Source organism: Caretta caretta, chromosome 10 (assembly GCF_965140235.1).
Source record: "Caretta caretta isolate rCarCar2 chromosome 10, rCarCar1.hap1, whole genome shotgun sequence".
Taxonomy (NCBI): domain Eukaryota; kingdom Metazoa; phylum Chordata; order Testudines; family Cheloniidae; genus Caretta; species Caretta caretta.
Window position 1 is genome coordinate 25,386,219 of NC_134215.1, and position 138,243 is coordinate 25,524,461.

At 44.0% G+C, this 138,243-nt stretch overlaps 1 protein-coding gene across 1 annotated transcript; it reads right to left on the bottom strand.

Annotated features, from left to right (window-relative positions):
• Positions 1 to 35,810: 35,810 nt before the first annotated feature.
• On the bottom strand, positions 35,811 to 120,663 carry LOC125644119 (transmembrane protein 104-like). Its single transcript, XM_048867582.2, has 9 exons — positions 120,631 to 120,663; positions 117,156 to 117,277; positions 112,987 to 113,074; positions 110,770 to 110,847; positions 108,445 to 108,565; positions 103,680 to 103,779; positions 86,857 to 86,962; positions 86,644 to 86,737; positions 35,811 to 36,565 (listed from the first exon to the last, which is right to left on the bottom strand). The coding sequence occupies exons 1-9, from the start codon at positions 120,661 to 120,663 to the stop codon at positions 35,811 to 35,813; spliced, it is 1,497 nt and encodes a 498-aa protein (XP_048723539.2).
• Between the last annotated feature and the right edge of the window lie 17,580 nt (positions 120,664 to 138,243).

Consider the following 138,243-nt stretch of genomic DNA (forward strand, 5'->3'; position numbering starts at 1 on the left):
TGTTAGGACATTGATCCAGAAGCATTTTCTGGATCAATCTATCATATTCTTCTGATTTATCAGTGACTCAAAAACAGGCAATGTCATTTTTGACATAGCGTGTCACTCCCCATCTCCTCCTGCCCACTTGATCCTTCCTAAATAGCTTATAACCATTGATTTTAAAATTACAGTTGTTCGAATCATCACACCAGGTTTCAGTAATACCAGTTAGATCAGATTTGTTTACTCCCAATGCTCCTAGCACAGGAGTACAGTTTGAGATGCTCTGAGGGCTACATTATCCAGCATTCATGCCCAAAGAAGGAAAATTACCACTTTCTCACTTCAACAGTCTCACTAACTAGGTTCACAATCCTCAGAATACCCATCTCATGGGTGAAAGAATATGAAGACTGACAGTGCTTCCAGCCCTGCATCACAGCTGATCCGTACCGCCAGCTCCACACCAGTTCTTCCTTAACTATGGCCTGACCTACAGATGTGACTCCCCTCCAAACAGCCAGTTCAGGAATCAGCAGATAATAAAAACAGGTTCAGGTATGTGATCAGGGTGAAAGGTTTTATAGCAGTGGTTCTCAAACTAGGGCCACCACTTGTTCAGAGAAAGCCTCTGGCGTGCTGGGCCAATTAGTTTACTTGCCGCGTCTGCAGGTTCAGCCAATCACGGGTCCCACTGGCCACAGTTCGCCACTCCAGGCCAATGGGGGCTGCGGGAAGCGGCGTGGGCCGAGGGATGTGCTGGCCGCCCTTCCTGCAGCCCCCATTGGCCTGGAGCAGCAAACCGCGGCCAGTGGGAGCCTCAATTGGCTGAACATGTGGATGCAGCAGGTAAACAAACCGACCCAGCCCGCCAGAGGCTTTTCCTGAACCAGTGGCGGCCCTAGTTTGAGAACCATTGTTTTATAGTATCCAGACCAGACATTCATCCATAGAGAGACAAGGTGGGTGAGATAATATCTTTTATTGGATCAACTTCTGTTGGTGAGAGAGACACAAGTAGGTCCAATAAAAGACAAGATCTGTCTCTAATATCCTGGGACCGACATGGCTACAACTACACTGCATTCATCTGGAGAGTCTCAACTCATGTCACTTTTAATGCTGAGCTGCCACAGTCGGCTCAGATATGCCAGCTGTATTTTCTACCACTCACAGTTTGCTGAGAAGTGAGATTCTTATAAGCCCACTTTCAAGGTGTGTCGCTGAGCAAGATGGAAACAAGCTTTTTTTAACATGCAATGAGGTTAAAGCCAAATGTTTGCAATTGCTAGCACAGTCTGCTATTGCAGGATGGGCTCTCTGCGATGACTAATACCACATAATAACTAACATGGAATGAAAGCAATGTTCACTTTCATTAAATAATAACATGTGTGGGACAGAGCTTCACTAAATTATCATTTTAGAAAGTAATGTCAGAAGTTATTACAAAATCTATGCACAGTATGAAATTCAAAGGCTATGATTATTCTTTGGCACAGCTTGGAACTCTGTGGAGGTGAGGGGGAGAAGTCCCACTCTCTTTCAGGCTGGTGACTGCTAGAACTATTGAGACTCCTCATTTATGGAAAGATTCCCATCTTTAGCAACGCTCCCACCTCCCCCATTGCACTCTCATTTGTCTGTTTATCCACCTGCTCTGTCTTGTCATACGCCCAATATTAATTGTAGGCCATATATATTCTCTTCTAACACATGGTGTGAAGAGGAGCAAAATCTGCAAAAGAGGGAAACCTATATCCACAGCACAATCTATTCAACCCCAGACACTCCTGGAATCCACTGCCCATTTTATGTTCTCTAAATCCCTTTGTACCCATTCCACAGAAATTGTGAATATTACAGTCCCCAGCAAAAGAGGCCAGTTCTTTATCTCCAGCTGTAAAGATTCACACATTTCTCCCGGGAGGGCCTCAGTTCAATCCCTGTGGCCAGCCAAGACCCCTATGCATGATATACATAGAGTTATCTGTAACATACTCCTATCACAGAGCTAGTGTTTTTACTAGCCACTCCTCCTCTATCTCAAAGCTTTTGGGTCCATATTTTACAGGCTTTGATTTTTTCGTGGGAGAATGTAGCACGTGAGCCTACATTTGTTGTCTCACTGCTTAAATAGGATCTTTCTTTATATCGCTACACTGCAATCCGGAGATGTGATGGCAGCATAATAGACATATCTGACCTAGCTTTGATCGAGCTACCTAACACAACAGTGAAGCTGCAACAGCATGGGCTAGCCACCTGAGTATGTACCCAGGGGCCTGAGCAGGTGGCTAATCTGTGCCTACCACAGCTTCACTGCTCTTTTTAATAAGCTAGCTTGGTATGGCTACATGTGCTACAATCACATCTCCTGACTGCAGATATCCTAAAAGATACATATCCTAAAAGACAGGTTTCAGAGTAGCAGCTGTGTTAGTCTGTATCTGCAAAAAGAAAAGGAGGACTTGTGGCACCTTAGAGACTAGCAAATTTATTTGAGCATAAGCTTTTGTGAGCTACAGCTCACTTCATCGGATGCATTCAGTAGAAAATACAGTGGGGAGATTTATATACACAGAGAACATGAAACAATGGGTGTTACCATACACACTGTAACGAGAGTGATCAAGTAAGGTGAGCTATTACCAGCAAGAGAGCAGCGGGGGGGGGGGGAGAAAACCTTTTGTAGTGATAATCAAGGTGGGCCATTTCCAGCAGTAGACAAGAACATCTGAAGAACAGTGAGGGGGAGGGAGGGGAATAAACATGGGGAAATAGTTTTACTTTGTGTAGTGACCCATCCACTCCCAGTCTTTATTCAAGCCTAAGTTAATTGTATCCAGTTTGCAAATTAATTCCAGTTCAGCAGTCTCTCATTGGAGTCTGTTTTTGAAGTTTTTTTGTTGAAAAATTGCAACTTTTAGGTCTGTAATCGAGTGACCAAAGAGATTGAAGTGTTCTCTGACTGGTTTTTGAATGTTATAATTCTTGACATCTGATTTGTGTCCATTTATTCTTTTACGTAGAGACTAAAAAAGAGGCTACATGGTCTAGTGGTTATACCAGAAGGATGGGAGACAGAAAATCAGGGTTCTAATACCATTCTGACACTGGCCAACTGGATTACTTCAAACAAATCACTTTACCAGACTGTGGCTCAGTTTTCCCATCTGTAAAATGGGGCTAATAATAGGAATATAAGAATTACTATCCCGGATCAGACCAGTGAGTCTGATACCCTGTTACTGATAGTGGCCAACATCAAATATTTCAGAAGAAGGTGCAAGAAACACTGCAGTAGGCAGTTGTGCCATAGCCTGCCTTAAAAGAAAATTTCCTCCTAACCCCAAACACTTAGAGGTTAGACTAAGCCCTGAAGCATGAGGGTTTCTCTCTCTTCTAAAACTCTTCATCTTCTTAGTATTTATTATTATAACTTGGACATATTTGTTATCCATATACATGTTTAATCCTTTTCTGAATGCAGCTAACCGCTCAGCCTCAGTGCTGTCTTGTGGCAAAGAGTTCCACAGGAAAATTGTAGGTTGTGTGCAAAAGCATTTCCTTTTATCAATATGAAAATTACCACCTCTCAATTCTGTTATATTTTTCACAGAGATGATGTGAGCCTTCATTCATAAATGTTTGTAGAATGCCCTGAGATACTTGGACAGAAGGGGATAAGGAATGGCAAAACTAATGGTAAAAATATGTGTGGTAATTAGTGAGGGGCCCTTATGGTGAAGACCCATTCTTGGTTCTGTGGTATGGGGCAAAGTATGGTAATAGAAAAGAGCAAGAGAACAAAGTAATAAAAGGAACAATTGGGAGATAAACAGTGTGGAGTAGGAAATATTTGCCTGTTTGTAAGTGGAGACAGAAAAACAGAAAAAAGTATGCAAGATAAACAGTTAAGAAATTATTATTGGGTAACTCAGTTATGCTGCAACCTTCTCTCATCCTAGGAACCAAAGAAGGAGACTGGTCCAATTTGTGCAAATGTCTGAGCATGTACCATGGAAGGTGCTCTCTCAATATTGCTTTGCCTAAAAGTCAGAGTAGACAAACTGTGACTATAAACGTACGGAGGCATAAAAAGTGAAGGAATCATAAATTTAGACACACCTGGTACCAGCATAAATTTTTGAAGAATTCAGGCAGCCCAGGAGAAAAAAATATGAATTTACAGAAAAGAGATTCACCAATAGGATGAATTAAAAACAACCTAGAACCAATGAAAATTAACTGCATTCGATGATTTCATTAGAATCAGTTTGTTTCTCACTTCTTTTTACTGAATTACAAAGAGTAACAAATGAGTGTTGACTACATTGTAATCCCAGTACAGTATTGTGCTAAATAAACATGGAAAAGCAACACAATATGCTTTATACTCACACTGGCTTTCGTTACTTTAACTCTTATACATGATTTTAATGAGGCAAAGTTCCTCATATAATTTCACTGTTTATATCAGCAATACAAGGGTGTCACCACAGCAGAAGCAGTACACCACATAAAACGTGTGAATTAAAATGAGTTGAATAGCAGGGAGTTTTATCATTTAAGACAGAGAGAGAATGGGGGGGGGAATAAATTTTAAATGAAAGAGTATGCTCACTTTTCATTCCTTTTCTCCCTGAACTCTTGGGTTCAACACCCCATGTTTTCTGAATTACCCTAACTCACATCATTTATTCACCCTGGGATACACTTACACATCTGCTATTTCTTTGTATTTGATACATTATTACTGAGATACTCAATCTATTGAGCTGATTGAGGAAAAGGTTAGAAGTGACTTGATCATGGTCTACAAGAACCTACACAGGGGGAGAGCATATTTGAGGTTAGAGAGCTCTTTAATCAAGCAGACAAAGGCATAACGAGATTCAGTGGCTTGAAATTAAAGTCAGCAAGGTTCAAACAGGAAATACAATTCCCATTTTTTAACCAGGCCTCTAAAACAAGGGCTTATGTCTCAGACTCTCTTCCTATTACAAAAGTAATTGAGCATTGGAACAGAACACATAGGGATGTGGTGACTCCATCATCTGGGGTGTTTAAATTAAAGGCTTGAGCTCACTACCAGGGTAAGTCAACCTAAGTTACACTAGCTATTCACATAGCTTAGGTTGACTTATCCCGGTGTCTTCACTGCGCTGTCTCGATGGGAGACACTCTCCAGTTGACTTCCCTCACTCTTCTCAGAAAGCTGGAATACCAAAGTCAACCAGAGAGTGCTCTGATGTTGATTTAGTGGGGCTTCATTAGACCTGCTAAATCTACCCCTGCTGCATCGATTGCAGCAGCGCCGATCTCCCCATAGTGAAGACCAGCCTTAAGACTGGATGTATTTGTGAAATAAATGCTCTAATTCAACCACAAGCTGCTGGACTTGAGGCAGGAAACACTGGCCGAAGTCTGTGATCTCAGTTATTCAGGACGTCAGACTAGGTGATCAGAGTGGTTGCCCCTCACTGGCTGGCGAAGGGTTAGTAGCAGCCCTTGGAGTGGTTACGCAGAGCCCAGCCAACCACAGGAAGGCTTAGAAGCAGCCAATTAGGGCCAGGCTGGGCCCTATAAGAAGGGCTGCAGGGCAGAAAGGGGCTCAATCTCTCCTTTAAGAGAAGATAAGAGGTGCTGGACAGGGGAGCAAGTGGAGCTCCAGCCTGGCTGGCTCCCAGACTGTAGCCTTGATACAGGGGCCGAGTAGGTGCCGGGGCTATGGGGACGTGGCCCAGGGAAAGTAGGTAGTTGCAGAGGGGAATGAGAGGCAGTGAGCGGCTGCCAGCTATAGGGTCTCTAGGTTGGGGCCCAGAGTAATGGCTGGGTCTGTCCCCCTCCCCCTTTTGCCTCACTGCCTGCCAGGGAAGTGGCCAGACAAAGGAATGCAGTTCCTCTTGAATGAGGGGCTGGACTGGGGCTGCAGTTTGCCACTGTGGTGAGAAGCCAGACGAAGGACTGCTGGTTCCCTCAGAAGGGGAGAGACAACAGAGTTGGGGTACAGCTGGAGGGCCTGGCCCTGAAGAGGATGCTGTGCTCCAGGAGCGCTGCAGATCCCCACAGACAGTGGAGAAGCAGTGACGGAGAGTGAGACACCACAAGAGGATGCTGCCCTGCTGATGGACAGAACTAATTCCCAGAGCAACCAGCAGGAGGCACCATGGTGGTAAGCACAACCCTTTACGTGCCCCCTGTCTTTAAAATGTACTAATCTCTTCCCATCCCAATAACTCCTGGGGCCCCCATTGTGACTGAAGCCTCCTGTTACTTGGCCCTGTACAAACATAGAATCATAAAACTGGAAAGGGCCTCAAGAGATCATCTAGTCCAGTCCCCTGCACTCTTGGCTGGACTAATTATCAAGACCATTCCTGACAGGTGTTTATCTAACCTGCTCTTAATCTCCAGTGATGGAGATTCTATCACCTCCCGAGGCAATTTAGTCCAGTGCTTAACCACTCTGACAGTTAGGAAGCTTTTTCTAATGTCAAACCTAAACCTCCCTTGCTGCAATTTAAGCCCATTGTTTTTGTCTTATCCTCAGAGGTTAAGAAAAACAATTTTTCTTCCTCCTCCTTGTAACAACCTTCTACATACTTGAAAACTGTTATGTCCCCTCTCAGTCTTCTCTTCTCCAGACGAAACAAACCCAATTTTTTCAATCTTCCCTCATAGGTCATTTTCTAGACCTTTAATCATTTTTGTTGCTTTTCTCTGGACTCTCTCCAATTTGTCCACATCCTTCCTGAAATGTGACACCCGGAACTGGACACAATACTCCAGTTGAGGCCTAATCAGTGTGGAGTAGAGCAGAAGAATTACTTCTCGTGTCTTGCTTACAACACTCCTGCTAATACATCCCAGAATTATGTTCACCTTTTTTGCAACAGTGTTACACGGTTGACTCATATTTAGCTTATGGTCCACTATAACCCCCAGATCCCTTTCTGCAGTACTCCTTCATAGGCAGTCATTTCCCATTTTCGATGTGTGCAACTGATTGTTCCATCCTAAATGAAGTACTTTGCATTTGTCCTTATTGAATTTCATCCTATTTACTTCAGACCATTTCTCCGGTTTGTCCAGATCATTTTGAATTTTAATTCTATCCTCCAAAGCACTTGCAACCCCTCCCAGCTTGGTATCAGCTGCAAACTTTGTAAGTGTACTCTGTATGCCATTATTTAAATCATTGAAGATATTGAACAGAACCGGACCCAGAATTGATCCCTTTTGGACCTCACTCATTATGCCCTTCCAGCATGACTGTGAACCACTGATAACTACTCTCTGGGAACAGCTTTCCAACCAGTTTTTCATCCACCTTATAGTAGCTCCATCTCAGTTGCATTTCCCTAGTTTGTTTATGAGAAGGTCATGCGAGACAGTATCAAAAGCTTTTCTAAAGTCAAGATATACCACGTCTACTGCTTCCCCATTATCCACAAGGCTTGGTACCCTGTCAAAGAAAGCTATCAGGTTGGTTTGACATGACTTGTTCTTGACAAATCCATGCTGACTGCTACTGATCACCTTATCTTCTAGATGTTTGCAAACTGATTACTTAATTATTGCTCCGTTATCTTTCCGGGTATAGAAGTTTAGCTGACTGGTCTGTAATTCCCTGGGTTGTCCTTATTTCCCTTTTTATAGATGGGCACTATATTTGCCCTTTTCCAGTCTTCTGGAATCTCTCCCGTCTCCCATGACTTCTCAAAGATAATTGCTGATGGTTCAGATATCTCCTCAGTCAGCTCCTTGAGTATTCTTGGATGCATTTCATCAGGCCCTGATGACTTGAAGACATCCAATTTGTCCAAGTAATTTTTAACTTTTTCTTTCCCTATTTTAGCTTCTTCTGATCCTATCTCATTTTCAGTGCCGTTCACTATGTTAGATGTCCAATCACCACCAACCTTTTTGGTGAAAACCAAAACTCAGAAGCTATTAAGCCCCTCTGCCATTTCCACATTTTCTGTTTTTCCCGTTCATTGAGTAATGAGCCTACCCTCTCCTTGGTCTTCCTCTTGCTTCTAATGCATTTGTTGAATGTTTTCTTGTTACTCTTTTTGTGCCTTGGCCTTTCTAATTTTTCCCCTTTGTACTTGTGGTGTTTGGTTTTTTTTTCCCCATCCTTTGTAATTTCCCCTAGTTTCCACTTTTTGTAGGACTTTTTTTTTTTTTAGATCATTAAAGATCTCCTGGTTAAGCCGGATGGTCTCTTGCCATACTCCCTAGGTTTCCTATGCAATGGGTTTGTTTCTTCTTGTGCCCTTAATAATGTCTCTTTGAAAAACTGCCAACTGTCTTCTATTGTTTTTCCCCTTACACTTGCTTCCCATGGGATCTTACCTGCGAACTCCCTGAGCATGCTAAAGTCTGCCTTTTTGAGATCCATTGTCTTTGTTGCTGTTCTCCCTCCTACCATTCCTTAGAATCATGAACTCTACCATTTCATGATCACTTTCACCCAAGCTGCCTTCCACTTTCAAATTCTCAACCAGTTCCTCCCTATTTGTCAAAATCAAATCTAGAACAGCCTCTCCCCTGGGTAGCTGTCTCCACCTTCTGAAATAAAAAAGTCTCCAATACATTCCAGGAACTTATTGGATAATCTGTGCCCTGCTGTGTTTTCCCAACAGATGTCTAGGTAGGTGAAGTCCCCCATCATCACCAAGTCCTGTGCTTTGGATGATTTTGTTAGCTGTTTAAAAAAAGCCTCATCCACCTCTTCCTGGTTAGGTGGTCTGTAGTAGACCCCTACCATGACATCACCCTTGTTTTATACCCCTTTTATCCTTATCCAGGGACTTTCAACAAGTCTCTCCTATTTCTAGCTCAATCTCAGTTAATGTGTATTTTTTTAAATATAAGGCAACATCTCCTCCTCCCTTTTTTCCCTGCTGGTCCTTCCTGAGCAAGCTGTACCCTTCTATACCAATATTCTAGTCACGTGTATCATCCTACCAGGTATCTGTGGTGCCAGCTATGTCATAGTTGTGTTTATTTACTAGCATTTATGAAGACAAAGGAATTTACAATCTAAAAAGACTTGGGAGGGGGCCAGAGGGATACAATTCGCATATGCATATATACCTTTGCAAGTGTATATGATAAGATTTTCAAGTACTTTTGTTTGGCACTCAATTTATTCATCAGTAGGCTGATTTTATTATTGGGCTTGCATCATTATGTTTACACATTTGTAAACAGCTGGAAAGATGAGGCGTGAAAGCCAGACCTTGTGGCTGTGGGGAAATAAAGGCTTTGCTTCAGAGGTCTTCATGCAGTTTCCCTTCGTTTTGAGCTTTGAGTTCATACCCCCGCCCCACAAAAAAAATCTCATTTTGAGTCTTCACTTGCAAATTCCCAGAGTGAAGTTCTGCCAGAAGCAGCAGTTATATAGGATTTCATGGTGAAAGCATGTAACACAGAAAAGCTGGTGTGGTTTCAGTGCAAAAACAGAAATCTGCTAGGCTTTGGCCAAGCGGTGGGCCACATGAGCTGGGGAGGTTTGCAAACCTTTTAGTGAACATAGCCCAAGTTCAAAGTGTGTGCTGAAACCCAAAAGCAGGTGCATTTAACATGATTTGGGCTGCTTAAATGCCAACATTTTGCTAAGCTCTATTGCACAAGGATTATGAGCTGTGCAAACTAAACTGTATAGATGCTGTGGGGCAAACCCTGCCACCCAATTCCACAATGGGCAAAGGTTGCCCAGCTGGCAATGGAACTAGTGCATTTGCACAGTATACATTCCACCAAGGCCCTGTGCAGGGGATCCATAACCCCTGTGCACGATGAAGCTGTGCTCCTGTCTCCGCTCATAGGAGGCTGGGGGTTTAGGGTGGCTGCGTGAGGGAGGGCTAGTGTGGCCATGCAAACCTGGCTGCCCCATGTGGGGAGGGAGCAGATGCTGTAGGTGAAGGATTGGCCCCAGAGTGGCTTTGTTGCCACTCCACAGCTGTGGGGAAGAGAAAGGGGAGGGAACATTCTAAGCCCATTACATTGGTTTGACTATTCAGCACTATAGATTTATGAATACTTAAATTTCAGTGGGTTTCCTTTCTTCCCTCACCTGAAATAATTTCCCAAGTATCCTGATTCTCTAAGTATAACTTCTTTGGTGACATCTACCACATTACCCAGGTTGCTGCCCTACATACCTGGTACATCCCTATGCAACAGTGAAAGTGTTAACTGACATTGTTACCACAAAGCTACAATGGAGAAGCATCTGCTGATGTAAATGCATGTCACTGCATTGAAACTGGGGATGCCTTCAAGGTTTTAAACACATTTGTAACCCATCATCTTTGCCGTGCTTGCAAGGAATTATTAGCAATGTCATCCGCTTGCAGATCAAATCTGTCTTTGTCTGTTTAGGAAACATGTTATGTTGCTACCAGTTGCCTTGCTTGAGCTGTCAAAGCTTGTTTGCTTCCCAGTTAAAGTATGGAAGCACAGTGAGCAGCATCACAGTGCCAAGGCATTGCTTGGGCAAGCAACGTTCCTTTCCACCTCTTCAAGGACTTCCTATCAATGTGATATGTGTTTGTTCTTATTACTGGGTGTGGCTCCAGTTTCTAAATGGCCACCTTAACTGCAAGAGCAAAGTTCACATGTGCAGTCCTTCTTTGGTGCACATGGGAGTTTTGAGCTCACAAAGAGAATGCACCTGCAAACTGTTTGGTGCTTCTGGGGAAGCCATTTGAAAAACAGGTTAATGTTATGAAATGTATGTCAGGGCTCCAGTCTCCACTCCCCTAACCCACAGCATCAGGGTCTTCTCTCCAGCCGAACAGGTGATACCCATCCAAGTCCCAACCCCCAGTGCTTGGCCTGAACTTCTCCCTAACAGTCCATATACCCAGTGCTTCCACCAGGCACCAACACTGAATTCTCTCTCCTCCAAACGCTGATAGTCTGCTACACCCAGACCCCCAGCCCTGAGTCCAAACGGCCCAGTCCCCACAATTCATAGGCCCAGTTTCAACTTCTTACTTCCTGCTTATGTTTTCCTCCCATAGCCAAGTCTCAGCACTGCTTGCTCCCTTGCTCCCATTGAAAGCAAGTGGGGAAATCTTGCCACTTACTTCAGTGGGAGCTGGATGGGTTCCACAGTGGCTTGCCATGCTGCACATGACAGCACCTGTACATCTTTGGGAGAAGGTGCTGACTACTTGCTCCACCCAGCTGAGGCTGTAAGGTATTTTCAGACACCTAGACAGGGGCTGTAACTTCAGATTTTCCCCCCTCTTATCTATTTGTCCAATAGTAACTTAAATTGAAATAAAGAACCCAGTAATTCCTTGGGAAATGTGGAGCATACACAAGTCACACACTCAGCCAAACGACTTGCCGCCCCCACCCCCCCCCCAAATCTCAACAGCATGATGCTGTGCCCACATTACAAAATAAAGTGACTTGGACCACCATCCAATATAAGCTAATCTCAGATGAAAATTATTTGCATCTATTTGTCACTTAGAGCCAGGTTTTCAAAATGCTCAGCTAGGGATGCTGAGCTCTTCTGAAATCTGGCCCTTATTCTGGTGCCTAAATGGCTGCTGAGCTCTTTTGAAACTCTAGTTCTGAAACTCCTAAATGTCTGTCTCCACAGCTGCAGAAGTCCTCCTGCAGCAGAATTGACATGTGGTTTGTCTGCATAAACTGGGGTTGGATTCAAGGGGCCATGCAGTGGGCATATCACTACAGAGCATTTAACTTAATTGGGAGTCCCTTCATTATAGCTTGCGTGGAGTGGGGCTGGGCAACCTGGGTAGATGAGGGAGCAAGGTCAGGGGATTTTCCATTGTGCAGATTTTCCAGTCCTCTCCTCTGCAGTGGACCATTTTAGGATTGCTAAGGGCTACCACAGAGCCACTCCACATACTTGCGGTAAGGATGCCACACCCCCTTCTCCACTGTACCCAGCCCAGCTGCTGGGGCTGGGAGCTGTGCCAAGGACCTGACTCTTACTTAAATTCAACAAAAGCATTCCAAATCATCAACCACAAATGCCCTACCTTTTCCTAAGGGAATCATTACCACAGCATTCCATTTCCCAAGTCAGGGCACCTGTTCATCGCTCCTACAACGCATTACATCTCTTCCATTAGATGTATATGGGTGTAATTTTCCACCAGCATGTATTAGCATAAGCAATCCTCCAGTAATGATGACTGGGACCCACTGGAAGAGTATATCTAAGGCTGTATAATTACAATTGATTTTTCTATCAAATTTGCATTTGGAATAGTATCTTTTTGTACCTTGACTCAAGATAGCCCAAAAGGACATGTAGGATTTAGCTTTGATACAAATTAATCTTCCTGTTGGTCTGAGGTTATCAATTAATGCTGGGTGAACTTCAAATGATCTGTAGGTGTCTTTGTAGTTTGTTTTCTACAAGCACTCAGAAGTTTGGGTACTTACACAAGCTTTTTGAGACTGGACTAGAAATTGCATAGAAACAGCTGTGATAGGCCAGAAGTTAAATGCCAGATCTAAACCTGGTTTCATATTCAAACTCAGACTTCTCTCTATAGTAATCAGCTGGGAACACCAAATCTGAACACCTCAAACTTTGGGGAAAATTCAGACCTGGATCTTGAGTTTGAACTCCCACTTCTGGGATGTGCACTCAGTCAAGGTCATGATCTCGAATCTGGAGTTCAAAGATCAACTGTGGTTCAGGCCAGTCTCTATTTTCTCACGGCTCTTGTTTCTTGCCAGAACACAACTACTAAAGAAGAACCTCTCTAGTAGTATGGCAGCATATCTGTTTCTGAGCCTAGAGAGAACTAGGAAGTGAATGCTGTGGAATGGTGGGAAACCACAAAGTTGTGCATTTTTGGGGTGGTGGCAGAAGGGTTCAGTGGATAGAGCATTAGTCTGGGACTGCACAGACCTGGGTTCTATCCTTGCCTGGCCTGCTGGTGATCTTGAGCCAGTCACTTTACCACTATCTCCTCCTTCTCTCGTCTATTTAAACTGTTAGCTAGTTGGGGCAGGCACTCTCTCTCTCACTGTGTGTTTGTATAGTGCCTAGCACAATAGGCCTTTGTGTGCTGCTCTAATACAAATAATACATTGATCCTTACCAGGACCGGCTCCAGCTTTTTTGCTGCCCCAAGCAGCGAAGAAAAAAAATGGATTGAGCTGCTGATTTACCGCCGAAGAGAAAGAGAGGGAATGGAGGACTTGCCGCCAAAGACCCGGACATGCCACCCCAATAATGCACCAAGTGCTGCCCCTTTCTATTGGCTGCCCCAGACACCTGCTTCCTTTGCTAGTGCCTGGAGCTGGCCCTGATTCTTACTGATCAGAACCAGTTTGCCCACTCGGAGTACTTGCCATACCAGGAACAATTTATCAACATTTTTAACGTTTGTGAGCTATTGGTGGGGAATGAAGATGAAGCATTGTTGTCCCCCACACCAACATGTTTGTCTTACAGTGCCAATTGAAGAACCCCATATTACTGTGTCTTTAATACCCTTGCCTGGCCAGCTAGTCCACACCTTCAGTACTCTGACAGCATCCAAAATGCTTCCGGATGTTGCTTTCTCTTTCATTTTAACACATTCCCCCTATGAGTTTGTGGCTTTGTGGAGCAGTTACAATAAGACACCATTCACTTACATCTTTGTCCTAATTCTTTCTATATTAATCAACACTTTCTATTCTGTTAGCTTATCTCCCCACTTGGAGAGTGGCCTCATCATCACTTTTATTAGTGAGGCAGATATTATCTCTACTCCCAGAACATCTTTAAATACAGCAATATTTTATCTCCTGTGGTGCTCCAAATGACAACAGAATTCTCAGGGAGGTCTTAAAGCAAAGTTGTACAGTTTCATAACCTCCTTTGACTCTCATTCTGCAACTCCAGCAGCACTATGTTATTATGCTGTTACACTCATTTACATTTTTCCAAGCACCTGCCAAGCCTGAAGAGTTATCCAGAAGGTGAATGCAATTTGATTGCTCTTCAGTAAACTGATTTCCAACTAACCAGGGCATTGGGAGGATGTCACTCAAAATATGGGCAGAGTTAAACCAGTTTCAAAGGTGGTGTAGACTGGAGTAAATCTCAGTGTGTAACTGATTGGTTAACCCCTTTTCACAGTTGTCCCACCACAAGTAGGTGGAGTGTGCCCAGCTGGTCAAATAGCACAAAAAGCAGGACTGATGGTGGCCCTGGTATAGAAAATGCTGCAGGGACTTCTGGTGTTTGTAACATCTTGTCAGTTGAGGCTGAGATTCCCAAAACAGCCTAGGGCAGTCAGTCAGTCAGTTATACTGACTTCCAATGGGATTTGGGTGTCTAACTCCTTTAGGTCCCCTCAAAAATCCTAACCCAATTCTGCTTTAAAAGTTTGACCACTGAGGCTCACAGGTGATGATCTGAAGCATGTTGAGATCCTGGACTTCAGTTTACTCTAGGCAGCTGGAAGTCTTGTCTCCTTTAAATGTTTTAAAATCTTATAGGTAAAATGATTAAACTAGTTATAGATCTGGTCTCTCTAGATGAATGTTTACAGCTTCTTGATTTATTAGGTACCCACATGGAAAAGACTAATCATAATAATTTGACAACATATAGGTGTTAAGGGATTGTACTAAGGACCCAGTGCAAAGCATGTCTTCTCAGACCAAAGGAAAAAGGTTAGGCACTGAAGATTTTGATTCTTCAGTACAAATAACCTAACCACTGCACAAGCCCACAGTCAAAATGGACCTGAACTGCAGCTGCTATTGAGCAGTAGTGTTGCCTGATAGCTAGGACATTAGACTGGGTGTTAAGGTACATAAGTTCTACTCCTTGCTCTGCTGTTGAATTGCTTTGAGCCCTTGGGAAAGTCTTTCTGCTTCCCACCTTTTGTTTGCATTGTCTGTTTATACTGTAAGCTCTTTGGCTCTGGGTCTCTCTTGCTATGTGTTTGAACAGTATCTGGCACAACAGGGCCAATAAGTGCTACCCACCACATAAATGTTAAATAAGAATAAGGGCTAATATATTTATCAGCATTTAGCAAAGAAAAACACAAATTCTTACTTCTAGAACCAGGAATTCTCTCGACCAGAAATTAGACAAGAAAAACTTATTTACTGAAGCACAAGGCATAGGTTGATTTTTTTCACTACCAATCACTAGGACGCATTGCAAGGTCTAGGTTTTGTTTGGTGTTTTTTTTTTGTTGCTATCCATCGTTTCCTTGACTGTCCCACATTTACAGCAGATGGGATGGGGCCTCCTGAGATTTACTGCTATGCTGCATGCTCTAATATTGCTATGACTGTTTCTCTAGGATGCCTTTGCTGATTATTTTCTGGTGTCTTTATAGAAGAATGGCATCATGTCTGACTGCAATGATCCTAGTTTACACCTTATAATTTTATTCTCCCTAATATCTGCTTGCAGTGACTTTGGAATGGAGTCAATATATAATGGGTGCAATATTCCATTGGTAGGTGTTTCTAAAATTTTTCTACCAATCCCTCTTTATTGCAAAGATTTCACCATTAAGAAATGTGTGGTGCATCAAGCCAGCTTTATCTAATTCAAAGTCAAGGATCTCTCGACAAACATTAAGCATAATCATAGTATAAGTGTTCTCCTTTCCTACATGTACAGTAATGTTCTCCTACTTGGAATTCTCTATTGCAAAATGTATATCACTTACTCATATTCATTCCATGTGGGTTGGTTCACTCCAGTTCATTCCAGCAGAGTACTAAAAACCTCTGAGGGATAAAGACTGGATTTTAAGGAGATTTCAGGGTGATGACCTGGATGACCCAACAAGCCTTTTCCAGCTGCAAATTCCCCTATGGGTACAGAAACAGTGGAGCTCTGGTTTACTGTCTTCTATGAAGAGATAAATTACATACCAATAAGAAACAGAAACAAGCAAAACATAATGAATTAACTATCTAGGAAGAGACAAGTCAAGGTGTTGGAACCAGGCTACACCTTACGCAAGCTAAAGAATGTCATAGGTACAGCAAACTGCAAAAATACTGAATATTCAGTCATGCTCTACAATGAAATAAAGCAGAGCTAGCAGCCTTCCAAGACACTCAGTCCTTGGCCTTTGGAGATGGCTGGTCCTTATTCTTAAAGCTCACAATACAGTTTTTTCCTGCAAGATCCATCATTAAGATCACATCCTCTTCAACTCTTTATCTAGGCATGGTCTACTATTTTTCTCTTTCTGGAACTGTAGATCATTAGACAAATATGCTGTTGGCACTTAACCACAGGATTTAGTGATACATCCACACAAGTTACCTACAATTGCTGACTATGGCGTTTGCTGGCTGAGTCCATCATGGAGAGAGAGGGTCCTATCAAGTCATTCAAATTCCCCAGCTACTAGGCAAAGCAGCTGAAGCCATTCTGAAACAAAAGAAAAGGAATTACTGACCTCTTCTCATCAGTGAGGTGTGTGTGGAGCATAGGACATGCTTTAAATGGGACAGCAATATAAAAAGGGGGAAATTGTAGCCTTGATGAAACCGAGTGCAATACCTGGAACCCCTGTTCTGATAAGGCCTCCTTGATGAGGCACTGAGGAATGCCTCACTTTGGGTCCAATGAGTTAGGGAAGCCCAGAGTTACATTTCCAGGGAGCCTGCTATTTAAAAAATAAAACAGCTGCATACGGTTAGTGTAATCCACTTAAGTACTGTACACAAGTGTCTCCATTTTGGGGAAAACAATTTCTCTTGACAAAACTCAGATATTCTAAAAGGTGGGTATCAACACTCTTGAAAGGATTATAAATGACCCCCACCTACTGGCTAGCATTTATCCCAGTGAGACTGGCAAAGCTCTTTAACTGTCTTGGGGAGAATAGAAGAAATCAAGCACAATCCAGCTGGCCTATTCCCAGATCACAGAAACTCTGACCTGGGTAAACTTAGGACAGTTAAGACTCACTCAGGCTCAGCAAGAAGGCAAGCAAACACCCTTAGTGTTCCTCATTCACCATCTGTTACCAGGTTACTTGTAGTCATTTGTAGAAACAGATGACTTTCAAAGCTATCTGTGACCTCCTAGCCTAGATAACGAGTACCTCTCCTGTAGCATTGCCTCTGAGTACATCTTCTGTTTTCAATATTAATAGAAATACAACAGAGCAAAATTTCCCATCTGGCCTGGGACAGCTTGGGAAATTTACAATAAGCTTTTCCAGTTGCTGAGTCCCTGACTAAGGATGAATAGCCAGAGTTCCCTCTCACTGGTGGAAATCGTGAATAATTGTATTGAAGTCTATGGAGTCAATGTAAACAGGTGTATGCAAAATGAATCAGGCCCTTCATTTCTATAATATTTCAGTGGAATCTCTTCAACAAACAAGATCCATTATGCCCTGATAAGCAGGCGAGGGTTTGTGCAATGGTCAGTCATTTTTAGATATGGCTATAAAGATTTGCCTTCCCTCTGCCCTGCCCCAGGCCCATCTGTTGGGGAACATCACAAAAAGTTTTAATGATCAAACTGCACTGTAAATATTTGGGACTCAAGGAGATAGTTTGTCCCAGTAGGACATACTCAGGAAGCATTTGAGTTCCTAACAAAAAGTCAGCCAAAGGCAGGGATGTGGGAACTTCTCTAAGAAAAGAAGTTTGGGGTTTGGAAGGACTCCAGGCTTTTTGTCACTGCAGGTTAAGGGCCAGGACTCAACTGGAAGGGCCATGTCTGGCTGCAACCAGCAGCCGATATGCCAAAAGCTCATGCTGCTTAGATTTTCACCCTAATTTTTACAGAGGCAAGAAGCCTGGATGAACTTAAATAGCCACATTTTTTGATCCTTATGCAAACCAAACCTGAATTATGAATCCTTCTGAGGTTCCACCAACACTAAGTAGAAGTGCCACTTCAAAGTCAACCTGGTATCCCCTTTCATAATGTTGCCTTTTATGACCTAGGAAATAACTCTGCCTTTGCATCTTCTGTTACAGGCGCCTTTGCAGAAGAAGAGAAAAGAGGCACCATGCTAGGAAGAGGATAATCAATCCCAAAAGATACAAACTGGCCAATCTGCCATTAGGAGAGAGCAATACATATCCCCATTTATTCTGCAGAAAAGCTGGTGAGCCTCCAAATATAATAGCAGATGAAGACTCTGTAGTCTGTACCCTGAGAGAGTGGAAAAGAACAAGGGTTGAACTATAAGTTTTCTGGAGGGTGGGATTTTACTTGCAATAGCCCACGTTTCCAAATCACTCAGGCCTCAGATTCACATTTCCTTATAAGAGATATATACCCCACACAACCGTACTTTTCTGTTCCAGAGAAAAAGGCAAATGGAGAAAAAGGCAAAAAGTCAGAAGCTAGCCTATAGAGGGTTAGAGTTTAAGGCTAGATTCCAACTTTAGGCACAGTCTGAGCAAGCAGGGATGCACATGCTCCACCAACGCAGGAGAAAAGCCGAGAGCCTCTCTGCTTCCAAGACACTCCTCTGAGTGACAATTCCTCCTTGCTCCCAATAAATACTAAGTTACTATTAACCAATACCTGCAGCACATTTCACTCTCCATCACACAGGCCCAGCTACTCTGCCCAGTGAGAGAAGCATGTACTCAAGGCTCCACCCACGTGCTCCAGGGAGGGAATAAGTGAACAAGTAGTCTATGTGTTGGGGGTCAGGGAGTGTCTCCTTCTCCAGCATGGGGGTGTGACAAACCCCCCCATAATGTAGCCATTAAAGGGATAGCTTTTTGGAGGTGTTGCACACTCCCAGGGACTTTGATCGAAACTGCAAGGGCTCAGCACCACTGAAACACAAATCCTTCATTTCTACTCTCACCTTCAGTGTTATGCCGTCTTTCTCTCTTCTGATTATCCAGCACCTCTGCCTCCTGGCATCAGCTGCGGGAAGTCCTAGGTTTGCTTCTGACCCGGTGTCTCACTGTGCTCAAGGGCTTATAAAGAGGGAGAGGCCCCTTGTCCTTCGCGTCTTCTCTTGCCGAAAACAAATCTGGTTAAAATCTGAAAGACCATCTGCCTTCTCAAGCATGATTAAAAGTAATTTCACAAAATCAGCAGAATGTTTTCCATGGTGGCTCATGTTCGGCTGCCAAGCAGTTATTCATGCAGATTAGCCATCTAATACGTGAGAGGGTTTCAAGGGATGCGCTTAATAGCTTTTCAAATTATTTTATAAAAAGTTGTAATGGTGTCTTCAGTTCTTTGCAAATCGTGCTGAGAAGGCTATTAGGGTTAATCAAAATATGAGGGGAGCTCACCATCTACTCTTAATTAATAAATTGTGTGCCTCTGTGTAATCAGTGAGATTTCATCAGGGTTGGAATTAAATAGCAGCCCCATGACCCACGATCACAATTTTCAAATTAAGAACATGAGACAATAGCAGCAAATTAAGCTCACATTCCAGAGTGACAAAACCATGCTGTGGTTTGTTCAACTCGCTGAGAGGGACGCCCAGGTCCCCCAGGACAGCCATGATACAGGAAAGTGCTTGAGTACATGGCTTAACTTTAAGCATGTATTTAAGTTTTGTTACGGTGAATGTGGTTGAAGCATGAGCTTCAGTTCTGTCCTGGATCGGGGCCTACGCAAAGAAGGAAAATACCATAAGAGTAATGGTGTTCAACGCTAAGGCTCCGCTACTACAAATACTTATGTATATATTTAACTATGCAAACCAGTGGCATTAACATGGGCCTAAATCTTTGCAGACTCAGGAGGCCCTTAATTTCTGTCTTTGATCCTGTAAATGCTTATGCCTGCATGTAATGTTATGCACATGAGTAGCCCCATTGAATCCCACAGAGCTACTCATATGTTTAACGTTCATCACATCTGCAAGCATGAGGCCAACATCTGTATTCTCTGCAGTGACTTACAGTAAATAATAAATTAAACAATTTCTCTTATGACAGACTTTAAAACAGTTTAACATGTTACTTAAGACTTTGATACTGAGCTCTCACATGACCATTGCCAATAACACTCCTGAAAGCAGCTGGCTGGCACCAGGAGAAGGCTCAGAAATAACAACTGCATTTTCTTTTAAATTTTCAATGCATTTTATGATTTATTCAAAGTAGTCGTCTTTTTTAAACTTCCAGGCTCCTGGGCTCAGCCAAATGGGATAATTCCATTCTTCTTGGAGGTTATTAAATTAAGATAAGGTAAGTCAGGCAAGGTGCAGTATGCTGCTTGATGAGGGAAGACTTGAAGTGAATGGAAATCATTTCTGATAAGCAGCTAAGGGGATTATGGGCCTCAGAACTGAGAGACAAAGTGCAGAGTGACATTTGTATGTTGTTTTTGAGATCTTGCTAGGACTAGGCTTTAAATAGTTACTCATATGTATGCATTTCTGGGGCCAGAGTCACTACTGAGGGAACGTGGCACCTCCCCCTTAATAGTTGCATTGTGCCTACTTACACCAGTAGACTATTTGGTCCCTTGGAACTGTGAATTTAATACCATTGAGGAGTTAACACCTCAAGAATTGGTGTCACAAAGTGGAGAATCAGCCCCCACTGTCCCAATTCAGGAAAGCTATTCAGCACATTTATTTTTAAACACATACCAAAACTTAAGCACATGGTAGAATCATAAAATCATAGGACTGGAAGGGACCTCAAGAAGTCTTCTAGTCCAGTCTCCTGCATTCATGGCAGGACTAAGTATTCTGTAGATGATCCCTGACAGATGTTTGTCTAACCTGCTTTTAAAAATCTCCAATGATGGAAATTCTGCAACCTACCGAGGCAATTCATTCTAGTGCTTAACTACCCTGACAGTTAGGAAGTTTTTCCTAATGGCCAACCTAAACTGCCTTTGCTTCAGTTTAAGCTCATTGTTTCTCAGAGGTTAATGAGAACAGTTTACCTCCCTCCCTCCTTGTAATAACCTTTTATGTACTTGAAACCTGTTATGTTGCCCCTCAGTCTTCTCTTCAGCCTAAACAAACCCAATTTTTTCAATCTTACAACCTAGATGGAGCTACTACTATAAAGGTGGGTGCATAACTGGTTGCATTTCCATAGTTTGTTTATGAGGTGGTCATGCAAGACAGTATCAAAAGCCTCACTAAAATCAAGATATACCACACCTACCACTTTCCCCCTATCCACAATGCTTGTTACCCTATCAAAGAAAGCTATTAGGTTGGTTTGACATGATTTGTTCTTGACAAATCAGTGCTGACTGTCAATTATCACCTTTGTTTCCTAGGTGTTTTCAAATTGATTGCTTAATTATTTGCTCCGTTATCTTTCCAGGTACTGAAGTTAAGCTGATTGGTCTGTGATTCCCAGGTTGTCCTTATTCCCCTTTTTATAGATTGGCACTATATTTGCCCTCTTCCAGTCTTATGGAATGTCTGCCATCTTCCATGACTTTTCAAAGAAATAATCACTAGTGGTTCAGATATCTCCTCCCTGGATGTCTCACTAGCAGTTCCTGGGACTTTTCATGGGACTTATCTGGGGATAAGGGATAGTGATTAGAGACATTCCATAGGACTGGAAAAGGGCAAATATAGTGCCAATCTATAAAAAGGGGAATAAGGACATAATAGTTCATAATCCCCTTAGCTGCATTAGTGATTAGAGACATTCCATAGGCCTGGAAAAGTTAGCTGCACTAAGAGGATTATGACTAGAGCAGCTAAGGGGTTTACGAACTTCCCGCTGGGCCTCAGAACTGGCTGTGGAGAAAAGCTTGGAAATGTGACCTATGAAAGCTCAATCCCCAGAAGGCAAATAAAGAGAACACCAAATTTATTATCTTAAAAGCTTCTGGTTTTCAAGCCAAGCTCCTGAGGTTGGGGGCATGACAATTTTTTTTTAAAATACTCGGGATTAGCAGTATTGAAGCTAATCACTCTCTGAGAAAGTCAGAAGAACTAGAACACAAATAGTAGCCTATCTGGTGTAAATCAGCATAGATCTGCTGACTTCAGTTTGTGCCAGCTGCGGATCTGTCTCACTGAATGCAAGTGCTGTGTTGGTGACAGACTCTTCCCACACAGACATTGTTGAACTTAATTGCCCTTGTGTGTTTTTAAAGGCTGGAGGTCATCCCTTATGGGGCAGCTCCACACTGCAGATGAGCTTTCTGAGATGTCAAATGATCGATCCTAGGGCATCAACAGCAAATGCAGAACCAGCTGCCAGCTTTTGAAAGCTGGTGACAAGGAAATTCTTAAGTGACAGACTGAGAATTATGTAAGTGCCGAATGCCCTTCCAGCCTGATGGGGAGAGCTTTATGCATACATTTCTGGCCTTGGCTCAGTTGTCAGGTCATCCTTAGTTTGATGTTCTAAATTAGATCCCTTAATTAAACCCTTAAGGCAAGATTGTGTCTGCTGGCCCTTGAAGTGGATTGGGCAGGGAACCAAGCTGTAGAAGCCAAGCAGAGATGGCTCCAGGTGTTCTCTGTGTGCATAGCAAACAAACAGAATAGCTTGGGGGAGTGGGGAGATCTTGGGGGAGGGGACCTGCTTAGCAGTAGATAGAACTGCTGCTTTCAAAAGACCCAGCGTCCACTCTCTACCCCAGCCAGACATCAGCAAGAGTGCAGATGGTCACGCCCTTCTGAGGCCATGAAGGGTCCCAGGGAGTGCTAGTGAGACATCCAGCCTAGAGCCCCAGCTATCACTAGACTACATTGTGGCTGGTTCCTGTGCAGGTATACTAAGGGGCAAGAGCAGGGAAATTACTCCCTCTGTCCTCCCTCCCCTCCACAATTCTGAGACATCCAATATACATATTCCTTGGAGCACAATTGCTATACAGCTTCCCAGCATAAAGTTGACTATCACTGGATTCCTCGAATCAGCTCATGTGCATTTCTCTGGCCTACCCTGGGCTTTTAATTGCCAACTTTCTTCTAATTGAATCAGAATTTGTTTACTATCAGCATAGGTTAGCAGAGCAAAATTAATAATCACCACTCTTGGGCTGAATACAACAATATGTGCTGTATAAATTTATTCTGCAGAAAAATAGATTTTTTGCTAATGCTGCACTTCAGCCAACAAGCGTTTAATGAGTTCTGAGGTTGGGATTTGGTCAGGGGAGGAGTTATTTAAATTCTAGACAAGGTTCAGTGAAATGTCCTCCAGCTCCAAAGACACTGGAGAGTTGGCATTTTAATTAAATGGATTATCTACAGTGATTCTGAAGTAGATAAGTTCATAAACCTTTCCCCTGCATTGGGCAACCCAGCTTAACAATAAAAGAGAAACCCTTATTCCACTGCTCGAAACTTTTCAAGGCATGAGGACACAGCAGACAATAGGCTATTGTGATTTGACAATTAGATCCCTAAACTAATGTAGTTAAGGAGAGAAAAAACAAAAATCATGTACAACAAATAAAATGTTTGAAACATCATGAAAAATGAAGCTTTGTAAATAACCCTTTCCCCATTTTAAGGGCACACAAGCTCCCACTGAAGTCAATGGCAAAACTCTTGTCAACTTCAGCGGGAGCATGAACAGATCCCAGAACATGGTATGCCTCCCCCCAACTCCACCTCTCCCTGTGAATGTGTGTACAGGTGAAAGATTGTGATTAAGAATTTAAACCAATGGGAGTTAGGTGCCTAAATACTTTTGATGATCTAGGTCCTGGTCTCTGGTGTATTCTGTTCACCCACAGAGCAGTATTATAATGGGCACAGCTATCTTCCCCACCCTAAACACCTCTACAAGTAAAGGGATAGTTCGATCTCTACCCCCTTCAGGTCCCTATCTAGCAAGTTACTGAAGCATGTGAATGGTCCCACTGCAGTCAATGAAATTACATAAGTGTGTAGCAGAGCTCCTTTACTCCCACAAAGTCACTCTGAGATCCTGGCATTAGTAACCACAGGTGCAGTTTACTTACAGGCTTTCCCCACCACCATTTTACCACATACAATTGGCCCTTCACCATCTGGAGGTGGGAGACCTACCTCCCTGCTTCCACTCTCTCTCTTTTCCCTTTCTTTCTGCTCCCCCTTTGACTTCTATACAGCCCCAGGCTAATTAGGGCCAGATTATCTCCAGCCAGCTCTAATTTATTCCCCTAAATGGGAGCTGGTGTGACAGAGGGCTGAACCAGCAACCTTTTGCCCAGCACCTTGTCACAAGGTGTTTAAAGTTATACAGGGGCTTAAGTTCTCAGTCCTTGTCATCTGCTGATATGGCCAACAAGGGTACCAATTAGTACTAACCTTGGTGGTGGATGGGTGATATAATTTGTCTGCTGGGTATTGCATCACTCATTCCATGTAAACCATAGAGCAGATAACAGATTGGAATTATTGTGAGGCACTACTGACTTGAATTGAATTCAGATAGGTCTGCTAGAGTTGAAATACCCTATATCCTATTACCAATCCTTTTAGTCATCCAGTCCTCTCTTCACTGCCTATTTTGTAAAACAACCAAGTCTCCTCATTCTGAGCTAGTAGACCAAATGTAAACATTTAGGAAACCAAACTTCAACCTTGTATGTCCCAACGGTCTATACAAAGCAATGATAGAACATAAACATAAACTCAATGATAAATCACAAACAGTACATTCCTATGTAACAGAAGATAATCATAGCTCACGAAAAATGAGTATCTCTGAAATATGAACAGGCATGTAAGGCCTGCTTTTCTAGGATGATCATGCATAATCACGTGTACCAGTATATTAACAGACATACAACTCCTGCTCCCAAGAGCCAGTGTGAGCACAAATCATGTATTTTTAGGTACACATGGCCAATGATGGTATCTAACTCATTGTGCCTGCCTAGTGCCTTGAGAGAGCAAACACTTCTGATTTGCATCCACTAAATCCTCACCTCCACCAGTTCCCAATATATGGCACAAACAAAAGCCCAGCTGAGTCACTGGGAGCATTTCCATTGACTTTTGTGGGCTTGGGATCAGGCCCATAGTGCTTTTATCCACCTAAGAAAGTTAGGTCCAATTCAGTATTGTTCCAAGCCTGCCTTCAGTTAATCCCACTCTTGATCAAAGGCTTTTCCAGCAGCCAATACTAATACACATGGGTCTTTCTTTGACCAGGCAGGGTGAATAATCCCCAGACTTGCCTAATGCTGTCTGTTAGCTGCTTGCCACAGAGGAAGCATGTCTGAAGTCTGTGTACATGTATAGGTTGTATTTTGTTTTTTCTAGGAGCCAGAATCTTGGCCTAATTTTTACTGTTGTTATTTAACTCCAGTCTAGGACAGTACATGTCTAACAGAAATACGTCAGCTAAGATCTTTACCTGGCTTAGGAGAGACTGTCATGGAATCTTCTGTCACTGATGCTGGAAGTAGAACTAGCCAAAATATTTCAAACAAATTTTCATTGGGAAAAAAAAAGGGGGCCATTTTTTTTTTTTTAAGAGGGGGCTTTTCTGCCAAAAATCTGTTGGCCTTAAAATTGCTCATTTAAAAAAAAGTGTTTTTGAAAATAGTTTAACAAAAACCATTGTTAAATTATCAAAAAATTGTTTAGCAAAAAATCCAGTTTTGCACACTTAAAATGTTTTAAGTGTTGGAAAAAAGGAATTACTTATTAAATATACATATTAGCCAGTTTCAAACACTTGGAAATGAGAACAGTTTTGAAATTTTTCATGAAAATAGGTTTTCATGTTTTGACCAGCTGCAGCAGGAAGCTTGTGCTCCACCAGCGTAGCCTTGTAAACACGTGTCAGCATACTTATTATCCCTTCATGAAAAAAGGGTTATAAACCTTTGCAGGACCATAGGCTATGTCCCTAGTTTGCACTCTATGAAAGCAGGGATAAGGTGGGAGAGGGGGCTGAGGTGGGCCAGAAAGAAAATTGGGGGGGGTGTTGCACCCCCTCCTCCACAAGACCCCACCCCGCTCCACGGCCCTGCCTCTTGGCCAAGTCGGAAGTCAAAGCAGGGCAGTCCAGGGTGCTGGCTGCTCACAGGTGGTAAGAGCTTCCCAGGTAGGGGGCACTGGCTACGGGACCAGCACAGTTCTCAGGGAGCAATGATCATGGTGGGGGAATGCCAGGAGCCCAGACCGGAGGAGATCAGTGCAGCCTGCTGTGAGGAGCCCCGTACCCTCCACCTGCCCTAGGTGGTATGGCCTAGCAGGCAGAGACATGGGCCAGGGGCTACTCTAGGGCACCCTGGTCCCCCACCAGGCCTCACCTGGCCAGCAGCCACCACTCTCTCCACTCTGCCTTAGAGCCAGGTGGCCAGAGAACAGCAGTTGCTATGGGCAGACGTGGGACTAAGGCAGATTTTGGGGTGGCTATAGCCCCCGCAAGCTCCCCTCCCGAGTGCCTCCTCTGTATGAAAGCTTCTCTTACACTTCTTCCATTACAGCCACTTCCCACCTTTCTCTATCTAAATCTATAAATCCTGAGAAACTAACAGCCTGTACATAGTTATAGGTTTTATCTACTTCTAGGCTATAACATTTGTTTCAATTGCTATAGTACTCTCCAAAACACCATGCTTATTTCTTTGAGAAATGTAAATCATTTTACATTTCTCAACAAAACCATTTACACTGGGTACTTCTCATTTGTGTTTTTCCCCTACAAATCTTTCAACTTCCAGGTCAAAAGTCTCTCCTTTTATTTCCTCTCATAATATTTCCGCTTCATCAGCTAAATGTTTTTTTGTTTGCTTTGTTATAAAGATATGTAATTTCCATCCTTCATGTGGCAATTTTTGAAAAATACTTGATCAGTTTTGTGTAATTATATAAATTGGTCCTATGGTCAGATATGGCCCTCAAGACCCTGTATTAATCACCATAAATCAATGGTGATTCAGCCACTAAGTTCTTAGATGGAGTGAGACTGGCATATGAGCTGACTATGTGATGTTTCCAGTGGTGCTGCCATCAACTAATTGCAAGCGAGAATATGTGATGAAAAAAATCAAGTGAGAGAGAGTTCTATTCCTGCAAGAGAATTAAACAAAATCTTTATCATTCAAATGTACAGTTCTCCATTACCTCGGAGAATGTCCACCAGTAACTAACTAAAATGGAGTCTCTTTTTAGAAATATTTGTCAGATCAATCACATTTTTGTTTCAGGGTTCAATTAAAGAACCTGTCTAGTACAGCTTCCCATTCTCCAAACTTGTCTTGAATGTTAAAGAAGTTCTCAAGGACTCCTTTATTCTTGTGTGGCTCCTTCTTTCCTGATTCTCCACATAGCATCTCTGAAGGAGAGGATAATCTTGCTTCTCTCCAGCTGCTTGGTTTGGACCTGCTGATTCAATGCTGCATCTGCATGCTCTTTATTCCACTTTCAGCTGTGCTGACCCTCTCATCTAGATCAGCCCCATCCTTTCCTATAGCTAGCAGCTTGGAGTGAATATTAGATAGGGTTGTGTCAAGGTTCCTCCCCCACTCTGAACTCTAGGGTACAGATGTGGGGACCTGCATGAAAAACCTCCTAAGCTTATCTTTACCAGCTTAGGTCAAAACTTCCCCAAGGTACAAAATATTACACCCGTTATCCTTGGAATGGCCGCTACCACCACCAAACTAATACTAGTTACTGGGGAAGAGCTGTTTGGACGCGTCCTTCCCCCCAAAATACTTCCCAAAACTTTGCACCCCACTTCCTGGACAAGGTTTGGTAAAAAGCCTCACCAATTTGCATAGGTGACCACAGACCCAAACCCTTGGATCTGAGAACAATGAAAAAGCATTCAGTTTTTACAAGAAAGACTTTTAATAAAAAAGAGAAGTAAATAGAAATAAAGAAATCCCCCCTGTAAAATCAGGATGGTAGATATCTTACAGGGTAATTAGATTCAAAAACATAGAGAACCCCTCTAGGCAAAACCTTAAGTTACAAAAAAGATGCACAGACAGAAATAGTTATTCTATTCAGCACAATTCTTTTCTCAGCCATTTAAAGAAATCATAATCTAACACATACCTAGCTAGATTACTTACTAAAAGTTCTAAGACTCCATTCCTGGTCTATCCCTGGCAGAAACCAGCATACAGACAGACACAGACCCTTTGTTTCTCTCCCTCCTCCCAGCTTTTGAAAGTATCTTGTCTCCTCATTGGTCATTTTGGTCAGGTGCCAGCGAGGTTACCTTTAGCTTCTTAACCCTTTACAGGTGAGAGGAGCTTTCCCCTGGCCAGGAGGGATTTCAAAGGGGTTTACCCTTCCCTTTATATTTATGACAGGTTGCCTTGATCGTTGTTAGAAGCATCTCCAGATAAGCTTCTGAAGCAGGGTGAGGGTCTTTTCCTTCACCTCTTTAGGTAGCCTAGGCATCATATCATTTCCTTCATAAAGCGGAGGTGAATCCTCCTAAGCTGTAGCTTTTAAGGCTTGGATTCCTGTTTGGAGTAGCCACTGGATCAGTTATTTATAATTTTAAAGTTCAGAGGGCAAGTTTAGAAGGAGATGGATTCTTCAGCTTCCCACTTGGAGCTGGGAGTTCATGCTGCCATCCCTGGCAGATGCCCCCACAAAACTTACTATAGGACAGTGACTGCTGTTACAGTCATTCGGAGCCAACACACTGAAATCACAGAGTGCAAGATGCTTTGAAAATATTCTGCAGGGAGGCTGCAGAGTTTGATTGAATCTTTACAGGAAGACATTGAGTGTATGAGAAGACTTACTGATGACATTCTCTTTACACTAATTTCTTTTCATATGTTAGCAATAGAATACTTCACACATATGCAGAGCTTTTAATTCAAAGATCTCAAAGCACTTCACACTATTATTCCCGTTTACAGATGGAAATGATGAAGCAGAAAAAGGAGGCGGCGATTTGTTTAAGTTGCACAGACTCCACTCCAAGTCCAGTGCCTTCTCCACTGGACCACACTTCAGAGGTCTCAAGTTCTGGGTCTCCTCCTCCTTCCAGCCCTCACCCATTCTCGCCAAATGAACTCAAAGGGACAGATCTTCAGCTAATGTAAATCAGGGTTGCTCTGTTGACTTCAATGGAATTATACTGATTATGCCATCTGAGAATCTTGTTTTGGGCCATCATTGGAAAGCCATCAGAAATATACTAGCCAGGCAATTTATGGGTGGTATAGATAACTTAGAATGCCAACAACATCCTCTGCTTTCACAGAAACATCTGGGGCAAGCTTTTTATTTCATTGTGTCATTTCCTAGAAGGCTACTGGAGTACTTTGACACAAACTTTGCAGAGATTATGTATGACAAATTTAATAGATTAGATTTTTGCAGAGTCCAATCAGTTGATTGAATTATTTAAAACCCTCTAGTCAGTCTGCTTAGCTGTCCCAAAATCTGTTCTTCTCTTTGTCCCATTTTCTATTTAAGCCACTTCACAGTGTGGCTGCCATTTTTTTGGTCAAAATAATTTTTAAGCTGTTGAAAATGCTGTTTTTCTTCATTGTTACATCTGATACCTATTGACAAAAACACAGCAGATCAGCTATAGGGAGCTCAGCCAACTTTAACATAAGACGCCTGTGTTGCTATAATTGGAATGATGAAAAGCAGTTTTCCCCTCTCTGCCCTATGGGCTACTGATGTTTCTATCCTTAGAAAGGTCAACTGCTTTCTACAAGAGCATAAATGAAACTTCCAACTGCACTCTACAGAGCAAAGCTTTGGCCCCATAACTCACATTGTAAAATCTGATACAAATGCAAATCTGTTGTCCTGGGGGAGCCATGGATACTGTGAAAAAGTCAAGTAATTTCATTCCATTTTCCCCACTGTCACAGCAAGGACAAAAACTCATGCCAACAAAATTAATTTATTCCTGTGATGAAGATAGTAACAGGAAGAGAAAAATGGTAGGGAAAACAAATGTAACCTTATGACATTTCTAACACAGTGACAAGAATAAAAAAGGCCTGTTTTTAATAGCAGCCCATCACATCATCCTGTTATTGTCAGAGCTGACATTATTTATTCTACATAAGTCACCACTCTCAAGTCTGCAAAAAAGCCAGAGTTACAGAAAGGAGGACAAATGTGACACAGACTAAAATACACTAAAAAAGTCTTGTGAGAGTCCAAGGACGGACCAGTGTATGGTTTCTCCACCAATGCTAAAAAATAAAATTGAACCAAAAATATACAAAGACCACTAATGATGTGGATGTAATGAGCTCACCCCAGTGCCGTGAGGTTCAGTGGGATGAATCTTTGTCACCCTCCAGAAGCCTGTTCACTCAGTTTAAGAGAGAGAGAGGAAGGCATGTTTTTGTCCATTCATTGACAGGACTATAATACAGAATTAAGGCTGACATCAGCCGTTTCTTCACACTCTTGTTTTGTCATAGAGCAGCAATCCTGTGGCACATGCACCAGGCACAGTCTGGAGCACATCATAGAGGATTGAGACACTTCGTAGGACCAACTTCAACCCCTAATAACTCTCCCAATATTGCTTCCCCAAAGTGGTTGTGGATGCCAGACACTAGCTGAAATCAAACACAACTAAGCAATATCAACTTAGGACAGATCTGTGACATCATTTGGGCCTCAGATGCATGCAAAAATGTTACAAGAACAGGAAAATTTTACTGACATGTTCTTTTATTAAAAAGGTACTGATTCTCAGGAACCCCTTGACCAAACGACACTAATTTTGAACTATTAAACTTACCACATATTTCAACAACACACCCGAATGCTCAGGGCAATCTGAGCATGCATGTAGATTTTAGAGTCCTTAGAAAAATCAGCTGTTAAACAATAAACTCCAGTCAGTCTTGACTTGTGCTTATCCATAATACAGGGTGCTGCAAGATGAAAAAAATTGAGGACAGTGGTTCTCAAGTTAGGGTCCCTAGACCACTGATGGACTGCAAAGTAGTATCTTTCAAAACTGCAAGGAATGCTCAGGAAAAACAAGAGGCTGGTCCACCATCTAGAACATGTCAATTGTTCACGCATCCATCTTCAAGCAAAGCCTCCTCCAGGCCTGCCACAGCTCCCTTGTGAACCTCTGCCTGTTTGGGTTGCTTCACAGAGATTTAAGTTCTTTATTAATCAGTCCCATTCATTATTTCACATACCTTTGCTGTAAATTTAACTCATCTGCTGAGGTCACCAACATTGTAGGGGGCAGCAAACACATACGAGAACAGAGTCAAACTGGAAAGAGACCCTTCAGACATTTTTGCATTAAGGGGCTGTAAGCAAGGAGCAGAGATTCAGGACAGTCACTACAGGGGACAATATCAAGGTATCCCATGGAAAATGAATTATGCAGGAAGCAATAGATGGAGTGCCCAAGTTCAATACAAAGACAATGAAAAAACCCATCTGAGCTAAGCTAGAAAAACCCACTGACTCCCTAGCTTCCATTCCAGCACTGGAATATGTGTAAATAAAACAAGCTGCACAGAGAATACATCCAGACTCCATGTCACTGGTTTCTCCAACAGGAAAGTTACATGCAAGACCCTACAGCTACTACCACTTGGCAGAGGGGTAACAATAGAAAGTCAGTGATGGGATTCAAGGACAGCACAGGCTGGAATGACAAGGGCAGGCAGAGAAAGGATGTGGGTGCATTTACAAACCAGCCTTTTTTAAAATGACACACACAAAGTCAGACACAAGGTGGGTGAGGTAACATCTTTTATTGGACCAACTTCTGTCAGTGAGAAAGACAAACTTTCAAGCTTATGTGGTGTTCTTCAGGTCTGGAAAACTAAAGCTATGTCTACACTACCACTTTGGCAATCAGGGTTGTGGAAAAAAAAAATATTCCCCTGAATGTCATAAGTTTCAACAACTGAAGCGCCGATGTGGACAGTGCTATGCTGGCAGGAGACACTCTCCTGCCAGCATAGCTGCTGTCACTCGCTGGAGGTGGTTTCATTATGTTGACTGAAGAGCTAATTACATGCTGTCTGTGGAAAAGGCATAATAAAAGATATTCATTATAAGAAATTAAACAAACTACACTTATCTTAGAGGAAAAGCCTACTTATATTGTAGATGTATCAAAACTGGAGCCTTGTCAGAGACCCTTCAAATTTCAAGAGGGGTAGAGTGGCCAATTTTTATATTGTTTCATTCAAGTAAGTTTCCCCATAACCAACACGTCCCATACTTCACAATTTAAATTGTCCAACATGGGAAGAGAAGGACTGACTCTGGGATGCAATAAAACGTCTGAGGGCAACCAACAGCAAGTGCAGAAGATCAGCTTGTCATGGGTGGACAGTAGCTGCACTAAGGAAAGCAAGAGGTATTAATTGGTACAGCAGAGACTCAAGATCAGGCTGACTATATTGCCAGGATGGCAAGTAAGCCATGGCTAGAGTAAAATATGTAATTCACTGTTACAAGATCAGTACCAACTATCCTGGGAGAGATTTCAGGTACTTCAGACCCAGTACAAATAAATGAGGTCCTTCCCCAAAAATGCATTCTAATAGGCCAAGACTTATGAAGATGCACTTGTGAGGACAGGTAGAATCAGAGCACTGCCAATCACATAGGATTTATAATTTCATGCCTTCAGCAGTTACAACAGGCCATCTTGTCTAATTTGATATCAGCATGAAGAAATTGCAAATGGTGACCAGGCATCAACAGACAAGCAACATGTATTCATTTCCCAACACCCCTTAGGAAAAAAAATTACTCCCTGTTTTACTGAGACTAACAAACACATTCCTCGCTTTAATAATGTGCCAAGTGAACTCTGAATGGTGTCAGCAGCACCTTGGCTGCTGCTGTCTTATTACATTCAAATAATATTCAGAAATTCACTTAGGAAAGTTTAAGAAATCGTCTCTCAAAATATCTAATACGTGTACTGGCATTTTTGACATTACCTTTTTTAAATTTCCTTTGTATCTACTTTTAAGCATCGATCTTAGAGCAGGAGTCTCAAAGTCCTGGCCCACGGGCCATCTGCGGCCCAAGAACCTCCCCACTGCGGCCCGTGGAAGAGAGATCAATGCAGCCATGCTGCCAAAAATGTCTGCTGCTGGCACCGCCCCCCACAGCTCCCATTGGCTGGGGGAGAGGGACGAAGGTACCATCACTAGTCGCTAGACAGAGTCAGCCATGGAGGCCACATCACTCCCCCCCACCCCCCCATGAACATAAAGTTGTATGACAGTTCTATTATTTCTAAGAAATTCAAAATAAAAAATACAATTTAAACGTTTTCTTTTCTGAACACCATCTTCAATGACATTATTGGCCTGCTGGAAGGATTTGAGGACTGACACAGGCCCTAAGGTAAATTGAGTTTGAGACCCCTGGCTTAGAGCATAATCCCCCTCTGCAGCACTCAGGGTATGTGCTCCCAGCAATACCATTTGAATAATCATATATGGACCAAACTCTGCCTTTGGATATGCATTTAGGGCTTCCACAACTTCCAAGACAGCCAGGTGGCTATAGCCAAAGGCAGCTTGTCCCACAGAAAGTGAACTGAGAAGGTCATATCAGCACTACTACCATGAGTTACAATAGGAAGATGCCCCATCCTGATCTCATGGATACCAGTGTAGTTCCAGAGGCTTCAATGAAAAAGGATACAAGGGGGAGAGGAGAATCCAACCCCTGGAGACAATGCGTGATACAGGTTGGAAGCCAACCAATGCAGCTACTTATGTTTGGGCTGGAATGATTAAAAAAAATTAAAAACCACCTTCCCTTGCAAGATTCACTCCTGACTTGCCATTTTGGACCAGGCTAGCTCACAGTGAATAGTGCCTTACCATGCAAACCATTCTACTGATTTCAGTGCAGGTGCCTCACCAAATGAGGATGCATAAAGGGCGACAGAACCCAGCCCCTTAACCTTGAAGGGGTTGTTAAAGCCAGTCCTGAATAATGACTTTGGTCTGTGGTAATACCAAGTCTTGATATTTAGCTTTGCAAAAATAGTTGGAGATCTATTTGGGTCACTGAGGCCAGGAAAGGCCTCTAAGACAATGGCAGGCCAGATGTCAGTTTACTGCATGCAAAGCGCATATGACTTCTGAGATGGATACTCAGCACTTTGTTACATTAATTTAAAATTAGTCCCCTTTTCAGTATCTCAAGTTGGGCACCCCCCAAAAAAATGGAGGCATCCAAAAAGTGACTCATCCCTTTTGAAACAGTTGGGTTTGTGGCTGTTCCTGGAATATGCGATACCCTGAGACTTGCAAAAAGATGTGAATGCCACTGATTGTTTATTTCTCTCGCTAGAAAGCACCTGTCCCAGTGCATCTTGTTGCTGGTATATTCTGAAGTGCACCACTGTATACATTTGCACATATTTTTTAAAACATGCAAATAACTTGGCTTATGAATCAATCCCAGTCACATATATAGTTCACCTGCAGTACAATAAAACCATCCCTCCTCTGACCAACCCTTCCCCCAAAAATCATGAAAACAGCATACATGAAGGGCATCAAATCTGAAACATGGCTGCCTGAGACAGCATTCTAGAGGCGAGGATTCTTTGCAGAGACTGTCCTCTCACCAGCCTCATCCCTTTTAAACTAAAAGGAACTGCTAGGTCAGGCACCTTTGCTGGTCGCTATTACAATGGTAGCAAATGAAGAAAGAGCCTAGCTCTCTAGCAGCTATCCATTTAGGACTTTAAGTCAAGATCAAGACCTATAACTAGAACTACACCCCAAAATTAAACCACCCATGTAAACTACAGCATAATATGCACTCTGCATTAAGTGCCTCTTAACTAGACAAAAGTCATGTCCTGCCCTAGCTTATGTTCTGGATGGCCCCGGGGGATAGATTTGCACCACCATCCTTTGAAAATGCAATTTCAGACTTATGCTAGTTGTGTATAATGTATAGAGCTATGCAAACTTATCTCTGGGATGGTAATTGTGTGTCAGAGATTTTTCCCTCAAGAGCTTTAAAAACAAAAGAACTCTTTACCTCACAAGATTTGTTAATTTTAAATCCACTCATTAGTATAGTACTACACAGTGTATGGGAAACTACAGTGGATTCCTGGTGCACATCATTCATAGCTAGCGAGCTAGACAGACAATGTTATGGGTAGCCTGGCACTTCCTCACTTTGTTAAAAACTGTTCATCCAATTATTATGAAAACATCTGTTTACTGGTGGGAGTTATGCATGGTAATAGGATCACAATGACAGAGGTTCATGCATCATCATTAATAAATCTAAGTACCTCAAAGCACTTTATAACCATTAACTTACTTATCCTCAAAACGCTTCTCTGAGGTAAGCAAGGGTGAGTATATAGAATACACACATGCAGGTAGATATGGGGGATGAGCACTGAATGTGCCCCCACTTTATCCAGGTGATAGCTAGACATCTGGAAAGGCTGTCATGCAATGTAAATATTTTGACATTGGTACTGAATATTGACTGCAAAGACTGTAAAGACATACTAAAAAAATTTCTGAACTCAGCTATTTAGTCTCCCTAACAGCATTCATCCCATAGACCTGTTCTTCTTTAAATCCTGCAGCAAGCTATTGTGTAGTTTAGTGATATCTCAAACAGCTGCTATGTTTCCCTATAGAAGGGCGCTGCATTTCAGAAGAGTGGTGGTGACTATCTAATTTCATCTTCCACCCTAGTTTAGTACAACATAATTTAAAAATAATAAAATGTAAGAGCAACAACTAATGCAACACAATCTTTGCAAATTAGGTTAGAATGTAAAATGAACATGGAATCTATTTAGATTCCATACAGTACCTGCCCAAGTAAAAATCAATAATAAATCACTATTATGAGGGGCTACGTTTTTAACTTTAGCACTTCATATGAATTTAAGGGATTGCTGATCACTTGGTTCACTGAAAATACATTTCCATTACTTAACACTGGTATTTATTAACTTTGATGTGTTATATACAATATTGTCACCGTGGTGATAGTAAATACAGCAAAGATGATGGCTAGAATTATCCAAAAGTTGTGCTGAAATGGAGAGGCATGCTTGATATGAACACTTGGGCCAAACTTCTCCCGGGTATCTCTGCGGCTATAGTGAACCAGCAGAGGTGGAATGATCAGCTGGATGGTGGTTGCAGCATAGGAGCCAGTTATTCCTACAATCACCTCAATGTTCTCAGTAACGACCGCAATCACAGTTGGTGGGATGATGGCCAAAAGCGGAAAGAGGAGTCTTTCAACAGCCCAAATGCGAGAACATTGGAAGGAGCTGAACATAGCCCATATGTTGTCTCTTAAAGCCACTGCGTTCAGGGGAAAGATGGCACTCACCTTAAAAGCGGTATAGAGTCCCAAGAAGTAAATGAAGAACACTCCAGGCACAATAGAGCAATCCAAAAAATTTAACAGAACAATTTCCTGAATCTTGTCCTTTTCAAAGGTGAACATGATAGTTAATGAAAGCAGTGCATAAAATGCACCCACAACTATGAAGACAATAGCAATTCCCAGACCAAGGTTGGCCTTGTTTAGTATGGAAGGAATGATATGAGGAAGGGTGGCATGGGATACAGCAGCTAGTGAACAAGCTCCAAAGATGTTTGGAAGAGCACCAAAGTTAGCCAGAGTAGGATTTCCTTTGCCTCGGCCAATAGCTAGGAGGTGGAACGCCATGATGAACATAATGCAAAAAACTGTAAAAGAGAAGAGAGAGTTAGGATTAAAATTGTTGGTGGTAAACTCGAATTCCTAGATTACTGATGAAGACTCATGCAACTTCTTTATTCCTTTTTAAAATCCAGGTATTAACCATTCTATTTCCCCCATCACCACCTCCCTTTTCTGAGAGCTGCTGGTTACTACAGTAAACAAGACAGGCCCAAGATAAAACCATGGATGCAAACAGCTCTGAACTTGGACTTTGTAGCTGGGGGCTAATCCCTAGCAAAAATAAATAGTACTAGAAGGGGATGACTAACCAGCTCCCAGCCAGCTCTTCAGCTGGTATAAGTCAGGATAGCTCCATTGATTTCAGTGGAGCAATACAGATTGCCACCAGCTGAAGATCTGACTCACGCAGAACGTACATGCACTACTTATCCATGGACTCGGGCAAACAAAAGAGAAGGTGAAGAATAGAGTTCAGACACAAGTTAATTAATAGGCCTCGTCTGGCTTTATGGGTTAGAGCAGGGGTGGGCAAACGTTTTGGCCTGAGGGCCACATCTGGGAATGGAAGTTATATGGCAGGCCATGAATGCTTACAAAACTGGGGTTTGGGGTTCAGAGAGGGTGAGGGCTCTGGGGTAGGGCCAGAAATGAGGAGTTCAGAGTGTGGGAGGGATCTCCAGACTGGGGGAAGGCTTGGGGTGTGGGGGTGAGGGTTCCAGCTGGGGGTGCAGGCTCTGGGGATAGGCATGAGTGGTTGTGGGTGCAGGAGGGTGCTCTGGGCTGGGACCGAGGGGCTCAGAGGGCAGGAGAGGGTCAGGGGTGCAGGCTCTGGGTGGCGTTTACCTCAAGCAGCTCCCAAAAGCAATGGCACGTCCCTCCTCCGGCTCCTACACGGAGGCGTAGCCAAGCAGCCCTGCACTCTGCCCCACCCGCAAGCGCCACCCCTGCAGCTCCCATTGGCCATGGTTCCTGGCCAACAGAAGCTGTGGGGGTGGTGCTTGGGGCAGGGTCAGCATGTGGAGCCCCCTGGCTGCCTCTACATGTAGGAGCTGGAGGGGGGACATGTCGCTGCTTCTGGGAACTATGTGGAGCCATGGCACATGTGGAGCAAGGCAAGGCCCGGACCCTGCTCCCCAGCAGGTGCTTGAGGGCTGGATTAAAACATCGGAAGGGCTGGATGTGGCCCCTGGGCCATAGTTTGCCCACCCCTGGGAGGGAGCATGAGTAACTAAATACCCTATATAAGCAAAGGAAGACCCAAGAAAATCTACACTTTAGAGATTTTTCTCATTTAAAGTGCCTGGGACCAAAGTCATGTACCAGGCTGGAAATGATGAATATAAATGCCTTGGTGGATGAACAAATTGGTTTGGGTTTGCACAAACCTTTAGAGAAAATTTCTGATCAGTTCAATACACAGGGTTTGTGACCCCCGCCGCCCCCACCCCTCCAGTTTAACGTTCATACAAACTCAAAGCAACATTCAGCCAAAACCAGCAAGTTTTGCCAGAACTGGTGAATTTCACTGTATCTTCTTAGTGAAACTACTGGGCTTTGACAGTTTTTAGGAGCCCAGGGAGACTCCTCAGTTTTGTAATGAAACTCTGACCAGGCAACTTGCTGGTTTCATGCATGCTTTTCAGCGTCTCTCCTACTTTGTGCTGTCTGTCCAGAACAGAAAAATCTGTCCAAGAAAAAAAATCCTGCCAGACTTTGCCAACAAGTGAGTGCCACCTGCCTTTGCGTTGCAGGCCCACAGAAGGTGGAGACTGAACAGACCTGTGAATCAGTCTTCCTGCCCAAGCAGGGTCTATAAATGAATGGGACAGATTCTCACACACCCCCTTGCTCTACCATCTTCCTACAGCGGTTCTGCTGCGTGGGTGGCGTTAATGTATGTCCTGAGATCTCCCGCTGGCTGAGAGAGGTGCTGGCCTTGTTGATTATTCTGGCCACACATACTCTCCTGAGTCAGCCTAGCCCACTCTCTGGGCTGCATTGGCAGGCTCCATGCTCCATTCTAGTGCAGGCCTGTGGCTTCCAGTTTGTGCACTGCTCAGTGTTCCCTCCAGAATAGCTCTGTCCCACAGAAGGCCTGCAATGTATCAATGCCCAAAAACCCTAATCAGAATTGTACGGCATCAAACACAATGGGGCTCCAAACACCTACTAAGAGACAGCACCTATCCCAAGGAGCTCACAAGCGAAAGAACAAGCAGTGCAGGGGATTTAGCCAGACTGCTATTAATCTAAGTGGAAGATGGATGACTGAACTCCCAATACTGCTTTGAAAATCTCAGCCAATTGCTTTCCTGGAGAACGATTCATAAACAGCAAGTTCGTAACAAAATAAAGGACTGCCTCCCAAGGTACAATATAAATGTGCCAGAGAGATTTTTAAGAAACTCCCTTTTCTCTAAACAGCTTTAACCCAAAATGTCAAGGTGGATTTTCTGCTTGGAAAGAATTCTGTGCTATCACACAAATACTGTATGTGTTATTGCTGCCTGACGTAACTCCTTGGCATTGACATAATGTCAGTGGTCGAGTCCTTGCTTTCAGCCATGTATGATTAATGGGCCACCTGGCAAACACACTATGTGTACGGTGCCAGGTCATGTTGAGTTAATTTTTGCCAGGTGACACAATAGAAAATATTCCTAGTTGAAAATATCTACAGATTTCAGCTGCCAACATAATGTCCCAAACTCCATGCACAGCAAGGGTTGTTTCAGCCTCTCCTCTGTCCTGCCCTCAATATCACACACTGAACTCAGCTTCCAAATCTCTTCTTTCCAATGGTGCAAGCAATGGTGGGCCAAGACGTTCTGATCTGGACCTGAACTTTGCCTGGGGCTATTTTGGGAGCGAGCTGGAGAAGCAATGCAGAGGGGCGGTTCTGAGGCTGTGTTTCATGCCCACCTCTATCCATGTATGAGATACATTTAACTGAACAGACATGAAAGCCTCAGGTGTAAAGACAACATCTGTGCTCATGCCAGCATTAAGGGGATAGAAGAACCCTGGCTCCTGTGCATGGGCTGCAGGTACTTGCAGCTTCCCTGGACATGCTACTCCTATCCCAAGCTGGTGGGCAGAACCTTGACTCCACACCTCCCACAATGCACCAGCCAGTGCAGCTGAACCAGCACAGAGGAAAGTAGTCTGCACACATGAAAGGTGCTAACACAGACTATTTCTTGCCTAGAGCAAGGGGGGGGGGGGAGGAACCAGGGACTGAACTGGGACTCCGTCACAATTCAGTCCCCAGAGGCAGCAGAGCTCTATGCGGTCCCTTACTCAGGGTTTCTGGTAACTCCCTAGTCAAACCCAAATTAGATACTACCATATAATCTAATGCAATCCACCACAGCATGCACCAGAGTCTGTTTGCTCCAGTACATCCACTGGAGCACTCTGGGAAATAGCAAAATGTCTTGTGGATACTGACATGTTTTAAAAAACCTCAAAATCTTCACTTATGGTATCATTGGCAGCCATGTTTGGGGAGTTTTTAACTAAGAACCTCACACTTTCTTTCTCTTTCCAGATCCATTAAGGCCCAGGACAGAAATAATCCTAGATAGTGAGGGATAGATGGAAGCAGAGATGGAAGGCTGATAAACGAAAAGGACCTTCTAGCTACTTGGACCAGACTTTCCTTCTGCGTAGGCAGACCTCATGGGAAAGGATAACTAGGAGCTGGCTCAGACGAAGCCTTGGCGATTTATACTTACATATAAAAGCAGTAGAGCTTGTTAGAAGTGATTTTTGTCCTGGTTTTTGTCAAAATTTAGACAACTTTGAAATCTGGGGGATTGTCAAAAAGCTAAAGTTTTGTTTTCCCAATGTTCAGTTATCAAAATGTTCAGTTCAGAAAAAAAACAATTTTCATTTGCCAAGCAATGAAGAACATCCAGCGTTTGAAGAAAAAACAAACGTTTGAGGAAAAACCATTTTCTTGTGCAAACATTTTGGTTACTTAAAAAAAATTGTCAAAAAAGAAACCCCCCACTGTGATGGAAAAATGTTTAACTAGCTGTAACAAACTACAGTAATTGTTCTACCCATGTTTCCTCTGTGTCTTTGGTGCACCAATCAATTGTCTGAGAAACTCCCCAGCTAAAAATTCATTCTTAAAATGGTTCCTCAATGTCACGGTACTCTGAATTGGGGGCGAGGGGGCATACAACACATGGGGCCCAATTCCATAAACACGTCACATAGACCATTCCCACGTCACATAGGCAGTCCCACATGAGCACTCACAGGATCCAGCCCCACAGATGCAGCATTGCAATTGGTAGTACAGCACCACTGGGCACGTGAAGGGTTGAGCCTTACATTTCATGGATTCTCTAATTTAAGTCGGGCCTTTAAGCAGCCTTGAAAAATTGCAGCCTAGGGATTTGGATGCCCAATTCCTATGTAAATTAATGGGAAATGGGCATGCAGATTTCTTCGCCTTAATGTTTGTATTCTAACCACTTCATGCTCATGAGCAGCTAACAGTTGCTCCCAATTGTAAAAGTTTTCCTTGTGGGTTTGGAAAGCTCATTTGTATCAGTCTCCTTCACAATTTCAAAAGAACCAGCAACTTTTCCATGGCTATAGGGGCCTTCCTGCTCCTTACTGAACCAGCTTGCTCAGTCTAAAGTAGGCTCTCTTAAGAGCAGCTACACTTTTTAACATATCTTGTATGGTAACAGTCCTGGCAATAGCTCTCAGACAGGATTTTTGGGTAATGTACTAGAAAAAAAATGACAGCAACAGCAAGTAATATCACCTGTTGATTTAGGTTTATAACACAGGGGCTGATATTCTAGCCCAGGGGTTCTCAACCTTTTTCTTTCGGAGGCCCCACCCCCCAACAGGCTATAAAAACGCCACAGCCCAGCTGTGCCGCAATCACTGGTTTTTCTGGTGTATAAAAGCCAGGGCCCACGTTAGGGAGTAGCAAGCAGGGCTACTGCCTGGGGCCCCATACCACAGGGGCCCCCACAAAGCTACATTGTTGAGGCTTTGGCTTCATCCCTGGGTGGTGGGGCTCAGGGCCCTGGGCTTCAGAGACAAACACCTACAAGATCTCTATCAAGAGTTCTTACAACTACAATACCCACCTGCTGAAGTGAAGAAACAGATTGACAGAGCCAGAAGAGTACCCAGAAGTCACCTACTACAGGACAGGCCCAACAAAGAAAAGAAACTAGCCGTCACCTTCAGCCCCCAACTAAAACCTCTCCAACGCATCATCAAGGATCTACAACCTATTCTGAAGGACGACCCATCGCTCACAAATCTTGGGAGACAGGCCAGTCCTTGCTTACAGACAGCCCCCCAACCTGAAGCAAATACTCACCAGTAACCACACAACAGAACCACTAACCCAGGAACCTATCCTTGCAACAAAGCCCGTTGCCAGCTGTGCCCACATATCTATTCAGGGTCACCATCATAGGGCCTAATCACATCAGCCACGCTTTCAGAGGCTCATTCACCTGCACATCTACCAATGTGATCTATGCCATCATGTGCCAGCAATGCCCCTCTGCCATGTACATTGGGCAAACTGGACAGTCTCTATGTAAAAGACTAAACGGACACAAATCAGACATCAAGAATTATAACATTCATAAACCAGTCGGAGAACACGTCAGTCTCTCTGGTCACTTGATTTCTGACCTAAAAGTGGCTATTCTTCAACAAAAAGACTTCCAAAACAGACTAACAAGAGACTGCTGAATTGGAATTAATTTGCAAATTGGATACAATTAACTTAAGCTTGAATAGAGACTGGGAGTGGTTTAGACATTTCACAAAGTAAATTCTCCTCGCCCCGCCCCCCAACTGTTCCTCAGACTTCTTGTTAACTGCCGGAAATGGCCCACCTTGATTATCACTACAAAAGGTTTTCTCCCCCTCACCACCACTCTCCTGCTGGTAATAGCTCATCTTAGGTGATCACTCTCCTTACAGTGATCATGATAAACACCCATTTTTTCATGTTCTGTATGTATATAAATCTCCTCACTGTATTTTCCACTCAATGCATCTGATGAAGTGAGCTGTAGCTCACGAAAGCTTATGGTCAAATAAATTGGTTAGTCTCTAAGGTGCCACAAGTACTCCTTTTCTTTCAGGGTTTATATGTGAGAGCTTTACTCCCAGCAAATATTTATACTAATGTTTTTGTCTCCCAGGCTACTACTTCCACCCTTATCCACACTGAGAAGTACTTGACAGCCAATCAGCAAAATGATCTATCCTAGTTTTTTTTTTTGAGACTCCTTATTCTAGGTACTGGCATTCTTGCTAGAACAGCATCTGCTTTGTTTCTGTACATCTTAGTGTCATTTATATAATTATATTAGCAGAAAGCTGGTGTCCCCTTACAGATCCTTGCAGTACCTCAATTAACTCCTATTCACCTTTAAAGGGATTTAAGGCTGTCCTTTGTTTCCTGTTCTTTAGCAGTTCAGGCTGCCAATATTTTACTTATTCCATGACCCATAACCCCAAAGAGTCTCCCTTAAGACATGAATTTATTACATGCATTCTGATTGATTCAGTATTAGATACTTTCTGCAGCCCCTTTGCCATCCCATGTGCTCAGACATTATGACAAGTTACAAAGATGTAACTATTACTTGCCTTGAATTAGATGGGTTATATCTAAGCAAACTCTAAAGTGCTTTTTGATGCCCAAGTTGGTGACTTCATTTAAAAAAAAAAAAACACACCTTTTATGATTGCCCTGCTGCTTACATCAGTCTAATCTAACATTTGGTGAACAATAGTTTTATTAGCCAATTTCAAATCAAAGTTCTCACCTAAACTGTGAGGAGTCTAAAAACCATCCTCTGAAACTATTGCTATATAGTTTTTCCCCTACATCACTCATTTATAATATCTCAGCTCATGTATGGACTACAGCAGGGGTGGGCAAACTTTTTGGCCTGAGGCCCCTGCCTCTTATCTGACCCCCCCTGCTTCTTGACCCCTGACGGCTCCCCTGGGACTCCTGCCACATCCAACCCCCCTGTTCCCTGACCTCCCCACCCCTGACTGCCCCATCCACCCTCCCCCATTCCTGACTGCCCCCCCCGGGACTCCTGCCCCATCCCACCCCCCTGTTCCCCACCCTCTGACCACACCCCCAAACTCTCCTGCCCTCTATCCAACCCCCCCACCCTTACCACACTGCCTGGAGTACCGGTGGCACTACAGCCAGGCTACTGCGCTGCATAGAGTGCCGGGTCAGTCCGTGGCGGGGGAGAACAGCAGCGAAGGGGCTGGGGACTAGCCTCCCAGGCCAAGAGCCCAGGGGCTGGGCAGGAGGGTCCAGCGGGCCAGATGTGACCCACGGGCTGTAGTTTGCCCACCTCTGGCCTACAGCCTTTTATTCCAATCAATGGTCATTAACCTTTGTGCCAATATTTTCATGCACCAAAATCTAAGTTGCTCAAGCAAAATATGCATCTGCACATGCAAAACACTGTTCACTTTAGGCCTGATGTCAATGGGAGTCTGTCCATAGGACTCAAGCTCCTCGTGCATCAAAAGGTGAAGTCTACCCTAACCCTTTGTCCAAAGCCAGAGTAAAGGGTTTTGAGAGAGTGACCATATAGGAATTGGAGCAGTTGAATCCCACATTCCCAGCAATTAAAAATTCCAGCCATTAGGCTTTACCAAAAATAGGGACAAGAACTCCTGCATACCCTCTGTGCTCTGGGTCTGGGACCACTGGATCAGCATAATTTAATAAGTCATAACATTTTCCAGCCCTTTTTAAATTCAGCTATGGTATTTGGCACAGTGATAGCCTGTGTAATTTCCATTTCCACATCTCATTATACTTTCTCAGATGCCACACAAACAAAATAGTACTGCCTGCTTATTACCATGCCTGCAAGAATTATTGCTCCAAACAACTGCACCGTCTGTTGGAAATGCCTGATTATTTCCTACATTTTTAGTCTGAGCTTTGCTCTTCTCTAGCAAGTAGATGTACATTGCAAGGCACAATGTAACTTCAGACAATTGAAATGTAGGAAGCTTGTTTGTGTACTGAGTTTTCTACCTAGTGGATCAGATTCCCATCTCATTTATGTCAGCAAAGCTCCAGAGTAACTTCATTGAAATCAGGATTATTACAAATGTATGCCAACATAATTAAGATCAGAATCTGGCCCATTATATATGAACCAGCTGGTCAAATCCACTTCCCATCAACCAAAGGGCTCTTTGAAAAAAAGTTATTTCCTTATTTTTAGAGATGGAGAATGCCCATTGTCAGTCTGTCCTCTGATGTATTCTGCCTGCTGGAATCCTTTGTTTTCATTTTAAATGAAACAAACCTGCAGAGTTAAGTAAGGAGGCAGTGGGGAAAAAAAAACAAACAAACACAAAAACAAAACCAACCAAACAAAACAGAAATGGTCCACCTTGATTATAACTACAAAAGAGGTTTTTCTCCCCGCCCCTCTCCTGCTGGTAATATCTCACCTTACCTAATCACTCTTGTTACAGTGTGTATGGTAACACCCATTTTTTCATGTTTTGTGTATATAAAATCTCCCCACTGTATTTTCCACTGCATGCGTCTGATGAAGTGAGCTGTAGCTTACGAAAGCTATGCTCAAATAAATGTTAGCTAAGGTGCCACAAGTCCTCCTTTTTCTTTTTCCTTTACTGTGCTACATGCCTGCATTTCACATTTAATTAGTGAACAAGCCAGCTGTGCACTCCTTCAGCTTCTACATCAAACATTTCTTCTTTTGTTAGAAGGAAAATATGTTCTTGGTAATTGGCCACTTGATAGAGGAAAATGCAATAAAAAAAGAAAAGAGTTAACCAGAGAGATGTTACCATAAATAGATTGGTCAATATATTTTGATTCCTATGCTCTAACACCAAAAAAAGGTCCTTAAACCTTTGCGTATTGAACTTTGTGGGTGTCTCTTATCGCACTCTGTTGGAGTCCCTCCCAATCTAACAAAGTCATCAGGTCTCTGGATAAGGAGAAGCAAGTTTTCCAAGGTAGATTAACTCCATAACTTAATGCAGCAGCAGCATTATGGGGCAGAACCACAAGGCAGGCTGACTAGGAGTCAAAGTCGGCTTACGGAACAAGACTCTCCACTGGAGTACCATGAGTCTTGAATAACCAATCATAGATTCATGGCATTTCCCTGCAATAAGCTTTTCCTGTAGCTCTCAAAAGGAATAGCTAGATTGATGGTAGGGATTTTAAAAGCCACCAAACTCTGCAACATGACTACTGTTTGCAGTGCTTGGGGGAGAAGTGGGGGCAAGTGTTGTGAGGTCCATGTGAATCTGGGAAATCAAGGAGGACATATACATACCTAGGATAATTGCAACTACTAAAATGATAAGAATTAACATGGGCTGTGTCTAGGTTTGTAAAGGGTAAAAGACCCTGAACTACAAAGAGTTAACTATGGGCTGTTTAAATGCTCTAAGAGCACTACCATGTGAATATAAAGTATACCTCTTTACTTACTAATGATTTATTAAGTGCTTCTACTCTTAGCCAAACGGCATTCATCATCAGATACTGTATCACAGAAAATCCACTACCCCACAGAGAGTGGCTTGATATAGGCACCTCATATTTGAAATTAGACTCAGGTCTTAGGTGATGTGGGGGGGGGGGGGGGGGACGGACTGCCTTTGATTCACTCCAGGAAGCTTATGACCTCAGCTCAATATCTACATTCAAATTTTGAACAAGGTACCACCAGATATAAAAAGGACCTCCGTTTGCTAAACAGCAAAAAGGTGCTAGTAAAGATTGAGGAGAGAACATTCCAAGCTGCTGCAAAAACACATTTTCAAAGGGATGTGCATGCAGGATCACAGAAGTGTTGTGAAGGCCATGATACTACCAGAGTAGCGCTAGGGGACATGCATGCTCATTACTAATATTGACTTAGCAAACCTGGCAAGCATGCCCACTTGCAGACTGACATCAGCATGTGGTTAATTTGTACATGACTCACCAAGTGCCTTCCTAGAACCTCATTCCAAAATTATGCACAGTAAACCTTTCAGAGACAGACAGCACCTACTACGTAGGACAAACACTCACTAGCTGAAGCTCTGAAATCACAGCTTTCGCTTTAGACCCCAGTATAATATGGGCCGTCAGTTTAAGATGGCATTATTTAAGATGGAATTATTTATAATTAAGCTGATTTTAAAATTGCCAGGAGACAGGACTAAATGGCTGAGAGGCTGGTAATGGGATACAAAGCCTTCTGCCTCTAGATCAATCAGCTCAAGTTCCAGGCAGTAGTAAGTGAAAGCTATTATTTTTGTTCAATGGCACGTGTCAGTCACTCCAGTTCAGACAGGCATCTTTCATGGGTTTCAGGGGGAAATTCAGACCAGTGAGGGGTTGTCTCACCACTGGTGAAGCATTCAGGGTTTCAGGACAATGTTTTGCTGCTGTAGCTTCCAGCCTGGGACACTCACAACCAGCCCACAAGCATGTAGGTCACACCCTGAAGTGTCTGTGTGGTTCAGCAGCTCTGACCTCAGCAGCCTGTCTACACTCCTACAACCCCACTCTGGCTTCCAGCAGCCTTACTATCAGCAAGCTGACCCAACACACTCCCAGCCCAGAGTTTTCCCAAAACCATGTGATCTGTAAATTCCAGCCCTCTCCTGGACAGTCCAAACAAACAATAAGTTTGGTTTTTTCTTGTAAAGACACAAAAGCACATCACAGCTTATTAACATAACTGGGGTAAATACACCCTTCCATTTAAACAGCACTGAGCTGGCTTATAGTAAAAATAAAACAAATTTACTTACAATAGAGTATAGGTTAAATGATACCAACCAAAAGGAATAAAGTTAGAAAGTTACAAGCAAATAAAAGTGAACACATGTGTAAAAGTCTAAACTTTACTCTAGCAAGGTACAGGCTTTGTTCAAGAGGTCTTCTCACTTATATTCAGTTCCCAGAGACTTCAACCAAGGGGCCAGGGAGGGTTTGAAGGGCCCATCTTTCTCAGCTTGGGAGAGCTCTGTTCCCTTGTGTCTGTCTAGTGATGGATGCCAAAGATGGCTTCTCTTTACTCACATCTTCCAAATGGTCAATAACTGTTTCAAGAGGCAGATAACCTCATGCTGTTCTTGCCTTCCAGTGAGTTTCCCATGCCCTGGTGACTTCTATTAAATGGGGCTTCCATTGGTTATGGTCACACCTTGCTTAACCTCTGTCTGGGTGGGAATGTCTTTCTCCTTGTTTTGCCACAGGCTTTAAAAATTAAGTATCCATATTTCTTCAGATGGAGTTAATACATTTCACAATGATATTAGTCACCAGTGTGTCATTAGCTTCCAGAAAGACCTCATTCTGTAAACTCTTATTAAAAAAAAAAAAGTAATATTTCATACAATCAGTCGCTTCAATTGCATATTACTTGAAGTTCAACCCCTCGTCTTTATAGATGAGTGAACCTTTGAAATGGATTCTTCTGAGAGTTACCCCTCAAAGTAAAGTTTACTCAAGCTGTGAGAAAGGCAACAAGGAGTCTGGTGGTGAAGGATGCTGCTGCCCTTCTCACACACTTGTTAGCTTAATAGCTTTGTTTATCTAATGTGTGAAAATGAATCATGGTCTTTGCCTTAAGACTGGCAGAGACTCAAATACACATTCCTTTGTCTAAGGCAAAGCTGTTTACCAACTCCCTCTGACATGTCTGGTTTAAACACACTTCAGTCATAACTAGCATATATCCATAACTCTCAATACCCACCATGTACACACATTGTGCAAGAACATTAATGATCAGTGCGTTAGTTTTCAAACCAATAGGCATATTAGACCTAGTTTGCACAAAGATTACTGCAATAGCATTTGGAGTGTCAGTGTTCACATCAGAATTGTCACCCTTGTTGGGAGTCTCAGAAGAGAACAAGGATTGAAGGGGCAGAGAAACTAAACTAGCCTTTCATCCCTAGAAGTAACCTCTAGAAAACAAGAGAGAAGCACATTGGTGATATAATACAGGGAAACTTATACTGCTGCCACCCCGCTGTACTTAGGAAATGGATAAATAGGTTTTAAGGCCCAGAAGGTGCCATTATATCATCTAAACTGACCCCCTGTCGCACACAGGCCATATATAGAATGGTTATCCAGTGACTCCTATACCGCACCCAATCACTTGTGGTGTTTGACAAAAGCATAGCCTTTAGAAAGGCTAAGAAGATTTCATGAAATAGAATCCACTATTTTACTTCGTAGTTTGTTCCAATGGTTAATTACCTGCCCTGTTAAAAATTCTGCCTTATTTCTAATTTGAATTTGTCTGGGTTTAACTTCTAGTCATTGGTTCTAGTTATGCCTTTCTCACTAGACAAAATGTAGTACCCAATACATAGAGTCTTTGTGCTTGAAATCTTCTACACCCAGCATATGGCCACTAATTGACATTTATTAATTTCCAAACAAGTTGGCTCATTATCCTACTATTCTAGAATGACGACAATACTTCTACTTTGAAACATAGATGAACAAAATACAATATGGGGAGAGACAAATAATGGATTGTTTGAGCTTTCTGGGAAATACTGGGTCATTTGATCCTCTGTCCAGCATACTAAAAAGCATAGCAACATATTACAGAAACTCCCCTGAAAACTGGAGCACAAGCCAAAAGTCCTATCTTGTATAGTGCTGCATGAAATTGCAACATATGCATCATTTCATACAGACGATCCTCAGAGCAGACAGGATTGAGACTTAGGAGACTGTGAGGAACCAGAGAACAAACAGCCCTATTTGATAACATGGTGGGGAAAAACATAACTTACTACAGAAGAGGCGTGATTGGCTTTTGCTGCTTAAGATGCACTAATTTATGATTGGCAGACATCTGAAGTTCATATCAGCAGTGAATTTCTAACCATACTGAGACCATCTGTTTAGGTGTGGTGGGGGGGGTCTCAGTCTGAAAGAGGTTTGAATAAGCTTGCCCCCTAATTTACAGGGATCTTGGACTTCTAATGCTGCCATATATGAGTAGAGCAGTAGCCAGCATCTTCCCAGTCAAGGTCTCCATAGTCTTGAGCACTTTTCAGTGGGTGTTTTCAGCCATGCCTAAGGCCAGTTAGGAGTGTCATTTTTTTCCTCAGAACTGGACAGCATGATAACTTACATAGCTCGTTGTTGTAGCTGCTTTCTGGAGCTATTAGATCTTTCTGCACATTTTCTACTACAAAGGAGAACTTATGGCCCTGCATGTCTATTTCCCAGTTCTGTTGAAACTCCGCCATTTGACAGCAACAGACCAGAGCTACGGTTTTGGAAATAAAATTTTAGCAAATGCATCTTAGGCAATTCTGAATCCCAGCCCCTAGTCCTGTTTGGAGAAACTCAGCTCATCTCCTATTCTTCAAGAGGGAGCAAAAGGTCTCCCAAATGTAGTTTAACTCCTCTGAGCTTTCCTAATTAGACACCACATCTATGCCCCAAAAAGCCATGCTTGTTCCAGCTTCTTTCAGCACTGCATTTCTGACAAACTAGTCACTTTTTCTTCTCTTTTTTGATCTTGTATAAATGTGAAGACAAAGATTCTTCTGAATAATGGATGTTCAGAGATTTCACTCTAGATGAAACAATGTTGTTTTTATGCTAAAAATAGATAAAAATCATGAGATCAAGAATAATAGAAAACTTGCCCAGTAAATCCAAGGGGGAAGCTGCACAACTCTGAAAATAGCACTGGAAAAGGATGAAACAAGCAATGGTCATCTACAGGACCTTGGGTTGCTGGCCCAAAATCTGTCTTACACTGATGCACACTGCTCAAAAATTCTCCCCATAAAAAGTCTATTTTCAGTATGACTGGCTGAACCCAGAGACTAGTACAGAAACTGGAAACTTACAAGCAGACTTATTGCTTGATCTTTTTTCCAGTGTTATTCCACTAATGTCAGGTGTCATCTTAAAGTAACTTAGGCAACAAGAGGTGTTTGCACTTGAACCTCAGGATTCACAGTGAGCAGGTGGTCATGTCAGGAAATTCACATCTGAGAAACATCAGCCTGGCTCACATGCTTCCCTTAGAACAGGGGTAGCATACCAGAGGTCCATGAACCAGTCTTGGTCTGAAAAACACTTGTGGGTGATCCCCAATATGGTGGCTGTTCACATGGTCCTGGTTCTTCCTCCTTGTTTCCAACTGCTAAAGCACATTGAAATGAGATAAAAATGCATAAATATTGTCTAAATATTATCTTTCCATGTAAGCAGTTGCTGTAGTGGGCATAGGGATCTCATGCAACTGAAAACAGGTAAGGAGGAACCAGGCAAGAACCTCACATAGTCCATACCAGGGATGGAGCTCAAGCATGCGTGCATTGGAACTATTCTCCAGCTCACTCACAGAAGAGCTGTGCTTAGATCAGAGTACCTCACCATTGTTCCAGGAGCTGAGAAAATATCAACATCTGTTAGCTTACAAATACTAGATACAATCTCATGGCCTCTAACTAGCTTTTCCTTATTCTGAGCTTCTGGCTCCCAAACAGACCTCTTAGATACAAGGGGATTGTGCTGCATCTTGCAGAGATAGAAAAGTTATCTTGCCTCTGTAGAGCAGAGTTATTGACCCTTTTCCTTTATATACGATAGCCGTTTGCAGGTCACATTGCTATTAGTTATGGTTTGAATTATTTTAATCATGTATGTTTTGAGTCTTTTAAATCAGTCCCTGTTGGCAGAGGGGCACTTTACTAACATATCACTAATTTTCACTAAGAGCCCTCCCACCACACAGCAGATCCTCTGCCAATTCAGACCCCCAGGAAAACCACCCATAATAAAGAATCACATTCTTGCCAAAGAAGGAAGCATTTTCTCAGTTTGTCTTTATTTTGTTGGCTCTTTTGTAGGCTGGGAAATGAATGGCCAGTATTTGCAAAGTGAAAACTTCCATTCCTCTTGGGAGGGAGGAGCAGGGAATTCATTATTTTCAACACAAAAATAAGTGAAACTTTTGCTGTGCTGAAAATTCACAAGTTGTGCTAAGTTTGCAAAACTACCTTTGATGGAAAAATGCCACCCATAGCACAAGGCTGCAAAACAGTTTCTTGAAACTTAGGAGGATGCTAGTTTTCACATGCAAATATTCACAAAGCAAAAGCTCATACAGTTGTTTCCTCCAAATCTACTAATGAACTTGCAGATTTTTGTCACTTAGCAAATGGAGTAAATCTCGTTTGACCCAGGCTCCCCTATTGTGAACAGAAAGCAAGGAAACCATATATCTATATATTTAAATGCCTCCAAACAGATGTCCAATATTTAATGGATCAGGTGTGCACTAACTGATGGTAACTAGAAGGATCGCCAGATGCTTTGAATGCCATGAATAATTCAACACTCTCATATCTTCAGTTCACAGCAATTTCACAAAGCAAGTGTGTGTGGGGCTAGAAACAAATCAAAATCCATCTGTCAGACTTGATTTCTTTTAAGGAAAGAGGTTTACCATTTGTAGAGCACTGTTTATAGTCTGGAAAGGGTCTCTTCTTCAGGCAAGTGGTGTATTTGTTGGGGCAGATGGAACAGATACTAGTCCAGGAAGAACAAACATCATGTTTTTTGATTATTAATAAGAAATTCCCTTTACTAATCAGCATCACTTCTCTTTTATTTTCAGAACAGTATTACAACAAATAAATGTTCTCCTATTCACACTATACATTACTGTCATTTTAGAAAGGACACCCTTTTTAATTATGCAGTGTTGTTGTAGCCATGTTGGTCCTAGGATATTCGAGAGACAAGGTGGGTGAGGTAATATCTTTCATTGCACCAACTTCTGTTGGTGAGAGACAAGATCTCTTTATCCTCAAAAGCTTTTTAACTGTTAAACCTATTTTTCCCCCTGCTGTTCCTAGCATTTCTAGCTGTAATATATTATTAGATTCAATCCAAAGAAATCACTGAGGACCATTCTTTTACTGTACCTAGGCACAGTCTCTCTACATGGCCATACTTAAGGCCAGACAAATATTAGTGCAGTGCTTTGGGAGAGATTTTAAATACAGATGAGCCAGAGAATTTAGTTATAATTGATTTGTACTATAGTAGCTTCTGGAGGCCCCAGCCAAGATAGGGGCCCCATTGTGCTAGGTGTGGTACAAACAGAGTAACAGACAGTTTGTGCCTTAAAGAGCTTACAATCTAAATAGACAAGGACACACAAAGGGTGGGAGAAATGGAATAGTATTATCCCCATTTTACAGATGAGGAACTGAGGCACAGAGAGATTAAGACCATGATTCAGCAAAGCACTTAAGAACGGTCTTACCTTTTACTTCAATGGAACTTAAGCATGTATTTAAGATCACAAACAGGATATCTGTGCCACACTCAGGAATTGAACTAAGGTCTTCCAAGTACTAGTCCACTGTCTTAACTACAAGCACAGCCTCTCTCTTTAGTTATTGTCAGGTTGTATTCCCATGGTAAATTTCCCTCTGTTAGACTAACCCTAATGTACGAACGGGCTAAAACAAACCCAACCTAGTTTCTCCTGTAGACTTATTGTTAACTGAGAAATGTATTGGGTTAAATATTTCCTGCATGATTTTGAAGAATATTAATATTTTCATTCAATGGAATTTCAAATCCCAGTGAGACATATGCAGTGTTTAGAACAGCCCCTTTTCTAAGCTCTCATTGTTATGCAGATACATATTTGGAGTGAAAAACAAGTTCCAGTTTTAAACGTAATGACAGAGACAGCTGACACTGTGAATCAATGGTCTTTATTTCTTGGAATAGTTGCTCCTGGGGATCTCAGTTCACGGTAGCTGCTACCACTCTATCCAAGCCTCAATAATGCTGCTTGGGATCAGTCTCACTATCAATGCGGAGAATAATTGACCAAGGGAGATAAAAAAGTTTTCCTAACTCCTATTTGGCAAAACAAGTAAGGTTTTAAGCTAAAGCAGTTTCAGTCATAGGCTGACATTAGCAAAGATTTACAATTCCTGCCAAGATTTACAGTTCCTGAATTCTCAAAGAACTTCCTTACTACTTTGAAAGGTATAAGCTCATCCAAGGTTCTTTCCCATAGACAATTTTCATTTTCTTTATCTCATGTACTCCATCCTCTATGTTTTCAAATGGTGTTACTGGATGTACCTGCCTAACTCATATAGGAATCAAAGGAATGGGTGTGCTAAATCCTGTGCATTTCTCTGAAGATGGAATATATGTTTTTATATACCCCCCCCCATTATGTCTGTTGCTGAGTTACTAGAGAGTAAACTACAGTTTAAGTAAACATATCTTACGGAAGAGGATAGAGGGGCCAAGACATCACACTCCAGGATGAACCGATCAAGGTGAACATGCAAGCTGACAAAAGAATAAAGTGTGCTTTTAGCTGTTGTATAGAAGCCCTTGATACAAACAGAGCATTTCCATCTGTCAATTTCGTTCCACATACGAGGACTCCGGGTTTCATACATCTGACCTGAAATCATTATGTGAGATCTGCCCTCCCCACATCCTACTGCCTTGTAGTAGGATGCGACACAGCATAGCACACGGGATGTCACGCAAACGGAAAGAAAAGAGATTCATGAGAGTAAAATATCAATGCAGTGCAGAGGGGAGAGCAGGATTGTGCATCGTATTTCTCCTACCCCACATTGAGAGATGAGCCCCTAGTAGCATACATATCGGAACTGCTTTTGGTGGATACTGAAGTACTAAAAATGATGCAACGGCCTTACTTTTTATCCTTTACACACACAGTAGGATTCATGTTGGGGGGAAAAGGGAAAATGTAGCTAGAGAATATTGCACTCCAGTTGCAATTTAGAGCAGCCCTGACGCTGCTCAGGCCTACACTGGGGCCAAACTGGCCCCTGGTAGCTGACGAGAGTGCTGAGGTGACATATGATCAATCTTTGCTTCCCCCACCCCCACCTAAGCTGTGCCTGTGCTCAGTGCAGCTAAAGACTGGAGCTTTTTAAAAAGCTCCAAGCTCAATACGGCAGATTAGGCTTTTTTTGAACATCCAGCAACAAACTTCCAGCAGTCCTCCAAAGCTATGTGCTTCTAGTGATGGATGGTATGGACTTGCAGTCTGTTTTGAAGGCTGAACTTCCCAGGAGCAATGTGACTGTTCAGGAGCTTAGATTAATGTACTGTAGCACATCTGTCATCCAAAGAAATAAGACTCGAAGTAGGAAAGAAAAGGCTTTCAACATTAAACTACAAATAAGAAAAAGCAATCTAATTCTGCTTCGCTAGATGAAGGGGGTTGCCGAATGGTAAACATTATGCACCTGATTCTCCTCTCAAACTGGAGAGAATCAGGAGTTATACCATTGACACCAACAGAGTCACACATGTAGAAAACTGAGGAAGTAAGCGAGTGTGGAATCAGGCCCTAGCTATTTCTGACATCCCTGTACAATACATCTGAGGCTAGATCTAATACATGCCTGTCTCTGAGGTTGGAGAGACTGTTTTCTAGTGGACAGAGTAGAGGACTGCAAGTCAGGATTCCTGAGCTGAATTTCTAGCTCCAGAAGTGGCCCTTGTCAGAGTAAAAAACCTTTTTGCACACATTCCCCAGCAGCCAACAAAATAGAAAAACCACAGGGAGGTCAGAGTGGAGCCAAAATAAAGCCCAGCAGCAGTTCAGAAGCACCTTGGAGACCCCTCCTGCTCACCCACCCCCCAGAACCAACCCTGCCTAGCTCGGACACTGACTCACTGGGTGATATTGGGCAAGTCACTTCAACTTCTCAGTGTCTCAGATACCCTATCTATGAAATAATACTTACCTTCCTCTCAGGGCTTTCCCAGTGATCAGTAATCCAGTGACTTCACCACTTTACAGACAGGGCACAAAGCGGTGAAATGATTTGTCCAGAGCCTCAGTGGAACTACTCCTGTGACAGAACACTAACCAACTTGAGCAAAGCTTGCCCAAATCTGCCCCTCCACCTTTACAGAGTTGTTTGCAATCCTTTGAAGAACAGCACTGCATACACTTAAGTATTACAGTTCCCTCCCCTAAAACTCATTCCCAGCTCCACTCCACAGCAACAGAAGCGGTTGGAAAGGGACAAGGATGCTTCTAGTTCCAGATACTTGGGGGAGAATCAGATGATGTTTATCTTGGAGGTGTGAACCACTTTGAGGCTCCAACACACACTCCCTTCTGGTAGTGTTGGATGCCTGGGAGAAGAGGCAGATCTTGGCTTCTCTCTCACTCCCTAGCCACATTGCTTCCTATTTACTTATAGGAAGTGAATAGCCTTTTTCCATCATCACTTTTGGCTATGCAAAGGCTAGGCTAATCTATGGGTTAGAGTCATGGACTTAAAAAATTCAAGGCCAGCAGGGACCACCAGATCCTCTAGTCTGACCTTGGGAATATCACAGGCACCACCCAGGACCCACCATCCTAAACCCAACAATGGAAACGAGACCAAAGTGTTACACCTACAGGAGACTAGACTATTACAGGCCATAGGCAGAAAACAGGAGGGACTGAGGTGCACCACTGCCTGAGACCCCTGCGATGGCAGGAAACTGATTAAGAAACAAAAATCTAAACAGAATATAAGGGGGAGGGATCCCTTCCTGACCCCAGCAGAAGCCCTAAAGCATGAGATTTTAGGAACATCTGACATGAACCAGAAAAACTCAGGGCTACCAATGCCCCCCACCATCACAAGCAAGTTCCTCATGCAGTCCCACTTATAGATTTGTCTATCTCACTCGTAAAGCTAGGTGGCAAGATGGCCGATTTCAGTCTGGTGGGCCCTGCGCTTTTCTTGGCCGGGAGCTAAGATACCCCCCTTTGCCCCTGCTCTCGGGTGCCAAGGCCACCACTACTAGCCCAGGAAGGTGGTAGAGGAGGGAAGCGGGGGGGGGGGGTCTAGGTTTGCTCTGAGTCCCAGCCCTTCTCAACCCATGGGGGTTTCTTACCCTATCCCCCTTAGGTGGGGCTACCCTTGGTCCTTGGATGCTGGGGGGCAGGGTTTCCCTTACTCCAATTCTCAGGTCTTCCAAATCTCTCAACACACCTCCAAGCTCCAGTCCTTTCTCTTTCTTCCCTGGCTACCTGATGCAGGGGCTTTTATTAGGTTCCTAACAGGGCCTTAATTGACTGCAGGTGCTCCAATTAACCTGCAGCCACCTTCCCTAGTCTACAGGGAGCCACGCCTTAAATAGCCTTGAGCTTATGTATTTTCCCTCTAGCACGCTCTGACTGCTCCCTGGCCCTCCTGTATCACAGCTAATTAAGTTGTTTGCCCCCCACAACTCCCGCTGGGAGGCTGTTCCAGAACATCACCCCTCTGATGGTTAGAAACCTTCTTCTAATTTCCAGCTTGGATGTGTTCATGGCCAGTTTATACCCATTTGTTATTGTACCAGCATTGTCCTTTAGCTCTTGGCCCTCCCCGGTATTCCCCCTCCCAGATATATTTATTGGCTCCGCCAGCCTGTCTACCCCATCCTTGCTCCCAGCTCTGTTATGCAAGGCAGAGAGGGCAAAGTTACTCCACAGCAGCATTCATCATCTTAGCAACAATGTATAATTAAACCATAAATTAATTATGGCCAAAAATCAGACACAGTTTACACCTAAAGCTTGTAACGTCAGCAAATTATGTGGAAGGGCTTGAGAATCATCTGATATCCCAAACACAGTACAAAGATTTTCACTTTAGAGGAACTGGGAGAGGGACACAGCTTCATAAACAGCTGTACGTTCCATAGTAGATTGGTTGGTAATAGGGGTGCCAGCAATAGCCCTGGCTAGTGCGTTATATTAAGGGGTTATTATTATTAATGTATATCACAGTAGCGGCTGGATCTCCTAACTGAGACTGGAGCTAGGGTTGCCAACCTTCTAATCGCACAAAACCAAAAACCCTAGCCCCGCCCCTTCCCCGAGGCCCCACCCCCTGCTCACTACATTCCCCCTCCCTCTGCGGCTTGCTCTCCCTCACTCACTTTCACTGGGCTGGGGCAGGGGTGCAGGAGGAGGTGAGGGCTCTGGACTGGGGATGTGGGCTCTGGGGTAGGGCTGGGGATGAGGGGTTTGGGGTTCAGGAGGGGGCTCCAGGCTGAAGAGTGGGACCGAGGGATTCAGAATGTGGGAGGGGGCTAGGGCCTGAGGCGGGGGTTAGGGTGTGGGAGGGGGTATGGGCTCTGGGATGGGGCCAGGGAGGAGGGGTTCAGGGTGTGGGACAAGGGAAGGAGGTTGGGGTGCAGGGGGGGTGAGGGCTCTGGGATGGGGCTGAGGATGAGGGGCTTGGGGTACAGGAGGGGGCTCTAGGCTGGAGACGAGGGATTTGGAGCGCGGGAGGGGGCTGTGAGTTGAGTCAGGGGGTTAGAGTGCAGAGGAGATGAGGGCTCTGGGGTGCAGAAAGGGGCTCCAGGTTTGGGGGGGCTCAGGGCTAGGGCAGGAGTTTGGGGGGTGGGGGGCGAGGGCTCTGGAGAGCTGACCAGAGCCACCAGGGTCCCTTTTTGACCAGGTGTTCCAGTCGAAAACCAGACACCTAGTCACCCTAATTGGCACCCCATTGTGCTAGGTGCTGTACAAACAGATTGTAAACTCATCAGGGCAGGAACTGTCTAAACAGACAAGATAGACACAGGTAGGAGGGAAAGAGAGACACAGAGAAAAGTGACTTGCCCAAAGTAGTACAAGAAGACATTGTCAAAGCTGGTTACAGAACTGAGAGCTCCTGGCTCCCAAACCAATATCCTTCATTATCCATGCTGCCTCTTAATGGAGACTTCCCGCATTGAGTTCTCCTTCACTTCTGTGATTTTCTCTTGTTTTTGAAAATGAATTTGCAAGCATTCGAGCACAGAAAAATAGCATCATTGCAGGAGAACATCTGTGTTAAAACCCTAATCCCACAGTCAGAGCCCCAGAGCCACTCAAGACAATCTGCCACCCTCGGCAAAACTTAAGTGGGTAGGAGGGGCATGGCTCACTGAAGAGCTCACAGTAGACCCCACCCCCATGCCTCCCATGTTGTAGCCACCCCCACCCCTGAACCTCGTGCAGCCTGGTTGGAGGCTCATCAGGCAGACCCTGGCTTGGGGCTGCAGAGGCCCCATGGCCCCAGTGACAGACTCTGTGGAAGGGGAACAGTCTGACATCTGGGCAGGCTGAGCTGGGCTGGGCCAGGCCAGGATGAAAGTCCCTCCAGCCTCTGCCCCAAGGGCCTGCAAGAGCCCAAGACCTGCTCCCTCAGCAGGCGACACACCCCAGCCAGGACTGCCTTCCCCCATGGCCCTTTCCAAGTGGATTGGCACCAGCTGCATTCACTCCCTTCATCTGGCCCCCTACAGCCTCCATATCCCCCCACCTGGCCTCCCACACCACCCACCTGGCCCCAGCTCCACCCCACCCCAGCCCATCCTAGCCTAGCCTGCATCCCCCACGCACTTGGCCCCTAGGGCAGGGGGTGGCTAGGGAGGGTGCAGGAGTGCTTTCCCAGCAGCCTGGCTGGGGGCTGCTTCCTGCTCCTCAGAGTCCCAGCCAGCAACCTGTTCCATCTGCCTCAGACACTGCCATCACCTCCAGTGAAGAGAATCAGAGTCAATTTACAGAAATCTGCTGCCCTTAGAAGTCAGCCACACTAGGCAGTTGCCTATAGCTAGAGCAGCCTGTGCTGAGCCCTCTTGGTTCCTGAAGAACTGCATTGGCTTCAACAGGACACCAAGCAGAATCCCAATGAAGTCGGTAGGGTTCTGCACAGTTGCAGGACACCCGCCTACCCACCCCCATCCCGACAGGTCCGTCTGCAGGCTCAGGGCTCAGCCTAGCTTCCATCAAATTCAATGGGAGTTCATGTGGGACAGGCACTGGATGGATTCTACAGCTCATATTTATTGAGCAGGTGGTCAAACTAGATGATCATAATGATCCCTTCTGGCTTCAAAACCTACAAGTCTATGAGCAGCATGTTAGCATCACGGCAAGAAGGAACTACCTCTTGTGAACCCTGGAAAGAGATAAAGGAAGGAAGAAAATGAGATATCTCTTATTTCAATTGACCCTAGAATGAGTGAGAAGAAGCCATCCTCTGCTCCTCAAGCTTCCCCAGTCAGAGAAGGAACAGCACTGTGGTCCAGAGCTCTTTACCCATATCAATGGCATTCAATGAGAGTTAATAATTGTTCCTTTTTTCTTTTACTTAAGAGTTCAGTTGTCATTCCGGATGTCTGACTAACTGCAACACATCACTTACACCAAAACGTCTGGCACGAAAAAGATTCTCTCTCTCCATTTGAAGCTGAACTCCTGAAAAATGGCCCTTTCCCCCTCCCTCTTTATTAGTGCTTCTATTTTTTGTGTGTAATCCACAGAAACCAACTCTAATAAAGTTCCCTGAAGCAGAAACACACAGAGCCAGCAACGAAGCACAGAAGCGTTTGTAATTCAGCATCAACTAATATAGCAGTGTAAATCGATCAATGGGGCAAAGGACGTCACTGCTCACTGGTTTGACAGGATTGATTATCTGAATAGTAAAGAAGATTAATTTACGAAGGGCACAGCCAGAGCAGTAATTGTTCGGTGCAGAGGGGGAAAGGCATACTTCTTTCTGTTTGAGAGAGGAATCATTCACAGCCCCAGAGGCAGCTGTGTAAGAATAGATGGACTTTGAACTCAAACAGCTACGTCATGGGGTATTTAGATCTGCTCTGCATTGCACCGGAGAATAATGCTGCTGTCAAGTGGTGCTCAGTTCGCCAGCAAACTGAAAGCCTATGACAGCATGAAATGCATAGGGAGACTCACAGAACAATTCTGTATGTAGACACTGCAGCGTGTGTATGCAGTGTCGTGGTAACCATGTCAGTCCAAGGATGTGAGAAAGACAAGGTGGGTGAGGTACTAAGAAAAGGAGCTCTGAGTGGCTTGAATGCTTGTCTCTCTCACTAAGTTCTTACCTCACCCACCTTGCAGCACGTGTAGACGTGCAGAGAGCTAGCTTTCATCTAGGTAGCTCAGATAACAATAGCTGTGATTGGGTGGCAGCTTGGCCAGTACAAGATGCTAGGTATGATGTACTCCAGCCGCTAGCTCGCCTATGCTGCCACAGCTTCACAGCTATTGTTATTCCAGCTGGCTAGATCAAAGCCAGCTTGGACATGTCTACACATGCTGCAGTCACATCTCTGATTGCAGTGCAGACGTACGCACCAGGATTGATAGTGTTAACCGCTCATTTTAAAACCTTCTTCTTGTGAATGCTTGCCAAGCATTACAGGCCGCTGGCTAACCAGAGTTAAAGCAGGGGTTACAGTCAAGGCAGTGCAGAGGGGAGCATAGCTAAGATCAAAGAAAAAGCTTCCTCTCCTCTCGCTTGCCTTGGGGGGTAGTGTTCCCACACAGCTTCCCCGCTCTTTGGTTCATGCGGTGAGACAGCAGCCTGCTGTTTTAAGCTACTTTAACAGCTGGGCTAAGGGTCTTTGCTGTTTAACTTAGGATCATTCCCCTAGCTCCTGAGAGGGCTCGAACCCCTTCCTCCTAAAGGCTGGTGTGAGGATGGCAGCAACAGGTGACAGTGGGCAGGACAGGGACATGACACCAACCAAGTGGGTAGCAGAGGGTGGGGGCAGTAGTCAAGAGAATGGGACATTCAAAAGGGTGCTTCATAAAGGCTGTGTGTGGAGGCCACATTGGCCTGTCCTGGAAAGTTCCCTCTCAAGGGAGATGAGGTTTTACCTGGAAGAAGCAGACACACCAGCTGCAAACGTCAGGGCCGAGATCCAAATTAATAAAAAGTGGCTTGGGCCAACCTGAGACTCCTTGGGCCCGGTTTTCAGAGGTGCTGAGCACCCACAGCTCCCAGTGACTTCACCCAGCATGAATGGATGTTCAGCCCTTCTGAAAATCAGGCCCAAGGTGTCTTCACAAGTGGGCACCTAAAATAAGTGGGCACCTCTGAAAATTCAGGCCTTCCATGTCTGTAATCAGAGGTGCAGCAGGCTGGGAAGCTCCTTCTTGTGGGTTATTGCTCCACTACCTATAGGACATACACAAGCGGGGGCGGGAGGAGGCGGCAAGAGACAAAGAAAAAGGCAGGCAGGGAATGCAAAATGGCAGCCAAATGCCACCAAAGTGCAGGACTATCATCTAAATTGCTACCATCTGTGAAAGGGGCAGGAGAAGAGTGAAGATCCTAGGAGAGAGATTGTGTGTTAGCATTTTAATTTGTTTGCAAGTTTAATATTCAGCCAATTTGTACAATAACAATCCCATGTAGAATGTGTGTAGCTGCAGCCGGTTTTTACTGGAGGGCTGTGTTTGGGAGGCACGGGCAATGTTGGAGGGAGCCTCTGAGAGGCCCTGAAGTCCAATGAATAAGGCCCTGGACTGGGACTCAGGAGACCTAGGTTCTGTTCTTGTCTTTGCCACTGACTGACCCCTCCATGGCAGCTTACAGGCACCTCGCCCCTATTAGCTCCCTTAAGCATGCGAGACAGTCTCTGTTGTGGCTCACAGCAGCCCTTTCCCAGGGCTGGTTTAACATCAAATAAAGTTCACACAGACTCCAGAGTCCTTAATCACAAAATAATCGAAACAATCCTCACTGAGTTCCTGACAAAATCCAAACTCATAATACACCAATAGCCACACCCAGAACTCTTTCTCAGTCCACTACACCTGAAGCCACCAGTTGCCAGCCCTTTCTGGCTGGAGCTCAGCTCTCTGACCCTGATTTCTCTTTCTCTCTCCCTCTCTCTCCTGCAGCCTTTTATATTAGATTCCTGATTCCCCACAGGTGAGGCTCATCTCAGAATCAGGTCTGGCTCAGCTCCAGGCTCTCCAGTCCACTGGCCAGCCACCATGTTACTGTCACTTTAGAAAAGTCACTTCACCACCCTGTGCCTCAGTTTCTCCTCCCACTGTTTGTCTGCCCAGTCTATTTAGACTAGTTTGCTTCAGGTAAGGACTGTCTCTTACAGTTATAAGTGCCTAGCACAAAGTGATGGACAGTGCCTATCCCAATGGGGTTCAATCTTCTTTGGGGTCTCCAGGTGCTATTGTAATACAAATCAAAATCCTGAGTGAGAATTAGGGAACCTCAGTGGAATAGGATAGAGCGACCTTTTGAGTGCTATCCAAACCAAACTGCTCTTGCCCATCACTGCTTCCAACCACTGAGAAAATGCAGTGGAAAGCCATGCAGGAAGTAGTAGTTTTGAAGCTGTGAGGTGTTTTTCCTTTAATCATAAAACGCTTTAGAAAGGGAACATAGGCCCCGCTTGTTACAGCTTTTAGGCAATGACATATGGACTGGCCTTCTGAGGGTGGGGGGACCTCCAAACTCCTTAAGGAGGAAGCCTGCACTAAAGCACTGAACGCAGTTTTGTTTGGATTTTATGCCTCAGAGATAACCTGACTCTCCATTAAGCTGATACATGGTTGAATGCTTATGATAACAATTTGTCACAAGAGTAATAAAGTAGAGTGCATATTTAATAACTTTTTGCTGAATTCAGGGACTTAGGAACCCTCTAGGCAACACACTGAAGTATTAAAAGGATGGCAAATCTACAATGAAGAGAACAGAACAGCATGTTTGAGGGGTCAGGAAGCAGCACGAGTCACTATTGCGGGAGCCTTGGGAAAGTAGCAAGGGAGAGGACTGGACAAAGCGCCACCCCGCTGGATGTGTTGCCACTCTCACTCATGCTCCCCAGGCTGCAGGGCTCACTTCTAAGCTGATGCATTAATTCAAGCAAGGCCCGGGAGGGTGCGGTTACCATTGGGCCAAGCTGCCAGGGAACTAGAAGTTGGCTATACTGGGTTCTGTTCTACCACATGGGGAAAACACTCACCTTCCCCGCATCCCGGCTGCCCCTCCTGCCAGAGAGCGCTAATACTTACCTACCCACAGGGCAGGTAGTTTGTTAATATTTATTAAGCATTTGCAGACCCTTGGATGCACGGGGTGACAATGTTTTTAATGATGTAAATGTTTCAATTTATTAGACCTTAAGGATCAGAAACTGGGCACTTGCACACTCACCTGAGATCACTTATAAACAGCAGTATAATGTTAGCTGTATTCAATACAAGATGCAGAAGCAGCTCTGAATCTGTAAATAGTTACACGTTCGATTAGGCAAATGGTCAGTTGGTGCGTGGAGGCAAGGAACTCTACGTCCTTTCCTTGTGAAACAAAAGGGGAGGGGAGGAGGGAACCTGCCTTACTGGAGTGAGGAGAGGAGAGTGAGCTTGTTCAGCAAAGCTGCTCCATGAAGGAACTGCATGTATTTCTCCCATAGCAGCAGCATGCATGGGATAGGGGCATTCTGGGGCCTGGGCATGACCTCACACTGCCCATTCACTCTTGGCCTCCTTTAGGAGAGCACTTGGGTTATAGCCTTCACTATTTCTGGGCAAGTGGACTACTTAGGACAGGAGGGGATGGAAGGCTCCCAGCACCCTCCCCCTCAGTTCATCTGGCTAATGCACAGTAGAATTTTCCCCTGATTAACTGGGGCTGAGCTGTGGCTTTGTCCACAGTTGCTCTGCCCCAGAAGCAGAACAGAAACCACATTGTGGCTCAGAGTCGCAAACAATGCAGCCTGTGATCCTGGGCAAGGGGGAAGTAATCTACACCTGCCCAATACCTGGCACAGACTGCATCCCCTGTCATGCCAGCTCAGCTGTGTTGAGAAGGGTGAAGCCTTGCTCTGCCTGCCCATTCCCCACAGGAGCGGGGCTTGCAGACTCATGGAGGCTGCTTTTGGCCTCTGCTCCTTCCCACAATAGGGCTGACTCATGCAGGGGAGAAACGGGACTTCTTACAACCCCTTACTCCTTTATGGAGGAGTGTAGCCAGGAAAATATGGCCCTTGGCTGGGGCCAGGTCCCCTGTATTTGCAATGGTCTGATTCCATGTGTGATTAGCCCTAGAACATAAATTACTATAAAACATGTATATAGAGCCATAAATGGACACAGCACAACTCAGAACATAGGCCAACACTGATAGCATTCATTAGCCAAGACAGCACGCAGAAGTAGGGTTTGATCCAAAGCCCATTTAAGTCAATGGGAGTTATGTCACTGCAATCAATGAGCTTTAGACCAGGTCCATGATACATCAATTCAGTGGCCCCCAAGGATTCTGGACTATACCTCTTTCAGCTAGGTCATGTTACCAGATCAGTTGAAGGTTCCTGTAAAACTGCAGAAATACAGCTAAAGTCACTATAGTATGAAAAGTTGAGCACACCCCTACTTGGTCAGTTAGTTCATGGATTGACTTTAAATATGTATTTTATACCAGGTGGAACCAAAATTATGTAGGACATTGGGATGCATACACTGTCTCCAATCAAGTATACAATATACGCATGGTTTTCAACCAGGGGTCCGGGGCCCCTGGGGGGCCGTGAGCAGGTTTCAGGGGGTCTGCCAAGCAGGGCTGGCATTAGACTTGGGGCTGAAGCTTGGGGTCCTGAGCCCCACTGCCATCACTGAAGCCTGAGCAACTTAGCTTAGCAGGGGCCCCTGTGGCATGGGGCCCCAGGCAACTGGCCTGCTTGCTACCCCCTAATACCGGGCCTGGCTTTTATATGCAGAAAAGCAGCTGTTGCGGCACAGGTGGGCCATGGAGTTTTTAATAGCATGTTTGGGGGGGGGGGCTCAGAAAGAAAAAGGTTGAGACCCCCTGCAATATACTACGCTACCCAATATTAATTCTAATGTTACCCTGTTCTGAAAAAGCACGTAAGGTCAGCCATTAAACTGTTACTCTTCATTTTTGCAAACCATTCACACACAAAAACCTTACAAGGCAGCATTTCAGCAAGCCTCAATAATTACAGCACTGTGCCTTCTTTATCTTTGTGTGTGGCATGGAGACCCTGCTCTGCTATAGACTCACCATATGACCTTTGGCCAGCCACTTAATCCCTTTGTATCTCAAGTCCCCATTTTACACATGGGGATGATAATCGTTCTTTTCTCCTGCCCTTTGCCTGTTTTGCCTACTTGGGGCAGAAACACTCTTTCACCGCATTGTCAACTCTCAACAATTTTTTCATGAGTCTAGCAATATTTGATGAGTCTCAAAGCCTCAGGCTCCTGGAGTCATAAGACTCTCACTTTCTACGAAAAATATGAAGTTTCTACCCCTCATGGATGCAGAGAAAAGCTGGAAAATGTGCTCTAAGTGTAACCTTAAGTGCTCAAAAGCCTTAAGTGCTAAAAAAAGAAAAAGAACCCAACTATTTTTAATCATGTAATTTTCAAGCCAATTTTATGATTTGACTCATGATTTTTGAACACTTGAAGGTTGGTAATTCTGCTTCTAATGTGTTCGTACAGCACCTACCCCAAGAGAGCCCTTTTCTCAGTAGGGGGCCTCTAGAATACGGATAATAAAGTCATGTTTGTAAAGGGCTTTGAGATTCTCAGATGGAAAACACTATAGAAATGCAAGGAATCATTATTATTTACCCCAATCCTTTTATAACAAAAATACACACACACACCTCACCCCCATAATAAGTTGTTTCCCCCATCACAATCCTGTCACATACAGCAGTGGAATAAGAAACTCAAAAGGAGATTTTGGGCTTGTGACACTGCCTTTGAAATCATTTTTATCCTATTCCTTTAAACTAAGATGGTGCAATATCTGGTGAGCAATGCAAGACCTTGACGTGTAACCAGAAACTTCCATGTATGGTTGCAGAGTTCTTCAGAGTCAGTAATTTTATAAATTCACTCATTTTCTTTCTTATGTTATTTCTTCCTGATTTGCTTTTTCTACTGATCTGAAGTGTTTAAACTGGATAAGAAATGTTCCCTTCCATTACGGGATTTGACAACAGTGCACTCATGTCTCTTTGCAACAGAAAACACATAAAAAAACCCGAGATTAAAAGCACACACCCACCAAAATGGTGGATTAGGAAAAGAAACAGATGGACTGACCTAGTGTTATTATCACAGGCCAGGGATCCTGCACCACGGTGAGTGAGAAGCTTCACCAAGCCTCCCACCTACCCTCTTTTCAAAGCTGTGTGTTGCTTCCACCATGGCATGGTAGCATGAGAGATGTGCTCTAGATGCAAAGCAGAATGCTCCTTTTGTCAACTCATGTGTCAAGAATCGGGAAAGCTTTTCCTGACTACAGTTTCCCGCCACTGAAGCTCTTGGTACAGACCAAAAAGATTTGGATGTGCCTGGATGCCTCCTCTAGAGAATGGTCTGGTTTGCACTTGAAAGCTGTACGGTGTAACTGTGAGTAGGCTGATTTTCTACCAATATACTTATACCAGTAAAAACCCCAGTGTGGACCCTGTTATAGCAGTATAAAGATGCCTTACACCGGTATAGCTTATTCCCCTTCCCTATGGGAATAGATATACTAGTATATGCACCCAGCATTTTGTTTCATGAGAAATATCAAATTCTTTTGGTTTTGTTGTTTTGGAACAAAAACAAATCCTAAAAAGCAGAATGCCCTCTGAAATTCTCTCCTAGCTCTACATAGGAAGTGGCAGACTGGATCAGACCTGTAGTCCGTCTGGTCCAGCATCCTGTCTCTCTGACAGTAGCCATCACTTGATGCCTCAGAGGAAGAAAGCAGAAACCCTGTAGCAGGGACTTATAGAATAACCTGTTCAAAGGGAAGTTTTCTTCTAACCCTCATTTGTTGTAAATTGGCTCATGCCCTGAAGCATAACAATTATATAAGCACCTAGCAGAGCAATTGCTCCTCTGGAATATAAAGGCAGTTGTGCCATTTAACTGAGTAGACACCGCGCTGCAATTGTGAATTACAGTGTACTATTTTGCTCTAACTACACAGCAGTGCCTGTTAACTTGCACATCTCTCCTCACCCTGGGCACAGTTATACAGACTTGGATTCTGAGCAACAGTTAGCTGAGTATTTGGGCAGCAGTTAGTCATCCAGAGAAGTATTTCAAGGTGGCTTTTCTTTTTAGGCATGGGCAGTATGAATCAGTTTCCTGACTAGTTGATAAACTGCTCTCCATGCTCCCACTCCGGTTAACCCCACTGCTTCAACCAAGAAATGCACTCCCAGGGGAGAATAAAAAGCCAGTGTTATTTGTGCTAGAACTGAAGAAGCAGCAGAGAAAAGTTAGTTGGTATTGTAATAGAAACTAAAATCAGGCCACCGCTGTCTTTTCCACTTGTGGAAGATGGAAAGAAACCATTCCCTCTAGGTAGGAATGCAATGAATACAAAATGGATCACTTGCAAAACCACTTCATTTAAGACTTGGATCTATTTCAGAAAGAAACAATTTGCTGCCTTCAGATGCCAGGTGCATCATGCTCGTTACATGCTGTGCCCTTTTTAGAGCAGAAAGTCTGATTGGCCTGGACTGCTATTTGGATTACATATCTTTGAAGGAGCAATGGAAGAACTTTAAACACCATGTATTAACACTAAGAACCCCTTTATTCACACCCTACACACCACTGTAATAATTTTTGTATAAAATATGCCCTGTCAGTTATCATTTGAAAATGAATAACTTACTGATCATTAATATTCTTGCATGATGTATGTACACAGTGGGTACTAAGAGTTATGGATATATGTTAGAATTGTGACAAAAGTGTGTTTAAACCAGGCATGTCAGAGGAGTTGGTTAACAGGTCTGCCTTAGACAAAGGAATGTGTATTTGATTCTCTGTCCAGCCTGATCTTCAGGCAAAGACAATGAAGGTTTAATATTTACGTATTAGGTAAACAAAGCTAATAAGCTAACAAGTAGGGAGATGGAAAAACAACATGGAGGTTCCTTCACCACCAGATTCTTTCCGCCTGCCTCACAGTTTGAATAAACTTTACTTTAAAGGGGTAACCCTCAAAATAATCCATTTCAAAGGTTTCTGGTCTATAAAGATGGGGGGGAGGGACGCAAACCTCAAGTGATAAGCAATTTGACTCAACTGATGGTATACGATACTACTGTATTATAAAAGGGTACAAGACTGAGGTCTTTTCTGGAAGCTAATGACATACTGGTGATTAATATCATTGTGGAATGTAACTATGAAATCTATATGGAAATATGGATATTTAATTATATTATGTTTTAAAGTCTGTAGCAAAACAGGGAGAAACAGGTTCCCTCCCTGACAGAAGAGAAGGCAGCTATTTACCTGTCTCCTATGTAAATTAAGTGTTGTGGAATCAAAATAATGGAAGCCCCATTTATATACAGGGGAATGGGAAGCCCAGAAGAAGGGAAGAACAGCATGAAGTCATCCTGCCTCTTGAAACAAAGTCATTGAACTTTGGAAGATATGAGCTAAGACAGAAGCCATCTTTGGCAATCATCACTAGACAGACAAGCAAAAAGAGCTTTTGCGAGCTGAGAAAGATGGGAACTTCAACCATGGTGGGTCATGGGAGTGGGGGTGAAATCTCTAGAAACTGAATATAGGTGAGAAACCATCTTGAAGAAAGCCTGTACCTTGCTAGGTTAAGTTTTAGACTTTTATATGAACGTTTTCACTTTCATTTGTTTGAAACCCCTTTTAACTTTATTCCTTTTACTTGGCATCACTTAACCTCTGTTCTGTTTAATACATTTATTTTATTTTTACTATAAACCAACTCAGTGCTGTGTTTAAATGGAAGGATGTTAAGCTGATAAGCTGTGATGTGCTTTGTGTCTTTAAAAGAAAGAACAAACCTAATTATTTCTCTGAACTGTCTAGGAGAGAGCTGGACATTCCAGATCACATGGCTTTGGGAAAGTTTGGGAATGAGAGTGTGTTGGGGTCACCTTGCTGGTTGTAACCAAGGCTGGGGCTGTAGACAGGGTGGTGGTATCCGAACTGCTGAGCAAGTGCTGTCTCGCACACAGACACTTCAGGGTGTGATCTGTGTACTTGTTAGCTGGTTGTGAGCATCCCAGGCTGGGAGCTACAACAGAAAAGCATTGTAAGGCACCCAAGGTTGCAGGGCAAGTGGAGACACCATCCCCTGAAATCCATAACAACATACAATTAACAACATTTGGTGATTTTCAACAACAGAGCTGTAAGCTTTAAGTAAAGAAGCACAACAGAAGCAAGTAGCAGTAAAAATTAACTGCTAGGCATCAGATTTACATTTTACATCCAGCACTGTGAAACTAGCTCTAGGGAGAGTATTATCCTCTTGTTTCTTTGCTGAACGGAAGCAGATTTTGGGGCCTTACACGTCAGTTTCCCATTTGGAGCACAAATCAGTGACATGGAGCCAGGGACTTCTTAACTGTGATTGGTTTATCTACAAATGTACACAAGTCCTAACTCTTTGCACAGTGGTTGTACCAAAAGGCACGCAGGCAGCTCCCTCTCGCAGAACCCACAAGCTAAAGAACGAGTGCTCTGTCCCCTGGAGCAGCTGTTTTGGGCCCCTATCTCTCTCTCCAGGACTCACACAAAGCTCAAACAGACCCAATTACTTCAACTCACCTTTTGTGCCCTTAACCCCCACTCTATGCACCAGGGGAAACCCCTGATCTCAGACTCCCCTCAGACTTCATGGTCTGGAAAGGTAGCCTTTATTAACGCTCCTTCTGTGCAGCTGCCCTGCAACCTAAGGAAACTCAGAACAGTCTAATGGCTCAGACAAAGTGGTTTAACCTACACATCTCTGAGACTCATAACCCCTAACTCTTTCTATGGGGACCTTCATCCTGGGTGCTTATAAATCCATGACCTCTAACATGCAAGCCTTTGGCACCTATTGCTATAGCAGTGTACACACATACAGAACTCTGTCTGTACTTTGACTCACCAGATCTAGTCCTGTTGTTGCCCACCTCCATAATAACCCCTCCCCAGGGTAGGTCTTCACTGCAGAGCTAGCTCCAGTTATCTGCACTCAAGTTATTCCTCTCAAGTGAGCCTAGCTGGAGTGAGAATGGCCAGACTGCAAGGCAATTATAAGTCAATGGAACTACTTACAGTGCTTAAAGTTAAGCATATGCATAAGCCTTTGCAGGATCAGGGCCAGAGATTGCAATTGGAGTGGTCTTTACGTGTGTGTGTGTTTGGGCTGGTGCTATCGGGCAATCAATCAGTATTATCAATTATATTTTAATTCATGTGAATTTTACATTATTGTTTGGGCTCTCAGAGCTCTGGCTGGATATTCTACTGTGAGAAACTAACATTCATCCAGCCTTTTTAAACCAGCAAGACTGGATAACTTTTATCCAAGAGGATTCAATTAACTGGTCAAGGAGCTATCTGAACCATTAATGTTGATTTTTAACAAGTCTTGGAAGACACTAGGAAGTTCCAGAAGATACTGGAACAATATTTTAAAAGGGTAATTGGGCTGGCCTAGGAACTGTAGACTGCCTAGCATAAAATCAGTCCTGGGAAAAATATGGAAATGGAGATAAGGAGCATAATCAGTAAATAATTCAAGGATGGTAGCATAATTAATGCCAGACAGCAGAGTTTTATGGAAAATAAGTCTTTCAAGAAAATTGGATATTGCTTTTTGATGATATCACAAGTTTGGTTGATAAAGGTAATTGTGTTGATATAATGATGTACTTTAACTTCTGTAAGACATTTGATGTAGTCCTGGAAGATATTTTGATAAAAAATAAGTATTTTACAAAATCAATGTGGCCCATGTTAAATGGATTAAAAACCGGTTAACTGATAGATCTCTAAGTAATTGTAAATAGAGAAACAGTCTCCTGAGGGCATGTTTCTAGTGGTCCAATGCTATTTAGGATCTTTATCAGTGATCAGGAAGAAAATATAAAATTAAAACTCGTAAAATTTGCAGATGACAAAATACTTGGTGGAGTAGTAAATAATGATGGGGACATGTCAGTTATACAGACTGATCTGGAAGTCTTGGTAATGTGAGCAACCCATGTTTTAATACAGCGAAATGCAATGTGGTATCTACAACAAAGAATGTAAGACACACTTACAAGATGGGAGCACTTATCCTGGAGTACAGCAACACTGAAAAGGACGTTGGAGTAACAGTAGAGAAACATCTGGGCATGTGCTGACAGGGTGATGCTGTCGCTAACATGGCAAACACAATCCTTGGATGCATAAGCAGGGGTATATAAAGTAGAAGTAAGAAGATGGTATTACCTTTGTATACAGCATTAGTGAGATCGGTAATGGATACTGCATCCAGTTCTGTGATCCATTTTCTGATGTTGCAAAATTCTAAAGCATTCAGAAAAGAGCTACAAAAATGATTGAATGTCTGGACAACATGCCTTATAGTGATGAGTTTAACAAGCTAAATCTATTTAATTTATCCAAGGGAAAGTTCAGTGGCAAATCTGGCGATTCAATTATGGTCTAAAAATACTTACACAGGGAGGAGATTTCTGATAGCAAACAATTCTCTTTAATCTAGCAGAAAAAGGCATAATCAGATCCAATGGCTGGAAGTTGAATCTAGACAAATTCAGACTAGAAATAAGGCACACATTTTTAACACAGAGTACTTACCCATTGGAACAACTTACATAGGGCCACAGTGGATTCTTCTTCACTTGGAGTCTTTAAATCAAGACTGGATGTCTTTGTAAAAGATGTGTGCTGTCACTCAAACAGAAGTTATAGGCTTGATGCAGTAACTTCTGGTGAAATTCTATCGCTTGTGACATGGAGGAGACTAGACTAGATGGTCATAATGGTCCATTCTGGCCTTAAAAATCTATGAATAAATAGGGCTCCATTTATCCATAACAGGATCAAAATGGAGAGACCTACAGCTATGTGTAAATACAATTGTTATCCACCCTTTCCCAACCACCCCCTATTCAGTGGTTGATCTCTGTATGTTGTGGTGCCCTTGTACAGTTGTGAAGGTAGAAGTTACTTTGACATTTTCTAATTCAAATTAATTTAATAAGGGGGAAATAAAGGATGGTATTACAGAATAAATCTACATTAATATCCCCCACAGCAGAGGATTCCGAACAGCATTCTGGCTTGGATGGTATCTGATAAAGATTGTCCCAAGCTGCACATTACAGGTCTCCTTAAATGGAGTTTCATAGTGAACACAGTAATTTATGTTCTATAGAACTCAACCTTGTTTTCATGCATCCTGTCACCACAAAGCTGTAAATTACAAGTTTTTGAGCACCAGCCTTGGGAACAAATTGCACTGCATATCATGTCCTTGTTGATCCCCTTCAGCACTGACATCGCATTATTTCAAACAAACAAACAAACAAACAAACAATTGGCTTGTTCTTCCCACAAATGTAATAGCGGAAGCTCCTGGAAGTGGCATGTTTATCAAATAAGGGAATTGGATGATGATTTGTGTAGAAAGCCCTTGTGATCGGAGTATCATAACACCAAACATTAGTAATCAACCGCACATACTGCCAAAATGTGTGGACCCAAACTCAGCTGGTGGACCCTGTGTGCAGCTCTGCTTCAAAGTAGACCACCACAGATTTACACCAGCAGAGGATCTGGCCCTCATTCAACTACTGGAGAGGACTTTTTTTTTCAGAAAGTCTACATGCTGATCAGCATCTTTGAGGATTCATGTACGTCAAGAAAAAGTTGTATCACAGTACCCACTGTGTGGGCTGTGTTGCATTAGCCTGTCATGGAGAGACTGCAGTGGGATGCAAAACAGCACAATGCCAGTCATTTGTATGTGGTACTGTCAAGGTACCTCCCCCACTCTGAACTCTAGGGTACAGAAGTGGGGACTTGCATGAAAAACCTCCTAAGCTTATCTTTACCAGCTTAGGTCAAAACTTCCCTTAGGTCAAAATATTCCACCCTTTGTCCTTGGATTGGCCGCTACCACCACCAAACTAATACTGGTTACTGGGGAACAGCTGTTTGGACACGTCTTTCCCCCCAAAATACTTCCCAAAACCTTGCACCCCACTTCCTGGACAAGGTTTGGTAAAAAGCCTCACCAATTTGCCTAGGTGACTACAGACCCAGACCCTTGGATCTTAAGAACAATGAAAAAGCATTCAGGTTTCTTACAAGAAGACTTTTAATAAAAATAGAAGTAAATAGAAATAAAGAAATCCCCCCTGTAAAATCAGGATGGTAGATACTTTACAGGGTAATTAGATTCAAACATAGAGAACCCCTCTAGGCAAAACCTTAAGTTACAAAAAAGATACACAGACAGAAATAGTTATTCTATTCAGCACAGTTCTTTTCTCAGCCATTTAAAGAAATCATAATCTAACACGTACCTAGCTAGATTACTTACTAAAAGTTCTAAGACTCCATTCCTGGTCTATCCCCGGCCAAGACAGAATATAGACAGACACTCAGACCCTTTGTTTCTCTCCCTCCTCCCAGCTTTTGAAAGTATCTTGTCTCCTCATTGGTCATTTTGGTCAGGTGCCAGCGAGGTTACCTTTAGTTCTTAACCCTTTACAGGTGAGAGGAGCTTTCCCCTGGCCAGGAGGGATTTCAAAGGGGTTTACCCTTCCCTTTATATTTAAGACAGATATATAGTGGCCTTGGTCTAAAAGCACCACTTTTGAAGCTACACCTAATCTCAAGTAGGCACATGATCAGCTTAGTGTGAGAATCACAAAACCCTCATCTAGTAGTAAAGAAGCCATTGTCCAACACAAAGAATAGAAATCAAAGGTCAAAATGTAAATGAAGCCCATTTGATAAGGGAATCATAGAATCATAGAATATCAGGGTTGGAAGGGACCCCAGAAGGTCATTTAGTCCAACCCCCTGCTCAAAGCAGGACCAATTCCCAGTTAAATCATCCCAGCCAGGGCTTTGTCAAGCCTGACCTTAAAAACCTCTAAGGAAGGAGATTCTACCACCTCCCTAGGTAACGCATTCCAGTGTTTCACCACCCTCTTAGTGAAAAAGTTTTTCCTAATATCCAATCTAAACCTCCCCCACTGCAACTTGAGACCATTACTCCTCGTTCTGTCATCTGCTACCATTGAGAACAGTCTAGAGCCATCCTCTTTGGAACCCCCCTTCAGGTAGTTGAAAGCAGCTATCAAATCCCCCCTCATTCTTCTCTTCTGCAGGCTAAACAATCCCAGCTCCCTCAGCCTCTCCTCATAACTCATGTGTTCCAGTCCCCTAATCATTTTTGTTGCCCTTTGCTGGACTCTCTCCAATTTATCCACATCCTTCTTGAAGCGTGGGGCCCAAAACTGGACACAGTACTCCAGATGAGGCCTCACCAATGTCGAATAGAGGGGAACGATCACGTCCCTCGATCTGCTCGCTATGCCCCTACTTATACATCCCAAAATGCCATTGGCCTTCTTGGCAACAAGGGCACACTGCTGACTCATATCCAGCTTCTCGTCCACTGTCACCCCTAGGTCCTTTTCCGCAGAACTGCTGCCTAGCCATTCGGTCCCTAGTCTGTAGCTGTGCATTGGGTTCTTCCGTCCTAAGTGCAGGACCCTGCACTTATCCTTATTGAACCTCATCAGATTTCTTTTGGCCCAATCCTCCAATTTGTCTAGGTCTTTCTGTATCCTATCCCTCCCCTCCAGCGTATCTACCACTCCTCCCAGTTTAGTATCATCCGCAAATTTGCTGAGAGTGCAATCCACACCATCCTCCAGATCATTTATGAAGATATTGAACAAAACCGGCCCCAGGACCGACCCTTGGGGTACTCCACTTGATACCGGCTGCCAACTAGATATGGAGCCATTGATCACTACCCGTTGAGCCCGACAATCTAGCCAGCTTTCTACCCACCTTGTAGTGCATTCATCCAGCCCATACTTCCTTAACTTGCTGACAAGAATACTGTGGGAGACCGTGTCAAAAGCTTTGCTAAAGTCAAGAAACAATACATCCACTGCTTTCCCTTCATCCACAGAACCAGTAATCTCATCATAAAAGGCGATTAGATTAGTCAGGCATGACCTTCCCTTGGTGAATCCATGCTGGCTGTTCCTGATCACTTTCCTCTCATGCAAGTGCTTCAGGATTGATTCTTTGAGGACCTGCTCCATGATTTTTCCAGGGACTGAAGTGAGGCTGACTGGCCTGTAGTTCCCAGGATCGTCCTTCTTCCCTTTTTTAAAGATTGGCACTACATTAGCCTTTTTCCAGTCATCCGGGACTTCCCCTGTTCGCCACGAGTTTTCAAAGATAATGGCCAATGGCTCTGCAATCACAGCCGCCAATTCCTTCAGCACCCTCGGATGCAACTCGTCCGGCCCCATGGACTTGTGCACGTCCAGCTTTTCTAAATAGTCCCTAACCACCTCTATCTCCACAGAGGGCTGGCCATCTCTTCCCCATTTTGTGATGCCCAGCGTAGCAGTCTGGGAGCTGACCTTGTTCGTGAAAACAGAGGCAAAAAAAGCATTGAGTACATTAGCTTTTTCCACATCCTCTGTCACTAGTTTGCCTCCCTCATTCAGTAAGGGGCCCACACATTCCTTGGCTTTCTTCTTGTTGCCAACATACCTGAAGAAACCCTTCTTGTTACTCTTGACATCTCTGGCTAGCTGCAGCTCCAGGTGCGATTTGGCCCTCCTGATAACATTCCTACATGCCCGAGCAATATTTTTATACTCTTCCCTGGTCATATGTCCAACCTTCCACTTCTTGTAAGCTTCTTTTTTATGTTTAAGATCCGCTAAGATTTCACCATTAAGCCAAGCTGGTCGCCTGCCATATTTACTATTCTTTCGACTCATCGGGATGGTTTGTCCCTGTAACCTCAACAGGGATTCTTTGAAATACAGCCAGCTCTCCTGGACTCCTTTCCCCTTCAAGTTAGTCCCCCAGGGGATCCTGGCCATCCGTTCCCTGAGGGAGTCGAAGTCTGCTTTCCTGAAGTCCAGGGTCTGTATCCTGCTGCTTACCTTTCTTCCTTGCGTCAGGATCCTGAACTCAACCAACTCATGGTCACTGCCTCCCAGATTCCCATCCACTTTTGCTTCCCCCACTAATTCTACCCGGTTTGTGAGCAGCAGGTCAAGAAAAGCGCCCCCCCTAGTTGGCTCCTCTAGCACTTGCGCCAGGAAATTGTCCCCTACGCTTTCCAAAAACTTCCTGGATTGTCTATGCACCGCTGTATTGCTCTCCCAGCAGATATCAGGAAAATTAAAGTCACCCATGAGAATCAGGGCATGCGATCTAGTAGCTTCCGTGAGCTGCCGGAAGAAAGCCTCATCTACCTCATCCCCCTGGTCCGGTGGTCTATAGCAGACTCCCACCACTACATCACTCTTGTTGCACACACTTCTAAACTTAATCCAGAGACACTCAGGTTTTTCTGCATTGTATTTGTATTTGACATTGTATTTGCACAGAAAATGGAAATACCTGCCTATGAGCAAGCCATCAGTATTCACAATTATGTGATCACAGATTGCATTTATCTAATAGTAATGCACGTTAGAGTGTTTAAACTTAACTTTATCTCAGGCTACTAAGAAACAGCAGAGATTTCATAACTGCCAGTCATTTCCCATAGGGATCATCACTGTGCCTGCTGAAAATGCTGCTCTACTTCGCTCAGTGACCTCCAACTACTTATTAAAGACTAGATCGTGACTATATGCTTTGCTGTGAGCAAAGGGTAACACACTGTTAAGCTGCCCCTAGAATAGTCCAGGTGAGAGATTATAACTCAAACACTGTGACTCCCATTCTTCTGATACTCACAGGAGGGAGCATATTGGACTGGGTCTATAGCGAGCACAACATGTGTTACCAGGCATGTTGAAGGGGCAGCTCATGGGAGATGGGGATGCTCAGAACCTTACAGCAACAGGCCCTGACTGAAAGAGCTGTCTGCCTATTCCCCTCCACCCAGCCCTCCAACAGTCCAGAGGTCAAAGGAAAACAAAGTTTTCCCACATGATTTATCCACTAAATACATGCCATAGAGGTGAGTGGGGAAGGGACAGGGTGCGACACTGCTAGTCTGTTAGACACAAATCTACACCACTTCATTATATAGCTGGCAGAGTCTACATATTCAAATGAAGCACAGGACTGAAAGCAAAAAATATTCCTTTCACTTCATCAGTAGGTCCATTGGGGTCAGATTATTGTTTACTGGTAAGGTACAGGATGGTGTGTAGGACCTTCACACCTAATTATACATAAATGAACTACAGTCTCCTGTAGCATGTCTACTATGCTTCCCAAACTACCGCTATTACTTAAACAAAAATCTATGCACTCCTTAGCATAGAGATTCTACATGTGGTCTGATTCCAAAAGGGAAGTAAGATTAGACAAGCCTCCAGGGTGATGAGACAAGGTGGGGAAGGGAATGTCAAAACACTAGTTTTAATTCAAGTTTGGAATTTGATAAAACAGATGTGAATAATATGAAATAAAGACTGGCACTTCAAAAGAATATACTGCATTACCAGTATCAATGGAGGTTTGTGGCATGGGATCTTTTTTAGGAGAAAATTACTTGCAAAGACAAATGATCTAAAAAATTTAGTATTCATATAAAAATTCTTCTGTGTCCATATAAAAAGCATCAACTAGATTAAGTTTAAAACAGCTTCAGGGAAAAATAAAACCAATTTTCAATAAATAAAGATTCCAAATTCTTCTTTCTGAACAGCAAATAAAATATTTACAATCCCATAAATCCCATTTCCGACTTGTTATTTTCATAAATTCATCAAGTCTTTCTTAGATGAGAATGTATTTTCTTTAAGCATATTATTTCTTCATTGCGGATTACAAGATATACATATATAAATTAAAATTCTTGCTAACTTTTATGGCCCACACCTGTTCATATATATAACATTATGGGAAGCCATGAGATGACACAATTAAAGTTAGTACTATAATTTCGATATATCTTCAATAAATGCTTATTGTCAGATGTGGTGCATTTCTTTTTTGAAGCTGAGTCTAAAATCAATAAGCACAGTTCTGACTGAATCTTGACTGAAATCACTTCCTAGATGAAGCTGTAACCTACAGATTACACTCACATAAGCAAACAAAACACTGCAATGTGCACAAGGCAATGTTAATAAATAAGAACCCATAAAGAGAGAACACAATTTCCTAACATCAGCACCATCCAAAACTGCGGTATATTAAATTAAAACATAGAAGTTTTCCATGGGCTTCTGCAAGGATGGATTATGAAATGGGGAAACTCAGAAGACTCTCTGTTGGTGCAAGTCAAACTCACCTGAAGGATTTTTAGCATAAATTATAGGTTTTCAGACTCATAGTAGTTCACAGTCCTACATTTCTTAGGGCCCTAAACAGTACATTTTTAGGTGTGTAAGGAAATATATTTTGATTGCAGATGTCATGCTTTAATCCACTGTGGCCTTGAGGCAATTGCTAGCACCTATTGTGAGCAAGATGTTGGGGAAAGGTTCCTCAAAAACACAGTGTCTGTAGCACAGAGTTGCAGTCACTCAGTTAACCTGAAAAAGCATGCAGGATAATTGACTAGCTTTAAGTTACATTCACTTAGAACAATTACAGTAATATTGGGATCTCAAAGCACTAAACATTATTATTGTTTCCCTCATTTTACAGATGGGGAAACTGAGGCAGAAATCATTCACAAGCACCATTACAACAAGTCAAGGCAGAAATAGAGCCCAAGTCTCCTGACACTGGTCTAGATCAAGCTGCAAAACTAAACACTTCACTTATAAGAGATCTGGAATCCTAAGAAGTTGGGCCCATGGCCAATTCATGCTGCCAGTAACATTAATATTCCATTTTGTGGTGTTTCTGTTCTCCCAGCGTTTCCCAGCCTATTCCTATAATGAATAAAACCATACGTGCAGCATATGGAATTAAGCAAAAATCCTTCTGAACTTGCTGCCAGCTTCCTAGCTTTAGAATAATTAATTCAGAAAGTAGGCTTTCCTTGCATTGATTTGATTAAGTGCAGTGGCCACTTATAAACAGCTTGCTAGGTTCACTTTGATTTAGCTAGGCTGATTATATATTTAAATATATAATGACCCTTTTGATTTTTCTCCAGATTTTTACCAATTAACAACAAACTTGGATTTAACATAGGAATTTAGCTTCTCCCCACCCCCACCTTATTCAAGGTTGTTTTAATTAACCTTTAGACTTCAAAGCAAATATTACACACACTTACATAATTCACGCTCATTGTAGTTTGGATTAATCTTTTCTACATAAAACTTCACAAGAAGAAGAGGATCACTAGAAGTGCAATAGTGTTTTGAACACCACTCCGTACTAAAGCAACTCAAAGGGTGAAAACCTGGCCCCACTGAATCAAGGACAATTGACTTTAGTGGGGCCAGGATTATACCCTAAATTTTTATTCCTCTTCACAAAGAGCCTGCTTCCAAACTCAGTGTAGTTAGGAGCAAAGTTTCCTTACACCAAAGTTCATTGCAGATATGTTCCACTGCACATGTATGTACATATGCACCCATCTTCAATATGTTACAAAGGCTGATTCCTGTCCAAATGGCATTGCTCCTTTTAAAAGATACAGCACTTTCAGCATTGCTTACTATAAAAACAAAACCCCGAGTAGAGTTAGCAGCCATTATTATCCAGCAGCAAAATATATATTTCTAATTTAGTGACCAGACAGTGCTAACTTGAGACTTAATGGCCCCTGAAAGGAAAGGAATCATAGAATATCAGGGTTGGAAGGGACCTCAAGAGAACATCTAGTCCAACCCCCTGCTCAAAGCAGGACCAATCCCCAATTTTTTTTTTTTGGCCCAGATCCCTAAATGGCCCCCTCAAGGATTGAACTCGCAACCCTGGGTTTAGCAGATCAATGCTCAAACCACTGAGCTATCCCTCCCCAGTTTCAAGAAATGCTATAAAGTTGTCACTGCCACAGGCTGGATTCAGTTAAAATGTCCTTGAAATTAGAAAAGTGACTCAAAGAATGACACTCTGGGGTTCCATGCTTTTCATTATCTGACACGCTGATCAGATTTTATCTATTATTAAGCAAAATGATGTTTTTACCTCCACCTGCCAACCCAACAAACTCAACCTGGGATCTGACAGCCAGGTAGGGTCGCCAGGCATCTGGTTTTCAACCGGTACGCCCAGTCAAAAAGGGAACCTGGTGGCTCCGGTCAGCACAGGTCACCAGGCTGTTAAAAATTCAGTTGACCACAGCGGCCAGCTCCACCTGGCTCCTCTGTAAGCAGCCAGCATATCCCTCTGGACTCTTTGACGTCACCGTACACTCAGCTGCTAGTTGCCACCTAGCAAGAGAATCCATCAACCCTGGATACTGACAGGTTCCAAGAGGTCTTCTGTTCCAGTTACAATGAAAGAGAGATGGACATTACAAAATAGCAATAGCATAGTAAATGGTGATTCTGCTTGTGAGGAAACAATCTAGACTGTACACAAAATGTTCAGCAATGCTAGAATTCTCTGATCAGGAGGGGCTTGGGAAGGAGATTTATGGTAATCAAGTTACCTTTCCACTCTCGAAGGTGCTTCATCTCAGCCCCATTACCAAATATCTGAGCACCTCAAGGTCTGATGTATTTATCCTCACAAAACCCCTGAGAGCCAGGGCAGTGCTATTATCTCCATGTTGCAAATGAGAAACTGAGGCCGAGAAAGACGACAGGTTAAATTTCCAAGAGCCTAAGTGACTTAGGAACCTAACTCCCATTTTCAAACGTGGCTTAGGCACCAAAGCCAATGGGCATTAACTCCTACATCACTGAGCCACTTCTGAAAATGTTACCCTAAGCGACTTTCCAAACATCGCACAGGAAGCCTGTGGCAGAGTAGAGATTCAAACTCATGCCCCCCAAATGCCAGGCTTGTGCCCCATCCACTAGACTATCCTTCCTCTCAACGTAACAGTGATCCCCTCAGGTCAGGTTCCTTAAAAGAGACTTCAGTTTTCTATGCATTTACATAGGGTATGTCCCTCTGTGGGTTCCCATAATGTCCATCAAAGGTGAACACTACAGGGAAAATACACGTTTTTCCTCCCCCAAAATATCAATAAAATTATAGCCCTAATTTAAAGTGGAGAACTTTATAATATCTGGTTTTACATTTTTATTTTTGGCTAACATTGTAATAGTAATGGCAAATAATAATAATCCTCTGACATTAAGTGACTCTCTCCATTTTCCCTCTGCTAGATTTGTTTTTGGATAGGAAAGTCTTTGAAATACCTCTGACTGTGAAGTGTAAAGAGCTTAAGTTACAAGTGTTTTGCCTAAGCGATTGCTTATCTATGTGCAAGATGCTAATATCTTGTATCTGGGCTCACTATGTTCCTTTAATCTCTCACACAAACAAACACAAACACACACACATACACACAATTGTTATGATCTGGATGTGAGATTTTAGGTAACATCTTAACTGAATAGAGTTTCCTTTCCTTGGAAAACCAATGGACTCTCAGAAAATTACATTGTTAAAACAATCCCTAGAGAACTTTAAGTTAATATAAGAATGGCCATCCTGGGTCAGACCAAAGGTCCATCTAGCCCAGTATCCGGTCTTCCGACAGTGGCCAGTGTCAGTTGCCCTAAAGGGAATGAACAGAACAGATAATCATCAAGTGAACTTGTCTGACTTCCCAGAGAGGGAGAGGGCATGGAAATCAGACAGCAGTATCTACTAAAATGATGGAATGAGGTCACAGGGAAGATCTAGGCAAGTTGTGCCACATGAACATAAAACCCACTGTCATCCTATACAAGACTGGCTCAGGTATCAATACCCCTTATTTAAAGGCAGAGCCACAGGCACCATGAACAACCCAACCCCACCCGACCTCATAGCCCTAGGACACTAGAGTATATGAAGACTGGCCAGGGAAAGAAATCAAGGCTAATACAGAACATCAGCATCTGCCCAGTCATGCTGACTGTTAAAGAAAATCTGTAATGCTCAACCCCAGGCTTCTGCCAAGCAGGGTTTACGGTTGCTGCTCGGACACTGCACTTCAGCTGGGCCTACTCAGAATTCATAAAAAGTGCTGTCTGCCAAGGTCAATTATCTCTGCATCTGACACAGAAACACAAACCTCATTCAGTAAACTAATTAAGTTGCTTGGGCCCTCTGCAATGAACAACCCAAAACACAGACCAGGATTACAACACAACACAAACAAGAGACAAATAGATTTCTCTTGGATTTATTAATGATTCCTTTGACAGGGCTTGACTGAATACAAATGCTCTTTGCGTGCATTCACCACCCAGGCAAAGGAGCAAAAGAAAAACAAATAGCTGGGTATGTTGCCCAGTGAGCATCGCCCATTTGGGAACCATCAGCGGTAAGACACAGGAGGAGCAGAACGCAGGGCCACCCAGCGGCCCCATGCCAGCAGCTCCTCCGGCGCAGGTGTACCTCCCCAGCTCTTCCACACAGCTGCGTCTAGCGTCTCCTGTCTGGGGTCTGTAGGCAGCCCTGCCGGAGGAGCTGCTAGCATGGGGCCACCCGACATTCTTCCCCTTTCGCCACTGCGGTTCCTAGGAGAGCTCTGTGGTTCAGGAACCGCTCTCCCAGGAACCGCAGCGGCGAAAGGAGCAGAACCCCATGCCGGCAGCTCCTCCAGCGTGGCTGTACCGTCCCCAGCCTCAACCCCCACGGCCCTGTCCTCCAGCAGGGCTGCTGTACAGACCTTGGACAGGACTCAGGAGACTCAGCTGCGTGGAAGGGCTAGGGGCGGGGCAGGGGACAGCACAGCTGCACTGGAGGAGCTGCCGGCATGGGGCCCCCTGGCAGCCCCACGTTCTGCTCCTTTTGCCGCTGTGGTTCCAGAGAGCCCTGCGGTTGAGAAGTCTCCGGCACACCGGGAGGAAGACAGAGCCCTCCCCGCCAGGTAATGTGGAGTGGGTCACAGGGAGGGGAGGGAGAGAGTGCAGGGCCTGGGCTGGGGGCGGAGCGGGGTCATGTGAGGACTTGCCTGGGGGGTTACATGCCCACCTTTACCTGGTGCAGCGTACTGGTAAGAAATGAATTCTACTTGCACCACTGGGAACCATCAAACAATATTTGACCTTGTTGCTGTCCTTGTTTCCTTTGTGTGACAATGATCATCAGGGCTGTCACCAGGGACTGAACCCCGGAACGCCAGAGCCAACGTGTGCCTCACCAGCTTGAGTTAAAGGATCAACTCCCATGCCTGGGAGCTGTAGTCTGTGCGGATCAGGAATGCGGCAGGGTGGTTAACACACATGGAATGCTGGGTCACACTTGCACTGTAGCCAATTGTTTAACCTTAACTTACTCTGATAAAAGCTGCCCCTGAAGAACGTCAATGAACCTACAGATGGCAGCTTGACCACTGGATGGGAAATTGGCCTAGACAGGGCTTGGCAGTGACATCATGTTATCATAACCACAGTGACAGGGGCTTTCGCATGCAGCATTGCACTTCCCTGAAACACAAAGGAAACTGCAAGTGATAATTCGGAAGGCTATGAAAAGAATATGCTTCTATCCCCATCCGCCCCAGAAATGAGGTGGATGAGTCACCACTGTAGGTAGGTCAGGCTGCTGAATCGCTTTCAGGAACAATGTTCGGAACAGTTACGTAATACTTCAAGCATCCCCACAGGAATTAAACATCCAACTCACCTCTCTTTTCGATCCAGGAAAATGAAAACTCAGCCAGAAGCTTTATAGCCTCTCAACTTTAAAAATGAAATGGAAATAATCTTTTAAAATAAAGTTAAAACTTTCTAAAGTAAAATGTCCATGAAAGAGACAGAGTCCTTAAAGCACATATTTCTGAAATGCCTAGCTCCTCCATAGTACACCTGGGTATGACAAGTCATGTCCTGCTCAGTCTGAGCCTGGGAATCTCCAAAAAACTGCTGACCTGACTTCCCAGTCAGTGCTCTAACCACTAGATCACACTCCTTACCCATTCATATAAAGTCAAATGTAAAGACACGAATAGCTTTGCTTTGGAGACAAGGATTTACAGCCGCTGAAGATCTGGCCCCTAATGTATAATACAACGTTCTGAGTAGGAGACCCAGCCCCTGAAAATGGCATTGTGTGAAGTGAAGTTAATTAGCCCATAAATTATAAAAGACCCTATCCGGTCACCTGTAAACACAAGAGTAATAATGATGAGTAGAACTGTGTTTCTCCTCGTGCTGCCAATGCAAACAGGGAAAGGCTGAGTACGTAGAATTAAATAAGCAAATGTGGAACTGGAGCAGCTTCTGAACAGATCTGAGAGGAGTAGCATGAAAGAACTGAGCAAACTTCCAAATGCAAACAGACCTCAAATCCTCAGAGATGCTGCCAAGCCCACAGCAGACCAGAGGGGTCAACTGCTGTAGAGAAGAGGCAGGTCTCTGTCTTTCAGCCCTCCCCAACATTCCCAAATGCATGTACTTGTCTGGTAAGTGCGTTTATTGAGTGGCTAGACAATACTGTTTCAAATGTATTATAATCCTTCCTCTGTACTTCAACTCAACCAGCTGACACTGGTATCAATGCACACAATTACAAGAATGACGAATATCCATAACAGACACTTTTAATATAGTTTTGAAAAAAGCCTTTAGTTTGGCCACAAAAACCCAAGCAAATAAAATACAACTATCCAGGATCATGCAAAGCTCTGGAGTCTCAATGAACAGCCTATTCCCATAACACATGGAACTGGCCAGTGTGGTATATGTTTATCAGTAAGCATACAATCTTCTCTTCTGTACCTGTAGGTATCCTGACACCAGACCACATTCTGGTCCCAGTGAAGCCAATCATATTTTTTTCCCCATGGACTTCAGTGGGACCCTATACCCTGGACACCCTGCATTTCTTGTGCCAATAAATGGGAGATAAATTAAGGTTTTTTTCCAGAGGTATTAGGAAACAAAAGAAGAAAGATCACTGCAGAAAGAGAACCAGAGACATCAAGTCACAGTTATTCAAGTACAGTTTGAGGAAGTAAGTTAAATATAACATTGTGTCTGCAAGTTCAGGTTCATTTGGGATTTACCCATGATCTCAGACCTTTCTGTCAGACCCACAATCTTCTATCACAAATGGCTTCAACAACTGCTGGCAGGGAAAAATAATCAATGATGTAGAACTTTTTTTTTTTTATAAGCCATCTTGATTCCCTCTTCTCAGTCTGCAGCTAAATTCTGAGATATTCCTTAGCTCTGAATCACACATGCTTAGAGCAGAATCCAGGAACCCTTCCGTTCATTTCAATGGACTTTGGATCAGGCTCTTAGGCCAGACTTTTCAAAAGGTCTCATCTAACAGAACTGGGGCCAGATTTTCAAAAGAGCTCAGTTGCAATTCAGGCACCTTATCTATAACCAGATTCTTCTAAAGTGCTCAGCATCCAGCAACTCCCACAGAGAGCAACAGATTATACATAGGAGCTGCCAGACTGGATCAGACCCCTAGTCCAGTATTTTGTCTCTAACAGTGACCATCGCTCTTCAGAGGAAGATGCAAGAAATCACAGAAGGGCAGTCAGTTCTGAGCTAATCTGCTCCCTTGGGGCACTATCTCCTAATAGTTAGATAGAGGTTGGCATAAGCCATGAAGCATGAGGTTTAATATACCTTCCAAACTCTTTTTTAGTAATTGCTATTTTAATAGTAATTGTGGGTATTCCTGTGCTCCATATAAATTTGAAACGCTGCTCTAAATCTTACTCACAAAATGGGAAGCTTCTGGGTACTTTTTTAAAATGTGTCCTTGCATGATTTGGCGCAACAGAAACCAGGGCCCCCATCCTGCAAAGCCTTTGGCAAGTATTTAGCTTTCAAAGCACCTAGGGAGGGAGGTGCCCAATTCCTATTGAGTTTCCAAGGGAATGAGGCCCCTAATGTCTTAGGCCCCATTAAAAATACCAGCCTTATTTCATATGGAAGTCTATGCAGGATGGAGCTTAAACCATTTGAAAGACATGCACATCAGTGGCAAAATATGAATTAAACAAATCCGTTAAAATGACCCTTGTGTGGTTTGTGGGGTAAGGGTGGAAATGCAGCTATTGTTTCAAGAGATAAGTAATTCTACTCACTCAGCAGCCTGAAATTATCCCAACGCTTATTTGTATTTCATCTTACCTGAAAAGGATACAATGGTAGCAAAGATTTGAATAAACTTATTCTTCTGAATGGAGAAGAATACAAAAGGTCCTATCAGTAAAACAAAGCCAGCCTGTTAGGGGAAAAAAAACCACAAAAGGGGGATGAATATAATTACTGATGGCTGACTCCTTTAACATAATAACTTCTGCTTTCTAGGGAATTACAGTAAATGCCACCAAAAATTCTCACCAGAAAAATCCTGTAAGCATTAATCCTGCTGATGGGCCCCCAGCAGTGGTTTTCATTGTAGGAATTACTCGTGAAATTGCTCTGTCCTGTGCAACTTGGGATATTGCTGAAAAAGGCAGAAAGATACAGTGTCCTATCTCTGTTTGTAGAAGTAGGGCAGTTTTAAAGGCTACTTTAACTTACAACATGTGAAGCCAAACCTGGAGTTCTCCAGCAGCCAGGACTGGTCAGTGTTACTCATGGACTTCCCCTGGCATACCTACATGAGCCTGACAACACTTCTCATAGCCACCAGTGACTCCTTTAGAGAGCACTAATGGTATGCCGTGCCCCCCTCTTCCCTGCTCCTGTCTAGGAGTTCAGCATATGGTCTGCAGGCTTCCAAGACAATTCCTGCGCAGGACATGTGGATGGGTCCTGTGTGCCCTGTGTCTCAGCAGATAGCTTCTCAGCCTCTCCATTTAGAAAAGGTAAGGGTTTAGTGAAACATGTACATGACCGTGTGTTATACCACGCAGCATGTTGCAAGAGAAACCTGCCACAGGGAGTGAGAGCCACCAAGGCCACTTGACAAGAGCACAGAGAATAGCTTAGGTAAGATCTAATTCCCAGAGGTACTGAGCACCTACAACTCCAAGTGAATTCAATGGGAGATGCAAATGCTCAGCAGCTCTGGAAATCAGATCCTCAACCTCTTCCTAATCACAGCCACTTCCTCTCGAACATCTCATTTCTTCCTCTTTGGCCAGAAACCAAAAGGATGCAACAAGACAGACACTAGTGCCCCCGGCACACAGGTGGTGGGAAAGGGACATGCCGTATCTCTCAGTTACATTGACAGATCTTTCTAGGACTTGCCATCAAAGTAAATTCAAAAGGTCAACGTCCCTCAACTCATCTAATGTGCCATTTGTGAGTCTGCCCATTTCTGTAGCTCTCAAGAAGCAATTCTGCCTTGGAGAGGACAAAGACTCCACAGAGGTCCCCAAAATGGAACATACTGTGGAAAACAAAAGGTATGTCTACACTGAAATTAGACACCAGTGGCTGGCTTGTGCCAGCTGACTCAGGCTCACAGGGCTCAGGCTGTGGGGCTGTTTAATTGCAGTGTAGACATTCAGGCTCAGGTTGCAGTCCGAGCTCTGGGACCCTCCCATCTTGCAGGATCCTAGAGCCCAGGCTGAATCCTGAGTCCAAACATCTACACATCCCCTACAGGTCATGAATCTAAGTGTTCTTATTTGTATAGCAGGAGTGCTGAACAGCCCCACTAGGGATCAAGCCCTGATGAGCTCGGGGCTGTATAAACACACACACACACACACACACACACACAGAGTCCCTGGGTGAAAGAGTTTACTCTCTAAAAGAGACAAGGGACAGAAAGGAAGTGGAAGTGAGATACACCAAAGAAGCAAAATAGTCAGGGAGAGGATAGACATATCAGTGTATTACAGTGTAATAAAATATGTCTAAGAAGCCAACACTCAACGTGCAACAGAGGAGTACAATTAAAATAGGTAGTTTTATATATATTACTTAAAAACAAAGAGGTATATAATAAACTCCCATCAATTTACACTACAGCCTCTCAACTTGACCCTTATTGAATGGCTGATTGCTTGTCTCAGTAGAAGAGAGCCTTGAAGAGGGACTTGATGGAGTAGAGGAGAAATGGCCTTTTGGAATGCTTCCCAAAGTGCAGATTAACACAGGAGGAAACACTCAGTGCCTTTGGTGATCGGAAAAAGGCAGCCAGACAGCAGGCCGAGCCTTGGGTTTTACAAGCTACAGCCATTTTAGACTTGTATGAAACCATCAGCTCTGCTTGGAAACTGCCATTCTATATTCATTGGGTTTGGTAAGAAAACTAAAGGCGGCAGTGCCCGGAGGAAATACACCCAGACACAAACAAACAAGTCAAAAAGGCACCAGAGCAAAGGAAGAAACAGTGCTCCAGGCAGGAGAAAAGAGCAAGGTCCATGTAATGCTCAGGGGGCCTGCCACACCCCCTTTCCTCAATACACAACGTACACTGGAATGCAGGGGGAGCACCTCAGCTGGTGTACATTGTCAGAGCTCCATAACAGCTATTGGATCCATGACAACGTACACCAGCTGAGGATCCACCAGGCATGTTTAATATGGAACGCCAATGAAAATCTCGGTGGTATTTACTGAATACTGGGAAAAGGCCCTTCTTAAATACAACACTAAGCCAGTCTGAATGACTGCCAGCTTTGGACTCGGGCCAGATCCAAAAGCCTTTGCTCATCAGTTTTTACCCAGGAAAGCCTTCCACTGAGCTGTGGATTGGGACACTTGACAAATGTCACTAGAGTTGCTCACTGCTGCTCTCCTGTTGCTCTCTGCAACTATTACACAGCTATATCCCTTGCACCTCTGGCCAGCCCTGGAAGACATCAGCCAGTACTGCAAGGAGCAGCTTTATTTACCAACAGCAAGAGGTAGGAGGAAAAGCACCTGATTAGTGCAGTGTCTATGTTGGTAGTGGCATCTCCATGGCAAACAGATTGCTCATTCCCCCCACTGAACCTAGCAAAGGAATCCATGGCTGTGTGTATCCAGCTACAAAACCACAATGCCTTCCCTTGCACTTTATGCATTGCATTTTGTTGTGGAATTCTGAAACAATGAGAGATGCTGGTGTAATCTATCACACTTGAGGCATCCCAGGTTTGAACCCAGGACCTACAGCATGTAATGAGCCTTTGCTGCTGGAGCTAAAGGAGTCACTCCCCTAACTTGCAGCTATAGCTGACTCATTAAACTATTCTGTGGATCAGCCGATAGAAGGGGACAAAGTCCTCTCCCAGTGTGGTCTTGTCATATGTGTATGTTAATAATCAGAATATATTTCAAGCTCCCTGCTCTTTCACAGAAATGTAGAGGCCTTACCTCTAAGTAACCTGAAAACCTGAGTGTACGTGTTTGTGAACAGCTGCCTGTCTACCATACTCCAGCCAATTACAATACAAAGGAAGGGAAAAGCTTAAGATTTTGAGTATGTGAGTTGATCAGTATGTGCACCTAGTAACAAGCTAGTGACCTCTTTGATCTGCTGAAGTATCGGTGTTTACTGTGAGACACTGCATGAAGGACATCTGCTTTCTAAAGAACTGCATAAAGAAACTAGTCTCAGAACACTTTCTTTCCCATTGAAATATCTAGCAAATCATGCACCCATAATTTCAACAGCTATGGAGAAATATCACTCCATTCAGGAAAGGAAGTATCTATGTGTTCCTGCTTCTTACTATGTGTTTCTCAAAATATCTTTGGAGGCTATTCTCCGAGTAATGAAAGAGGGAATTATGTTCATAACTTGGAGTTATCTGCACACCAAAAATCCTCCCTGATCCCATGCAAGAAGAGATTCCCAAAATATGCCAGAGTGTTTTAGAGACAAAGCTAGCCGTCCATAGCTAACTTCAAAGGAGTGAGAAAAGTGGTCTCCAAAGGAATGATAGTAGCACATTTTGTTCTCCAAAATGTCATGTGAATCTAAATGAGTATCTACATATTGTGGGGGACCTCATTTAGTGCAGGTGCATGTATCCGTGCTACTCTGAACACACACACACATTGAACTACCTTAACTAAAGATCCCCGGATACCATTTCCAGCACCGAGGTCCTCAATTAAAGGGAGTCTTACTCTAAACAAGCCAGGCGGCTACAAGTTTTGCACAGGATTTAGTCATGCTAATTGCAATTCCTAACCACGTTCCAGCCAGGCAGTAGTCTCAGCAGGGGAGGCCACACTGTAACAGACAAAAATCTTCCTCTGCTGACATGCCATTAAAACAATATGCCTTCGTTGCCAGGCACCAGGGGGTTAAAAAATGGACAGAGATCACACAGTGCTGTATAAACTGTGCATACATATAGAGTATACACACATACAGAGGTTAAACTCAACCCCTGCTAGCCCCAAAACTAAGCCTAGTAGTCACACAGACTCCCTCAACCCCCAGAGTCACATCCCCTGTAACAGTTGCATTGGCTGTGTAATAATAATTTAATGATGATATTGACAATTAACACTCTCTCTAATGCATTTTAAAACTACATAATTTATTTTTTCTCTTCCTTTCCTGGCTCCACCTACATCTTCCCCACTCTACACTGTGTATTTTTCTCCACAATGGCTTTCAACATCTCTCCCTATTTTACCTCTCTCCCCCTCTATCCTCTTATATCACTTCTGCCTTTTCCTTCCCTCCATTGTTCATACTACTTTCCTCCTTTATATTTCCTGTCCCTGATTTCCTCCTACTGTTCCCCTCACTTCTGTCCCTGTCCCCTTTTCTAGTTTACCTCCTCAATCTCTCTCCCCTGCACCTTTCCCCAGACATGCTCCTCACGCTGCCAGCGAGATAAGCGACTGGGCTCTCCCGCCATCTCTTTCCCAACCTCACTTGTCCATTCCAAATTTCCACTAACCCTGGTCAAGCAGGTTTTTATTATCATTAACTAAGGTGGGTCAAAAATTTTCCATCAACATCTCCCCAGCCAGACTTCATCTCCCATGATGCACTGTGGCCACACAACTGCCATGATGCACCTACTCCCCTCAACAAGTGGGGAGGCTGTCATGCATGATGGGTGATGTAGTCCGACCAAGGAGCCCCGCCTATAAAGGAGAATAGGAGCATGAGGCACTCGACCTGCAACTCCCATGAGGCACCAGCAGCTTTTAATTTAATTTTTAATTTTCACTGAAAGCTCAATTCTCTGCACAACACATTTTCCAACCAGCTCTATTATTAACCACCTATAGCCTGGTAGTGCCTAGGAAGTCTCACTCAGATCTGGGGCCCATTGTGTTCGGCGCTTGTCACAGGGTGGTCCCCTGGAAGTCTCTTTCATCCTCCGTAACTGACCATCACAACTCCAGGTGTGCTTAATGCCCCCCTGCTTTATTGTATCCCTTTAGCCTGGGTGTTATTTAGATACGATTTACAGTCAGTAGCCAGCTTCTCTCACTTGCTTCCACTCCTGCCTACTCCTGCCCTCCTTCCGGCAGTTAATTAACACCCTGCGCCAACTGCCTGTCTTTCAGTCAGGTCCCAACTAATGAGTCCTGGTGGGGATTTGAGTGACAGGGCACTGAGTCAGCATCTGGGGAATGACCTGGGGAATATATACAGTGGCAGAGTCAGAGCAAGGAGACTGAACATTCAGCAGACAAGCTGAGGAAAGGAACAAAAATAGGAACAGAAACAAGAAATGTGTGTGCTCGAGTAATGGGACTTTATACATGGGAGTTGTTCTTTAAGGAGAAGATGCCCATATTAAAATGCCTCTGAACAAATCATTGGTCTTCATTTCTTACATGTACACACACACTTACTTGAAGGCACTTGCATTTGCTCCAGCCATAGACAGTATTTCTCTCATGTTCATTTAGCTCCTACAGTTTTAGAAGTAGCATTGATATCCTATTATTCCCCCTTGTTCCCCCTTTATGCTTCTTCTCTCTTCCCCATTCATGCAAAATAAGCTTGACTAAGGTTAATTTAAAGGCCAGATTCTTTGCAGTAGTTGCTAAAACGTCTGCACTCCACAGCAATCTGTAAAAGGCTTTTCCAGACTCTAGAGTGCCATCTACACGAAAGAAGGGGGATTTGCTGAGAGTTAGCCAACTGAAGGCAATAAATCCTTCGGGGATGCATCACAGACTAATGCCGACAAGGTGCTTTTTGGAACAGCTCTTTGCAGACTGCAGATGTTTTGTGGCAATTTTTTTTAAAGCACTAAAATACTCCTGTGACTGAAGGAGCAACGCTCTCCAACAGCTTGTACGACGAGATGAGAGCCTTTTTAGTTTTAGCTCCTGAATATTTATGCACCCTTAAAGAGAAATGCTTGCCTACCTTATGTTTTTTAGGCTATTGTCTAAAGTTCACCTTCAGCCAAAGTGTCACTGACCCTGCACGCTTCAGTCTTTGGGCACGAGTTTGGCACCCGTACACTGAGGCGTGAAAAAAACCAGCTGCCCTTTTTGAAAAAAACATGGCACTAATTGTTGAATAGTCCCTTGGTACCATTACTGGATCCAGTCGCTTGCGTGCCTGTTTCACAGACTCTTATTAAAGAAGAGCTCTGTAGGCACAGATTTAGGCCTGGATCCTGTAGTGAATCAATGAGAAGTGCCAGGGGTCTGCCTACAGGGAATTACTTCAGGATTGGAGTTTCCAGAGCTGTTTGAGGCAGCCTTAGAATCTATCCCTACATGATGATTTTAAAATCTCTACCTAGGATAACCACCTAGCAGTACAGCAAAGGCAGCCAAAATGCATCCCTCAGTACACACATTCCACCAATTCACTGAAATAGGACAATGGAAATATTATCCACGCAGGAGTGCCTCCGTAACATCCATATCCTCCCTCTGATCGACCACTAAGAGAACTAGGAATCTATAACAAAAGAACCAGACATATTTCCCATTCTGGTTTTCCAGAAAAAACAATGGAAAAGTCTCAGTGTGCAGCTCCTCCAACCAGCTGGACTGAACATGCCTAACAAAGTGGCAGCTACCACTGCAGCTGGGCAGCCTCCTTCGACATGTAGAGATGTGGTGCACAGCAACAAAATTGCAAAGAGCTGCTCTCTCACACTCAAACACACACACACACAAGCTGAACACCAAGGGTACGTCTCCACTGCAAAGAAAAGCCAAGTCCCAAAGCTTGGGTCAATTGATTCGAGCTCACGAGGCTCAGGCTGTGGGGCTAAAAATAGCAGCGTAGACATTCGGGCTTGCACTGGAGCCTGGCAAGTGGGGAGGATCTCAGAGCCCAGGCTCCAGCCCTGGACCCGCAAGCACGAGTCATCTGACCTGGGCTCTGAGAATTGGTGCCCAGGTTTTTCTTTGTGGCATAGACACACCCGAAGAGGAACAGCAACATGAGAGAAAAATAAGCTAAGAATATGGACCACTAAGGCCCCGATCCTGCAATGGGATACATGTGGGCAGACCCCCATGCCTAAATGGCACCTCAACAACCTCAGTCTTTATGCATTACATTGCAGAACTGGGACCTAAGTGATTGTCATGATTATTTAACACCTGTGTATAGTGCTAGCCTGCATGTCACAATTCTTCAGTAACTCAGCGTGACACAGTTGTTCAGTAATATGGACAACATAAGAGGTAATTTCCTTGTGGGGGGGAGAGGGAGGGGATTGGATATTATTTAATTTCTACTCTTTGTGTTCCTTGTAAAGTGGAACTGTGCAAAAATTCCCACCAGTTGATTGCAACAGCCTAGACAAAGGCATTACAACAGCGAGCCAGGGGTGATAAGATTATAGAGTTTCCATTGGCAGAGATGTCAAGGGCACAGCATCTATTAAAGAACTACACTGAAAATAAATGGAAGTCTTTCAAAACCCAGTGTAATAAATAAGGCAAGCCCCTTACCAAGCTAGCACGATTGCTTTCCATCTGAATGAGCCTCAGCTCAAGGGGAAGCAAAGGTGGCCCCGCACCCGACTACATGATGGACGGGTAGAACAGCAAACGACTGGCTGCAATGTTGCTCAGTGCTGGAGTTGGACTGTAATCATACATGGCTGGGCTGGGCTGTGTCACACCTCAGTGGACTGGGTTTATGGAACAATTAAATGATTCATGCTGTATAACCGGCTGAAAGTGACAGTGTTATTTCAGGGGGTCTAGATGTTACTCTCTTGGCAGTAAATCCTAACCCTCTTTTCCATGGTCATGCAGGGCCCCGGATGCAGTGGAACAGGGCTTGTTCCACTGAACAGGGCAGGGAGCAGCCCACACATGGGACGTGCACCCCGTGTACACTTAGTTTGAGGAGTTAAGGGAGCAATGGCACAGGGAGGATAGATGCTGCAAATCCACTAGCACCTTCCTCCCAGAGCAGTGGTGCAGCCTGAGGGTAAACAGTTTTATGCAGCCATAACCAATCAAGGTTCTTTTTTTTCCAACCCCAGCTGCAGCACCCCATCTACCAAATATGCCTTGACAACCCAGCCCTTTAAGAGGAAGGGCAGCGAACCAGAACCAAAGGTGGAATTTTCACATGGGCACATTTGCAGGATCAGGGCCTATATGCACAACTCCCCTGTAGCAGTATTAGCAGTAGTTACATCAATGTGCTCAAGGGGAAAATATCCCTCCCAAGAGTACTCACTGGCTTCAGATGGGGAATGAGCTCAAGTTCTGCTTTTAACTGGACTCCTGTCATCTTCATCTATTTTCATTGAAGCCAGCTCTGAGAACCCACTGCACATACTCAGAACACATTACTCATTCACCTCACCCTCCCACTCCCACATATTCCCCTCAATGCAGGATAACTTCAGGTTTAAGAAGATAATCTACTGAAGCCAGGGCTATGGAGAGAGCAGGCAGCATGAATATGAATTTCCTCTCTCCTAAGCCAATGTCAAAATCCAGCCTGACACATTAGTCTTTTAACTAAGCAACAGTGAAACAGCCAAACAATATACTGTACAAAGAGACCGTATTTGAAAGGCAGACTTTCAGCACACCGCTACCTTCCACAAATGCAATCCTTTCTTTGGGTTTTAAATTGATGCTCAAGCAAGAAAATGCAGTAAATAATAGAATCGGGTGAATAATGCAAAAAGCATGTTCCATTAATATTTCTTCACATTTTTAAACAATTCCCTTCAGCCATATTCATGAATCTTTTGTGCTCACCTTCTACAGACATTCATGCTTTGGGGAAAGTGGATTTTAAAGGTGACTTGCACTGGAACAGACTGGGCTTTTGGGCTTTTAAAATTTCTTTATATGGATCAAGAAAGCTGGAAAGTTTTAGTCTGGTTTCAAAACACTTGTTCTTTTCACCTATGAAAGGACTGTAAAGAAGTAAAGTCTTTAGTTTTACTGGAAGCCTCAGGTATGAATGCGAGCAGTCTTGACCCATAAATCCAATGGTGGATGTGTTGCATCTTTACTCCCGAGTGCTTAATAGGTACTAGAGTTAAACAAGTGTTAGCAAACAAGAAAAAACTAAGGGCCTCATTCGCATTCACATTAATGCCCTTTTACACTACCAGAGCATTAAGGAAATGAGATATAAATGAGAATCAAGCTCAAAGAGTCTGACTACAAATCTCTTCCTTTGGCAATTTAACTTGTATGATTTCTCTAATTGCCATAATCCTCCCAGTTCTCCACAGAATCTACCAAGAAAAACAGGGCAGACAATATCTGGATTTCTTCTTATGAATAAAAGAAGCTGGAAAAAATGCTACTCGGGCCTTCTTTCTACATCACAAAGGAGGACGAAAATCTGCAAACCCAATTTTGTCTTTTTCAGGTTACTTAACCATTCACTGTACAACTCTCTGTATTCTGACTGGCTGAGGAACATTATTAGCCAATCAGAGTGCAGGGACTTGCCTCATCACTAATAGTGGCTGCGCACTTCCAAGCACGTCTGGACTTTTTAGTGATACAGAACTCTACACCTTCCTCCTCAGTCATCCCATTCAGGATGGTCCCTTGGCTACTGCACTGTCCAGCTGGAGGAGAAACAGCAAGTTAAAATTAAACCAAGGCAAAACCAAGGGGCTGTTCCTGGTGTGTATGTTGGGGAGGGGGCAGATACCTTGGGCAATTTGACAGCAGGTTAGGCACAACCATCTTTCAGACATTACAGTGGTGCCTGGTAAGACAGGTGTGGAAGACGGGGGTCACCCTCAACTTCTCCCTCACCAGAGGCTCACATTTCAACAGTCCTCATGAGTGGTTATTACCACCTCCAGAGGGTCCCAGTGGTTTTTCCTTTGACTTGTAATTTGCCACACTCATTCATGCCTCTTTCTCTCATCCAGGCTACATTCTAAATTCCTATCAGGCCTCGACATTTGGGGGAGGGAGGGGTCGAAAAGAACTAAGGGAATTAGCCACAAATCCCCAGTGACTTACAATGGAGTTTGAGAGCCTTACTCCCTTCAGCCCCTTTGAAAAAAATCCAGCCTTAACTCATTTCATCTTTGCTTTTTGTATTCTGTGTCCACCACAGTATCTAACCTGTGCCTCACAAGTAAACAGGGCTAAGGACCCGGGAAAGTTCTGGCTGACTGTAGTGACTGCCTTCCTGGAGTTTTATTCAGTCTATAGTTTTTTGAAAAACTCCCAGGAATAGACTGTTCTGCACCAAATGACAAGTGCTGATGGGATCATCAGTTATGGGTCACAAAAGAGAATCTACAGAATATTAACCAAGCCACTAAGGAATCTTTGACAATAGCTTGTCTTGGCTTTATATTTTTTCTGGATCTCTTGTTCTGACAATTGAGGGAGCAGCATAAAGACAAAAGCATTACTAGCCCTGAATAATCACACTAGCCAGGTATGTCTGAAAGAGCATATAGATTTTACATGGATCTTAGTCTGACTCCTCCAGAAAAACATGTTGATTAATCCCAGAATAAACCGTCTTCACGGAAATGACAAGAACCGAACTAACTGTTCCCTAGTCTCTGAACAATTAGAACCAATTAACTTAGCTCTTCTGAACACAGTATTTCTAGCCTAGATGTTTTCAAAGCACAGTGCAAAATCCATTCTTTCATAGTTGCTCATGGCCAAATAGTGAGGAGGGGGAAAGAGAAGACAAGCAGTAAGCAGCGGGGTGCTCAGAAACCATGGCAATGGGAACCACATAAAAATCTAGATAGATAAAATAGAGAGAAAGAAGGAAACAAGGGTGGGTGGAAGATACTGAATCCCAAAGAGGTGGAGCGTTTCAGTTCCCTTGGACAATGATAGTGCCACTTAAAACAGTGTATTGAGTGTCTACTGTAGATACCACAGAAATGGACATAAATATTTCAGATGGATGGCCAGATTCTCAGCTCATGAAAATCAGCATAGCTCTATTGAAGTCAGAGTAGGGATGCCAACCCTCCTGGACTGGGCAGGAGTCTCCTGGAATCTGCTTCAATCTCCCAGTTGCTATTGAAAGCAATTCGGGAGATTTTAATAGGCCAAAAGTCCAGTTGGTGGTGCAGTGGGGATAAGGCAGGCTCCCTACCTGCCCTGGATCCGCGTGGCTCCTGGAAGCAGCCGGCATGTCTCTGCGGCCCCTATGGGCAGGGGCAATCAGGGAGTCTTCGCTCACTGCCCCCGCCCCGAGCGCCGGCACCACAGCTCCCATTGGCCAGGAACCATGGCCAATGGGAGCTGCAGGGGCAGCGCCTGCAGGCAGAAGCAGCGTGCAGAGCCGCCTGGCTGCCCCAAGCCTAGGAGCCACAGGGACATGCCAGTCGCTTCCAGGAGCCGCCTGAGGTAAGCACCGTCCGGCCAGAGGCTGCACCTTGGACCCCCTCCTGCACCCAAACCCTGAGCCCCCTCCCGCACCCAAACTCCTTCCCAGAGCCCACACCCTCACCTGCACCCCAACCCCCTGCCCCAGGCTCAGCCCGGAGCCCCCTCCCATACTCCAAACCCCTCGCCTCCAGCCCAGAGCCCACACTCCCTCCCACTCCAACCTCCTGCCCAGTGAAAGTGAGTGAGGGTGGGGGAGAGCGAATGATGTGGGAGAGGGATGGAGTGAGAAGGGTCAGAGCAGCAGGTGGGGCAAGGGTGTTTGGGTTTGTGCGATTAGACAGTTGGCAACCCTAGAAGTCACTGATGCTACACCAACATATGCTAGCTGAATATCTGGCCTACTGGTTTTAACATTGCCTTTCACTTACATATAAAGGGTGTTGCCCAATTCTTTAGTGGTTAATGACTGTTATAGATTTCCAATTAAAGCTAATTTAAAGAGCTGGGGGATTGTAGAGTTCTAGTCCCAGAATTAGGCACAACAGTATCAAAATTATGAAGCTCAGTATTAGGTTGGGAACCCTGGTGTGCACAGCAATGACACTCACACTGAGGGCAAAGCAAAGCTTTAACCACTCCTGTTAGCACAATTAGTAAAGACAGAAAAGTTCCAAACCATATAAAGATACAACAGTAATACACAGTTAATGTTATTTCTTGTACCATTCCTTGCATACACTCATACATGCACACCCTCCTTGTGGATCTGGTGGTAAGAGACAAGGGTCTTGCCTTGTCCCTGGCATGCCAAACGAGTCTGATGGTCCAGATCCAGATCAGATCAGTCCCTTCTTACATGGCGGTCTGGCCTATTATAGGATCCAGGGGCTGTCATGAATATTCATTCAAATGCCCAGACTCCCTTGTCCATATTCTAACTTCCTCACTCTAATAATTCTGGGGTGCCTTTATCCTATAGGTTAGCATATTAATGCTTTTAGCTCATTACCATACTCATCAATTTGTTGGCAAGGCAAGTTTGTGGTTAAGCATCTGCCAACCTTTCTATCCTAAAATATCCAAGTCTAGTAACAGTTCAGTGTTCCTGTGGCTACCTGGTATCATTTTGTACAAACTATTCCCAGGGTCCCCAAAACTCAGGGTGACCATTGAGCCGTTTATCTATGCCAAAGTTCATAGGCCTCAAAGCCTTATGCTAACTGCTTAAGCCAATGCCTTACAGGATACAGGCCTGTAGGTTCCTTGTTTTACTGCTAAGTAAAATAAAATGCTAAAGCTAGCTCTGTGGGCTACAAGGGCCAGACCCTCAGCTCGCGTAACAACATAAATAACTCCATTCATGTAACCCCATTGACTGCACTAATTTACACCAGCTGAGGATCCAAATCTTTAATTCTCCAATTTTCAGTGAGAAAGTCATAATAACTTCAAAGCCTCTTCTTTCCCTTCTCGTGAAGGCTGTCGTCTTATAACTAAAAGCTGGGTACCGGTGTGTGACACAGATGCTGGAACTACAGGTTCTGGCGATGTTGCCGCACCCCCTGGCTTGAAGTGATTTCCATTATAGACAGGGTTTACAGGTTGCTTCAATGGCTCTCAGCACCCCCACTGTACAAATTGTTCCAGCAACCCTGGTGTGTGATGGATCAGACTGTGCAGCACTTCCACAAACTTCAAGCCGAAAGGAGCAGCCCAGGAGTGCTGGAACCTTGGTAGAAGTGTTGGGGGGGGGGAGGTCCATGAGGCCCTGCCCTCTCCCCCCGCCCCAGCTCCTCATCTTCCCACAAGATCCCACCTTTCTCTATGGCCCCACCCACTGCTCCTCCTCTTTCCCTGAGGCTCCACCCCCTAGCCAGGCCAGAAGCTGAAGCCAGGCTATCATAAGAGCCACCTGGAGAGCCTGGGCCACTGTGGGGACCCTTAGACCCTCCACCTTTCTAGGTAGCATGCCCCAGGGGGGTGGGGACATGGGCTGGAACCTGCTTTTGGGCACCCCAGCGCCCTGCCCAGGGCAGGTAGCAGTTCTAGAGCTCCCCACAGCAGCTTGGGCTCCCTGGGCAGCTTTTACCAGAGCCCGGCTCTGGCTTTCAGCCAGGAGGTGGGGCGAGGAGGAGCAGGGACGGGGCCACAGAGAGGGGCCGGGTCTCATGGCAAGGGGGCACTAAGGTCCACCTCAGCCCATCCACTGGGAAGAGGCTGGGGCCACCGGCAGGGGCTGCACTTCACAGCAGAGGAGCTATCAGCTCCCCCACCACAATGTGCAGCCCCTGCCTGCGCTGCTCCGTGTCTAACCGAGACTTGCACTTTGGGGGGTCAACTGCGCCCTGTTAAAAAGTGGGTGGGTATAGCCCTTCCACGTTTAAAAGTGGGGGGTATGACCCCTTCCTCTCTCCTCCCCCCCCCCACCCTGGCCAGATTTCCGTACCCCTGGAGCAACCGCCTGGTGAAGCTGGGATCCAGTATTCCTGAGGCATGCAAAGAAAAGTTTGAACTAGTGGAGTGCCCTGTTGATATCCCAAAGGGTTTGCAGAACATCAGCAGAGTGACAGCTGAGCCAGCACAAAGTTCATACCCCCATTTGTGAAGGAATTTGGAATTCCTTTTTCTTCATAGTTTTGCACTCCCTGTGCCGGTTCAAAGAAAGCATCTCACCCTAAAAGGTGCTGAGCACCTAAAGAAAGGCTCTGAGCATCCTCACCTCATGCTGCCTTCAGCACTTTGCAGGATGGGAACCAAATTCTCTGCCATTGGTAACTCTCAGCCAACAGCAGAAATACACAAAGGCATTGTTGAAGCACCACTGCCCTCTGCTGCTCAAGAGGAGAATAAGGTAACACCATAAAAAAGAACCCACCACGACACTGAAAAGCCTAGAATTCACTCCTGGACTAATATGTCTTCAAACTGGGGGTTTCTTCCTACTCACTTCACACCCCAAAGAAAAAGTCAGTTTGTTTAAAGGCCTTCCTGCACTGGAAGATGAGCAGGGTTTGAAAATGCTCCCTGACCCAGCTGCAGACTATAGTGAGGGAAAGAATACATCATTAATAGAGAGTATCTGAAAATGGTGCATAGGGATCAAATGTGTACTGTATTTTCTGCATTGCATTCCAGACAAAGTATTATTTTGGCTGGGACAGTGAGGGGGGACTCAAAAGATAAAAGGGTTTAAACACCACATTGATGCCATCTCTAAGTACGGCATGCCCTGGATTTATCTCCCGAAGCGTACTTTCACCACCACAAACAACTGTTCCTTCCTGTGGCTGTTACTAGGACTGTAGCCATCACCCAAATCTTTTGACATACAATCATTGAGTGGGAACCTAAAGCTATTACAAGGTTAGCAATGAGGCTGAAATCAATGCAGAAGTTCAGTATGCTTGTATTATTTCTGATCCATAGTCTAACATTAGAGGTTTTTAAGGGCCAGCTTGACAAAGCCCTGACTGGGATGATTTAGTTGGGGTTGGTCCTGCTTTGAGCAGGTGGCTGGACGAGATGATCTCCTGAGGTCTCTTCCGACCCTAATCTTCCATGATTAGTCAGTTATGATTGCACATATACAGACACTTAGCCACATTTTACTCTTCACTGGCAGCAAAAGCTTAAGTGAAGCTATAAAACATTTTCTATCAGAAGATCATTTTCAAAAATTCCCACATTTCTGAAGAAGACTCCTGTTGGTGTCAGTCTGTCTCTTGAGGGCAAGGAAGGAAGGGAGAGAAATCATTGCCATCATTCTTTTCTTATGAGTATGGGTCTACTTCAATCGCAGAGGAATCACACACTTTTCATGCGAGCAGCAATGCTGCCTTCAGAGCTGGGCGCCTGGCAGGCCACCGCCACTCTCCAACCACCCAGCTCTAAAGGCAGTGCAGAAGTAAGGATGGCAATACCACAAGCCCCCTACAATAGGCTTGTGACCCTCTTTTGAGTCAGGACACCCAGTTTGAGAAATGCTGTGTACTTTTGTATACTTTCACCCTATAGAATAAGGTAAAAGTACACAAAAGACCAGATTTCATGGTCCGTGCTGCATTTTTCGCAGCCGCGATTTTAGTAGGACCCTACTTTGAGACATTCAGATGCTATGGAGAGGAGCAACAACTCTCAATTTTATTGCATGTATCACGATATTTAGGGGTTTTCACAAATCCCGACCTCCAGGAATCATGTTATTGTGTGAGAACCTCAGCTTTCTTTTTTTCTTTTCTTTTTTTTTTTTAAGTTTTTAGCTCTCATAATTGCAGAGAAATACTTGAAAATGTGGTCCCTAAAGGCTCCACACCCATAAGACAAATAAAAAGTCCTAAGATTTATGCATTTAAAATCTTGTGATTTTTTAAGCAGATCTTGTGATTTCGAGGGGGTTGTCTCATGCTTTTTGAACAGCTAGGCTTGATGGTGCTGTAGACGGGGCTAGATACCTTAGACAGCTCAAATGTAAGCTGTGTGTATGAACTGAGACTTTGCTTGTAAACAGTCCTAGTACTAATCTTGGGAAGGTGGAGTGGGTAGAAGAATCAAAATGTGGTAAGGAATTAAAAATCAGTTCTGTGCATGCTCAGTGGCTATCTAAGATTTTTTTTTTTTTTTTTGTGAATCTAACTTGAGCTCCCCACCACCCGCTGCAACATCATGAAGGAGTGAGGAGAATTAAAGACTGTCTTTGCCAAGTCTACCAGGCACATGGAGTGCTCAAAGTTATAAGGCATTAAGGGTTAGATTCTGTTTCTATCTACCTTATCTAGGGGATGTGTCATCACCTCAGTTTTTAAGCAGAGCTCCTCATTAAAATCAACTGGGAGTTCTTAAAAATATATGGTTCAATACAGCCCTAGGTGTCTAGATTATGCTCATCAACTCAATCTCAGGGTGTTTTACCAAAATTCCCTAAAACCAACAAGCAATCTGTGCATCTCTCCCTAGTCCCCAGAGTGAATAGTTGGGTCCATTTGTTCTTTATTATCATGACAAGGCTAGTGTAAAGGATGGGCTTTACATTTTGATCAAAGTGGGGTCATAATTGGGGTCATCCTCAACTTCTGCAGCAGGGAGTACACTAATCATTGTTCCCACGGCCAGCTGTCATGGCAATTCTTAACCCCAGCAGCTATACCCGAAAGCATGCGACCAGCTCAGACATGTGAACATCCTCATAGGATGAACATCCTCAAATTAAATAGGGGAAATACATTTCTATCAAATATGGCTCTTTAAAGGAACCTTTTTACAGTTACCTATTTACACTGGTATCTCTTTAAACATCCACTTCCTTGCCTACCCCTTTACCCCACACAGTCTTTGCCCCACGGAGACTTGACACCAGTAGGGTGACAGGTGGTCCCAAGTCGGCACTTGGTTTTTACTGGCCTCTGAAAGGAAACTACGTTGAACATGGATGCAGTTGGAGCTGCTGTTGAGGGCGGGGGGGGGGGGGAAGGAAGGGAACCCACCATCTCTGCTGATGTTTATGAATTCTTACTGACCAGAATAGTTCTGTGAGGCTGAAAGGTACCATGGTCAGGAACATGGCCAATGATCCATATATGCCTAGCATCAATGTAATTCGACTCAGGAGGTCTCCAACTGCCAAGGAAAACAAAAGAAACATGAAACTGATTCAGACTTTGTTGTTATTTCTTACTTCACATTGCTACTCAAAATGACTGGGTGGAAACTGATGGCATGGCATATTATGCTATAATACACACAGACCTAGATGAGACAGGCAGAAGCAAAATAGACAGCTAGATCTATAGATTAGAACTATAGAGGTTTCCTCTGTCTGCGGTTGTAGACAGACATCAGTATAAATAAAACAGTATGGGACTGATCGTCTGCTCAACTTGAAGGGTTGGATTCACAGCAGCTGAGGATCTGGTCATGGGCACATGTGGAAGGAGAGATGGAGAAAGGGAGATTGTTAGTATGCAGGAAGGGGGGATAAGAATCTCGAGGCAGAGCTTGACTTCAGTGGAGACTGGCCATGTTCTACCCACAAAGGATCTGGCCCTTTGTTTCCATGATTTAGAGGATCACTTCACTCTAAGGCAGGAGAATGGAGGGGGAGACTTGAGTCAGATGTGCATCCTCATTACCTCTAAGCAGTGGCATAACTAGGAGTGGAAATTTGGGTGAGCCCCAACTTTCAGGCGGACGGGCAATGACAGACTGTGCTAGCTCAGCTTCTCCCCCGATGCCACACCCTATTCTTAGCCCTGGTGCCCCCCAAAACACAGGGCTTCACCTGCCGAGCTGGGCATGTGCAAGCCTCACCTTGGGCAATCACCGCCAGCAGCTCCTTCTCAGCTCACCTCTCCTGGGGGGAGCCATGGCACCACCTACTCACTCCGCGTGCACAGGGGCCAGATGCGACGCTGGGCGTTATTGAACCCGGCAGAGCACCCCTGTGTGCCCACAACCCCTCTGCTCTCAGAGCCAGCTGCCGGTGGTGGCCCAACCATTCCCCATCCAACAGCAGCAGGGGGAGACATGGTGGCCACCCCTCACCACACACGGGGTTCATTTCTCAGCATAAATGGCCCACACTGAGTTCTGTGTGGGGGAGGGCCCAGGCCTCACACGTGGGGTGGTGGTTACCATCACCTCTTTTAAAATACTCTTTCCCCCCATGTCCCCCCCCCCAACCTCCCATACATTAGCGGCCCGATGGTACATCCAGGCGGAGGAGGGCCGGGCTGCAGAGCAGCTGAGGCGCTAATGTGTGTCTGCAGTGCCCTCCTCTCTGCTTCGTCATGTGTGGCTGCTGCATGCCGGCGAGTGCTCCTGCTCCTGCTGGGCAGCCCAGAGAGGTAAGGGCAGCAGGAACGCTCTGGCCTGCAGCTCAGAAAATGGCAAGGCAGAGCTGCCAGAGCATAGCTTTCTGAAGGGTGGCCAAGTGACGCTCTGGGCCACTCTGGCAGCACTACACCCCTGCTCAGATCTGGGAGGGCCTGGATGCTAAGTGGGCCACAACCCACCCCTGGCTACACCCCTGCCTCTAAGCAAAGTCATGTAACTCGTACAAATACCTTTCTTGTCATATGTTCCCACCAGGTACTACTGGGGAGATTCTGGGCCAAAAATTAAAAATTCTGGGCCGAAAAATTAAAAATTCTGCATATTTTATTTGTCAAACTAATGCAATATGATCACACACAATATGATCAATTGTTTTGGTAATTTATTTAAACTACAATACAAAAAAAAAGTCACAATAACTATTCAACATTTCCTAAATACATGAAAGTTAAGTTACAAATACATGGTAACTAATACTCTGCATTGCAGTTATAATCCTGGATTTTCATTTAAATTACTTTAGAGAACACCAAACAGCCAAAAAAAAGTCATTTTAAATTACTTATTCTTTCACACGTGAAAATCATACAGTTTTGCTAATCGTTGTCCTGGACCTGGCTGGGTACTTTGGGAAGTGTTTGCTTCTGACTGTCCTGACATTTTATTGACTGCTTGGTAAATGTTTTATTTGCCCTCAAAGTCTTTTTTTTTAATGGGTAAGTAAAATAAATCCTGAGCTGTAATCTAAAACCCCATTGTGCCACTTTGGCACAGGAAAAAAGTGAGAAAGCACAGAGATCTTCCTAGCTGATTCCCTTACTGTCATTTATAAGGCTCTATATCACTTTGGCAATGCAAAAAGAAAAGGAGGACTTGTGGCACCTTAGAGACTAACAAATTTATATGAGCATAAGTTTTCGTGAGCTACAGCTCAGTGTATCCAATGAAGTGAGCTGTAGCTCACGAAAGCTTATGCTCAAATAAATTTGTTAGTCTCTATGGTGCCACAAGTACTCTTTTTTTTTTTTTTTTTTGTGGATACAGATTAACACGGCTGCTAAACTGAAATTTGGCAATTGTAGGGGACTTAAAATGTTTACAGGTTTCATGCTGCTGGGGGAATTGACTGAGACTGGGGAAAAGTTAACTAACAGTAGGAACATTAACAATGTTACTACGCAGGCAGGCTCAGAAAATGAGATCAATTAACAAACAGGCAGGCTGCTACATTTTTGCTTCAGGAACAGAGCCTTCCTCATGTATAATAAAAAGACATATCCCTCTCTCGCCCCTCCCCAGGCAAGTCGCCCCCTGATGGTGATCAACGTCTCCCTCGCAGGCACACATGCCCAGCCCCCCTCCCACGGCAGTGATTTGTATCTCTGAGGCTGCTCCAGGCACGCTGGAACAGACGTGCTATCTGGACTGCCGGGGAAGAGATGCGTGTCTCCCCCGCAGATTTCTTTTGCAATTTTCTGCATGCGGGGCACAGAGATTTGCAGACCATATGAATCCTGTGCCCCCTGGGTCTGTAGTCCAACAATCACAGTCACAGAGCCATTCAGGAGCACTGCCAATGACTTCCAAGGACAGCAGCAAACAAGTATGAATTTCAAGGGCATCCGCATAAGGTGTACTGAAAGAGGAAATCCATGAGAGGAAGGATGGTCCATTAGGATGCTAATCTAGGACTTGGAAGACCAGGGTTCAAGTCTCAGCTCTGCCACAGACTGTGTGAGAGACATTGGGCAAGTCACTCTACGGCTCAGTTTCCCACCTCACTTCCCACATTACAAGGGTGTTGTGAGGATAAACACATCAAAGAATTGGACAGGTTCAGATACTTGGGTGGTTCCTGTTAGTGCAGTTTGGGCCCTGTGCAGATTTCTTTTTAGTTGTGTTTGTTTTTAATTTTGTGTGAAAATTCAGTAGTTTGATTTCACTTTGACTATACGAAAACATTCACCTGCTTGCCAAAGTTACACTTATCTCTTTTGTGAACATGGTTCACGATATTCATGGAAAAAAGAAAATTGTTCAGTCAAAATTCTTCCCCAAGCACACCAGGCCTGTGACATCACACTAGCCGGCCATTCTCACAGCTTGGGTGTTATTCTCACTCTTACCAAACAGGACCTTCAGCTGAAAAGTAACCAAGCAAGAGTCCATTGAAGTCAATGCAAAACGTATCTCCTTTGTGTAGTATATGGCTCAGATTTCCTCTGATTTTCAAGTCAAGACTAATAAAATCAGTTTAAGTGTGTACAAAAATAGTACCTCATGTTTCAGCATTGTGTGAACAGCAGTGTTCCTATATGCTGCCTCCCTGCTTTTAACGTTGTTTCACCTTGTGCATCATTTAAATTATCCTGCTTTCTATTTTGTCATTTGAAAATAGCAAATACAGCTGCTTTGTTATCAGCTGCCAGGTTTTCTGTCCGTTTCTTTCTACATACCTCCTTCACAAGCAGCTCGCTATGGGAGCCAGCTCTCAGGGAGCCTGATCCAAGTCACCTGGAGTTCATGGAGTTTCCATGTCTACTGCAGAAAAGTTACCAATGCTAGAACTATCAAGACTTATGATGGGTGTATTATGTCGGGAGGGCAGTAGTGGAATGGTAGATTTCCTATCTCTCTGAGTATGAAAATATCACACAGAAGAGGCTAAGAGTGCTACAAAAGGAAGAGCATCATGGGAGTCCCATGGCAATTTAGTCACACGGAGAGACCACAGCGCATCATGGGAAATATACTGCAATCACGGAGCAAGGCCCATATGCATGAAGGAAGGTATAAGGGACCTAAAACTACAAACCCCACAGGGCACCATGGCAGCTCAGACACAGAGATTGATGTTGATCCAAAATAAAACACTGACATTTCCAAATCAAATATTTTCAGAATTCTTCATTCTCAAAAAGTTTTGCTATTTTCTCCCAATCTGGATGTACCACTTCAAAATGTCAAAACAACAGACTTTCCCGCAGGATGGAAATTCCATTTTTCAATCAGCTCGCCTCAGAACATATGCTCATGAGACATCACCTAGGAACATCACAAGACCTTGCTGAAAGCCCAGTGGAGCGAGGGAACCAATGGAAACGTATCCTGGAAAGTTTGGAACTTCTAGGACATTGCAGCAGAGTAAGTTTAGAGGATTTTGGAAGCAATTCAGTTTCAGAAACTGGCTTGGTTTGGGTCCAGAAAGTGCTTTGTACGGTGTTTTACTGACAAACACTTTCAAAAAATGCAATTACTTGTACCCGCAATTACAAATATAAGCAGAATTGGGAAAGTGCTCTGCTGAAAGAGCCAGTAACAGATTAAGCTGCCACAACCTCATCCAGCTCCATCCTGTGAAGGTGGACATAGAGAGAATAACTCCGAAAGTTCCCCAGAGAATCAGTTCCAACACAAAATAGGAAGGCAAAATCCATCCAGGAAACCTACCTGTACTGAAATACATCTTAGTCAGGTCAGTCAGAGAGAGCAGCTCACTTATATCAAACACACTTGGCTTTGGATCATCTGGTAGGCAATAGCAGCAGCAAACGTGCTTTGATGAGGATTCCTTCAAGAGAACGTAAAAGGGACAGAACCAACTTCTGGTCACGTGTACTCTGTGTAACACACTAGCAAAGCAGGTATTGCATTCCACTAGAGGATAACAACTTACTATTTATAAAAGACAAGGGAGATACTCTAGTCTCTAAGGTGCCACAAGTCCTCCTTTTCTTTTTGCAAATACAGACTAACACGGCTGCTACTCTGAAACCTGTCTTTTAGCTCAAGTGGTTGAAGTTTGTTGTTGTGATGTTGAAGATTCTCAATTCAAATCCTGCTGGCAACCCATGTGGGGTGGGAGAGGGGTTATTACATGTACACTAAACATGAGCACACAACCTGCAACTGGGCATCACCATTGGATGTGCTGTGGGTGCAGAGTTCAGAGCTGGCCTTAGCATTGTTGACTGGGACTGCGAAACAGACTGGGCGTGAAAAAACCCTCCCCAGACATAACAGTGTTTTATCGCATTACTCTGCACAGAGCAGGCCTAGGGATTCTGGGAAATGTTCCTTAGCAAGATGATTCTTTGGGGATATGTCCCAAACTTAACTGAGGGGAGTGTGTGTGAGAAGAACTCTTCGGCGGTCTCCCCTCCAAGGATCCTAAGGCACCATAGGCTTGGCAGGGCCCAAACACTGCCTCCAACAGAATTGAAAGACATTTATAGCACAAAAGGGCTCTTACAAAATCCCTTTTCATGGCTAATCTCAGTACGACTAACAGGGTGCTTTCAATGTCAAAAAATTGCTGATTCAGTACTTTCTCTTCCCAGATGCAGCAGCTGTTCATTGACTCTACAGACAAGCATGCTTTCCAAACACTAGTTGGGTCCTGGTGTCAGTTTTCATTGCGTCTGGAGACAGCAGACTAGTTCAATTAAATCGGATTCATATTGTTAGCACAGAGGAGGTTGCTTAACGGGGCTCCTACATCACTTAAGGGACCACTATGTACTTTATATTCCATATTCAGAAGACCTCTGTAGTGAATTACTCACTTTTTAATTTCTCTTGTTGCTAGCCAAATAGCTTCCTCTTAAGTCATGATATAATCACATAATAATATACACCCTATATATGTGTACACACACACAAGATTTTTTGACCTTCAGGTTATTATTTACAGTTTTAATAACAGTGACATGTATTTATTGTATATACATAATATATATTTGTACAATATGTGTGTTGTAAACACATAATATAGTCATATAATACACACCCTTGGAATAAAAAATAAAATTATTCATTCTCCCTGTAGAATTGATAATTCCACAGGGTCACCAGCCCAATAGGAAAATGTATCTGAAATGAGAAGCATTTTATTAAGTCCTGCATAACTGATGGATTTGAGTCAATTCCTAATATTCAGATTTACCAGCTGGCTCTCAAAAGTTAAATTAATGTGATTAATGGGTAAGACTAAAAGGTATGGTTCAAAGCCTATTCAAGTCACTAGGAGTCTTTCCGCTGACTTCAGATCAGGTTGAGACTCCATATGACTTCAAGACGATAATACAGCAGTACTAACTAGATTCTTCTCTATACTTTGGGTTATATTTGGTTCAAAGTAGAGCTGGTCCAAAATTTTCAACAAAGCTTTTTTGGTCAAAAAAAACCCCAAAATATTTTTGCAAAAAAGTATTGTTTCATCGAAACTTTCTTCACGTCCAGGATGGAATTTCTGGCCCCAGAGACACTCTGTCTCACCCTAGAACAGCAAATAGCCCAGTGGTTAGAGCACTCATCTAGGATGTCAGAGACATTGACTATTCTTGAGGTTTCTTGACATTTTTGAAAGGTCTCATTTGCATAGGAACAAAACAGCCATCCCTGGTTCAAAGGTTATGTAAGAGGTCACACAGTTTATGTTCAGACTTCTACACCGGAATCCAAATTCAAAAACAAAACAGATACAAGGAAAATTGTGTGGGCTCACCACATCCATCAGAAGTTGGAAACATGGCACCAGTTCTTCCTCCTGTATGCTATGGTGCAATAGAACTATCTACTTACCAGCTGGGGAGCAGGATCGATATACTCTCAACCTCTCAGTGCTCTCAGCTAAAAGGATGGTAGCTCTGGTGAGAAGTTTGATAACGTAGAGGGTCCTCGGAGCTATAATGAAGGATAAGGGATGCCCTGCCCTTACCCTTTCAAGCAAAAGAATCCTATCCAAGGAAAAATTCTTATTGAAGGGAAACTTACTGAATGAAGGGCCTTTGACTTGGTGGACTCTTCTCCTCTCTTTGCAGACATGGGAATATTTTCTTTCAATATTTCATCCTAAAAATGCAAAGAGGAAAGTCAGTGGAGCTTTGCAGAGCCGTAAATATAGTAAACAATAAGGCCAAGTCCTCAGACGGTGTAAATCAATGTAGCTACACTGATGTCCACATTCCACAGAAGATCTAATTTATCTAATTCACAGAGTATGGCACTACAGGTGATTGCAATATTCAATACAGCTATAATTTTCAGTATTCAGAATTATACATCCACTGTAGCATAGTGTCATCTGTGTGGGATTAAACCGTCTCACTGCCTGTAAAGTGAAATAGCACAACATCCAGTCATTATGTGTAGATTTCATCTGTAAAAAAAACATATGGAAAAAAGAATGTAAGACAAGTGTATGGGTCAAATCAGCCTATGAACATGCTGGAACTTTGCATGATTTTTTTAAGAGAGTTTGGTCCATAGTTTGCTATTTTAGTCAAGAATTTAATTTCAAAATATTGATGTTTGTGTACATATATCTAAGAAATCAAGGGCCTAAATCCAAAGCTCACTGCAGTCAATGCATGTCTTGCCAACGGTTTCAATGGGCTATGGCTCAGGCCCTAAAACCAGACCTACACTCATTAAAGTCAACCACGAGACTCCCACTGACTTCAGTAGGCTTTGGATCAGGCTCCATATGAACAGTACATATGTTACAGAACAAAATTATCAATACAGCATAGAACAGATCTGTACACTAAGGCATTATATAGTCAACACACAAGGCACAAGTGCTGAATGATGCATCTCCTACACTTTCGTGAAACCTTTACACCTTCTGTTTGTTTTCTTGCTGGGAGAGCAGAGGGAGAAGGCTAGGTAGGATGCAGTGGCTTGCTACAATAGCCACACACATGGTAAAGTTAAGGAAGAGCTCATCAGCCCCAGGTTTTGCCATTAACTCTGAAAGCTCTTGCCTTTTTGGCTTTAAGTCAGACTTTTAACATTAGGTTAATGGGCTTTTTTGTAGTTTAATGAAAAGATGAATGGGAATGTTACTGGATACAATATCTTTTGAACTACATGAAACACTCCAGACGAGCCAAGATGGGGCTACTGAAGCAGTAACTATTTTAGATAAGCACAAATCATCCAGTCGAACTCGCTCCAAGCATTGCGTAGGAATAAAAAAGCCACTTTGCTCTGCTCTGTTATTCACAAAATTCACAGGCAGTGACTGGAGACTTTCATGTTCCATTAATATGAGCAGAATTCACAGGCCCTATACCTATGGTTAGAGAAAAGAGCTAAACTAAAAGATTTGGGGACAGAGGAATTTTGGCATTTTAATTAAAATAACTCTGCCAGCTTTGACATGCTGTTTGGCCTCTACTCCAGCAAACACCTCCCATGCTGCCTCTATGCATGAAGTATTCTGCCTGAACTTGTCCACAAGGTCACCGTGCTCTCCTTAGTCAAATCCCACCTACATCAACTATCCAGCTGCAAAAGGCAAGATTACAAGGTAACTCAGTCTACATATTACAGACACATTTTATAAGTGTGCGTGTAGATCATATCAATACATACATACCCACGCAGCAGATTTGTTGACCTTCAGGTTACACTGTGAATGTGGTTATTTATTCTTTGCGTTACACCAGCCCCTAAGGCAGGCACTGTACAAACATATCAAGTAACAGTTCTTGCCCCCAAGAGTTTATGATCTAGATAGACAAGACAAACAAAGGATGGGAGAAAAGAAGTGTTATCACCCCCACTGTACAGGTGGGGAATTGAGGTCAGAGGGAGGATGTGACATGCCTGAGGTCACACAGTCTGGAGAAGAGCCCAGATCTCTTGAATTGAGTTCCAGGGAAGTAACCACTACCGTTGGGAATCTGTCCTGGGTACAGCTGATCAAAGAAATGGAGAGTGTTTCTATGACTATTTTTAACTAAAATTTTTAAAATCACATTTGCAGTAGAGCCCGAAGGTCAACAAATCTGGACACCGACAGACAGAGGCAGGGAAGCAAAGATCCAGAGTCAAAGAACCTTCCTTAAAAGGCTCTGCCCCCATTCCTGCTTAAACCTGGAGGTTACTCACTTGAGCAGCACTGCTTATATCACAAATGGAGAGGGGCACTAATTTAATCTCAGGAAAAATAGTTAAAAACTGTAAAAAAGCAAAGAGATTCACCTCTTTGTGGCAGTCATTATTCCTGTCCCAAACAACTCTTGCATTTGCAGAGGACATTACTTCAATCAGGAAGGTCACAGTTATGTAACTAGGGGAGAAATACAAGAGACATTGATTCTGGAAGATTGCGTGCTTGCTTCATTCATAACAAGATACTGCAAAAATAGCCCTGACAAGTCATTCATCTCACTCAGACTTTTAACTGAGATGGGACAATGAGGAGAAGTTTAGATCTGGATCTGAATTAATTTAGCCTGGAATTTGGGCTCCAGGTAAAATTGTGGCTGGATTTTAAGTACCTCATTCTTCTCATTAAGTGAGTGCAACTCCATTGTTTTCAGTGGAGTTAGTCTTGATTTTAGTTGAGTGTAAATGAGAGGAGAAACAGGCCCAACATTTGGATTTGACCCACTGAAATCCCTTGAGCTATTTTTTGTGAAATGTCAGCTGAATCTGAACTGGGAGTAGAAAAGTATATCGCACAAGATACATCAAGCCTCATAGTTCTTTCATATGCATTACAATAGCGTCTACAGGCCCCAAATGAGATTCAGGGCCTCATTGTGCTAGGTGCTGTACACACACACAAAGCAAGAGATCACTCATAACCCAAAGAGTCTGTGCTCTAAACAGACAAGACAGAGTGGAGCAAGGAAGGCATAGAAGAAGGAAAGTGACTTCCTCATGATCACACAGCTAGTGAGTGGCAAAGCAGGGAACTGAATCCTCCTCGGAATAAAATATTGTAAGAACAGAAAATGTTGTTCCGTTCTCATAGCCTGACTACTATAGTATGACCATGGGGCCATGGGGCCGGACGAGTTGCATCCGAGAGTGCTGAAGGAACTGGCGGCTGTGATTGCAGAGCCATTGGCCATTATCTTTGAAAACTCGTGGCGAACCGGGGAAGTCCCGGATGACTGGAAAAAGGCTAATGTAGTGCCAATCTTTAAAAAAGGGAAGAAGGAGGATCCTGGGAACTACAGGCCAGTCAGCCTCACTTCAGTCCCTGGAAAAATCATGGAGCAGGTCCTCAAAGAATCAATCCTGAAGCACTTGCATGAGAGGAAAGTGATCAGGAACAGCCAGCATGGATTCACCAAGGGAAGGTCATGCCTGACTAATCTAATCGCCTTCTATGATGAGATTACTGGTTCTGTGGATGAAGGGAAAGCAATGGATGTATTGTTTCTTGACTTTAGCAAAGCTTTTGACACAGTCTCCCACAGTATTCTTGTCAGCAAGTTGAGGAAGTATGGGCTGGATGAATGCACTACAAGGTGGGTAGAAAGCTGGCTAGATTGTCGGGCTCAACGGGTAGTGATCAATGGCTCCATGTCTAGTTGGCAGCCGGTATCAAGTGGAGTGCCCCAAGGGTCGGTCCTGGGGCCGGTTTTGTTCAATATCTTCATAAATGATCTGGAGGATGGTGTGGATTGCACTCTCAGCAAATTTGCGGATGATACTAAACTGGGAGGAGTGGTAGATACGCTGGAGGGGAGGGATAGGATACAGAAGGACCTAGACAAATTGGAGGATTGGGCCAAAAGAAATCTGATGAGGTTCAATAAGGATAAGTGCAGGGTCCTGCACTTAGGACGGAAGAACCCAATGCACAGCTACAGACTAGGGACCGAATGGCTAGGCAGCAGTTCTGCGGAAAAGGACCTAGGGGTGACAGTGGACGAGAAGCTGGATATGAGTCAGCAGTGTGCCTTGTTGCCAAGAAGGCCAATGGCATTTTGGGATGTATAAGTAGGGGCATAGCGAGCAGATCGAGGGACGTGATCGTTCCCCTCTATTCGACATTGGTGAGGCCTCATCTGGAGTACTGTGTCCAGTTTTGGGCCCCACACTTCAAGAAGGATGTGGATAATTTGGAGAGAGTCCAGCGAAGGGCAACAAAAATGATTAGGGGTCTGGAACATATGAGTTATGAGGAGAGGCTGAGGGAGCTGGGATTGTTTAGCCTGCAGAAGAGAAGAATGAGGGGGGATTTGATAGCTGTTTTCAACTACCTGAAAGGCGGTTCCAAAGAGGATGGCTCTAGACTGTTCTCAATGGTATCAGATGACAGAACGAGGAGTAATGGTCTCAAGTTACAGTGGGGGAGGTTTAGATTGGATATTAGGAAAAACTTTTTCACTATGAGGGTGGTGAAACACTGGAATGCGTTACCTAGGGAGGTGGTAGAATCTCCTTCCTTAGAGGTTTTTAAGGTCAGGCTTGACAAAGCCCTGGCTGGGATGATTTAACTGGGAATTGGTCCTGCTTTGAGCAGGGGGTTGGACTAGATGACCTTCTGGGGTCCCTTCCAACCCTTATATTCTATGATTCTATGATTCTATGACCTGGAATGGGATGAGTGAATACACACTTCCTGAACTGCATTCAGTCACGCACTTTTAAACACCTCTGGAAATTAGCCTGGCAAATTCTGAAGTTGTTGGGCTTTTGCTGTATGTGGGGCTGTTTTCTCCCATTTACACCTCTAGATGGCAGTAGGGTTTAAGGATTTTTTTTTTAAACACTGAGGTTCAAGTGCATAGGAGGACCAGAAATTCCTTTTTGATCTAGAGACCTAAGCCTCAGATCTGAGATCTAATGTCAATCTCCATCTATTTTTGTCGAAAGCTTGAAAAGAGCAGTTCTTGTTTCTCCACGATACATGCTGCTTAGAACACATGACATGACATGATTATGTCACTAATTATGTTTATGCAAAATGTACTTGGAGATCAGAAGGATCCTAACATGAGCTTTACAAATAAAGCCTAGAAGCCTGAACAAAAAATTCTGGCCATGGCCAAAGCATAGTATTCCTTTCAATTTTATTTTTACAGCTTGGCTTATTTACAAAGCCAGTGGCTTGACAGTCCTAGTCCTCCTCTCCAATTAAAAAACCCAAGCGTTCTCTGAGATAACAGCTGGAAAACAATTCATGGAACAGACACCATCTTTCTGTAATAAATGCCCTTCCACCCATTGTAATGCTGACAATAGGCCTGTTAAAAAGATACTGTTGTTACCTAGGAGAGGAAGAATTGCCCCGTAGCTAGGGTCCTAGCCTGGGATGCAGGAAACCTTGGTTCATTTTCCTGCCATGCCACAGACATCCTGTGTGACCTTGGGCAAGTCACTTAGACTCTGTGCCTCCGTTTCCCTCTGTAAAATGGGGATCACAGCCCTGCCTTCCAAGGGTGTTGTGAGGATAAACACATTAAAGACTGTGAGGCACTCAGACAGGACAGTATACCTGCCTTAGAGAGATTGGAAGCTCTTTGTAATAAGTTTATAAACACATTAACTCTGTTCTGTTTGCACACTGCTTACTACCGGGGGGTGCTGGCAGATAATAAACAGCACTAGTAATAATAATCCTGTACTTCAGCATTCTGAAGGGACAGCAATATTGCTTCTTCACCAGGCAGGCAGTAAGAGCAGGACCTTTGTCAATAGCTTTGGTCAGTCTATAGTCTCGGGACTCAGGATTTTGTCCCATTTCTCACATGACAGTGCAAAGACCAGATGCTACTTGTCAAATCCATGTGCCTGTGCAGGTATTTTAATCTTAGAAGTCTTTCCATTTTCCTTCCCTAGAGTAATTTTAAACTGGACAAGTGAACTCTTAACACCACATGACCAGAACAATCTCAAAACAGCCTCACAAACACACTTTGCCCAGGCACCAAATAAGCACTTGAGCATGCAGCTCAGGGAGACAGACACAGCAGAAGCCAGTCTGCATGTGCAAACATAGCACTGCATGTGAGTATGCGTCTATGCAATGTCTATATATCTATACATACACACACACACAGTGTGTATGCAGTGTCTGAGGCCATGTTTTACCTAAGAAACTTTAAGTAGAAAAAAAATCATTCTGGTTTAGTATTTCTATTACATTAGTGACCAAAAGTTCCAATTGGGATCAGGCCTGGCTGCACTAGGTGCTGTACAAACACAGAAGAGGTAATGATCCCCGCTCCAAAGAGCTTGCAACCTGAGAAAGGAATCTCACAATTCAAGAATTGTCCATATACATTTTTAACAGCACCACTTCATGCTACACAGCAATGTTAGAAGAGTTGAAAAGTAGGCCTGGATCCCAGCTACACCCCAGGATAGGAAGGAGAGACCATGTAAAAAGGTGTTTCTCTATAGTTTACCTCATCACCATGGCAAGTGCCAGGATAACACTGCTGGCCAGCCAGCCTGCATCAGCAAAGGCTTTGGGCAGGGCTAAGATTCCAATTCCGAACATTGAGTTAAATACATACATCATGCCCACCTAGAGTAAAAGAGATGGGAGTAAGAGCGAGCAGAGAATGCCTGAGGGGGAGGATGGGGGCTGGGGGAAGGGGAGATCCTGGTGAAAAAACACCGGAACACTGGGCCACAGAGTCATAGAATTTAAGGCCACAAGGGCCTACCAGAACATGCAGTTTGACTTCCTGTGTATTGCAGCCCACCAACACCACCCAGCACCCGCATGCTAACCCTAGCAACTGAAATTAGACCAAAATATTACAGGATACTAAATTATTATGTGCCATAGGCAAAAAATAGGTGAGACCAGATCAGCCTCTGCACAGAAAGTTTCCACAGCATGACCAGGAATCTGCAAATTGCCATGCATGGTATGGCACAGGGATCATGTATACTGTGTAAAGCAGTTTGACTATCTAAGTTCATGGATCTTGGGGTCCTCACAGAGGTCTTGGATCTTTCCACTGGTCTCCTCACCCACCTTAGCCTACATAGCAACATCCCGTGAGCTCTCCGCTTGCCTTCAACCCCAGAGAGCTTTCACTCAGCTGGTGGAAGAACTAACGTAATGCTGACACGATCATTGTTTTACATGCTCATTCCACACGGGCATTTCCGTGCATGACAACATGGACATTAGCGGTAACCCACCAGCTCTACACCTCACCGGGAATGGGTTGAGGGTTGGTAGGAGGGTGGATGCTACACATCTGGAGATCTTCCTCTTCCACACACTTCCTGTTCAGGGCACGATCTATTCCCATGGGAGAAATGTTCCCTTATGCAGAGAACCAAGTCAAGGCCTACTCACTACTTGCTCCCTGTGTAAGCCCTCAAATTGGGACTTGCGTGGTTCAGAGCCCTCTTGCAGCCCCTCTGCACAGAGGTGAATTTCATCCTCAGCAATTGATTGGTGCTCACTGATTTCTGCAAAGCCTCTCTCAGAAGTGGCTTCACAAAAGTCTTGAGTCACCACTATAGAAAGACCTTGACAAGTCTAGTCCCACAGGGAGCTGATTTAATTTATGCCTTCATGACTAGTTTCTAGCTGAAGTAAACTCCTGTAGCAAACCAGAAATGGCTCAGATCATCTTGTGCTTTTTCTCTCAGCTGGGGACACACTACCAGAAGGAGATCATGTACTGTATGGTTCATTGAACTCATTCACTCCCAGATAGCTCTTCTCTGCCTACTCTCTCCTCCCTCGCCGCACTCCCAGACAAAATCTCAGCATCACCAATATAACTCATTATTTATAGAGCCACTAGCTCCTGAAACATCTTTCTCTGAAAATGATATTGTGGGCTTTTATTCTTTCAGTATTCTACATCAGATTGGCTCAGTTCACAACTCAAAGGACAAATTATTTTTGTTGGGTTTTATTATTGTTGGCTTTTGTTTATTTGTTTTAAATTGTCCAGCCTTGAAAACTCCACCTGAGATGAAAACCCCAGCTATGATTTTCTGCTTCTTATCTCCACACCAGAAAGAAACAAAAATATGCAGTTTGTTTAAAAAGGGGGGAGAGGCTGATTCTCCTCCCACTCATGAGAGCAAAAATCAGGAGTAACTTTTATTGTAGTCAATGGAGACACACCAGTGTAGAACTCGTGTGAAACAAGACTCGGGCACAAAGATTTTAAAAGGCTGAATTAGACACAAAGCAGTTCTGACTATATTAGAGATAAGATTTCTGTTTTTCAGTGTTTACTAATTTAATTTTTCCAGGGAGGTTTTTTTGGGGGGAGGGGGTGGTTAGCAATTTTTTGTTTTCTGTAGGAGTCCAAAAAATCAGGATTTTGGGGGGCTCTCTTTGTATACACAGTGATGAGTCATATATATTACTCATTACAGAAGTATATACCATAATGAATAAAGTGCCCTAGAAAACATTGCAAGGAGATTAATGTAGTGCTTTTTCAAACAGCACGATGGAACCTGTAGTGGATTCCAGGAGGGTCCACATGGACCAATTAACATGCAACATATTAGTGCACTTTAGACATCACTCCACCCCCTAGTCCAATTACTGCTGTGTCAACAAGCATCTTAGGAACAAAGTAACGATTTCTGGTGTTTATTGGATAAAACACTGATTTCTTTTCTTTGTGTGTGTTTGTTGCTGTATCTGGGGTGCTTTATCCATATTCATCAGTTAAAACCTAAAATAATAAACCCTACTACAGAGATTGACCCTGGCCTTAAAATCTACGAAATGGTGCAGGGGCTACTTCCATCACACAGGCCTAGCTTTCGGACTCTTTCCTTCTCCCTCGCTCCCATTCATGTTTCCCCCTTTCCCTGACTCTGCTGCACTGAGATTTTATGGTTTTGCTCCTAAAAGTTCACCTAGTTCCCCTTCTCACTTACCTTAATAATATTACTGCCAAGATTATCAGGTGGCCAAATTAGAGGGGAGGGAGAGTCTGTTAAAAGAACGGCCCCATTGCACAGTTGTCTCAGCCTCAATGCAACCATTTATGTAAGAGGTGAGATTCCCACCTCCCACTCTGGATCCTTTACACCATGTAAAAGGGCTGGGGCAGTGTAAAGGGGCCCTAAAAGCCACAGCTCCCACCAGAGAAGAATTCTTCCATTGCAGACACTGTGGTAGGCAGCTTGTGAGGCTGCTTCCAAGAACCCCTCTACAAGCCCTGGCCCAGGGCCGAGAATGGAAAGGGCATGTTAGGGCCAGGGCCATTGTGTGCAGCCCAACAGAGATTCCAGGCAGTGCAGGAGCCTGTAGGGGGCAGCCCATGGAGGCTGCCGTAACTTAGACCCTGGGGGCTCAAAGCCACCTTAGCCCCCACAACGCCTGGGCAGGCTGCACATTCTATGCTGCGCATCTTAGAGGTACAAAACAGAACCTCTCCCAAGATCTGGACTGAGCATCAGAGGTTAAAAAAACAGCCAGTAGATTTGCCTTACACACTATGGGCCCTTTACACCACTCCTGCAGCATAACGAGAACTTCATGTAATTGAGAATCAGGCCCTATACGCTCAGAAAACATGGCGGTCAGTGACCTACCAGAACATCTTGCAATAGCCCCCTTGTAAGTCCTGGGATCCCAACTGACTGTGAATCACTTAAATCAAAACACTGAGAGTCACTGGTGGGATACATGGACTATAAACTATATCAATCAATCATGCCTGCGGTGCACAAACAGCCACACACCACTGGCTATTTAACAAGATTCCCAAAGTCTTGCCCTGGAATCTGTTGGGGTAACTAAGAATCCATTCCAGATATTGCAAAGATCAGTCTCTTCTATGGTTGTTCCAAAATCCCGGTCAGGAATCAGGCAGGGCTGTCACCAGGATGCTACATCCACCTGTTCTGTAAAACGGTCATTCTGAAAGAGCTTTTTACCATCAGTGAATATTGACTTTCCACTCCCATCATTCAATTCTTGGTCATGTCCTGTAAAGAAACAAAGTCAAATGATGGGGACATTCATCTTATTAAATACCCCATGTACTATCCAAGTCCCATTTACTCTGTGGGAAGCTGGATCTAAATTCTACAGCAAGGCCTCTTGGTTAAGTGGCACTCTGTTGGGGCAGACTGCAAGTTATATGGCAGCTAATGGAAAATTCAAACAGGAGGTACCAGAGAATTAAAACTAGGAAAAGAATAATCCTATCCGCATAAATAACACAAGAGATACTATCTTCATGTGGCTAAGACATTAGGAGCGGAACACAGAAGTTGTGTGTGGGGGAGGTTTCTTGCACTATCACAGACCTTAATCAGTCATTTAATCTCTGACCCAGATTTTTAAAGAAGCCTAAAGTATCCTTTTCAAAATGGATTTAAGTATTTAGGTGCCTAAATCTCATTGACTGTCAATAGAATTTTGGCTCAGAGTGCCTAAATACCTTTTGAAATGAGACTTCAGTTCCTAAGGCATTGCAACACTAAGCACAACACCACGCCTTTAAAATCTGGGCCTCAGGGTCTCAGTTCCCATCTGTATAACGGAGGTAATAATACTTCCCTGCTTCACAAGCGTGTTGTGAAGATAAATTCCCTGAGGCTTCTGAAACATTCAGATATGGCGGTGGCTGTAGACAAAGTCCTGTTTGAGATGGAGGTAAATCCAGCTTTTTGAAGCACATCTGAAGTACAGGTCAATAAATTTGGATGGGAAGAGAGGGAAGAAAAGGCGACTCACTTGATTACTACTATAATCAGGAGAAGACTCTTCCTTTGAAGTCCAACCTACCTGAAAGTCAACAAGCTGGTCATTCACTGCACAAATGTCCATGAAGATGGTCAGCAGTGGAGCAGATTTCTGCATGGGATTATACTGAGTCTTTGGGTCACAGGGCAGATATTTTGCATGACAAAACTAAGGGATTCAAACTAAAAGCGCACAGGCCAATGTTCATGTGTTTCATGTGCAGATTAACACAGGTTTGACAATAAAGCAAAACTTGTGAATCAAAGACAGTGAAAAACTGCCCTTGCCCAGTGGAAAAGCACGTAAGGTGAAAGAGGCAGGCTAACCAGCCAAGTTAAACTCACGCCTGCTACACAAGAAAGATGGCAGTGCACAGCTTTTCTTCTGTGGTGTACAGTAAACATGCAAATATGGCAAATTTATTCCAGCTTAGCAATTTCAATGTTTTACAGAGGAGGAACTCGGACCCAATACTTCCATTCTACAGCACTGTTCAGCCAACCGTCTTAAAGTTCATCAATTAAACCTCACAATTCCCATGAGATCAGTGTTATCTCACTGCACTGATGGGTAAATCAAGACCTAAAAGTTACTACGCAATTTACGCAAAGCCACACATCAGAATAAAAACCTGGCGTGAAACCTGGCCCCACTGAAGTCAATGACAAAACTCCTCGGGACTTCAGTAAGGTCAGGATTTAGCCGCAGTATTGTGCTTTGACCATAACACCTCCTTGTTTTGGGCACCCTCTCTGCTGTCCCAGCTGGTTAAAATGGAGATCAGCATAGCATTTCTAACACCACAATATGCTGTGTGTCCTTTACAGTATTCTAAAAGACACAAAGTTAAAAGGAGCAGAAACAATGTAAGAAAGAAATCGCTAACAGCCAAAGTGTTCTCAGAACGAGCGTATTACGCCATCACTGCCCTAGCACATAGAGACAGTGCTACGAGGACCTTTGACCGCTGCAAGTTTCACAGTCACGTGTATGCTTGATACATTTAAGGGTTTACTCTTCCCTTTCGTAAGTTTTTCCCCATAAATCCCCTTCACATCAATGGGAGCTGCAATCTGCACATCTATCAATAGAAGGGTAAATCCTCATCTTCCCCAGCACCAAAATACTGTGAAACTTTGCAGTGTGAAAGAACCCTTACCTTGATCCAGATCCTCAGTTGGCATAGCTCTATGGACATCAATGGCTTACACCAGTTGAACATCTGGCTCAGATTGAGAACGTTTTTATTAGTGGTGTGGGTGAGCCTAGTTAGAGGTTGCCAGCTGACCTGCTCTGAGGGGCAGTTTATTCCCTTTAGAGATAACAAAGGAGATGTTCAAGAGGATGGCCTCTTCACATTCCTTTGAGAGATACTTATTCACTCCCACCGTACTACTCTTTAAGTAATTTGGGAAAAGGGCAGATTATAGAATTAAAGCAACCAAGGTCACATTAACTCCTGTTTTCCTAGGTTTGGTCAATTATTGTGCTAATTAGGAGAGGACACTGCATTCAGCGAACCAGTCTGGAATTCTAAAGGCTTCTCATTGCACCAGGCATGAGCGCACAGTTTATTTTTATCTTGCCCCAAAGCCATGCCATGGCTCAATGAGAGAAACAACAGAACTCAGGACCCCCTATTCCCGTGCGCTGTAGGCCTCCACTTGGCATGGCGCTTAAGCATGTTGTTTCATTAGCGATAAGTGATGCAGTTGGCGGGGTGTAGAAAAGATCTGTACTGTGCATGCACAGAGGCTGTTGTTGCAGGCTCATAGCTCTGTCTTTGGCTGCTTAGCAGCCTGGCCTAGCTGGCACTCCTGAGCCTGCCGATGCGACTCTGAACTAGGCCCCTCTGGAAACTTGGTGCTCTTTTGTCCACTTCTACTCTCACATGACAGTCACTTCAAGCATGTGAGTAGAGCTATTCATTTCAGTGACACTACTTGTGCTCAAAGGCAGGCATATGCTTCAGTGCTTGAGTCTGTAGACCATGTTTCCTCTCTCAAGCGTAAGCAATAGTTAGTTTGGATACTTTTTGGAATCACTTTCAGCTGCCAGGCTAGAAATACTATGGGGAAAGGATTCATTGTGTTGACTACACTTTCTGAACCTCAACCTGAGTTTTGCATTCAGTTTGGGCCATTTATTTTATCCAAGCTGGTTTACCCTTCTCTCTGTTTTACCAGTGGCAGTCACCACCTGCCTTCATCACTTCTCAATGGTGAGAAGTTTCCTCAACACTGAACCTGCCCCTGTTTCACACACCAGTCTCATGATCTGAAGCGCACTTCAGCTGTACAGCTGAAATTTCAGAAGAGCATGGTGACCTCGGGCAAGTCGCTTTCCCTTTCTTTGCCTGTTTCCCCTCCTGCCGTTGGTCTTGTCTGTTCAGTTTGTACGGTCTTCATGACAGGGCCGGTCTCTTACCACGTGTTTGTACAGTACCTAATATGAGGGGCCCTCAGTCGCAGCTGGGGCTTCCAGGTGCTACAGTAATACAAATAATACTGCAAGTGACTCTGGTGAGTGCTATTTGTAAACCTAAAGAGTCTTTGAGTGATAGGGTAAGTCTCTCTCTATTCAGGAATGGTTGTAGTGCAGTAAGATTGGACAAAACATTAAAAAGTTGGTGATGGACTCCCAAATATACACACGTGCACATTGGTCAAAAGTTGTGGCCATCTGATGACTGGTCAACTGAATGAGATTAGTTGGTGATGTCAGCCAATAAGAACTGGGCTAGATGTCCACAACACAAAAATCACCACCCTGATTGAAGTACCCCTTGATAACTCAGCAGAAAGCCCAAGGACTGATTAGTCCTGGAAACAGGTCAATACACTGCCACTTCCTGTACGTGTTCTGTAGGAAAATACAAAGACTGCAGAACTTCGTGTAGCGAAGTCCAATACCTTTCTTAGGCACTGAGCCAAAGATTCACATTGACTTTAAGAAGCGTGGGATCAAACCCTAATTCACAGAAATACAAAAACAAGACTTACTTCAATAAGTTTTGGCCACCATCCTGGCATGCTCATCTGTATATCCAGCCTCCTGGAGATGCAAGAAAATGTGATAACAGTGCTGTGAATTTCACTTTAAAAGACTCGTTGGCAGCTGTTGCTGACTAAAAGTGTTCTGTACAGAATTGAGTGTCATAATCCAGGACTTCCCAAGTTCTAAATTCTATACTGTTTGGTTAGTCAATAAGACAAAATGGAGACATGAACTAATTTAGCAGGTATCTGGAACAAGACAGAGTTCATCAAACACTTTCATGGAATTTCAGCTGTTCAAGTGCCCTTTAGAGATACAGGGTCATATCAACATGGTTCTGTTGACTTCAGATGGCACTGCATTGATTTACACCATCTGAGGGTCTGGCTAGCCCAGTATAATTACATTTAGTGCACTATGAGCAACATCATCTTTCCTTTTATGTGCTGTTCACCCAGCAGAAAAGGAAGGAAGGAATCCAAAAGGTTCAGTAGCAGTCATCTGTAGTGATGGGGGGCTCTTAAGGTAGAAAGGGTACAGGAAGGCACAGGGGAAAAAAAATCTGAACTCTGACCTTCCAACTGCAGGTCACCCAAAATTATAAGAGAACATGTGTTGATAGGGGGAACTGTTGAAGGCTTAGAGAGTTTATTTGGGGTGTTTGCAAAAATTTGCCACACGGTCAATGTGATCCAGATATGAATTAGGGCAAACGCCCAGATTTACACAAATATGGCGACTCAACCCAGTTATATAGGAGTTGGTTGACCATAAGGAAAGAGGAAAGAAGCAGCTAGAGGAACATGTCCACAAGAGAAGCTGTGACAATTCTGACTGATTTCATGGGATTTGGCACAACTGCAAGGTACAGAGATATCAGAGGAATGACAAATATGTTCAGGCTGGTAGCACCGCTAACTAAAACACAGGTCTTTAAATGCAACATAAACCAGTTTCCACTTACTGGGTCTGTCAGGGTTCCCTCCCCACTCTGAACTCTGGGGTACAGATGTGGGGACCCGCATGAAAGACCCCCTAAGCTTATTTCTACCAGCTTAGGTTAAAACTTCCCCAAGGCACAAATCCTTTCCTTGTCCTTGGACGGTATTGCTGCCACCACCAAGTGATTTAGACAAAAATTCAGGAAAAAGGGCCACTTGGAGTCTCCGTTTCCCCAAAATATTCCCCCAAGCCCCTTCACTCCCTTTCCTGGGGAGGCTTGAGAATAATATACTAACCAATTGGTTGCAATGTGAGCACACCCCTTGGTTTTTAGGACACTGAAAATCAATCAGGTTCTTAAAAGAAGAATTTTATTAAAAAAAAAAGAGGTAAAAGAATCACACCTGCAAAATCAGGATGGAAGGTAACTTTACAGGGTAAATAAAAAGATTTAAAACGCAGAGGATTCCCCTCTGACTCTGCTTTCCAGTTACAAAACAGGAATGACATTACCTCTTAGCATAGGGAAAATTCACAAGCTAAAACAAAAGATAATCTAACACATTTCCTTGCCTTACTTACAATTTTTGTAATCTTAGATGCTTATTTCAGGTATGTTTTCAGGAGATGTTTTTCTTGCCTGGTCCCTCTCTCCATCCAGAGAGGGAACAAACAAAGAGAGCACAAACAAAACCTTCCTTCGTCCGTCCCCCCACAGATTTGAAAGTATCTTCTTTCCCTATTGGTCCTTCTGGTCAAGTGCCAACTAAGTTAATTGAACTGATTAATCCCTTTCAGGTCAGGCAATTCAGTACAGCGGCCCTGTGTATATTTATGACAGTGTCACTGGAGTGAGACCCATAGAGATATTCTGTTTTCAAATGCCACTTTCAACCCACAGCAGGATTGCGCTTTCAAGCTCCCTAAATCTTTATATTTCTGAATACAAGAGCACAAAATTAATCAAGAAACCAAAGGACATGAAGAGAAGAAATTCTTTCATTGCCTATTACACCTAGGAGCCTGGGTAACAATCAAGAGGAATTGAAATTGCTCATTCATGAGCAGAAATTTGATCTAGTTGGTATTACTGAAACCTGATGGGATGACTCCCATGATTGGAATGTTAAAGTCCATAGTTAGAACTAATTTAGGAAGGATCGAGTGGACAAAAGGCGGGAGGAGTGGCATTTTATGTCACAAATGGCATTACCTGTTTCTGAGCCCTGGTCTACACTAGGAGTTGAGGTCGAATTTAGCAGCGTTAAATCGATTTAACCCTGCACCCATCCACACGATTAACCCCCCCCCCTTTTTTTTTTTTTACTTAAAGGGCTCTTAAAATCGATTTCCTTACTCCACCCCCGACAAGGGGATTAGCGCTTAAATCAGCCTTGTCAGGTCGAATTTGGGATACTGTGGATGCAATTAGACAGTATTGGCCTCCGGGAGCTATCCCAGAGTGCTCTATTGTGACTGCTCTGGACAGCACTCTCAACTCAGATGCACTGGCCAGGTAGACAGGAAAAGGCCCGCAAACTTTTGAATTTCAATTTCCTGTTTGCATGGTCACCTGCAGCTTGCCACACTGGCCAGAGCTCATCAGCAGAGGTGACCATGCAGAGCTCATCAGCAGAGGTGACCATGATGGAGTCCCAGAATCGCAAAAGAGCTCTAGCATGGACCGAACGGGAGGTACGGGATCTGATCGCTGTATGGGGAGAGGAATCCGTGCTATCAGAACTACGTTTCAGTTTTCGAAATGCCAAAACATTTGTCAAAATCTCCCAGGGCATGAAGGACAGAGGCCATAACGGGGACCCAAAGCAGTGCCGTGTGAAACTTAAGGAGCTGAGGCAAGCTTACCAGAAAACCAGAAAGGCAAACGGCCGCTCCGGGTCAGAGCCCCAAACATGCCACTTCTATGATGAGCTGCATGCCATTTTAGGGGGTTCAGCCACCACTACCCCAGCCATGTTGTTTGACTCCTTCAATGGAGATGGAGGCAACACGGAAGCAGGTTTTGGGGACGAGGAAGATGATAATGATGAGGTTGTAGATAGCTCACAGCAAGCAAGCCGAGAAATCTGTTTTCCCAACACCCAGGAACTGTTTCTCACCCTGGACCTGGAGCCAGTACCCCCCGAACCCACCCAAGGCTGCCTCCTGGACCCGCCAGGTGGAGAAGGGACCTCTGGTGAGTGTACCTCTTAAAATACTATATATGGTTTAAAAGCAAGCTTGTTTAATGATTAATTTGCCCTGGCATTTGCGGCTCTCCTGGATGTACTCCCAAAGCCTTTGCAAAAGGTTTCTGGGGAGGGCAGCCTTATTACATCCACCATGGTAGGACACTTTACCACTCTAGGCCAGTAGCACATACTGGGGAATCATTGTAGAACAAAGCATTGCAGTGTATGTTTGCTGCCATTCAAACGACATCCGTTCTTTATCTCTCTGTGTTATCCTCAGGACAGTGATCTCATTCATGGTTGAATGAGATTGAAATAGGGTGCTTTTCTTAAGGGGACATTCAGAGGTGCCCGTTCCTGCTGGGCTGTTTGCCTGTGGCTGAACAGAAATGTTCTCCACTGTTAGCCACAGGGAGGGGTGAGGGGCTAGCCACGTGGTGGGGGGAGGCAAAATGCGACCTTGGAACGAAAACACATGTGCTGTGTATGTAATGTTAACAGCAAGGTTTACTGTGAAAGAGTGTACCCATTGTTCTATAAAATGTGTCTTTTTAAATACCACTGTCCCTTTTTTTTTTCCTCCACCAGCTGCATGTGTTTCAAGGATCACAAGATCTTCTCCTTCCCAGAGGCTAGTGAAGATTAGAAGGCGAAAAAAACGCACTCATGATGAAATGTTCTCTGAGCTCATGCTGTTCTCCCACACTGATAAACCACAGACGAATGCGTGGAGGCAGACAATGTCAGAGTGCAGGAAAGCACAAAATGACCGGGAGGAGAGGTGGTGGGCTGAAGAGAGGGCTGAAGCTGAAAGGTGGTGGCAGCGTGATGAAAGGAGGCAGGATTCAATGCTGAGGCTGCTGGAGGATCAAACTAATGCGCTCCAGTGTATGGTTGAGCTGCAGGAAAGGCAGCAGGAACACAGACCGCCGCTACAGCCCCTGTGTAACCAACCGCCCTCCTCCCCAAGTTCCATAGCCTCCTCACGCAGATGCCCAAGAATGCGGTGGGGGAGGGGCCTCCCGCCACCGAGCAACTCCACTCCAGGGGATTGCCCAAGCAACAAAAGGCTGGCATTCAATAAGTTTTAAACTTTTAAAGTGCTGTGTGGCCTTGTCCTTCCCTCCTCCACCACCTCTCCTGGTGCTTCTCTCCTCCACCACCTCTCCCAGGCTACCTTGGCAGTTATCCCCCTATTTGAGTGATGAATTAATAAAGAATGCATGAATGTGAAGCAACAATGACTTTATTGCCTCTGCAAGTGGTGATCGAAGGGAGGAGGGGAGGGTGCTTAGCTTACAGGGAAGTAGAGTGAACCAAAAGGGGCGGGGGGTTTCATCAAGGAGAAACAAACAGAACTTTCACACCGTAGCCTGGCCAGTCATGAAACTGGTCTTCAAAGCTTCTCTGATGCATACTGCGCCTTCCTGTGGCCTTCTAACCGCACTAGTGTCAGGCTGCCCATAACCAGCGGCCAGGCAATTTGCCTCAACCTCCCACCCTGCCATAAAAGTCTCCCCCTTACTCTCACAGATATTGTGGAGCGCACAGCAAGCAGTAATAACAGTGGGAATATTGGTTTAGCCTAGGTCTAACAAGTCAGTAAACTGCGCCAGCACACTTTTAAACATCCAAATTCACATTCCACCACCATTCTGCACTTGCTCAGCCTGTAGTTGAACAGCTCCTGACTACTGTCCAGGCTGCCTGTGTACGGCTTCATGAGCCATGGCATTAAAGGGGTAGGCTGCGTCCCCAAGGATAACTATAGACATTTCAACATCTCCAACGGTTATTTTCTGGTCTGGGAATAAAGTCCCTTCCTGCGGCTTTTGAAACAGACCAGAGTTCCTGAAGATTTGAGCGTCATGTACCTTTCCCAGCCATCCCACGCTGATGTTGGTGAAACGTCCCTGGTGATCCACCAGTGCTTGCAGCACTATTGAAAAGTACCCCTTGCGGTTTATGTACTCGCCGGCTTGGTGCTCCAGTGCCAAGATAGGGATATGGGTTCTGTCTATGGCCCCACCACAGTTAGGGAATCCCATTGCAGCAAAGCCATCCACTATGACCTGCACATTTCCCAGGGTCACTACCACTACCCTTGATATCAGCAGATCTTTGATTGCGTGGACTACTTGCATCACAGTAACCCCCACAGTAGATTTGCCCACTCCAAATTGATTCCCGACTGACCGGTAGCTGTCTGGCGTTGCAAGCTTCCACAGGGCTATCGCCACTCGCTTCTCAACTGTGAGGGCTGCTCTCATCTTGGTATTCATGCGCCTCAGGGCAGGGGAAAGCAAGTCACAAAGTTCCATGAAAGTGCCCTTATGCATGCGAAAGTTTCGCAGCCACTGGGAATCGTCCCAGACCTGCAACACTATGCGGTCCCACCCGTCTGTGCTTGCTTCCCGGACCCAGAATCGGTGTTCCACCGCATGAACCTGCCCCATTAGCACCATGATGCCCGCATTGCCAGGGCCCATGCTTTGAGAGAAGTCTGTGTCCATGTCCTCATCACTCTCGTCACCGCGCTGATGTCACCTACTCGCCCGGTTTCGTTTTGCCAGGTTCTGGTGCTGCATATACTGCTGGATAATGCGTGTGGTGTTTAATGTGCTCCTAATTGCCAAAGTGATCTGAGCGGGCTCCATGCTTGCCGTGGTATGGTGTCTGCACAGAAAAAAGGCGCGGAATGATTGTCTACCATTGCTCTGACAGAGGGAGGGGCGACGGGCGACTGACGACATGGCTTACAGGGTTAGCTTACAGGGAATTAAAATCAACAAAGGGGGGTGGCTTTACATCAAGGAGAAACAAAAACAACTGTCACACAGAATGGCCCCCTCAAGGATTGAACTCAAAACCCTGGGTTTAGCAGGCCAATGCTCAACCTACTAAGCTATCCCTCCCTCTCGCATTTCAGGCAGAGCTTCACAGAGGGAGGGAGAGGTGAGCAAAAGAATACAAAACAAATCTGATCTATTTCTTGTTTTGATCCACTCCATCTATCTTTTACATCTTTGGCTGGCAGCAGAGGGTGCAGAAGGACTGCAAGCCATCCCCACCTCTTGGCTGCTCAGCAGAAGATGGTACAATAGGACTGCTAGTCATCCTCATCTCCTGCCTGCCCGGCAAAAGATGGTACAATAGGACTGCTAGCCATCCATATTTCCTGCCTGCTCACCATAAGATGGTACAATAGGACTCCCTGCAGGACTAAAGAGAGTGACCTGGTCAAGTCACTCCTAATGTAGTCCCTGCACCCATGTCTGCCCAGGCGCTCCTGGCCGATGTGGCCAGGAGCACCTCGGACATGACGATGACGGCTACCAGTCCTATTGTACTGTCTGCTGCCACAAGGCAATGGGTTGCTGCTACTGTGTAGCAATGCCGTACCGCATCTGCCAGCACCCAGGAGACATACAGTGACAATGAGCTGAGCGGGCTCCATGCTTGCATGTGGCATGGCATCTGCACAGGTAACTCAGGAAAAAAGGCGTGAAACGATTGTCTGCCTTTGCTTTCACAGAGGGAGGGAAGGAGGGAGGGGAGGGCCTGATGACATGTACCCAGAACCACCCGTGACAATGTTTTTTGCCCCATCAGGCATTGGGATCTCAACCCAGAATTCCAATGGGCAACGGAGACTGTGGGAACTGTGGGATAGCTACCCACAGTGCAACATTCCGGAAGTCGACGCTAGCCTCGCTACTGTGGAAGCACTCCACCTAAGTGCATTAACTCGAGCATTTTGTGTGGGGACACACACAATCGACTATTTAAAAACGATTTCTAAAAAAATGACTTCTATAAATTCAACCTAATTTCGTAGTGTAGACATACCCTTAGTCACTGACAACTCAAAAGAACATGATCTTGAATGACTATGGATCAGTGTCCTAATAGATAAAGCACAAGGTGCTACAGACAACCAAATCACACTAGGGAACAGGATGAAGAGCTCCCTATGCACCTATCTATAATGTGTAGGGGGAAAAAAACCTGTGTTATCCTGGAGAACTTCATTCCGAGTGATATATATGCTGGAGGTCTCATGCTCCCAGTAGTAAAACTTCCTGGCAATTTCTAAATATAAGATGACAATATCGTAACTCAAAAATGTGTTGCATACAACATGGGGGAATTCTATATTAGGCCTCGTCTTGACAGATAAAAAGAAACTGATCACAGAACTAAAAATTAATGGTAACTTAGGTACAAATGATCATGACTTGATCATATTTATAAATGTGCAAACAAACAGAATGAAGTCCAGACCAGTGATATACATACTTGGTGCTTTGAAAGAGCCAATTTCACAAAGCTGAAAGCAATTATGAGCCAAATCAGCTGGTTGGAAAACTTCAATCAGAAAAAATGTGAATGATAAGTGGGAATTGTTCAAGATCACTTTACTAGATACCCAAAAAGCACAATACCACAATTGAGGAAGAAGGGTCCAATCTCTTTCCCTCCTTATCAGATGGAGTGGACCATGGATGTTGCTGCCTGGAACACTCCGTCGCAGCCTGGACCCCAAGAGAGTGGGCGGAGGCGGCGGGGGGGGGGGGGGAAGGGAGGAAACAAACTCAGACCCATACATAATAATGCTTCTTCGCCTCTTTGGGTATAGGTGTACACATGGCCGGTGTATGCCAGAAGGTCCTGTCTGGCTTGAGGACAGCATCACTGATGGACAACACAACTTTACCTGGTGACAAGTGATGTCTAGGAGCTGATGCTGAGTATCCTGTACCTCCTCCAGGGGGGTGTGAAGCTCCCCCGTCACCCTGTGCAGGAGGTCCTGGAACTGATGGAAGTAATCCGGGGTAAAGGAGATACCAAAGCCACTGCCTCTTCTGGAAAGGAAAACTGGAATCTCTCCTGCTCCCTCGGTACTGTTGGAACTGGACTGAGCCGCTCTTTCACCATCACCAGTTCCAAGCATGCGCTAGAAGGTGCACAAGATGGGGAAATGGATGAAGTTTCCCTTGCGGATTAGGCGGGTTCCCAGGATGGGTACTGGGGCCAATATTGCCAACATCCCAGATCTGGAGAGTGTTGTGGTATACCCACGGTGTGGGAAACCAGTGGCTCTGTGGCAGCTGCAGTGGAGGATACTGCCATGGTGTAGACCGCTTCCTGTAATACTGGTGGTGGTGGTATGGGATGGACAGTCCCTGGCCATCATTCGACTTGTCTGAAGATGAAAACTTGGACACAGCTTCCATAGGCAGTACCGTTGGAGCCAGCCACAGTGTGTAGCTCATCGGAAGAGAAGGGGAATGGTGCGTCAACTGTGACGTGTCCTGAGGGGGAAGAATAATCTCCCTTGAGGTAGAGGGTCCAGAAAGGTGTGGAGATGTTGGTCTCCCAATGCAAACACATCCTGGGGTTCTGGCCTTCTCCCCAATTTCCCCGGAGTTAAGGGTACCCTCTCCACACCCATGCCAAAGTGGCAGACTTCTCTGAAGTGCACAAGTCTTGTGCCTTATGGGGTGCCACTGTTGGCAGTTCTGTACCCAGTACCAGTGGATTCATGATATCGTGAGCCTCTTCTTATGCTTATGAGACTTGGAGCTTGTTCCTTTCTCCACGACTGGAGCTTGTGGAAGGAGCATCCCCTTCCTTGGTCTTGGAGGAAGACTTACTGCTATGCTTATGGCCATTCTTCCTTGCCGTCTGACTGAGCCCTAGCATGGGATCCATAGAGATAGCATCATCAGAGCTGGGCTCGGACTCCGTAGCCAGAGGAGCATGCTTGGAAGCCTCAGGCCGATGTACTGGGGGATTCCCTGGCCTAGCTCTGAACGAGGCCTCATGGCAACTTCCATAAGGCGCTTCTGGAGGCGGAGAGCTTGACCTTCTCAGATGCATCCAGGGAAGGACTGGCCTTCTCCCAAGCAGCTGATGCAGCAATGTTGATCTTCGTTGCTTACCAAGAAGGAACGTGGGCAGGAGGCACAGAGTTTAGGAGTTTGTTTTTTTGTAAACTCCTAATCTAAAAACAGTGAATCAGTAAAACAAACAAATCCTGATTATATACAACTTTGGTTTTTGAAAGCACATCACATGCAAGCAGACACTGATAGTTCTGACATGTACCCTCCCACTTTTTACCAGCCTTAAGGGCGAGTGATTGGAAGTAGAAGGAGGAGAGGAGAGGAGTTGGGGCCTTGGGGGGAAGCACCAGGGAGAGAGGCGTCACAAGGGCAGGGCCTCGGTTTGAGAGCTGGTTGGCCCCTACTTCTAGGGAGCTTCCGGCGCTCCTGTGTGGCAGTGAGAAGGAACTGGAGACACGGAGAGTCTGCCCTCCCTTGCCCTTCATCACCTCTGATGAAACCATGAGGCAAGTCAGGGCGTGTGCGCAGACCAACAGACACTGGAGCTGGAGAATTTAAAACTAGATGCATGGTGTGCATTTGTAAACCTTGAGTGGAATATAATAGGGACCATCACTCAAAGAAGAACATGGTAACACCCTGTTAAACAGATGTATCTGATGACTATATTCCAAAAAGTTCACTATTGTAATGATTGTATTTCCAATATTTACATGGCAAGAATTTGTGAATCTATGAATACTTCCTAAATAAATAGTAATTAAAAATCTAACTTAAGTTAGTGAAACTCTGTGGGCAGGTCTACACTGGAAACTTAGATCAGCATAGTTACATCAGCCAGGGGTGTGAAAAAATCCATCCCCCTGAGCAACATAGTTAAGCTGATCTAAGGCCCGGTGTAGACACAGTGCTAGGTCAACAGAAGAGCTACCCCCCCCCCCATAGGGTGATGGATTACCTACACCAACAGGAGAACCCCTCCCAAGCATAGGTAGTATCTACACTGAAGTGCTACAGCTGTGCCAGTGTAGCGCTTCAGTGTAGACAAGCCCTTAAGACAATTTAGAATTAAAGTTGTATATCAAAGTACAAATCTGTATGTTTTTGACACAGCAAAAAATATTTAAACTGTTTCTAGTCAGAAGTTCAACTCGTTGAAGCTGTTCAAATGCAATCTCCCCTCCGCATCTCTCTATATCTTCAGTTCTCATCAATGGAGCTACCTGAATGGTACAAAAGTTTAATTTTGAAGCTTTGAGTAGATGGCGCATTTCAATTGTTCACCACAAGGTGTCAGTTTCACAGTTTAGTCTGAGAACACAATTACTATAAATCACATGTATGGGTAGGATAACACAATACAAAGACACAGGCAAGATGTTGGCAATAGCCAAATTACCTGACCAAATGACAGCTCAAGAGGATAAGCTGAGGAATTAGAAAGAAGGCAGCATGGGGGGGGGGGAGGGGGGGGATGTTAAATGGTTTCAAAATATCACAGGTTTCATTTACAATCAAAAATAATTCCACAGGTTAAATATTTAAACTAGTAGTTACCACAAAGAAGTTGACACCAAAATATAATGAAAGTATGTGTGGGGTTCTCTCTGTTGTCTGCATCTGAAGGCCTGGAAACTACCACACACAATGGAGTGATGTGTTAAGGGTATGGAAAGTAACAATTGTTCCTAAAGGTAGGAATGCTATAATTCCTTGGGAAGTTATGGAGGAGAAGTAGTAGAACCAATTACGGCATTGAAATTTCTTAGGGAAAGTGCATCTGACAAATGGAAGATGTAGTTTCATAAGTACCCAAACTGGAATCAGAGACTCAATGATAGTCTGAAGCAAGCTGGCCGGTGACAGGACACTGATTCTTTTTGCTTCCAGCTGAAACAGGCCAGATGACACAGGCAGACAAAATGAAGAACAAAGCTGACATTGATGAATTTCATTCAAAAATGACCCAATGCCTATCACATTAATGCTAACTAAAAATAGACTTGTGCTTTAATAGCACTTTTCCATGTAAGCAGCGGCTGTAAGCAGCAGAGACATTATGTCTGTGAGGGGTAACGGGCCACACACTTTTGACTGAAGAGAAGTTGGGACCAGAAGAATCTCTCTATTAATATATGGTCCACAACTGGAATGAGTTGAATGAGACTTTATTCGGGGGTGTGAAATTAGATGGGAAATTTTTAGCATGCTGATGTAAAATTAAACCAGTAGTCTATCTGGCTTTCCTTTCGCTGCTGACAGTAAATCCTTTTCCAGTGTTATAAAAATCCAGCATTTGGCTATATATAACGACTATAATGAGCCCCTTTGCCTGGGCATCACCTGAAAATAGAAAGAACAGCTCCATGACAAAGGACAGATGTTTTTAATTGTGGGGGAGGGGAATATTCAGCATTTTAAGAGACCTCCAATCTAAGCAAAATCATAAAAATTCATTAAAACGCTTTGGAATTCAATTACAGCAGATCTCTCTGCTTAGAGACCACAGGCCCTATGACCTATGCTGGCAAACTGACGTGGCCCTTCATCATTCTCAGATAGATACACAGAGCTCACTGCACAGGGAGCTTTCAGAATAGCTTTTAAAAACCGACTGTTTTGCATGCTGTATGTGGACACTATATGATCCCATGACACCTTTATTCTTTCTTATAGTACAGTATTCTTCAAATGTCTAGATCTAGACCTCATTTGTGCCAGGTGCTGTTCAAAGACAGACAGCCCTGTACAGTCAAGTTCAGTGGTTAGCTGGCAACACATTGTTTATGATCACACTCAACTAGGCTGGCAGCTGAATGTCACTCTATAACCAATCTCTGGCTGTGAAACACTGCCCAATCTCCAACTAAAATGCACAATTGTATTGAGAGATGCTAGAACACACAGGACCCTGTGACAAAGCAAATATTGCTTAGACCTAACTTGATCTTATCATAGCTAACTGCATTATTAGCCCCATTTTATTGATGAGGAGAGTCAGAGAGAAGAGAATTTTTAAACACCTGGAAAATGGGTTTTTATAAGAACAGCTTTAGTAATCCACGCTAGTGGATCCACAGGAGATTGGCAGGCAGACAGAAAAGTAGAGACATCTCCCACTATATAAATTATATTACTGCTTCTGGCACATAGGTTAACATCCAATTTCTGGTTAACATCCAGCCTCAGTAGAGAGCAACAAAGGGTCGGGCCTAAAATTTACTGCAGCTCCTCTGGCAGAAAGCCACTTTATAGGAAGGGAGGAAATTCTTTTTTCCTGCAGCAATCCATAGCATTAGGCTTTTCAGAGGTTCTTAAGATGGAACCCCCTAATTATAGAAAGGAATGGACTACGAGTAAGGCATTTACGATGCTCTCTAGAACTTACTCCACCTTGGTCATAAAAGTCTGCTGGCCTTCACAGTCTGCACAAAAAAAATCTGAGGTTTTGGAGAGGGCTGGGGGCATAAGGGTTTTGGATGGGTTAGACAATGGTTCTACTCACAGTTGATCTTGAATTCAAGTATTTCATTAAATGCAGAAATAGGTACAGGGAAATACCCATCTTGCTTTTTTGTGAAGTCTGAAGTTTCTCCTTGTAGAGCTGCTATAAATAGTCTTTTATTTCTTGTATTCCAAAAAGAATGTTCACCAATGAAAACTAAGACCATTCTGAAGCCCATTGAAAGGAAGAGACTAGTACAAGTGGCAGTGACTTGTTTACATCATCTTTTTGTGTGTCAGAGAGATATGCATCCCGTCAATTGCCTGTGGAGAGGTGACCATATAGTTTACTGGAACCCTATTCCCTTACTCTCTCACTTGTACGCTGCATTAGATGGTCACAAATGACTTTGCTTTAAGAAGCGTGCCACCACTATTCGGTTCAAATGCTTATAGCATACATGCAAAGAAAAAGATACATATTATGTGATGACAAGTGCTTTTTACCTTCTGATCTTAGATGGGCTGACCAAAAAACCACACCAATGGTGTTCCATGACGAGCACAGATATGCCTGGTTATTACAGGAGCTGAAGTGCAGTTACACTTCAGCTTGCCAAAAGTGCAGTGGGAGACATGGAAGCATAGGATTCTTAACACCGGCTCTCTTAAAACATGCATGTTTTGTATCATTTCACTTGTTATTTTATAGTAACAAGACACCAGAGGTATATGGTACAGGAAAAATTAGCATAATGGAACACACCACATTAGAAACTGGAGCAGTGTCAATTTGTGTATCAACAAGAAATGGAAAAAGTAAAGAATGATAGACTACAGACATGCTATTCTTCATTCCTTGAAGGCCTGGCTTGTTTCCATTACACATGTATACAACTGATGTTTTTGTTTAAGTGGTATCCAGAACCACCAGTTTTTAAGACAGGTTTTGATGAAAACTTCTGAGTGATCCATTAATTATACTTTTTCTTTTCCTGAAAAGTATAGACCATCGAAGTGGTATGGGAAAATCAATGCCCAGATCTTAGAATTAAGTGGCCTTAGATGCTACCTTAGACTGTAAAATGATCTTTCTTCCCCTTACCCCCAAATTCAAGGTGTGCCCCCACACTTGATTACAACCTTGGGGAAACAGTTGTTCTGTAATTGTGTCAACTTCCTACTTTTAAGATTAGAGAAACTGATTAACAAATCTAGCACTTAAGTAAACAGATCTTGTGTTCCGGAAAACAGGCACATATTATATATACACTTGTCAAACGGAATCATATGGTGAACCTAAGATATTGCCAGGGCTCTGATAAATTCCTAGTTAAAGCTGTCTCCCATAGTAAGGCTCTTCTTGATTTAGAAC

Excerpts from the sequence above, each read along its gene's own strand:
- LOC125644119 (XM_048867582.2), bottom strand. The coding sequence starts at position 120,663 with ATGATGGGAGTGGAAAGTCAATATTCACTGATG. Across the intron at positions 117,278-120,630 it reads AAAGTCAATATTCACTGATG|GTGGGCATGATGTATGTATT; the intron begins GTAAAAAGCTCT and ends CTTTTACTCTAG. Across the intron at positions 86,963-103,679 it reads AGCCTCACAGAACTATTCTG|CAATATCCCAAGTTGCACAG; the intron begins GTCAGTAAGAAT and ends TGCCTTTTTCAG.